This window comes from Tinamus guttatus, unplaced genomic scaffold (genome assembly GCF_059628265.1).
Source record: "Tinamus guttatus ecotype Peru unplaced genomic scaffold, ASM5962826v1 Tinamus_guttatus_pri_ptg000580l, whole genome shotgun sequence".
In the NCBI taxonomy this organism is placed as follows: domain Eukaryota; kingdom Metazoa; phylum Chordata; class Aves; order Tinamiformes; family Tinamidae; genus Tinamus; species Tinamus guttatus.
Window position 1 is genome coordinate 917490 of NW_028289114.1, and position 107303 is coordinate 1024792.

The window sequence follows — 107303 nt, forward strand, 5'->3', positions numbered from 1 at the left end:
GCGTTAACAGAGGAAGGCTGAAGGCTACCAGGATGTAGATTTCATTCTGCTTTTGGTCCGCTATAAAAGACAAACTTTCCTAAATGTAAACCATTAGCAAAGCATTCTCAAACATGTTTTAAATTTGAGTGGTAAAGCCACTTCAGTAGCTTTTTTTTTAATATAATGTTAAGCATTAAAATTGATCAAGTATACAAAGGCACCTATTATAGTACCAGTTTTACCTCATTTCTTTACAGAAAAGAATTTGAACTGGGGACAGCCCAAGTCATATTCCATAACTAAAATCCACAGTCTCCAGTCAAATAAAATCAGTAGTTAAGATACCCAATTACAAAGACAAATTCCAGTTTTCAATTAACATCTAAAGTCTTTAACATCCGCAAGGGAAATTAGTGTCTAGTTATCCACATGGTTCTCCAAATATTGAGCGACCTAGACAGTACTGCAAAGGAATGATTTGGAAGAGGATATTAAATAGATTTACATTATGTTGGTAATTAGGATAGAAGTGAAATGCTTGTAAAAAATAAAGTTACAGAATTTACTTCTGAATGCACTGAAATGTGAGCTGTGTGTATCTAGATACTGCATTCTGCAACAGGACTGCACCTGCTATAACTCTTAAGTCTGAATTGCAAACACAGGATTGACGCCGGCGCGAGCCGGGTCTACGGCACCGTGACGTGGAAGGGGCTGCCGGGGATGTGCTCGTTGCCCCACTTCACCGCCAGCACGTAGTCACCCTTTTCCTTGACGACGTATGTTACGTTGTACTGATGGTTCCCCAAATGCTTCACGGACACCTCCTCGCACGGTATTGTAGGCCCATGGACACCAACTAACAACATGTTGGAACCTATGGCACAGTAAGAGATCGTTAGCACTCGTAAGCTTAAACAAACAGATATAGAGCCAATATTATGGTACAGTGATAATACAAGGAATTTATTGTTTTACTGTACAGTGCACAAAGTGGCAGCCTGAAGTGTGCTAAGTTGGTGTAAGAGGGAATATTACTTTAAAATCTTCAGCCTCACTGAGGCAAGGGTTTATCTGTGCACCTCACCAGAGCCAACACGCTACCGCTATCTACCCAGAGCGCAGGGGAGAGCAGCACTGTCCATCAACGCTGGCACTGCCTCTCCAGGGCTGCTTTAGCAGTCACTGCTCCAGACCACTGGGTAACGTGGCCTGGGATTCACCAGCCGCTTGCAGGGGATGATCCCGCTGTGTCCCGCTCTGCTCTCACCTGGCCCACGTGAGTCCCTCGGGGAGGGCCTGGCACCTCCACAGCCGCTGCACCAGGGCTGGGCTGGTGAGCACCGGGCAGCATTTACAGTTGTTTAGAATCAGGTCAAAAACCCAAGTCTCCAAATCTTAACTCTACAAAATGCCTCATTACAAGAACTCAGGTCTGAGTGTTTCCGAGGGCTCACGTTAGTACCTGGCTGTCAGCTCAAAGCCTTGTTCTCTTTCTTTCTTAAAGCAGAGTCTGTCACTAAGTGAAAGCTGTTTCAGAGCAAAAAATGTGCAGCTAGACCCCCACAGTCTAAAGCTGGTTTTAAGAGGGAATTCCTATACTCATACCTGCTTTGCTGCAGTCCACAGAAAAGGTGCTTTTCTGCCCCACAAAAGCCTTTGAGAGCCCCGCTCCTCTGGACACCACCTTGCTGGCATCCGAGGTGGATTTTGGAATGGCGCTGTAGCAAGTTTCCGTGGACGACCTCGTCACCGACTCCACCATGATGGAAGACGTTTCGCTTGCGCTGCCTGGGCTAACCAGGCGCTGTCCTGGAGAGAGGAAAGTTTCAGACCTTCGGACTCACCCCATCAGAAAGGCAGTTAACGAGAAACCCCCCTAACATTTAACATGCCAGTGTTATGATGCATTTTAAGTGAGAGAAGCAATTTGCTACTTCTGCATTTGAGCTAACATCTTCCAGGAACTCTCCAACGATCCCACCCCAGAACCCTTAAACACCCAGAGACATTGAGAGGTTAAAGGACCACAGGAGCTTCAGGATTCATTAAGCAAAGCTAGCTGCTTGAGAAGAGTTAATTGGGCTCCAATCACCAAGTGCCCCAAATGACTTGAGTTGGCAGAAAAGCAGGTGCAATTTTGCAACACCCCTTTTTGAAAGCAGAGCACATCCAAGGCCACTGCCACGACCACCACCACGCCGAAGCACCGGGGCACCTCCTGCTAGCTACGGGCAGTGCTGGGGATACCGCCCGCCCGGGCTGCAACACAGCAGCCGACAGAGAAAGAGCTTCCACGTGTGGAACCAGCCTTCCCGTTGTCTGAAAGCCCTCCAGACACTGCTAGTCCCTTTGATTAGGTCACAACCACATCAAAGAGGCAGAATCAGGGGCATTGTTTGTACTACAAAAGCCAATGTTTAGGGCTTGGGGGCAGTGAGGAAGCAAGCCATGTTTCACCGTGGACAGTGCGAATCCTGGAGGTAGTTCAAGATTTAGGACTTCCCCGTGAAGCACCTTTGTGGCCCTTCACAGAGACGAGCCCACGAGACTAACGCTCCTGCAGGCATTTCCCTTGCTCCGAGACACGAGCCCTCATCTAGGACTTGCAGGAAGGGGGCAAGAACATTTTCTCTCAGGGTCTCTGGGCACCTAAGCTCAAATGCCAGGGTTTCTCCCAGGGGCATATCTGCCAAACGACACAAGCTGCTTTAGGCATACAGTAAATACTGGTTAGCTCTTTACCTGTAACCTTTGCCTTGAAGGGGCTGCCCACTATGTGGTTAGGTCCACCATATTTAATTCCAATTAAATAGTTTCCTGGAGCCATGGGTGTGTACATGACTTTGTAACCTTCTGGAGCCTCCTGGCAGTCCATTTTCACCTTTGATGGCCCTTCAATTGTAACAGAGAGGGTACCTGGACCAGCCTTGGTCGTGTTTATGAAAAACTCCGACTGTAATCCTAGAAAGACGTAGCATAGTAAGACACACTCTTCCTTACACCCGCTCGTTATAAAATAACCCTGAATTATTAAACAGGAACTCGTGATTCAAGGCAAGATTAGGTGACAGCCCAGGGAGTACTCTGTGCCCAAATCTGCATTCGATGTGGGGCAGCTTCACCCTGGCCTCCCTGTGCAGGAGGCTGCCCAAATCCAGAAGCTCTGGCAGCTGCTCAATCAGGAGACCAGCTTAGACAGAAAAGAACCAAACTCTGCAAATGAGAGCCTTTTTCCTGGGATTTGGAGCCTTGGTGCAGCCTCCCCCATGGCTGAGCTCTGGGAGGTTCAGAGGCTTCTCCCTGAATGGCTCATAAATCAGCCACGGACCCACAAGAAAGCAGCAGACACAGACGGGGTAGAGTCTTTGGAGGAGCTCTTGGAGGACACGGGTGTCTGAACTGCTCTGGAACAACACTCCGAGCACTTTGTGGAAACAAAAGCTCGTTTAATTGCAGCATCTGGTTAGCATAGCTGAATTATGGCTGCTAATGCCTAGCCAATGACACCATGCCAGCAACACAAGAAAAATTTAAGTAAGGCTTTCAGTCCCCAGATAATTTACTGTCAAGTCCTGGCTGCAAATACTTATCTTAGGGCTTTTGTATGAGACACTGCTGAGCAAGAATGAATGCTCAAGCTCAGTAAAAAAGGAGCCAGTTACAGGAAAGTTTACTAAAGCCGAGTCTGAAGCCCATATATATATGTATATATATGAAACGTGGTGATAAACTGCAAGAGGTTCTTGTCTTTCCACCCGCAACGCTGCCGTGTTGCGGTGCTGGAGGAAGCCAGCTCTGATACGGGATCGTCCGTTTACCACGGAACCGGGAAGGACTGGCCACGCTGGGGCTGTGACCCCCTTCGCCCCCATTCCTCCCTAGCAAAAGGTTACACAAATCCATCGGAAACAGCGGGAAGGTTAATGTCCAAACCAGCAAATTCACGGATTCGCCATAAAGGCCCTTGCTCGGAATTGGCAGCGGGGCCGGGGCGCGGGGGACGGCCCCGGCCCCCGACACGGCCTCATTGTGCGGCCGGGCTCCCAGGGCACCCGGCAAGGGGCACAGAGCCCCTTCCCTGAGGTTAGCCAGGCTATTTGGAGAAAAAACAACCCTGAGCACCTTTATAGAGGGAGAAAAACTCCCCCCTGCCATTCCCTGGTGCATCCGTGGCTGCTATTAATGGGGGCTTTTGTTTCCACCTAATAAAGCAGCCCAAACTATAATGTCTTTATTCTATACAGCACAGCCACAGTTTTCCAAATCCAGGGGGTTGGTTTCTCCAGAACAGCAGTAGCTTTGGTTGAATAGCTGCTGCATTTCTTTTTTTCCAGGGAAAAAAAGGGGTAAAATAAAACACACGGTTTAGAAGAAAGTAGGTAGGATAAAAGGAATGGGCTATCATTGTGCACATCAAAGGGGGAAAAAAAAAAAAAACACTTTTCCATTCAACAGCATGTGTGGCCCGTTTAAGCAAGAATTTTAGAAAAATAAAAGTGCATGTCCTGCAATGCTTTTGTATTTTCTCACAAATGCCAAAATCTTACAAATGAAAAAAATTACATTCTTGAGATGAGAACTGTCAAATAGGACAGCCAAAGCAGTTAAATAGGTGTCAGGCTTCCAAGAAGAGTCAGTATTTATGCAGCATCTGAGGCAAGTATAAAACACTTCAAATGAAGCACAATCCACCACATCCCCTAATTTTACACACTGAATTAAATTTAACTTGCAACTTCTCAGAGGCTCCTGCACCCCCACTGCCAAGCTAAGGGGGACCTGCTATCGAGAGAATTATCTGGGGACACAAGTTACAGCTCAGGGCTGCCAGCATGGGCCACAGCAGATACACCAGCTCACAGCCAGCTCAGGAACTGCCCTCACTGCAGAGGGAAAGTTTCTCAACACCCTGGTTTACTATTACTGCTCATTACCAAGTGTGCAGACGGAAAGAAAGAGAGAAAAATAAAGCCTATTGATCGACTTTGTCCCCCCTCGGCTTTACGAGCTCTGGGGCACACATGCACTGCGGGCACCAACTTGCTCTCCAGATGCTACGTAATTCTCCAAAGCCTCCATCCTTTGCAGCCTCCGCGTGTGCGAGCTGTGCACAAGGAAGGGAGCCAAAGCTTTTCCAGAGCTCTCGGGACCACCTAAGCTGAGCTACACTAATTGGCAGGGATTCGTGGCCGAGCTGCTACCCAGTTCATGTGAACTCTTGCTGCAGTTGCTGGTGCGCAGAGGTTTTAGTCCATTACGGGTCAGCATAGCCTGTAGACCTGCTAATCGCTGGTTACGTGAATTCAGGAGCATGCGAGAGCACAACATTAGCCTCCACCCAAGATGGCAAAGAGTCTGTGTTAGTTCAGCTGCCTCAGCGGGAAAAGCCATGTAAAAATATGCCTGGAAACAGCTCCTGGCTCTTTGGGAAAGCAGAGAGGTTGCAGGAGAGCCGCACAAGCAGCGTTACCCGTGGTGCCGCTCTCCAGGCCGGGGCCGTAGGCCGTGACGAGCGCGGGGTTGCCCGCCTGGCCGGGCTCGCCAACGCGCACCTTGAAGGGGCTGCCCACCACGTGGCTGCCGTTGAACTTCACGTCGATGGAGTGGATGCCGTTCTCGTGGGGGATGAACCGCACCGCGTACTTATCTGAAAGAGAAAGGGGGCTTTGCTGGTGTTGCGGGGTGGCACCAAAGAAATTGAACGCAACTTCTCTTTTTTCTTTTTTTCAGACAAGCCAAGAAAGGCTTCCATGATTTTTGACAGCTCAAGCAAACACAGCTAGACACATTACTAAGTCACACTTAAGGAGGAAAAACGTTATTTATGACAGGAGGTGCCATGGATTCCATTTTCACCTTGTCCTCTAAGAGCTGGTCTCAGCTGTCATCTAGTCTCCAGCTGGAGCTTTGCTTCCTCACGTACAGACTAAAACCGACGGCTCGGTCGCAGCCCAGCCTGTTAGTGCAGCACTAACTGTGCTCAGGCCTTCTCTAGGGAAGCAGCTCGTACAAAGCCAGCCAAAACTAACAGAGGGCTGCTGGCACTCCTCTGGCACCACAGAAATTGCACCTTTATTTGAGAGTCATTTAGCAATTTGCTGATATTTAACTTTTTTGTTGCACGTTAACCCAAAGGAGTGAGTGACCTTCCCCCGCTGAACAGTGGCTAGACTGGCACGGTACAAACAGTAATTCATTCAGGCTTCAAATTAAAACAAAAAGCTCATTCCTGAAACAGGTGCTGACCTTTCTGTAGTGTTTGCTTATATGCAGTTGCCTTGGCATTTCGAATGAAGGAGTGAGTGCAAGTTAAAAATAAACTCCTAGTTAAAGATGGAAGCAAAGCTTCGAGTAATGGGCTTCTTCAGTGGCTAAATTCAATGGCCACATCATGTTTCACCTCCTTCATTTGTGAATAATATCACTACACCTTCATCAGCAAGCCAAGATTTTATGCAAAACCCTTCAGACTTTCCCCTTAAGTGTCAGTATCTTACACAGGCTGGGGCTCGGTCACTTAATTAACCATCCAGGAAACACACGCACACAAAGCTGCCTGTACAGCTCTTCCTGAAGCTGTTGACAACACTATTTGCCCAGGAAGGTGTGCATTCCTTTCACATGCTTTCCACAAGCCAAAGGGCCCAAACCCGCGGGCCGTGCGGCGGGAAGGCCGTTCCGAGGCGGCCCCGTTGGTGCTGACGAGCGCTGGCGTCTCACCTGGCTCCAGCTCAGACACGTGGCACTCCTCGACAGCTCCGGAAGGGCTGTGGACTTTAGCATCAATCTTGCCCTTTGCCCCGTTCAGCCGTATGGCAAAGGACGCTGGCTGATTAACTTTTAATCCCGACTCCTGAGAACGCAACAGTCAGATTAACAAATTTAAACTTTCATTTCAGACAGTGCAAGGTTTGTGGCAGGGAAATAACCACTTCAACACAGATTTTTACATTTTGAGAAAAGAGGTACAACTGTGATTTGAATTAACTCCTAAATCAGCAACAGCTTAGACAGGTCTCTTGCTCTTACTAAGAGTGGCAGATTTAAGACCCACTGACACGCATTGGGCCAATTTTTTCCATTGTTTCCAGAAGAGTTTCCAGAAGCCGGGTGATGCTCTGCCAAGCCGAGAGAAGGCAGGTTTACAAGACTAGTTGCCCATTATCACTGAGGTTAGAGACCCCTGGATTTAGGTACTTGATTTAAAGGATGTTTAAGCTTTAGTTCCATTTTTAGCCCGTTCATTCATTCCAGATTCATTCAGGGGAAAAGCCTCTGATAATCCAGTTGTCTGAAAGAGTAATAGGCATGTTTATATTTGCCACAAGAGGCTACATTTAGAAAGCCACCACAAGATGTCTTGAAATGAGAAAGTAATTTAAAACATGAAACCAGATGTTGCTGGGCCGTCAGACCATCAGTGCGGCACGAGGACGGGTCAGCTCAGCAACGGGCATCGCAACTCGAGTGGCTCCCCCAGCCCCTCAGCACCAAGGTTTTGTGCTGAACATACTTTACCTGATATCATTTGCAACCAAGTCCTGAAGAGGAAAATAAATGCAACTGAGTAGAACTGAGGTACAATATATAAAGCACATCCCTGCTGCAAGTTTAGTGGAGACTGATGCTGCACACCAGTCTCCTTTACAGAGCACTCAGCTTTATCTGCCTCTCCAGGTCTTAGTTGAAGTAAGTATTCCTGTCAAAGAGTCTTTAAATGAAACACAAGAGAAACATCAATACCACAGTGACTAATTAACGCCCTTGTAACTCCTTGCTTAGAGGACTTGGAGAAGATACTATCAGATCAGGCTGTCATGATTCATTTACACAGCCAAAGTGGAGGAGTCCTGAGCCCTGGCAAAGTTAATCTGTGGCAGGCATGCATCAGAAAGGGACACATTGGAAAAAAAAAATGCTAATTGCTTATCACTACTTAATGAGGACTGAGGCACAGTATATTTAGACATGGATTCTCAGTCTTAGATCCAAGTTTCTGGCTTTGGAGGTTTAAGTCAGGCCTTTAATGTTACTTGTACTTTAATACAAGTAAACCACACAAAGAAAAATAAATTGGCAAGATTAACAGATGAGCCCAGACTAGCTACAAAGCTGGAATTCACTCCTAGAGATTTGCTACTGTGCATGATTTATCTGAGCTGCAAGGCTGTGGTTTTGTGACGCCAGCCAGAGCGAGCTTTTGCCCTGACTTCACTCTGGGGTCCTGTCTATCTGCCCACACAAATTCTCAAGCAAGGCTGAAGTAACATCCTCACCAAGTTGGCCTACGCCGTCTTGCCTGTGGAACTGCAGCTTTTAAGCCTGCACTTACAGCCAGCAGAGTAACTCAACTTGACAGCATGATCACTGCTTGTTCTTGTTACTGCATGGGTTCTGGGCTGGCCTCCCCTAGCCAAGCGAAACCAAGCAAGCTTCAGAGGCAACACTGCTGCTTCAGTACTGTTTCTAGAGCCACTTATTCTAAATTCCCAAATGTTATCACCTTGAATACTACCTAGATTTCCACCTCCTCTGAAAAGCAGCATCTCCATGAGCCCAAGTTACTCATTCTGACTGCTGTCAAGGGGCTCTAAGGAAAAAAAAAAACCTCTGTGTGCAATTTGAACTTCAAAAGAGAGGCATCGACCAAGGCAATGCTAGAAAGGGTAACTGTTTTGGTCTCAGAGAACAAGGACGAAATCAGTCTGTGTGGTAAGTTCTGAAGATGTTTCCTTATGTCTCACCTGAAGGCTAGTGACAGTGAGTCTGCGAGCATCGTCCGACGGGGCAATGACAGGAACCAGGTAGGGGCTTTCTGGAATGTGCTCATCATTGAACTTTATGGAGACCTCATAGTTGCCTGGGAGAAAAAAAGACAAAGCATTGAATTTCCTTTGTTTCCTTGAAAGAGACTATCTGTGTTACTTCAGTACAGTTGGGTTTTGGTACATACCTGGCTCTTGAACTATGTATGACACACCACAAGATCCATCTTTATGGTCCTCAAAGGCAATTTCTGCTTTACTTGGGCCTTCTACAGCAATAGACAGTCCTCCAGCTCCAGCTTCTCTTGTCCATATACTGAATTCGGCTGTTGAAGCATTTGAGAGTGCACACAAGTTAAAGTTTGCTGCTGTTGGTTTCAGCTACTTCTTAACAGAAGTGTGTAGCATTCCCAACTACAGTGCTTGAAAAATGGTACCTTGTACCGTGATTTGGGGATAAAACACACAGCAGTTCCTCCATGAGGTTTGTATTAGCCTTGAACTACTATATAGCACGTTATAACTCCACGCTCATCTTGTTAGAGCTTTTAGTTTCCTAACTGTGTTTCCTGACTTCTCTATGCAATGCACCAATAGTATTTCCTAAGTCTGTCTTTCTCCACCAAGCATCACACAGCCTGGTGTGACAGCAGTGTTACATGAAGTCCTCAAAAGAGAGGTTTTTCCAACGGCCATCAGGAAACAAGGCATCTGCATAGCAGATCTGGAGGGCATTTGAGTCAACCGAGAGCACAGGACTCACCTGGGATGCCGGTCTCGCCACGCTCGAGCCCCGGGCCGCCAGCTCTGACTTTATGGGCTCCCCCCTCGCCAAGGGGCCCCACGGTGAACTGGAAGGGGCTGCCTGGCACCGGCTGCCCTCTGTACTTGACATCCACAGTGTGGACCCCCATTTCTTGGGGCACAAAGCGGACGCAGTAGGTGTTTTTGTCGGCTTCTACTATTTCTGCATCAGAGGTTCTTCCAGAAGGACTAGTTACCTGGGCTGTCATATCCCTGCAATCAATTTCTAACAAGAGAAAAAACAAAGATTAGCAATCCCTAAAGCAACGAAGTCACGTACACACAACATGGATCTCCAGGCTAAAGGAAGCTTTAGCTTCCATCCCTGTTGGGCAGGTCTGAATCACAGATCTCAAGGCTTTATTTTACCTGTCACAAGGCCAATATAAGCTGGCAGTGCTGCCCAGCGGCTCCTTGCCCTTCCTCTCTACCAGATGCCATCCCTAACCTCTTGCTGGCAACATTTGCACAACCTTTAAAGCTATTTCCTCTAGAAACACTGGACTGCAGTAAGAGTCTGTGTATACTGGGAAGCAGCAGAGGAAGGATGAAAACATCTTTGGGTGCCAGTGCCAACTTAAACTAATCATGTAGCTACAGCATTTGCCATTTATATTTGATTATTCAGAGCAGCAGATTGCAGACAGCATCTATTAGAGATCGCCAATAATAAAATGAAAGAACTGCTTGAAACTGCTTGTGCAAGTAATATATTTGTTCATAGCAACCCTGAGTCCCCAGCATAATACAGTAGATATTAAGGTTGATACAAAAGCTTTCTATTGGGAGCATGTTGCTTCAGGACAGCTGGGTAATCTCCACCTCCTGAGAATTCAGATTTCCCTTATTTGTGGGAAGTTGGTATCTGAATGTTTATTTAGGCAGCCTGGAATTGCTAATACACCGTTTTATGTAATTTTGAAGTTTTGCTCATATGAAGTTTTGCTCATAACTAAAAATGAACCTGTGCTGTTCAATGCAGAGGACATGCTTCATCCCCACAGCATGAGTGCTCTGCGTAGCTCTGGACCCTAAAAGACAGGCTCAGCTCCCAGCAACAAATGTCCAACCACAGCAGAACATGCTGGATCTTTTGACCGAGCCTGTCGCTTGTCCTTCAATACCAACATGCTGCAAAACTGATATAGAGGTGGCACAGTTTCTCCAGACAGAACGCCTCCATGCTTCAAATAACTAAGAAGATAATAACAATAATTTTAAAAGGGAAGAGATGCAGCAAAGAGGGTCAATGCAGCAGAGATGACAGAACAGGCACGTAGGTGCTAGTTTGAATTCTAACCCAGATGCCTCCTGCCTGACCAGTTACAGCTTAGCAAGTGCTGAAGAGACAGATGAAAGGGTTGGGTATGTGCAGCCAGCTAAGACTGGCCTACATGATTCACATTTGCCAGGCAGCAATACAAACACTTAAAAGCCAAGCTGATGATCTTAAAACCCTGGAGACAGGATGAGCTGTACAGCCCATTCTCCAGCTTGGTGTACACAGAACAGATTAAAGCCTTCCTGATGTTTATTTCTCCTTATGTTAAGCATTGTTACGCTTATTTTTAGCATTTCAAAGAGATCACACTATCAGTATTTCTTTCCTAAACTGTCTTGATATGAGGATGGCTTAACACGGCTTCCAGTGCTTCAGGTACACCCACACCATGCAAGCACAACAGCAAGTGAATGGTTACAGGGAAAGGATGTTGCTCACCTGGAATTTTTAAGTTCAGGTCACATATGCTTCCAACTGTTGCAACGGAGGGAGCCCGTCTTGTTCGTGTGATACTCTCCTTAACTCTTCCTTCCCCACTTATCTTCACAGTAAATGGGCTGCCTGTAAGTAGCACAGTGAGTCATTCTTCTCCTATGGCCTCTACATACACCACATCAAGGAGAGGACTGAAAGTTTCCTCCAACTTCCAGTATACCACAGTGGAAGTTCTAGAGCCAATTTAACGTCAAGTCCAAGTGAAATGTGCCTATGCAACCTAAACAGTTTTGGATGCTTGCCTCTTTCGGAGCATCCTGGTTGAACCTTCCTGAGTCTTTGGGACACATGACCAGAGACATATTGCAAAGGCCACCTGCAGTCCCACTGTGCTGACGAGCATCAGGGTGACTTCTGTTGTATGAGGCAGCAAGCTGTCAACACGCCTCTGCTTACCTGGAATATGCTCATCTGCAAACTTCGTGGATACAATGTACACGCCAGGAACAGTTGGGAAATAAGACACTTTGCAAGTTCCATCTTCTAGGTCTTCCGTTTGGATATCTACCTTGCTGGGTCCTTCAACTGCCAGCGAGATCCCACCGTAACCTACAAGACAGATAAGTTAACATCAAATTTCCATAGTGATATTACAAGTTTGACACAAAATAGTCTAAATCCAGAGCAGCAGCTAGTCATCGATTTTGCTTCAGACTGGGGACACAGGAGTTGCTTTATGTCTTAAAGAAGTTTCTGCAGTCATATCGGCCAGATCACATTTAAAGCACAGGATACATTCAGCTCCTAAAATGCTCTAACCATATCCCTTTTACGCCATTAAGGCTGAAATATTAGTTTCAAAGACTACAGCCAAGGTTCCCCATCAAAGCAACAGGTTCCTCATTTCTGTCCTGCTGTACACATTGATGCTGGAGTCAGCACTGCCAAGTAAAAAGACAAGTTTCTTTAGGCACTTCAGGGCTGGTCCCTGTTGGCTGTAAAGGAAGACACTGACCAAGAAAATATGAATCATTTCGGGAGTTAATGGCACTGTTAAATTAATAACTGAGAATAATGACAGTCCATGCTTAGTGCACATTTTGCATTACATCAATCGCTTTACAGCTTGTGACCTGGTGGATGGCACACTGAGGAAGGGAAGTGGCTGAGTTACACCCACTGCCAAAAAAAGGGCAGCAGCAGCACAGAGCAGCACTGGCCTCCCTGAGAGAGCGACTGCACCTCAAAGCATCACAGGCCCTTGGCAAGGAGCTCACCTGCGTCTCTCGTGTCGACAATGAAGTCGCACATCTCAAAGGTGCGTCCTTCTACCAAGCCACGTCCAAAAACTCTTGCTCGTCTAGCATCTCCTATCTCGGATTGGACTACCATGATTGTTACAGGACTGTTTGGTACGTGGCTCCCATTTTTCTTGATGCTTACCAGATGTTCTCCCACTTCTCGTGGGATGAACGAGATACCTGCAAAACAGAAACATGGCAAACTTTTGCATCTTTCATGCATGCTATATGCGATTAAAAAGCCTTTTTCTGCACCAAGAAATGAAATACTGAAAAACACTCTTTACACATGTTGAAGTGTCGTTATCAAATGAGCCAGAAAACCATTTCCATATGCTGACAAGAAAGCACTTCCATTGTAACTCAACCTGTCAAACAACCTACCACAATGGTTCAGTTTTCATGCTCTGTCTTTGGCTAACAATATCGACTATCAACAACCACTTGATTCAACAACACTCTTCCAGGAAGGTGCAAGGAAGCAGCAACTCATTTAACACAGCAAAGTGGAGTAGAGGCTCTTACACCGATCTCGTACTGACACTGTCAGAACTTACCGATGTGGTTATTGGGCAGCCTCTTCAGAAGACACGGTTCGTCACGGCCTGATGGGGCTTTAATGCTAGCTGTTAGGAGACTGAGATCAGTCTCGTTAATGTCCAATAAAAAGTCAGCAGCAGAACCAAGCTTAACTTGGGACCGCCTTCTGCTATCATCTGTAGAAACAAAGAGAAAATATTGCCAGTTTAAGTGTAGAACGAGCCGGAGGACTTCACGTTCCTGACACAAACCAGGTCCCCGCTCTAGCGGAGGTGAACACCCATTCTGAGGTGATCCCAGAGGTTCACACTTCACACCTGTGATCTTGGCTGTGAACGGACTGCCTGGGATGTGCTTGTCGTTGTACTTGACTAGTATGCTGTAGTCCCCAGGCAGCGTAGGCAGGTAGGTGACTGTGCACGTTCCATCTTTGTTATCAATGCAGCTAATCTCTGCTTTGGAAGGTCCTTCAATAGCCAAATCCAGTCCACCTAGGACACACAGAGAAGAGCACTTCTAGAAAACTTCAAGCACTGCAAGACTGAGGGGTTTTAAAGAGGAAAGAGGAAATATCTCTACCTGTACTGAAAACACAGCTCAGATGTACACTTTCAGAGGATAGCAACAAAGAGTTCAGGGCAATCTGCAAGGCTATAACTCTATTTAATCTGTTAGATTTACTTAACAGTGATTCCAGATGCAGTTATCTTCCACTGAATCTAAGCTACCGTCATTTTAAGGCTAATTGAAATGCATCTCTTATACACTGTGCCCCATCTGATTCTGCTTCTCTCAGGAAGAAGTAGTAAAACCGTTTTTATTGCACAGAAGTTACAGCTTGATGAAATCGATTTGCCTGATATTTACGCACGTCATTATTTGTATCCGCAGATTCACAGTTGGACAAATGAATGCAAGTCATGCTCCCAGTTGAGGCATGCTGTGCTTCTAAGAAGCTTTTAGTTTAGGGTAGAACAGGTTTAAAGGAGAAACTTACCCTCTCCTGCATCTTCCGTGACGATGGTAAAGGTTGCTGGTTTATTGGCAACCCCATAAATGAGGCCAGGCCCGTAGGCAGACACACTCCCACTGTTTGGATAATTCACATAAAATTGCAGAGGGCTCTCTAAAGGGGGAAAAAAAAGAGTCCCTTTAAGGATGAGTGGCCTGGACTACAAGAACAAAACATACTCTTGGTTCCTCCAACTGAACCAAATCTTACACTCATTGAGATATATACATCTATATATATATATATATATATGTGTGTGTGTGTGTGTATAATCAGCCTACTTTAAGCAGCGCTGAGGGCATTTTGCCTCCTGCCCACACTCCTCCTTTGCAGCTGCACCTTTCTGCACTTTGTCCCAGCGCGCTTTGATAACCATGGGGCAGCCTGAGGCTTGAGGAAAGGGGGAGCTTCAGCTAGAGAGTTAAGGGAGCTGGTGATTTAAGGACAGAGAAGAGAAAAGGAATGAAAGGCAGTAGTTTGTTAAAAAGCAGCCAGTAAGAAAGTAAGATTACAGCATGGCATGCGTGTGTTTTGTTTTATTGCAATGAGATGGAAAAAGACGATAGTATTTCAGCCATTTAGCCCTTCCCACAGATTGTAGCTTCCAGGCCAATGCAGTTTTAAGGATAAACATATACTATAACTAATAGTTTTGCTGAGCACTAGGGCAGTAAATTCCAACCCGAGAAAAAAATGGTAGTTTGAAAATTGTATGTTTCTTCTTCATAACAAAATGCCACAAAAGCTAGTTTCCAAAACCAAAACCCATTTTAAGCCTGGCTGGTACTATTAAACCACACTGGAAGCTCACATGTGCCTGCACTTACGCCTTTGCTTTCCTTCTCTCTGGACTGCTTGCAGATGAACTCTTGCTGGATGGTAAGCTCTCCTACACATCTTTTACTGCAATTCATACAACTAAGCTATAGAAATCTTAGCAGGGAAAAGATGCATTGGCAGGACACTCAGATTTTTACACCACTTGTTTTGTCAGACTCACCTGGGATGTGCTTTCCCATGTATTTGATGTGCATTTCATGCAGTCCAACTTCCGTGGGAGCATACCTCACCGTTACTGTGCCATCCTTGTTATCCACAATGTCTGGGGTATCAGTCTTTCCAGAAGGCATGTGTACCTCCCCTGCAAAAAGCAACGAGCATTACATAAGTGAGAAACTGCCTGCTTCTCCTCTCCCACCCACAAAGGCTTGTCTAGCCATTTTAAACACACACATTTCCAATTGTTAAATTACTTACCCACAGGCATAAATAGGAGACTAATGGGAACACTAAACAGACATGTTTTCAACTGGAGCTACATGAATGCAGCGCAGTGGTAGACATCTGGCAAACAGTCCTGTGACCCCGCAAACCCCTCAGCCCTGACACTTCAATGGCATGCCCCAAGAAACTTCTGCACCTCCTGGTCAGACGCTGCCTCCCGCAGCTCTTTGGAAAAGGAGAGACTGGAGTCGCTCCAGCAGGGCCGGAGAGGAGACGCAGGGTGGGTTTGCTGAGCTAGAGAGCAAGAGGCCAGAGCAGCCCCAGCCGGGCAGGGGTTCAGCACGACTGAGCGGGATGAGGCTGATCAGTGCTACCAGGGTGACACACTCAGCCGCCAGACCTGTAGAAAAGGGGCCAACTGTTCTGAACAAGACACCTGATAAGGATGCAGGATTAAGCTGCTTTGCAGCATCTGCACAGAATGAATACAAAGCTATCAAGGAGGTACACAGCGGCTCTGGAGGGAATAAGGCAGCAACGGGTCCTACAGGGAAGCAGTTAATAACCAGGCATGTAGGACCATGGCAACACCAAGAACATCCTCATTTAACTCAAACCATCAAGGGGTGTATCTTGCTTACCCTCAGCGGGTGCCGCTTGATGTGTAACTAAACAACAAGTTACTGACGTGATACAATTCCCCTCCACACTGTATGGTCTGGACCACACAGACTGCTAGTTGCAAAGGCACAAACTCGCTTACGGAAAGCAAAGCCTCTCGAGAGGCTATGCATACTGCAGATACCTGTTATTTCTCCTTTCCTGACAGCAAAAGGAATAACCATATCAAAGGGCCTGAATCCCATGCCATTCATGTCTCCAACCGGGACGTAAGCCTCTTCCGTGACCTAAAGGAAGCAAAAAGACCTGTCACTTTGTACCCAAGGGCAAATACAAACTAGCTGAGCTCTGAGCAGGACTGACTCCGCTTTGAGTAAAAGCAGGACAGAGTGTGCGTGATTATTGCAGTCAATCAGCTGTAGGACTGTGCCCAACTAGACCACCGTCCAGTCAAGCTTCCCCACAGAATGCCACAGTGCAGAGCAGGGAAAATCAAGTGTGACATGAATGGGAGACATGCTGGAAAAAAGCTGAGGGATAAAAATGTAACACAAGAAAATAGAAGGCAATGTAGCACACACAGGACCCAAAATGGCTCCATCTGAAAGGATTTAGTTGCTTAAGGCCTGGAAGAGAAAGTGATTTTGAATGTGGCAGAGTGATTGCAACACAAAATCGACAAAAAGAAATGAGTTTCACAATGCAACTCTGGACTCAAGACACTGTGCTATTTTACTGGGGAAACAAAGCAATGCAGTCAGGTTGTTTTTGCCAACACTAGACATTGCAGAAGTGGAAGCTGTAAATGTAATGATCCTTTTCATGTTTAAGGTGTTACGAGAGTTTATTTGGAGACTCCCTTCAAGCAGCAGAGAACAAACAGGTCTGAATCCCAAGAATGTTTGATCAAACACAAAGCGATGAATACAATGACCAGAAAGATCCAAGCAGTCCCCCAAAAGCAGGCTGTCATCTGAAATGGGACACAGATGGGGGAAGACGACTGAAAAATGTAAAAATTGTGTACCCAAGGGCGGAATCCGGGCGGCTCCGCGCCCACCGGCTCCTGCGACAGCGCTGCAGCAGCATCTGCATCTACAGCCTGGGCGGTGGTAAAGGCAGGTTAGCTGAGATGGCAGCACTGCAGGAGTTCCCACTTTGCAGAACACACAGTGCACAGCGCGTTCCCGAGCGGCGCTCCTCCCGCCACGCGTCCTTCCCCGCCGTCTCCGGGGAGGGGACACAGCCAGGTGACACGGCCAGCACACACCGAGCTCAGGGAAGCAGAGCCCAGGCAGAGTCGAGCTGCTCCTTACGGACTAGCTTAGTGTGGAAAGCGAGGACTCCAACCAAAGGTGCAAGTCCACAAGCACTAAATGTTGTGGGGCACGGGCTGGCGGGCAGGGAGCCCGACGGCTCCCGCAGGCTCCCGCTCCTCAGCGAGGAGGCCGGCCTGGCGATAGCCGCCGAGCTCTTCTGATTCACGCCTGGGACCGCGTTGCCAAGACGCCCGGTCTGTTTTCCCCCAGCGCAGCCTCCCTTCCCACCACACATGCCAGGACGATGACTTGCAAATTCTCCTCTCCCCCACTTAAAGCAACAATAGACGTCGGGGCTGGAGCCCGCAGGAGCGCGACCCGCGCGGGCCGGCACGGCAGGGCCCTTCCGCAGCCTGCGCCAACGCAAACCTCCGCAGCCAACAACTCGCTGGGAACGCGGGCAGAAACCTTCCCGTAAAGGAAAGGGGGACGGGAAACAGCAACGTTGCCGCTCCAGAGACCCAGCGCGGTGCAGACGCCGGTCAAACGCCGCGTTAGCCAGCGCGGAGCAGCGCGCGCGGCTGCCCGGGAGCAGGACGCCAGCCTCAGCAGGCCGCTTCCGTGGCGCTTCAAGCAGGCGCCCAGGGAGGAGGGTTTCTCCTGTTAGTGCTTGGAGAAGATGAAAGGCAGCTGGGAGGAGCAGCCGTGCCCAGTTGCTGTCCCGGTACCCGAGGCCATGAGGACTCATGGTCCTGGCACAGTCTGTGCCGGTGGTTTGCACCCACTGGGACCGAACCCTCCCTGCACACAGCACAAATGCAGCCGGGTGGTTCATGGCATGGGACACGCTCAAGGCTCAGTCGTGCTTACAAGACCAAGACTTGTTTCTCTACCAGGGAGCACCGTTCTTCACGGGCACTGTCCTGCTCTGGCTTACAGCAGTGCAGCTGCTATGTTTGGCTAGGCTGGCTCACGGCTCCAGGGCCTAACCCTGCTCTCAGCATCGCAGGCTGACGGGACATCACGCTGTGCCGCCCTTCACTGCATATCCAAGGCTCCTCAGAGGGTTTCTGCGAGCCCTCAGAGCATCTAGTTTGTTCCTGAAGGAGGTCTGGGTTTTCATTTTCTTTTTAAAAATGAAGCGTTGCTCTAAGGAAGTAATATAATTAGAAAAAGGAGGATTTAGCTATGACAGTTTAAATACTAGCAGCTGCGAAGGGTTTTTAAGGGTGAGCTAGCAACAGCCTGCTTCCCTGGGATCTGTCAGCAGACCCTTTCTTCCTTTAGGGTTAACATTATAAAGAGGGAAAAGTGAACAAATTGGAGAATCGTACCTGACAACAGATAATCAGTCTTCAAAGCTGATTACAATAACCCTTACGTCATTTAGAAAAAGAAATGCATGTTTAGGAAACAAAATATTTTGACCACAGATGCCACATTTTCATCTTTTGATGGCTTCTATCCCTCTAACTATCCTGCCTGCTCAAAATAAGCTCTAATAGTAAAAAGGATTCTTTAGCTCCTGTCATCTAATAAATATCCCAGGAAATACTTACACACAGAGACATTAAGCTATCACTAAATAAATGCGGAAGCAGGAATCCGAGTGGGCGGTATTTTGGGAGCAGAGCTGGCTTACCATGACAGTGAAAGGACTGTTGGGAATGTCCACCCCACCAAAGCGGACATAAATCACATAGGTTCCTGGTTTGGCAGCAGTGTAGAAGATATCGTAAGTCCCGTCTTCATTTTCAACCACATCTGCTTCCGCTTCTGTCCCATCTGGCGTCAGGACGGTGCACGTCACCTTCCCCTTCCCTGCTGATTTGGCATCTACTACAAAACCAACCTCCTCGCCAGTCTTCACGGTGGGTGCAATTCCAGGACCTAGAAGGCAATTTTCATTACAGAAACTGTTCAGAGTAGTTTCCTCAACCAAGCAGCTCGCGAGGCATCTGGAAAGCACCCCACCAGAAAGCCACTTCTGGAGACACAGAAACGTTTCTGGAGAAGCCGTTTGACAACGAGTGCCCCTCGCGCCCGTCAGCCCCAGCAAAGCCAGCGCCGCTGCGAGCGCCCGCAGACACAGCCGCCAGCTTGGCGTCTCCTCTTCCTCAGCACAACCAGGAAAGACGGGCAAGAGAGCAACAGAAAACACGAGAAGTTCAAAGAACGCCTTGCCATAACCCACACTGTTATTGGAACACCCCTTTATGCAGAGCCAAAGGGGCTCTGTCTTCTACTGCCATAGTGAGTGAACTACAGCTACTTCAAGACCCCCTGTGCAAATACCTACGCCTACATAACCCAGGAAAGGCACACCAGCAGTCACAACCACGTTTCCTCTTGCACTAGCCATGAATAATTTTCCACTGATTCACTAAGCATCCAAAGAAAATGAACCAATGCCCAAATCACAGCAACCAGCTCCAAGAGCAATGAGTTTAAATGAGAACTATCAAAATATTATTTGCAACATGTATTTAATAGCCCCGCTATTGACCCCCACTTGTAACCAGGTGAGTGATTTGTTTTCAGAAGACAAGGATCCTGCAGTTTTAACACCTCAGCAGTATTCTAGCTTTTATTCCTACAGCAATTGCACTTCAGCTTTGTAGCTGAGAGTTAAATACACTTCTTGGAAGTGGAGATTTAAACCGATATCTAAGAATAATCTCTGTTATGGCTGTCTTGCATAGTTAGTGTCCCAAGTTACTTGGAACAATATCAGATTCAGACACTGAAACATCTTTTAAATAATTTTTGAAGCAAAGGAGATACCTGCTACACTACTTTTTCCATTGTGCCAGGAATTTATTTCTGGTTCAAATGGACTTGGAAGCAGCCGCCTGCCAGAGTGGCCAGTGGGTATGTTCTAACTGCACAAATCAATCCCACACCCAGTCTTGGTCATCTACAAGCACACATTCAATTTTCCTGCTCAGCTTGGTCTCGGTACTTAACATGCAGTGATGTTTGTGTAACTGGTTCCTACCCCTCCTGCTGCCTCCACAGCCTTGGGCTGGCTGGGAGGTGGTAGCACGCTGTGGCGACCACCTACCCTGACAACAACTGAAATTCCAGTTATAAATGTGCTCTTGTAGCAACAAATTCAGAATCAGTCTCCTCTATCAAGGCACTGATTTTTGAGGCAGTGATCCCGTTGTAGTAACTCCGTCTACCCTCTCTCCAGGAGTCTGTCCCTACCCAGACTGATCCTGATCGGACAGAAAAGCCCTAGAAACGTCTTTCAAATTCTCAGTTCACAGATTTTGCTAATCTAGAAGCACGTGACTACATACATAATCCTCAGAATGAATTCCACCCTTGCTCCAGACTGAGTATCTGCTTGCAGTCCCCGCAGCCTAAGGAGCATGATGCAGTGAACATGTGCACACAGGTTGTTTTCAAATCAACCTCACTAGTTCTCAACCAGATTTATGTAGGCCAAAACAAGCACCAATGTTCAGCTGCATCTGATGGTTCACAAGAACAGACCAGACAGTTCTGCTACAGACTGCAGGGGATTCCTGCTCTCTCTCAAGACAGAGAGTTCTATATCTTTAGGAAAGTCCCTCTTGTAAGAGCAAGGCTACTAATACACCATTTTGACAGCCACATTACACATCTCCAGTGTGTTCTACACAGGCAGATCCCTAGTGCTTATTTTCTCACATTAGCACTTTAAAAAAGGATGTTCCACAGACAGCGCACAGCGAGCACATGCTGCCCATTGCACAGCTGCAGCACCCTCGTCATGGAGCGGTACTCCAAGTGGAATCCTCAGCACTCACCTGTAGCCAAGCACTTGCTGGCGTCCCCAGCCGGCGACGCGCGGATGCGGTAGGGAGAGGAGGGGATGTCGTCCCCGCCGTACTTGACGCCGATCGTGTAGCGGCCCGTTTTGTCGGGGACGTAGGTCACGGTGTACGTGCCGTCTTTGTTGTCGTGGACATCCACTCTCTTGGGTTTGCCTTCTTGGTCCTGAGGAAAGCAAAGTGGAAGGTTTAGGTGTTATCAATTTTTTCCTTGTATTTTTCTGTAGGACAACACTAAATCTGTTCACAACCATATTTAGATATTCTCAAGTACAGAAGAGAAGCTCTTCTATCACTAAATATACTTCAGTACAGAACTAGTACTAGCAATAGACTATTAGAAGTGAAAAGACGTCAGATCTCTACAAAACAAGGAAACCTATTATTAACTGCCTTTGCTTGTCTGCCTTGATACCAGAAAGCCACAAAAGTTTTAATATCAGGTGTAAGCATCATGCGAGTCTGCTGTCAACCCTCCTTGCAAAGGAATCCTGAAATGCTGCAGGATCTGTGGTTAAGAGCAAAACTGCAGAGTCCTTTCAACCTCCACTCCTGCAGTGAAATAATAATTAAAGAGTTGCATAAACAATATAGATCTGAGCCTCAGTATCAAGTTTCCATATCTACAACTAAGACGGGTATTATGCAAACAATGTTCCCAACAGCACTGCTCTCAGCTACAGCTTTCAGTGCAACTTATCAGCTGCAAAGCATGAAGCAATTCAGGAAGTCTCCATGGCCTGCACACACAGAGCTGTGTGCTGACTCCATCGCTAATTTAGAACTGCCTGTGGTACAAGTATCAGCTGCAAAGGACTTGACATTTTTAGGTACAGGATAAGAGAGCTTACTCCTTTCAGAGAGGCTTATGAAACATTTGGCATTCAACAGACCAAAACCACAAGTTGCAGCAAACAGATGCTGTGCACAGGATTTCCTATGCACTTCTAGCAAGCAACATCGTCAAACCTGATCTTCAAAGCTACAATCAGGCTAGAAAGTCTGATAAGCATTTTTAGATCCTTTAACAGCACATTTGCGTTCCAGCACAAAGCTGCTCGTTCTGCAGCACCTGATCAGAGGGGACAGCAGGGAGCATGGGAGCAAGAATGCAGAAAGGCAAGTACAACCAGCCATGCTATGACCTGGGCATTCCTGAGCCAAGAAATGTGCTTTATGGCCCACTAAATAGAAATCTTTTTTTTTTTTTTTTTGTTGAGGCCACAGAGTCGCCAGAAATTTAAGGAAAAGCAATAACAAAGTCAAACAGAAACATTCCTGCAGTATCTCCTTAAGTGGCCTCTGACTTGGAGCAACCTTGAGGGAAACTTGTTTGTTAATTTATCATCATGCAGCGTTCACTGGGGGGGCTGTGTCGTGGCCTTGCTGAACCACACTGATAGAAGGCTGTCTCCATTTCAAATTCCAGTATTTCCATAATATTTCAAGAAACTATGTTTATGTCATTTTTGGCATTTGCAGAATGTAAGGTCATCTATGAGCCATGCATTGTAGAGGTGATGAATTTAAGACAGAAGTCTCATAAAACCAGACTCAGAAGAGCACAAGAGTTTTTCGGACAAGAGCTTAAAAGCCCAGTCAGCAGAGAGCTCTGGACAGGTCACGTACAGTCACATATTCTTTATACACTCACTTCTGCCTAGAAACAGCTCGTTTCAGCATCTTCCCATTCAATTACTTACAGTTATCTGCACAGCTAGAAGTCCCTGCCCAGCATCCTTAGCATCCACAGCAAACTCCACGGGCAGGCTGGCTGGAATGCCGTAGGAACTGAGCCCGGGCCCGCTCGCCGTCACCTTGCTGGCGTCGTACGTAGGAAGCACCTTCACCTTGAAGGGACTTAAACAGAACCACGTTACTGCTCCTCCTCCTGAAGGCAGAGGCCGGCAGCTCTCGCTGCCCCGTCCGCACGGGGCACAGCTCTGCCAGCGCCGCGCGAGCCCTCGGCCTCTGCGGAGCTTCCCCTTCTCCCGCAGGCTGCTACAGGGTGGTACCAACTGAAGAGGAGGTGGGACACTCAGTCAGGTCACTGTGAGCGTCCAGGGGAGACCCACGGCTCTGGATACTGCCCTGAGGAGCAGGTCCAGCTCCCCAGCACTTGTCACAGTGTGAAGGAAAGCTGGGAACGGAGCTTTGCAGCTGGGAGGAATATCCCAAAGAATCCCACGGGTTTGCGTGGACAAGCAAAGACACCAGAACAGGAGCAGGTGTGGAGGTTTGGCTGCACAACCCCCTCAGCACTGCTGCTGGAGAAGCAGCAATCTCAAGCCACAGCTAAACCCAGAAGGTGCAAGAGTAACTGCACTTGATAGGTACCAAGGAGCAGAGCTAACCATGCTGTTCATGTGCTGGGACAGCACTTTGAGATCATAAATTCTCCAGTTTACCGAGTTTATCTTCATCCCATTACCTGCGAGGAATCTCTTCATCAGCGTATTTGACAGAGACCATATAGGGTCCCTCCTGCGTGGGGGTGTACACCACCGTGTGGGTGCCATCTCCATTGTCCACCACATTAACAGGCTCCACAATTCCTAAAAAAGCAAAAGATAATTCTCACAACTTCACTATTAAAACTCAGTTCCTCATCAGCTGTTTGCTGCACAAATCTTCAAGATGCTCTGCTGATTTACAGTTTGCAACAAGCTAAATTTATTTTATTTTTTTGAATGAAGGCAATGGGCATGTATGAATAATCAGCTTACATTATTTTATATTCAAGAGACATTGACTTAATCTAGGCCTGTTATCCACTGCTCACAGGCCTCATCCTCTCGCTGCTAAGAAAAGCTAGCACGACACTAGCCGGAAAAATAAATAAATAAATAAAAAATAAATAGAATTGGCCTTTCAAGCCAGTCCAAGTCAAGAGCAATTGCTCAGAGCACACAAAAGATCCTTCCAAAAAGAAAATGAGTAAAGGTTATAATTGCCTGAACTGTCGTTTACAAGATTATACACTGCTGCTAGGACTCCCTGCCAGGACCGAGCCCTCGAGGCAGGCAGTGCGCAGCACTCCCTGGTCGGAGCCTCCTTTCACAGGCAGGTTTTTGGAAAGGCAGGTTCACTGCCTACAGGGGAGAACTCTGCAAGCTGCCAGAGCCCCAAGAAAGCAGAATCAATGATTTCAATATGCATTAAGCTAAATCTACAGCAGATTACATAACGTATCAGGTCAGATCAATGCACAAAGCAGGCTGCAATTACGAGTTGGCTCTAGAGCCAGGGCATGATTAGCAGCAAAGCAAGTTCAACACAAACGTGGAGCAGCCATGCAAAGGCTAAAAGCAATGCAGCTTGTTCCCATTTCCTCCTCCAGATGATTCTTGCTGCTGCCACTTGGATTTTTAAAAGCCCAGATTATCAGTAGTTAGTGAGGGTTCAAACCTGTCTCAGTGTCACCCTTTGGGTCACCTTTAAAGAAATCCGAAATCGCTTTCAGTGGAGAGCGCCATGCCTGGGAATCCGTCTCAACCGCTAAAATTAAAGAACTGTTACCTGAAGGGCACTTGGGGCAATATGAAATGATACGAGTGCTGAATCACCTCTTCCCTCCTACCCAGTTGCAGCTTACAGCCAAAATATACTCAATGCCAAGACACTACGTCACTGAAACACAGAATCACACAGAATCCCAGAATGGCTGGAGTTGGAAGGGGCCTCTCGAGATCACCTAGTCCAACCTGCTGCTCAAGCGGGGACACCTAGAGCACAACTTCCTATACTAAAGGAAACACCATTACTCCCACCATTTGAGAGCCTTGCAGCTCTCTGGAGCGTCACTGAGGGATTCTACAGTGTTTAAGACACTCAAGCAACCCAGTGACACAGGTTTCCCAAGCCACTACTTGGTTAAGTTGTTACAAGCCCTTCCACTTCCCTGCAGAGACAAGGCTGGAGGAAACCTCCCCAGCTGCTGCAGACTGGGGAACAGGCTTCGTGTCCCCTGTGAAGGGCTCAGACAGCTACTGCCAGCCCCACAAAACCTGCTCACACATACCAGGAGAGACAACTAACCCTCACAACGAGCCATTTAAGCCCACACAGCATCCTTAGAAAACCTCCCTGTGGACAGACAGCTAAACAGGGCATGTGCCAACTCAAAAAGCAAGCACTACTTTTAAGTCGTGCTAGAGATTACTGTCCCTCCCTGCTTCCAGGAGGCTGGATAGCTTCTGTTTGCATGATCGGTAGGGAAGGGGAGCGCTGGACACCCGAGCCACCGGCTCCTCCAGCACCACGGCAGGGTGCTCGTGGTGGGACACCGTGCTGGGACACGGTGGGACAGCTCACGCGTGTGCTGGGCTGGGACGTCCCTATTCCCAGGGTTCATCCAAGTTTTGTGCAATACAGAGACTCAAGCTTTGAAGAACCAAAGCAGCACTTCTCACTGCTGAAAGGCAGCAATGAGGCTTTCAATTTGCTCTTCTAGGCCTATATCTAAGCCACAGCTGCTCAGCAGTGGTGCTTACTCCTAAGATCACTTCTCTCTAGATTAAGACAAAGCCACCCAGAGACACTGTCCAAAGCAGTGGCACCCAGAACACAGTTCCCCTGTACTCAGGGCAGGGCATGAGGGTCAGCTCTTGAGGTGCACACACCAAATGAACAGGAACCAAGGCAATGCTCATTCAAGTGGTATTTCCACCTCTACAGGCAGGTCATAACCAGGTAACCCACTCAAACACAGGGCCACAGGAGTACTCAGTTCTTACCTCTGGGTCCTGCTACCACCACCTCAAGAGGGGCTATTCCTGCCTTGCTGGTGTCTACAGTAAAGGACTGCGGGATTTTGGCTCGAACAGCTGTTCCCAGACCAGGTCCTGAAACCTTCACCTTGCCAGGATCCACAACATCCTTCACGGGAACCTTGAAAGGACTACCTGGAAGACAACACAGCAAGTGGGAAGCAGCTCGGGAGGTGGCAGTTACAACCAAGTGCCCACACCTGGGCAAACGGCCGGCTTCTAGATTGCTTAAACTGCCAAATCCACTGCCCCCCCCCCAATACTTTTCATGCACCTACAATCCAGAACTAGAATAACACAGAGATTAATATAATTAGTTTTAAAACCTGGTGACAGAACTGGCATGTCAGCTGAGAGCACTTTTTAAATATAAACAAATTTGTAGGGACAGTTCTGGAGATGCAGATATTCTGGATGAATCTGCTGCTGCCATGCTTCAGTCACACTGCTGGAAGGTGGATCCAAACAGGCACAGCTACAGTCAAGAGCTGGAGCTTATCCATTCCAAAGAGGAAGAGCCCTCTAACAGCACCACACAGAGCAGTGGTTAACACACTAACTACCGAGGGCAAAGCACCACGTTTGTGCTTTTACAATAGCGTTTTGTAAGATTGGGATTGCACTTGGGAGATTATAATCAATGCTCTTCATTCCACACTTTCCCAGTCCATTTTATTACTATCCCTGAACTTCAAGTAGGAATGAAGACTCCACACTCTCCATACTATTTCTCCACTTCTGCAAAAACCAGAAGTGTGATAACGGTGCTTCTAGATTTGCATTATCTACTAAACAGATGGTCTTCTTCCTGAAATTAAGCTATCTTGCTTAAAGGGTTGCAGAAGTTGCACCAGGAACATCTCCCAGGCTTATTCCGAAGACCTGCTGCTTGTCTACCAAATGCCAGCTTCCAGGAGGCACCAAGTCCTTAGCTCAACCCCCTTCCCCTTTGCAAAAGCCACCAAACAAGAGCTCTTACCAGGTATATGCTCCCCCCCATATGTGATATTGACATCGTAGTCTCCTGGAACGTAAGGAACATACTCAGCACTGCAGCTGCCATCTTTGTTATCTTTACAGCTGATTTTAGACTCTGAAGGTCCTTCAACAGTTATTCCAAGTCCACCAATTCCAGCCCCTCTGCAAAAGAGAAATGCACATCATTAGAATTATTGATTCATTAACAATCACTTCAGAGGGCTCACGGTCCGGTTGCATTTTAACCTTTCATGGAAAGGCAGGAACCTGCTCTGGGCTGCAAAGTAGTTCTGTATAACCTCAATCTTATTTTTCTGGAGTTTTATCCTCAACCACAATCAGCTTGTAATCTCTGAAGAGCAAAGAGTGCTCAGTACCCAATAAAGTAGCACACACTAATCAAAAGGACACAGCTTGACCATTTTATAAATATTTGTACTGGATTTGGTGGCTTGTGTTGCATAGACTGCTATGCTATTCCTCCCTCAGATATTCCTCAAAGGTCAAGTAGGCCTAGTTACCTGGTGACAACTGAAAATGCGTTTGGCTGATTGGTGAAAGCTTCCTCGAGCCCAGGTCCTTGTGCCCTTACACGCGATGGATGGCAGCCCTCGGTCACGCTCACTCTGAAAGGACTGTTTGGCACAGGTACATCATCGTATGTTACACTGACTGTGTGGGGGCCTGCCAGAGGAGGAAAAAAATGCATTTAATTCCCTGAATATTCCAGTCACTTGCAGCACTTCTGCAAGACCCTATAGACTTAGATGATACTAGATAGGTAAGACCCCCTCCTGTCTTTTGCAAGGCTGTATCAGTCTCAGAACTGAGACAGCCTTTACGTACTACCCTTCTGAAGTGACGTAACCAGAAAAGCCATTTCTTGAAGTTAAAATAGAGCGACTTCCTGCTGAAGTATCTCCTCCACTGACACAAATCATGTTGAGATGCCAACAAGTTACTGGCAGACTTGAGCAGTTTGCCAAATGAAAGTGTCAGAAGAACTACTTGTTCTTGGGTTTCCCCTCTCAAGTGAAAAACTCAGGTTACCCTTTTCAAACGGCGTGTACTCCACTGCATACGTGCCATCGGCATTGTCCGTGATGAGACAGTCTGCCGGAGAGCCGGACGGGCTCGTGATCTGCGTTCTGATGTGGTCGCCTCCAGTTTTCGTCAAGGGTCGAGCATCTACAGTGAAGTCAGTTGTAGCTTCTCGGAAAACATCTGCAGAATACATTTTGAAGAGTCACTTCACGAGCCGCATGTAATTTCAGACAACAAAACATTTTGTTAACTGATTTGACAAACAACTCATCTGAAAACACAAAAAACATCTCAGGTCACCATGGTAACACGCAAAGCTGTTCCCGTTTTATTACTCAGAATATTCTACAAGAGAAAAAGCCTTAAGTTCTGTAAATTTAGATAACCTGACCTGGGTTGTTCTCACCTTTCCCTTCAACTCCTGGCCCAAATACTTTAACTCTGCTTGTGTCCACAGCTGGCTCCACTTTGACCCGGGCAGGGAATTTAGGCACTTGCTCTCCTCCGTATCTCATCTTGATCGTGTACATTCCAGCCGAGAGCGGCACGTACGTAACAGCGTAGGTCCCATCTTTGTTATCCTCAACCTGGACTTCTGCTTTCGAACCAGAATCTGACACCATGTCCACGCGCAGGTCGCCGGGTCCAGCCTCCGTGCAGTCAACGTTCAGCAGCCCTGGCTCTCCCACTTTACCACGCTCAAGACCTGGGCCCGTGGCAGTTACTTTAGAGACATCAAACGGCATTTCAATGTCTGCTTTAAAAGGTGAACCAGGAATGTGAACCTCTTCAAAGAGGATGTTTACGAAATACTCTCCTGGCTTCGTAGGCAGATAGGAGACTGAGCAGGTTCCATCGCCGTTGTCCGAACATTCAATTTTAGCTTCACATGGGCCTTCTACTGTCAACCCCAAGCCTCCAGTCCCGGCTCCTTTGGTATCTATCGTGAATTCTGCCGGTGTTCCGACAAGGCCCCCTCGAAGACCTGGCCCATGAGCTTTTACCTAAAAGAGGACACGCAGTAGAGCTAAACATAAAGGCCTCTCTTTTTTTCCCATGCTATTGCCAGCATAGTCTGTCTGGTTAGATTGGTTTATACACTAGACTTAATGAGCAAGCTCTTAAAAAACACACAGAAAATAGTGTCTTCCCCTACTCCCTCCAATTGTACCCTAAAAAAAAAAAAAAAAAATGGTTCTCTTTCTGTCAAACAAGTTTCTAGACAAAGATATTCAACTTCCACCACAGCTGTTTTTATGAAGCCATGGATCCCGCCCAAGAAACAACTTAGAGTTCTGAATAAGGATGTGCCTTGGTCTGGCTTGGTCAAAAACAAGGCAAACTGCATGTTAGAGCACACAATGCAGTTTTCAGCTATTATTGCTGTTATAGCCACAAACTAATCACTCACCTTGGAAGGATCTGGAGGTAGAGTGGCCTCCACAGTATAGGGGCTTCCTGGGACCGGATTGCCATCGTAACTAACATCCACCACGTACAGTCCTTCTTCCCTCGGGATGTATTTTGCAGTACTGCACTCCTTACCTAGGACTGGTTCCACCAAACATGGCACAGCTTTCCTCAGAGGGCTGGAAATGTTAACATCTAGTTTACCTTGTCCACCAGCTCCTTTGGTGTCAATGACAAATTCCTGATCCTTCCCTACCTCCACTCCTGAAAAAAACAGAAGTTCAAGAGGCATAATAATGTTACAAAATTGTACAGAATAATGAGAAAAAAACATTAATGGCTAAAAAAGCTTGGTATTCTAGCAGAACGTGTCAGATACAACACAGACTTAGAAGAGAGAGGCTACACGCCATGTAGACCATATATACTTACTGTTTTCAAGTCCATTGACTTTAACTTTGCTTAGGTCTAGTGGAGCAGCAACTCCCACAGTGAAAGGGCTTTTAGGGATAGGATCACCACCATAAGTCACCAAAACCTTCATTGGGCCCTAGTTAAGAGAATTTATGTGTTAGCTTAGCTCTTCACTCCACACAGATGCAGTAATATTCAAGCACCACATAATCAATTCACCTAATCCATTTTAGCTGACCACAGTCAAACTTACCTGTCTATGGACTTCTTGAGCTCTCATCCGACTGCATCGTGTCAAAGCATTAAATGGTTTTTATTCAAGGCAGGAAGCGAGAGAGTTCTTTCCAACATTTAATTAGACTATATTCCAACTTCCTGGCAAAAATTCAGGCTCAAGTTGGTTCCCACCGTCCCAGAGCTTGGGCCTGACAGCTGAATGAGCGACCCAGGGCTGAGGACCAGGTATCCCCTTCCATGGCATGGAGAGACCACGCCAGACCCGGGCCTGTAAAGAGGCCGCACTATTACAGCATACCAAGGCTTTAAGCTGTACAAGTCACAAAGATTAATGCTCTTGTGTATCTTGGCTGGAATAGCACACAGCCATGGCAGGCTCCAGCCCAAGACGTGTGCTCCTTTTATTCCCTGCTACCACAGTCCATATTTTAGCTATATTCACTGTTTGCTTACTTTGCTTTCTTGGCTGGTTCAGCTCCCAAGTGAACACCCATGAGCGCTTCACGCGAGCTAGTGACTAGCTTCCATGATTACTCGTGGTTGTTTTCAGAAAACACACACACGGGTAGCTGTAGCAACACCACTAGTGAAACAGATAAGGCTGAGCAAACAGCGTAAACCAAGGTTCTTCGACTGCTGACGCTGTCCCTCAGGAATTTAACCACCTATTAATTCCTCCCACCCCTTTTGAAGGGTGCAGAGTCTCAGCCGTGCAGCACTCCGGTAAGCCACTGCTCACAAACCCTAGAAAGACAGGGATCAGGAGTGACCTGGGTGCTCCACGGCCTGGAGGGAAAGCGAGGCCGTGCTCGTTACCGCGCAGCCCAGTTCTACCTGCCCCGTTCACACACAGGTCTCCAACAGTGCTGCCTGCAAGGCTCCCCTGCAGCCTCTTCACAGCCCGAGGCATCTCTGCAACGCAGGGCGGAACCGCACACGGAACCGCACACGGAACCGCACACGGAACCGCACACGGAACCGCACACGGAGGACCTGGGAACCTGCGGTATTTTCTTGTTCAAGAGCTGCCAACTGAGCAGCTCCCTGCAGTCCTGCAGAACGGACACAAGCTCTGGATCTACGGCATCCAAACGTTGCAGGGCAGCCCTAGCAGCCACAGCTCTGCTCTTATACACCTAGGAAAGCTTTGAAAAAGAGCCAGGCCTGACTATGGCTTAATCAAATCCAAACCCACTCACTAATGAAACTGTTTCCCCCAGAGAGGCGATGAGTGATGACAGCCAGAAGAAAGTCCCTGGCTCTGGCGACAGGATGCAGTAACCCTGAGGGCAGCCTGCACAGAGACCACCTAATGACCCAGGTGAGAAAAGATGGGCGCATGCTGCTTTGCACAAAGTCCCTGTGGAAAAAACAGGCCGTTTTCTACAGAACTACCCCCCTGGCCTGGATGGTTACACTGCTGCTCTCCACACCAACCCTGACTGAACAAGGAAAGGCTCCTCCACAGAGGCACACCAGCCACATCCTCCAACCATGAAACCGCTTTGCCGAGACAAGCACTATGGTATATCCAGGAGTGCTGTTCCAGTGTTATCAGATAAATAATGCTGAAGTCCTCCATATTAGCCTTTTTTTTTTTTTTTTTTTTTTTTTTTTTTTTTTTTACAGCTGCGCTCAAGGAAGTTAGTGCAGGTGACAGAGGTTCATGCGTTTGTTTAACAGGACAATAACAGTGGAACACAAACACTTTGATCTCAACACTCCTGCCTCCCTGTCTTGAGGAATGCATTGGATTCTGGAGTTTAACACCCCTTTACAAACACACAGCCACAAACAGAAAAATACTCCTAGTTACTAGCAGCTTCCACTTATAGCTCTTCACTGGTGTTGCTAGGAAGCATCTGCCTGTGAACCACATCGAGTTAGACTGATTTTTTTTCCTACCCAAGAGCAAACCTCAAGTACAGACACACACTTTGAAGCATTTACTCTGCAGCCTGGCTTTCCGCAGTACCGGTTAGCTTTTCCACTCTGGATTTGTTTCACCATCCCCTGCACAGTGAACTGCTTCCCGTCCGTGCTGCAGCTCCCAGGAGCTCGTCCGACCCTGCCGAAGCCGGGACACCGGCCCGGGCAGGAGCGCGGCCGCCGCAGCCCGGGCCGGCACGCGGCCGCTCCGCGGGGCGCCCTGGGAGGCTCTGTCACCTTTCCCTTCAACCCATACGGCAGCAAACAGCCCTCACCAGCATGGAAGGACAACATGTGGGCGTTAGGGCTTTACTATCTCACTTGTGCTCAGAAAAAAAAAAAAAATACAAGCTAACAATAAGTCAGGCAGACTGCTTTCCAACCCAAATTGTTCTGGAGATTTGCGTTAGGGCTCCCGGGAACAGGGTAGCCTCGCAATTTGTAAGCGCCAATTCTTCTGCACAGGGACACCAGGGAAGGAGCTCAGAGTTACCACAACATGGGCTATTCCCTCTGCGTTTCTCCAGGAGAATCAGACCTACCTGCTGAATCGGAGTGTATCTAACAGTATGGGAATAGTCGTAGTTGTCAATGATGTCCAGATCGGTCACTGCCTCTCCAGGCACAGGGCTGCTGAACTGAACATCCAGGGGCGCTTTTCCAGCTCCCTTAGTGAACACAGTGAAGTGTGTTGGCTTGCCATTTTCCACGCCTGAAGAAAAATGTTAATTCTAATTTATGCAGAGCTCATGAGCAGAAATTCCTCCCAAGAAACACTTGGTACCTATAAAGCCCAGTCAAGCTAAATGTCATGGGAACAGAGCCGTTTTCAAGCACTGCCATCCCACCCAGCCGAACACAACAGAGCTCTGCAAAACCCCAGCCGTGTTCAACAACTCTGCAGCCAGGAGACAGCCCCCATGGCCCAACATGAGTCACGTCACCCAACCTGCCACATCACCCATCCAACTCACCCGTCTTGCTCAGCCCGGGCCCTTCAGCTTTCACTTTGCTGGCATCATGCGAGGGGTCCACCTTAACTCTGAAAGGGCTGGCAGGAATTTCCTGCAACAGAAACAGTTCTCAGAAACATGGAAACTGCAAGACTTCACCTTGCTTGAACACACTCTGCTCCATGCTTCCTCACTGAATAGTAACACACAAAGCCTAGCACAGAGTTAACACCTAAATTATTATGCAGGGGTCTTGTCCCTCTTTTTAAAAGGCATCTTTTTGTATTTCCCATATCCCTTGGAGAGTTACCTAGGTGTTCAATACTTTACAAAGTGGCTTTGCTTCACTTCTAGAGCCACTCAATATGCCACTGCTGAGGCCACGTTCTCATTATGGCAGCTCAGCATATTAAGTGCTTGAACTTCAGAGTGTCCAGTCCATCTCTCTCATTTTTTGACCTTCCAAGTGCTGTGAAAGAGTTTAGTGACAAGGTGTATTTGTGCAGATATGGAAGGAGCTGTCTTTAGGCCACCATAGCCAGCTATTCAGTGGCAGGTGCTCAGTGATCAAGGAACTGGTAACTTGAGTCTAGAAATATCAGGCTGTAAAATAAAAGTTACACACCTGTCCTGCAAAAAGCACTTTAATAGTGTAGCGTCCAGCAGCTGGAGGTGCATACTTCACCGTGAACGTGTCGTTAGCATTGTGGATGATGTCAAAATCTATGTCTTCTTCCTCATCACTGACGACACGAGCATCGCACTTGATTCCGACACTGACATCACCTAGGACAAGGAAAGGGAAGTTTCTCAGATGGGTGGTGCAGATGTCGCAGGCCAATTAGCTATCATATTTTTGATTTCCAGTAATTTCTCAAGTTACCACATTAATAACAAATCATATCACATTAAAGTTATTTTCCATGAAGGAAAATGCAGACCAGCAAATCACATAATTCCCCCCATGCAAGAAGCAGGGCAACAGTCCAGCGTGCTTCTACCTTCCCCAGCATCCGTGCAGTCAACAGTGAAGTGCGTCGGCTCGTTGGCTTTCAGGCCAGTTCTCTCCACGCCAGGTCCAACCACTTTCACTTTCTGAGGATGACTACCCTGACCAATCAGGACCTACAGGGATTCACAAGAGTCAGAACTACATATCTGAGTCATACTGTAAATCACAGCCCAGCAGGAGCATTATCTGGACAGAGGCTACACTTAAGTTTTCTACAGCACAAAGTAGCTAAGGTAAGAACGAACTGCCATGGTTTTAGTGTAGTGACACGAGAACCCCAACAAGGGAGCTTTTAGAGAAGAAAGCCACTTTTCTAGTAGCTAGGTTCTTAAAAAGACAACAAAAAGGGTGCACTTTATTGAAGTTTACGGCCATCCTGATTGCATTATCTAATGCTCAAAGTAGCAGCCGTTCTGAACATTGTAATTGGATATAAGAACTAACATCCCTGTCTCTGTACTTACCCTGAAGGGGCTGTTGGGTACATTGGCTCCTCCCCACACAACAGAAATTGTGTGTTTGATTGGTTTAACTGGCACATAGGAACAGGCAAACACTCCATCAGGCCTACTCTTTATCTGGATATCAATAGGGTTTCCTTCTCCATCCTAAAAAGTAGTAAACACAACCACAAGGTAGGGGTAACTTTACAATGTTTGCATAATTTGAACAGCCTAAGACTGTTTCAATTTTAACTGCAACTCAGCAATACTGGAGGAATGTGCAAATTAAGCTCTTTAAGTCTTTGCCATCTAAACTGCTCATTTCTAACACCAACTCACAACACAGAGGGGGTAGCTTAGCCTGAGATTCACAGGCTCAGAGAGACTTTGGATGTTTCCAAGTGACAAAGCCAGGAAATTACAGCTTGCCCTACTGAAGGGGCTCAGAGAAAGGAAGTAACACTATGTATTTCATACTCCAGAGACAAGTCACCTTGTCTTGACTTAAGTTCACTAGCTGACTGCATTACCAGATCAAAGCACAGGACTGAAGCAGAATTATACATGCCCAGAATTAAGTGATGTGTAATGGAGTTGAACTACTCAAGGCATTTTTCTCAATGGAATTAAAACCCTTTTGCTGGAGTTGCACATAGCTGCCTTTGGCTTTTTACCTGTGCATACATCTTCAGAGGAGCTTTCCCAGCATCCTTGGTTTCAACCATGAACTCAGCAGGATTGTTCACTATACAGCCAGTCCTCTCCAAACCTGGACCATAAGCCTTCACCTAAAAATAAAAGCGTCTCAGCTTGCAATTTGGAATGGAAAATAAAACTAGGTGATTTATTTCTAAAGCAAAACCCTCCCTTTCCACAAATCTCACAAAGCACAGGATACATGTAGAAGCTAGCATGACAGTTGAGAATTTCAACCAATTCAGCAGGTTTCTACTATATTAATGGAAACCGCAGCAATGTTATTAGAAAAAGCTGAGTAATATCTGGCTGGAGCATCTCAAATTTAGAGCTTTAAATAGGGACAGCTTAAGATCCAATGTGTTACCAGCAGCTGTTAGAAACATCTCTATCACACATTAACATCAGGGATGTGTTACACCACAAGGGAGCTCTTATACGCCACCTTATCTGGGTTGAAATCTCCTGTAGCTGGTCGGATGAAGGCCATGTAAGGGCTGTCCTTGATGTCTTCATCATCACACATGATGTGAACAGCATATTCTCCAGGCTCTTTGGGCCAATACTTCACATCGCAAGAGCCGTCATTTTTGTCATCACATTCAATTTTAGCCTGAGAAGGACCTTCTATGGCAAAGCCTGAAAAAGGAGGAGACATTTACCAACTACATGTTTGGTGTGGGGTGGCTGCCAGTTTAAAACCACTTCCCTCTGTTTAGATTAAATGCATCCAGTGCTCTCCATACCTCTTCAGCAATATGGGGAATAATCAATCATTCCCTTCTGGATCCCACCCCGCAAAAAGCATGTTCCTGTCCCGAGGACTTGCCTTTGATATAGGCTTCAGCCCTGCGCACTGATATGAATTTGCATTCAAGTCGGAATGAGATAGGGACATGGTTTTTACTCTGAGAAAGCTGCTGGTGCTTTGGGTTTTTTTTTTTTTTTGGATAGCACTGCAATACTTAAAAACATTTCATGCAACCTGAGTAAATAACATACCCAGAGAGCCAACCTCTGTGCCGATGGACTCGACCACGAAGTCAGCAGATTTACCCACAACGCCCTCGTGAAGTCCGGGCCCCCAAGCTCGTACTTTCTGAGGACCTGCTTCATGACCCACTTGAACCTCAAAGGGGCTACGAGAGAGGAGGAGGAAAGAAAAAAGTCTCAGGATTAGAAATGAGGGCAAATATTGCATCCATATTTTTTCTCCAGACATTCTAATGAGGCTTTACACTGGATTTCCAAATTAATAGATGCCATTTTCTGATGGCACAACGCCCAGCCAACTGCCCTACTTCCAGCAGAGAGGTCATCTAATCTGCCACGTGCTTACATCCTTTGCAGCACAGTGTTATAAACTTGGTACGTGCTGTTTGCTGTAGCCCTTTCCTGTAACGGAACCGAACCCTCCAAAAACTCACAGCAAAGTCTAAACTGTGTGAACCGCCCAGTGTTGTTTTTTCCATCTGTCATTTTGGTTTTAGAGAGACCAATGGAAACCACCCTTCAAAACCCTCCAAGGACAAAGCACTGCGGCCCCAGGGCAGGCTGCAGATGACAGTCCCACCACCACTGGCAGCCGACCAGGTCTCTGCAGAGGCTCTCCCGAGCGTCAGCTTTGCTTTAAGGGCCTGCCAACCACAGAGACTATTGCAGGACACAAACACCGCCAGCAAAACTACTTCCAACTCACCTTTTGGGGATGTTGTGGCCGCCCCACGTAATTGTGACCACGTACTTCCCTGGGGTCGATGGATAATATTCAAATGCATACACACCATCCATAAAGCCTTTTTGTTTTACAAGCTCCTCCAAGCCCTCTGTTGAAAGATCAGTTCAGCATTAAACTTAATTTCCATCTTGCCTTCAGTTACTAAGGAAAGTTCATGTTTTCTAGTATTTTTATTTTTAGCTTGGAAGTATAAGTTTCTCCCACCAGAACAAAGAAGGGGGTGTCTGATTATGAGGGCTGTTCGTTCTAGTTGCCCCCTAGGGACAAAGACAGCAAACACTTCCAGAAGAAAAACAGCAGAAAAGGTATTTTAAGTTACCAGACTTAATAGGTTCCCTTGTGTTTTATTTTCTTAGTCTGCAGTATGATGCATGTCATATGTTAAAACAAAAAAGCTTAACATTTGTCAGACTTTGCAACCACAAGCATGCAGGGAATGCCTACTTTTCATTTTCTTCAGGATGAAGAATTTCGGGGAGAAACGTCTCCCGCGGTAGTTTGCACTGATGGGCGCGGGCGGGCGGGAGCACCGGGCACCTTCCAGCACCGCCGGAGCGGCCGGCCCGGCAGCGCCGCGGGGAGGCACCGGGGCCGCGTCCCGACGCGGGAAGCAGCACAGGGGCTTCCCTGGGTCCTCCCCTTCCTTGCCCGTGTATCTGGGCACCTCGCGTATCTGTCACTCCGCGGTGGTGGCATTCCTGGTTTTACGTTACAGGAGCAGATCTCCATCCTGCCAGACAGCCCGGAGTGGGACTTGCTCCACCGGATCGGGTGAACAGGGAATGCGAGTGGATCATGGCAGGCAGCCATGCGGATTTTGTTGGTTTTGGTAATTGCTGAGCTTTAAAATGGAGCAGCCTAAAATTTACCACTAAGCATCCAACTAAGTTTTATACGACAGACAATTAAGCAAGGTGTGATCTTACTCAATCTGGCTGGTTAAGATCTACAAACTTGGCACAAAGTACCAGAAACCTCCTCTGAGATTCCTCCTTTTATGATGATACAATTATCACAATCCCATCAGGCCACTACCTTTTTATTGCTCTTCCTTCTTGCGATCTGGGGTCTTTTTTATCCCCTCCTTCTCCCCAGGACAGATTCATCCAGACACACTTACTTGGCCCCTTCACAGTGACGCCGATGTCGCCGCTCCCCGCTGCTCTCGTGTCCACCTTGAAGTCGGCCGTCTCCCTCATGCGGACGCCCTTGGGCTGCAGGCCCCTGCCCGTGGCACGACAGGCGTTTGGATTGCAGGCTGCAAGGGAATTTCAGACATCAATACGGCCTTTGATTCTCAAAATACACATAGCCTAGCCAGCTTGGAAAAACCTTCACTTAAATGTTGACTCAGAGCAACTACAGCTTAGCTTTCAGCACAAGTCTTTATGTTATAGTAGAAAGGAAAACAGATACGGAGCCTGTCTAGCCACAGTACATATCCCACAGCTTTTGGACGGGGGCATTCAGTACAGCCAGGCAGCACTGAAATCCCCTAAGAGTGATTTTTAGAATCAAAGCCAACTCTGTAGCCATGTCACCTTCATATTTGATGCCAGCTATCAGCAGGAAACTTTTCTGTGGCTATCCCGTTACAGGTATTACTGTACTAGACACAATTTTCTTGATGCCTTTCACTTTTAGCAGCAGGTTGCAGCACGGAGTGAACTTTTCCTTTGCAAGTCAGTCCTAGCAAACACAACCGTGTTGTCCCATCAGGAGCACAAGACTTGAATAACGGCTGTAGGCCAAGCCAAGTTGCAAATGCATTTCTTTAGGAAAGAAGCAAAGGTGGCTCCTCTGTTTGTGGCAATCCATGCCTACAGAAGCAAAGAGCCCTCAACAGAGCAAGGCAGGGTGGCCACACCGCATACTCAGGGCACAGAGTCGAGGTAGGGGCAGTAGGTTATAAAATGCTGAGGTTAAGCTTACACTTGCCCCTTTTAGTCTTCAAGGGCTTCTCCAGATCTGCAGTTTCTACAGAAATAAGCTAATGCACACTTACAAACAATTTCTGTTATATGGCCCCAGCTATCCGGTGGTCTTCAATTCCAGAGCCCTGGAGTGTTTGAAGAGACTCTCGAATCCCACTTGCCAGTCACTTAAACCCCAACATGCATTTTCCCACAACATTTACCGTGCTTCGAGCAGGAGCACAAGACTCTGCCAAGCAGCTCATCAAGAGCCTTCTTCCAACAGCCAAAGTTCGACCCTCACCCCGGTGGCAGCCAAATCACTAAGTGCCCCACACTGGACAGTATAAGCAAAGAGCGAATGGCACCTGCGAGCTCTGAAGCTCAAGTGAGCAAACAGCAGCAAGCCGAGCTCCGAGTGGGAGAGGTCCAAAGCTTCCTTGCACAACTGAGTCAGGCACTTGTGGTTAAGCAGTTTCACACACTGGGTCACACAGTGTTTCAGTTTGCTTGCAACTTTCTTCCCCAGTCCCAGCAAAACAAAACCCTTTTGGCTCAGACAAGCTGCAGGCTAGAAGCTTGCAAAGAGCAAACATGACATAGCATCCTGCACACCTCTTACCAACTATGAAGCCATTAGCAGTGAAGTCCAAAATTCCACAAATGGAGGGTAGCTCAGGAGAGATGAGCAGAGATCTAAAAGCGTAGGAGCACGTAAGGACGGAATAGAAAGCAAGTTAGGTGTCAGTTAAGGAGGAAAACAGTAAATATAGTCATTTGAGGGACAAAGGTGGAAAACAGCAAGACACTGCATAGCTGCATAAAACACTTTAAAAATACGAAGGGCGGCTTAACATTCAGAGTTCTGGCAAGAAAGGAAACACTAGCAAGGAAAGCCGGATCCCTGTTAGAGAGCACCATTTGAACCAGGTGAATATTCGGGTGACCCAATGAATTAGGTCTAAGATGGTAGAAGGTACAGGAAGTGTCCATGGCAAGACCCAAGTATATTCTGAAATCACATCCAAGGTGGAGAGCAGCCATCTACATTTAGATGCATTTTTAAAAAGCATACCCTCTCCAACAAGAATATTGCAAGGTGTTTTGGGAATTGCTTCCCCAGCAAAAGTCACTCTGACAGTGTGAGGACCAGCTTGAACAGGCTTGTAGATGCAACGGTAGACTTGGTTCCCTTTGTCTTCTACTGCAACTTCAGGAAGGCTTTTTCCTTGAGGATCCTCCACCTCCACGACCACATCACCCACGCCAGCTCCTGCAAAGGAATGAGAAGCCTTGGGATCCCTTGGCCTTCGGGAGCCAGGGCAGCTGCCCGTGCAAGGCCAGGAACGCTTAGTGCCATTGCTAAGCGCTGCTTGAGGCGCCCACTCTGCTGGGGGCAACCAGACGTTCAAGCAGGACGGGGACAACAGCACGTCGCCTGCGTGAAGTCATCGTGCTCGCAGGACTCCGTTACCCCATCCAGAGCGTTTCACAACAGGGTGACATTACTAGACACGCACATGGAACAGTTACCCTATTGCTACAACCCTGTAGCCCTACCACACCCTGTTCCACAGCTTCATCAGGACGTTCAATCCTCTGAGGTTTTGAAGTGACTTAGAAAAAGAAAGAAAGAAAAAAAAAAAAACAAAACCCACACACCACAAAACAGAAAAGCCCCAATCCATCTCGTACCAGGCCATTCCCAACTTTGTTCTTGATGTTCTTCTGGTCTCCTCTAGTTTGTTTCCCCTCACAGGCATTAGATTAGGAGCTCAGAAGATGAGAATGCTGGCCTGGACAAGGATCCTTCTCTACTGGACAGTAGATATTCACTTTTGTTCAGACACTTGCTCCTCACACCCCTTATTTAACTCCTCATACAACAAAAACAGTTTGCAGAGGCCAGACATGTCTTTACATGATTCAGACTACTCCCTCTCCCAATTAGAGGATGAATGTAACATTTCCACTCGCTACAAGCACATTTAATTTTATTTCTAAGTGCCCTCAGGCAGAAGGCAATTTAAAATATGCTATCCAGTATATTTCAGAATTTAAATACTCCAAGTAACTGCCCTAAGTAGTTTCGCATTGTTCTAAATGGATGAGCATTTGTGGCATCTTATTGACTCATTCCTCTAGGCTACAGCATTGGATTAGTAGCAGGCGACAAGCCACGTGATGGAGATGCTCTAATGAAGATAGTAGCATTCTAATAATTACAAGAGAAGTTGAAACTGGTTTGTCATTGAGGCATGAACTCAAAATACTACTGCAGCAGGTCCTCTCAGTGAAGTTAAATATAGAACACATCAGGCATTTACAGTTTATTTAGATCTCATCCTTTGGAACATTCCTGCTTAAAATGAGTAGCGGGAGGAAACTAGCTGGGAATCTGCCTGGCGCCATCCAGCAGTTCATGGCAAAGGTCTGGATAACGCTTAGCATCCTCCCATCTGAATTCAGCTCAGTATTTCAAATACTTCACCCATAGCTGAAGTCTGCAGAGCAGCCTGACTACTCCTTCAGTGCTCAACTTGTTGGACATGTAAGCCTTCCTCCACTCCTCAGCTTCACACAGTATTTGTCCATACTGTCTTCCAAGGTTCTCCTCAGTTTTGAGGACGCTGTAGGAGTTCAGCCCTCATTAGCTCTGCTTACCTGCTGTGTAGAGGTCAAAGTAGGTGGGTTTGTTAGCAATGTTTCCTGTTGCCTCCAGTCCTGGTCCCTTTGCTGTTACTTTGCTTGCATCTCCCTGGGCTTTGTCAACATTCACTTCAAATGGGCTCTTTGAAATGTGCTGTCCAGCAAACAGGACTGAGACCTAGAGCCACATAAAAACAGCATCAACCCCGAATCACTGGGGCAGCGGCAGTGCTCACTCACCAGTACGTGCCTGGCAGATTGTGCTGCCATGTAATGAAGCACAGGGTAAAGCACTGGAATGGTTGGGGTGGAAGCTTTATGCGTCAGAGGCAAGAGAGACTGTGCATCAGAACCTGTCCACACAGCATGACTGCCTGCCACTGTGCTCCTCATCACAGGGCCAGCCACACCAGTTAGGATGGTTAAATGCAGATGTGCCAACAAAATGCAGATCGTTACCCAGCAGCGAAGCAGCACCAAAGGTTGCATTTACCTTGGCAGCTAGCTGTGGGGACAGGCTCAGCCATTCAGGTTAACGCCAAGTGATGGGATCATCCATCATAAACCTGGTTCTACAGGCCCCTGGGGACAGGGCTGGGTGGGGAACCTGCTCTGTGAAGCCCTCAAGTAGACAATATCATCAGCAAGGAAACACGACAACCCACAGAACGGGTTTCAGAGCTGCAGCAAGCGGCCCCACGCAAGCGGAGGCAACCGCAGCACTGCCTGGGAGACCCCGTCTCGCTCGAGCGGCCACACTCCTCCTCCCAACACACACACAGCTCTCCCTCTTGAGAGGGGGGTGCCCATTAGGCCAGACTGAGAAGTGGCACCACACTGGGTTACTTGTTCTTCAGGACGACCCCCACGTGGCTATTCTGCCATTAGTAAGTGTGCAACCCCAAGGTGCTCGTTTTATCACCTAGCAAAGCAGCACCTATCACTTAGCAAGAGAATTCTGTTCTCAGAACTTACCTTGTGAGGTCCAGTAACCTTTGGCACATACTGAACTGAATAGGTTTTGTTTTTGTCACTTGACGGCATCACCTTTGCCTAGGAAAGGGAAAAAAACTTGTTAGAGTTGTGCCTATGCACTGCAGTCTAAGGCTCTTCTGGGTAGCACTGATTCTGACAACTATTTCCAGAATCATACATGTTTCTGTGGATGCACAGCTCTCCATCTTGTACAGAGAAACAACAACAAAACTGGTTCTGTATTTAAATGAGCTAAACCAAGCCACCATTCACCCAGTTATTAACTGCTATACCAAGGCCAAAGTTGAGGATTTGCTGAGTCCAATGTACAGCTGTATTTTTCTGGAATGTCGTAACATGATCAAGTGGAGCACTTGGATGAAAAGTTTCTATAAACATTAGAACCAGCATTTTAACTCAAAATGATTCATGGCATCTAAATAGCTGGCTTAGCCATTTTTGCAGAATGAGCAAGGGTAGTCAATGATTTAGTGATGCGTGTTATCTAAAAATGCACATCCAGTCCAGCCAAAGCACTACAACCACTGGATGTTTAAGCTGTGTTCTTTAGTTACAGAGTGAAGATATCTTTTATTCCAGCTTTTCCAGGAAGGCAATTATGAGAAAAAACTTAATGCTTGCATTTTTGATAGATGGTATTTTGCAACCTCTTTTGACAGCACTTATCTGCTAAGACCTTACTTGCTAATGAAAGAGCTTACTGTAAAGCTTCAACATTCAGACTAGCTTTAAGCTTTCCCCAAGAAACATTTAACATACACACCTCTTCTCTGTTTCCTTCTGGATCCTCTATGAAGACCATGAGGTCTCCCTGCCCAGCACTGATGGTGTCTACTGTGAAGTTAGCAGGCTGCTTCACCATGTTTCCATGAGGCTCAATTCCTGCAGGCAGATGCAGAGCAGCAAAATCAGCCATTGCTACAAGACCCAAAAGGTAGCTTGGAAACTACACCCAAGCTGTCCAACCCATCCTCCCACAACAGCACCTGGCAGCCAGCAGGCTGTACCTGCTCCCCACCCGCCCGGAGCATGAGGCTCACCATAACTCCCACTTTTATAACACGAGCAGTTTTTTAAATCAGTGGAACCAGCTCTTGGCGGGAGCTCTGGTAGCGGCCGAGGGAGAGCAAGCGTGCCGCCCGCTGCGGCCGGGCCCTGGGCACTGCTCCTGCCGTGGCTCGTGGCCCTGCCGCTCGGGGTGGCCCTGCCGCTCGGGGTGGCCCCGGCGAGGCCGCGCGCTCCTTCCTCCGCAGGGACGGGCGCTCAGCGCGGGCCGTGGCCGCAACGGGGCTGCACCGCGGGGCAAGCGGGGCGCCAATTCCAGCAGCCTCTGCCTCAAGGTGCTAACCACAGCCAAGGGACACACACCTGCTTTTAAGCAAATGGTTCTTAGCCACCCCGTCCTATTTTACTCCACTTTCAGGGCTTAAACAGTTGCTTAGATTGCCCATTTGAAAGCTGCTCAGCTCTTTTGCCAGACTGAACACTGTATAAAGGGCACGCAGAACCATCTAAAGCCATGAAAATCCCGCAGCTCGCTGCCAGGGGTTTAACTTCTAGTCAGACTGCTTCCTTATTGCCTAGCACGAGGCCTGCCACAGCATGCACTTACCAGCAGTGTTTCATCACCCCTTTATACTTAGCCCTAGGTCATTCCACCTGTCACGGTGGTGTCAGACTGAGTGGGTGGAAGCACTTCCCAAAGTTGCTAGTTCCAGACTAGTCCAAACATATATACCCTTCCTTCCAAGGAAATTACACATCAGCTTATTCATAAAACCATGGGCACTCCATAGCACAATTAGTGGAAAATGCAAAGTCTGATAGATTGTAAGGGAAGTGGTTGTGAACAACAGAATTCCTGAGCTTGTTTATCTTCAGAAAACAATACTTGAGAGCAATGCAAGGAAGATTATGTTTTTACTAGGAAATCTGAGCATTCTGATAAGGTGTTAACAATTGACATATTCATTCTTTCAAACTGACCCTTAGATTATCATCTAGTTTAAACAGCTACAAATTTGTTCTGTGTATCTTCAGTGCACTGCACAAGCACTAGAATAGGGTTTTTTAAGTCCCTCTCCTGAAGGCACAAACACAGGGATCACTAATCCTGAGAAGCAGCTTTGGCCAGGATGGCATTAGCAACAGTACTTTCTGAATATGGGATCTTCTTGGTATTACCCTCTTCTCAGACATCTACTTTGGCTGCTTACATGACAATGCGTGGCAAACAGAGCACTGACAATATGTACAGTTCTCTATCACACCTTCAAAGACTCATTTTACAGCAAATTTCCTCAGACAGCTAACAAACTACAGCAACAGCAGACTTCACACCTGATGATCACCTCTTTCTGGAAGCACAGAACTGTTCCTCTTTTGACCAAAAGTCCCTGTCCAGGTTGCTAGTGAGCTCTGGCTGTTAGTGTCAGCTTGCGGCTCCATCCCTGTACATCTGGAGACACCTTAGCCAAACAGGCTTGTCATTTACATTCAGTGACTCCGTTTTGGCAGTTAAGTTTGGGAAAATAACAATCTTTCAAGAAGAGCTGCTCACCTGTTATAATCTCCATTACAGTCGCATGAAAGCACAGTATGCACAAAAGTAGAAAAAAGATCCAAGGGACATGAATAAAGACAGACTTGGAAGAGTGATGCAGGTTGATCAAAGTCAGTTAGAAGAAACTGCAGTATAGACACTTTGTATAATCGAATTCTGAAAAGTATGTAATACTTTTCAGTATAGTACTACTTCAGTATAGTACTACTTTTCAGTAGTAATAATCTACTCTGAAAATACAATGTTCTCTATTTATAAAGTCTGTTTTTGTTTTGCTGCAGAAGCCATCAGTAAAAGGACATGAGCCCCAAGCAGGATGATGTGCTAAACCCACTTTTGCCTACAGTAACTGCTCTTTAGTGCAGAGAAAGTGCATCTCCCTGTGCATTCGACCACTTGAGTTACAGCTGAGAACCAAGTTGAAAAAACAATAGTACCTAAAAAAAGCTGAGGGAGGTCTCTGGCCCTGCCACTGCACCCCTGCACACCCAATTCTGAAATCCACTAATTCTAAATGTCTTGAAGGACTCACAGGAAGCCTCAAATCTAAAACACGATGGAAGGGAGAAGAACCTCAAAGACAACGTGTAAGAGATGCCTTGCTAAATATCAAATCCATTAAAGGTAAAAATGTGTTACTCATGTAATTGCCCTTGTATTCTAATCTTGTAATTCTAATCTAATCTATTGAAGTTGAAGAAATTACCCATTTAAAAGGCAAGCAAAAAATATGGATAACTACACAGTTCTACAAGTGCATAAATATTTATGGATACATCCTCCCAATTAGCAAACACAGCATTATTTAATGTTTGACAGGTTACCAACCCATCTTTGTATGTGCAAAGTATTTACACCTGCCAATCACGGTAAATAATCGATTTGGAATCGGTGCTCCCCGATACGTGTCGGCACCGCCCAGGCGCGGGGCCCTGCGTCCGCAGAGCGCCTGCCCAGCGGGGCACAGAGCACGGGGGCTCCTCTTTAAGGGGTGCTTCCCCATCCAGAGCATTCGCTCCCACATCAGTGACCGCCAGCCGCAACACTGCTGCTTAGACTGCAAATCTAGATCCTTTTATTCCCATCTCATGCTGCTTCTTCCAGCTGCGGACTGCAAGGCTGGCAGCTTGCAGAACAGGTTCAGAGAGTTTGGAGAATGTACATGTTAGAACTAGGAGTGTCTTTTGGACTATATCCATGTATTTCTGAAACCAGGCACCACACCAAGAGCATACAAGTGAAACTTTGAAGTCTGTTACAGTAGGTCTGGAGTTCAACAGAAGCAAAAAACACCACCCAGTTTTCTGAAGAGTTAAATTCTCTGTGCAGCTTTAGCTTGAGTCCTCACCTCTTCCATAAGCTCTTGCTTTCTTTGGATTCAGTTTGGGCTTTAAAGGAGCTCCTGGTTTCAGCTTGGCTTTCGGAAACTGCGACAGGTAAGTCATTACAGAGTGTTCATCCACATCAGGGTGGATTATTTCTTCAGGGGTAATAACCTGAAAAATAATGCAATAGAGTTCACAGTATCAGTGTGGGGTTACTGCATGGCAACACAGAAACAGCTCCAGCACAGATTCTTACATTTCCAAATTCCCATATGCTGATGTCATTTCTTACATTCACTCTCCCTTAGACATAAACAACATCATTTATTGTCTCATGGCAAGAAAAATCAAGCAGCTCATTACAGCCCCAATGTGGTTTGAGAGATGTGATGCTTTTTGCACCTTGTTTACTAGTGCTGTAATGACAAGGTAAGTAATAGTAAGTCAAGACAACTGTAGTTACACTGACCTCCCCTCCAAGAGCTACCTGAGGATAACTGAAACTGAAAGAATTAAGACCTTGTGAACTTGTCCTGAATTGCTACAGTCCTGAATTGTACCCTGTGCCATGTGCTGTACACGTCCCTGCTTGAGCAGGAAGGTTGGACTATCTCTAAAGGCCCCTTCCAACCTCAACTATTCCGTGTTCATGCTAATTGCACAGACATCCAGAATAAAACTTTCATCTAGTGTCTTTTCCCGGTTCCGAGACACAAGCCACTCCACAGTTCTGGATATTTCAGCACTTCTGTCCAACATTATCAGTATAAAAATAATCTACTCTGAAAATACAATGTTCTGTATTTATAAAGTCATCATTGCAAGAGATTCCCTGAACCAGCAGGGTTTTTTTTTCTTCCAGAAATGACATGCTGTTAAAGAAGAAACTAACCCAAAGGACTACTAAATAGGGCAGCACTAAACATACACTTTTTCCCCCCACACCATCTATACGTTGCAACTCTGGCCACTTTCAGTGCAGAGGCCTAAACAAAAATCTAACAGGCAGTGCTCTGATATATAACAGTATATTATGCTGAAATCCCCCCTCTCAGGCGATTTCACTGGAGTGAAGGAGCGTCTTGCAGAAGCGCCCGGTTCCAGCTGCTCTCCCCACGTCGGCCGTCCCCGCGCTGGCAGCCCTACCTGCGGCACCCCCAGCCAGTCGTCCGCCTGCTGCATGGCCTCGCGCGCGTTGTCCACGGGCTTGTTGGGGTCCCACGTCTCCCAGTCCGGGCACAGGCCTGCAAGCAGGGTCACTCGTTACACGGCATCTGCAAAGAGGCTTCCCTGGCTAAGGGCACCAAGCACGAACGCCACAGCTGCTGCTGGTGTGCACTTATACAGCAGACCAGTCGGGTCTTTGCAAAATTAAAGGAAAAATTTAAGCCAGCTCATAGCAAAACTAGTAATGCAGCTCCTAAGGCAGACTCATCCACTTAGCATCCTTTAATTGAAAAATAAATGAAATTGTGGTGTGTGTCAAATCAAAACAAAATGGGCACAATACTGCTGGCTGAAAACACTTTGAGACAATAATCAGCATTTCCAAGGGCCTTTCTCCTAGCACGGAGAGCCAAAAGCCAATTCTGAAAGCCCCCCACCCACTTGGCCAGCCAAGGACAGACTTTGGGTCAGCCACCCAAGTGCACTGCTTTAGAGTCTCCCAGTTAAGTCTCAGTATATGTAGTACATCTAGTGAGCCCTTGCGTTCTGCTGGTTCTTCTGCAGCAAATTCAAGAAAAAACATTTCAACTGTTCATCACAGTGCCCCAAACTGAGTTACAGGAGCACCAGTGATTGCATTAGCAAGGCCATTTCACAGGAAGGCACAGCCCCACCTCGCTGAACACTGACGTTCCAGGCAGTGCACAGCTGCTGGCTACGCTGTGCTCCCTGTGCAATCCTATTGCAGGAGAACACACGAAACCTCCTACTGCTCCCTGAACTTGAAAGGTTGTTGGCACTTGCTGTGGGAACAAGTCTTTCTTGCATTTAATAGTCAGTATTTGCACCTTTGTCCCTTGCACCCTACACAAAGCTTAGATATGGCAACTCCAATAACGCAATCACTCCTTCCACTTTCAGCTAGTATTTCTCTTGGCTAAGTCATCTACAATGTGCTTCTTCCCACAGCCGGCCTCTTCAGACAGCAGGTTTTTGTTGAGAGCCTCATTCCCACCTCCAGCTAAGCAGTAAAAATCCCATCCTAAGGGAACAGCAAAGCCACCAAGAGGGAGTAACGAAGGCGCTGATCATCCAAGCAAAGGACTTACCTGGAGCACAGCTGTCAACAAGAGCCCCCAGGGCTTTGCCATCCTGCCAGTTTTGATTGAAGTTTGTGATTGGCAAGTAAGGAATTTTGTTCTGAATCCACCCCAGAAGTCGCTGCTTAGGGGTCTGCTTTTTTGCATCATCATCACCTTCATCCTCCCACACTGGCATGGAAATCGAGTAGTGGAGAATAAGGGTCCATATTAGGCCGAGGATCAACTTCAAGTTTCCATCAACTATGGCTTTACTATCTGGAAGACAAGAGACATAAAACCAATTATCCCTCATCTTGCGGGGTAGAGACACTTGTATAAAGTACCTAGCCCAAACTTGTGCCCAGGTGGTCATGGACAAGAGAAGGTAGCCTGAAATAGACAGGAGGAAAGAAGAGGCTGAGGACTCGGTGTTCTCCAGCTGCAGCACAAAAGCCACCCAGTATCACCACAAATGTTCTCACATAAGTAGATAATCCATCAATTCCAACAAGCCTTGGGCCTCAGACCTATTTCTGGCCAGTAAACTGCACAACACAACCACTACTGCAGACTGTTCTTTCTTTGTGCCACTTTCAAGCACAGGGATTTCCAGCTCTACTTCATCTCCATTTTGGGTCAGTATCAGGCAAACTGCCAAGTTGATGCTCCAAAATTGCAGACCCCCCAAGTGCTGCTGGGGTTATATATATATATATATGTGTTTTTATTTTTGCACACATGCACACAGGTTACAGCCCCTGGTAGCATTTTTCTTGTTTTTTTTTCCCCTCCATTACAGTGAAAACAGAAATCTCTTTTCAGTCAACAGAAGTTACAAGTCATCCAGAAGCTTCTGTCTGCTCTCCATCTACCTTTGGTTGAAGTCAACTAAAGTCAACTAAATTCACCCTCCTACCACCAGGGTCTTTGTAGAGGAATCTTAATGAGTCCTAGCTATCCAAAGAAAAGTGTTCAGCAGTTTAGTGGCCCCTCGAGTTCAAATTCAGAGTGCTTATAAGACCCCTGGGCTTCACCTCACCATGGCCAGTTGTTGTTGGGCATGCATTAGCTCATTGCACTTACAGAGACCGCAGCAGTAACCTAATACCAGGCCATCAAAATAAAAAGATGGCTTGACTTCCAAAACAAAGAAAAAGCGATTATAGAGAATAGTGAGCAAGAACAGCCCGCTCCAGAATGTTCACTTCAACCCAATGCTCAGGCGAAGTAGTTAATATTTACATGGTTTCACAACAGAACAGTATGTTCTGAGTAGATAATACTGCAACATCAGACCTTGAGTGGCATTTTGCCTTTCTGGAGAGCTAACATCTGGTCTCTAATGAGATTTTCTTTTTACATTTCTAAACATCAGTTTTGACTAATTGCACAGAATTTTGATAAGTGTCTAACACGTGACTGCTCAAGGCTGATTTCACATCCAGCTCGAGATAGATGATAGCTATGAAGCGATTAAAGCCCTGCCAGATTTTAATTACAAGTTCTAAGGTAAAAGTCTACATCACCTAAGCAGTGTCATCTCCTAGCAACAATTAGACACACAGGCCTTTGTATTATTCCATTTCCTCACTGCTTTCCGTTTAATCACAAAATATTCAGAGGAGAGGAGATGCCCTGGTACAACTTATCAAGAAAGCCTTCATAAAAGAAATTGCAGGAGAGCAAATTTCACAGCTCTTCAAACTCTCCCTGCTTTGAGACACCACAGTGTTCGAGCTTTCCGAGCTGGAATTCAGGGTCGGAATGTGAAAAAACCAGGACGTTGGTGCCGCAGTGGAGCCCTTCCCCGCGGCCCGCTCGCGTACCCGGCAGCTGCCCTCGCCCGGCCTGCAGCACTTCCAGCCGACGTGACCGCAGCACAACGGTTCATTCAAAAGGAAGTTTCAGAGTAAACTGCTAGCAATCACACCACCAAGCCAGAAATTCCTGCGAGCTTTAGTTTCAGATTTATACTGACATCGGCATTTTTACTAGAGTGGACGCCGTGATGATTTAGTACAGCAGCACTAAGCTCCTTTCAGGAAGCCATCCCGCGCTCCCAGGGATGCACGCCAGCGGGCCGGAGCCGCCCCGAGTGCGCCACTGCACGCACGTTACTTAAGACAAAAAATGGCCCGATTTGGGCTCACGGTGCATACAGAACGCCTGTATGGGCGCCACGGGCAGCACAGCAACGGGCTCCGTGCTCGCTCGGGCGGCCAAAGGCGCTTCCTGCGGCGCGCCACGGCCGCTTCCGAGGGCACGGCCCGGCAGCGGCCTCTGACCGCAGGAAGAGCGGCGCACGAAAGGCGGCTTCACACCAGCAACAGGAATCTCCCCTCTTATCGGGGCTCATCTGGAGAGGCTGAGGAGCGAGGCCGTTTCCCTAATTACAGGAAGAGGCTCCAGCGGGCTGCAGGAGGGACGGGACAGTCCTTCCTCCTTAGGGGCTGCTCGCATCCCTGCGACTGTTTTTTCAGCCCAGCTAGCAAGCTCTTAAGGTTTCCGAATTTCCTGATGTGCATAGGGATCTCATGACATAATTTCTTCCAAGTCAGCTCGCAGGAGGACTCGCCTGCCTTCATCTGGGGTGTGGAGGGGGAGGGAGAAGGACTCGCGGCCAGGACAGGAGAACTTACCAGCAACAAGCAGAGCCGCCCGCACGCTCTTCCCACAAGCTGCACCTCTTCCCGCTCCGCAGGATCTCAGGCTCCGACTTGCAACTCACCCACGAGTCTGCCTGGACTCAAGATCTGTGTTGCAATAGGAAAGGGCCTTCCAAGCTCAAGAGAAGATCCTGTGTCACTGAGAACCACACCACGAAACTCCAGCAACCTGCCCAAAACACTGTTCAATCTACACCAAAGGGGAAGCGTTTTTAAAACTTTACAGGGAACGCTAAGTTGACCATGAGGCAGCAGGTGCCCTCGTGGCCAAGAAGGCCAATGGGATCCTGGGGTGCATTAAGAAAAGCGTCTTCAGGAGGTCGAGGGAGGGGATCCTGCCCCTCTACTCAGCCCTGGTGAGGCCACATCTGGAGTATTGTGTCCAGTTCTGGGCTCCACAGGACAAGAGGGATGTGGAGCTGCTGGAGAGAGTCCAGCGCAGGGCTACAAGGATGATCAGGGGCCTGGAACATCTGCCCTATGAGGAGAGGCTGAGGGAGCTGGGCCTGTTCAGCTGGAGAAGAGAAGGCTGAGAGGGGACCTGAGCAGTGTCTAGAAGTACCTCAAGGGAGGCAGTGAGGAGGATGGGGCCGGACTCTTTTCACTGGTGGCCAAACCAGTGAAACAGCCACAAACTGAAGCATCAAAAGTTCCACAGGAACTTAAGGAAAGATTTCCTGACAGTGAGGGTGCCAGAGCACTGGAACAGGCTGCCCAGAGAGGTTGTGGAGTCTCCTCTTCTGGAGATCTTCAAACCCGCTTGGACGCAGTCCTGTGCCACGTGCTCTAGGTGACCCTGCGTGTGCAGGGGTTGGACTAGATGACCTGGAGAGGTCCCTGCCAACCTTCAGCATTCTGTGATTCAGGACGCCGCTCCAGCTTGCGGTACTCGGGTGTTGGCAGAGACACAGCCAAGTCTGCCCAAGGCCCCTTCTCTGCAGGCTGCGCTCCCTGGCCCAGCATGACGCTCACACATGGCGCCAGGCCTTCAGCAGCCTCCCGTCTCTCCCAAGAGCCTCCACTTTGGTGGTGCCACCTATCTCGTTCACCAAAGACTGTCAGAAGTTCATTATCTTTGGGGGTGTCTCAAGGTATTAGAATGTAAACCCTGCCCTGTTACCAGCACCTCCATCAGGAATACAGAACTGGTTGGCTCTAAAAGCAGTTTGGGGCGACCAAAATTGCCAGTGTCCTGTGCCAGCTCACACTGCCGGGCTGACAGAACTGCAGCTTTAGAACAGCAAAAATTCCTCCCACTCCAATAGCACTCAGGCATCAACAGTTACTGCTTCACATGCTCTTTTGTACCCTAATTCAGTTGTTTTTCCAACAGATTCCAAGCATTCCCTGCTTTGCTTCAAGACACTTTTGCTAGCTGTACCAGACTGGAAAATGGATTATAAGAACAGGAGATCTTGCAACAGTGACTTCCTCCTAGAAGCACTACTTTTAGCCAGGCATATCCACGTAAACTCTGCTTTGAAACTTCAAGTTTCATTCCTCAGATACTCCTCTGGAGCAATTAACAGCGTAAGAACATGCTCACTAGCTGTGGTCACCACTTCAGAATTACAGTGCAAGGGCACAGCCACAGTAGCAGCACAACCTCTAGCATTCGGTGCTGACAAATCAGGCGTAGAGCAGCAAAGTGCCTGCTTTCAGCTGTACAGTGACCTGGAGAGACGCTTCAGCAGATTCACACGACTCTCGTAGGATAAAAGTTTAGGGTGTTAGGTTATGCTCACCTCCTCTTCAAATACACCACGAAGCAGCTCCCCTTTGGCAGCTTTCAAAGAACTAGACTCCATCTCTCATTAGTCACATACTGCTGCAGCAATAGTCTCTACAGTATCAGGCTTCACCTCTGCACTTGAACCAGGCTGAGGGCACCAGCTTCTCCTTACGCCCTTATCCCACCCAGGAGAACAGTGAGGTCTCTGCCCTGACCAGCTAGGGTACAGTCGGCATTACATGAATTTCTCATTTTCCAAGTGTGTATTTACTTTGTGGCAAGATCCAAGTCTCCCTGGATTGGAGGAGTCCTCACCCTGCCAACTGATGGCAACAGCAGCGGTTGCTGCCTTCCACCAGCGCTACAGCAGCGGTGTTGCCTCTTGCGCACCAGCATAAGACAGTAGGCCTGAAAAAAAATTGCAGCACCCTTACAGGCATCTTTTTCTTCCTCTCTCTCCCAAGAAAATGCAGTGATCCAGACAGTTTACTCATGTTACAAAGCATGAATTAATGTCTGTAAGTCCCCAGTACACATATGCTGGAGCACAGTCACTCAGGGATTGACTTTATGGAGGATGAGAGGCGGACTTTGGCGGATGCCTCACCAACTGAGTCACCCCGAGCACGAGCCTGTGCAGCAGCAGGGCAGGGACAGCCAAGCTGCACAGGACCGTTTGCCTTGTACTTTCCAATGACGTTTTTATGGACCTAGTAACTCATAGCTCAAGTTCCACAACCTTTCAACGGCCTCAAAACAGTATTTATCTTGCACTCTGATGTAGACATTGAAGACTGTCTTTAGAAGCGTCATCTAGAACAGCAAGTCTGCAGGATGCAGTTTGCAAAGGACACTATTTTTGACCCAGTATCTGCAAGTCCTGTCGACAGTCAGCTGTGACTCCGAATGTGTGAATGCGGCTAAGTGACCACTTTCAGACAGTCTGCATATTATCATGGGTAGACAGATGGTTCAGAGGCAGGAATCAAGGAAAAAAGTAGAAACATTCATGTTTAGAGTTAACAGAAGCCTTTATTCCCACCTCCATTGTTTAATGCATGTTTTTACCTCAGTTACTCTAATTGTAATTTGCATTCTTCCTAAAAAATTACCAGATGGCAACAAAATAGCCATAACCATCAAGCAACACAAAGTCTTTGTCTGGATGCAGTAAATCAGAAGTAATTTGCAGGAACACATTTCAGTGGGGCTGTTTCAGAGCTATAGTTAGAAGCTCTGGCATCCTGCAGCCGCCTAACATTACCTACACGATGACTGTTCGGGAGAACCTGCCAGCCAGACTTAAGTTGTTCTGCAGAATCAACGTCAGCATTGAACAAGCAAGCACTCACTCCAGTCAAAAAAGCTATATATAGCCTGCAACATTAGGTTTTATGTAGGAGTATCCTGCTTCTTAGTGAGCTATTAGCATTTAAGTGGCTGCCTGCTAGGGTGAAGAGCGGAACAGACTGAACCAGAGCTAGTTTGTTTCCCCCATCACACCTCTGTCTAGGTTGTAATTCTTACCCTTTTATTATCCTATTAACTAAGTGGCAAGCAGCCCAAAAAATGGATTATGGAGATTCCATCAGGCCTGCTGTACATACCAATTTAAATCTTGAAAAGGCACCAAGTTTGAACTACTCAAGCTGATTTATAATTGTTGCTCTACACTGAATGCTAACATGATATGCTACACTTGGACTGCAAAGATCACACTCTTTAAAGCACACAAAGTTAAGACATTTTAGTGACTAGCTTTGAGCCAGTGTTTTAGCTAGTTTGAGCCAAAAGTGCGGCCATCCTAAGACAAGCGTGTGCCATTTTTATGGCTTGGGCTGCAACGCACCTCACATCCAAACTTACCACATGGAAAACTGCCAGATGTGGGGCTTGGTACGCGGCGCTTTCCCTTGTGCCAAACCCAACAGCAGGCACCAGAGCTTTGAAATCCCCAGTGTGAAGCTTGCACCTTGATCTACCCCGGTAGGTAGCTCTAAACTCACCTTAGCTTCATGCACTAGCAAGCAGGAGAGTAACAGTCCCCACTCGATGTTAGTTCTTGAAATATAGCCATCTTGCGCCCTTAAGTCACAATATCCATGACAAATTCAGTGTCTTTTGCACTTAGCCTGAGTAGGGCCAGGGAAGCTGTTTAGGAAGGTTCCTAACATCACATGAGCCTCTCGAAGCACAAGCTCTTGAAATCAAGTGATGGTAGATTACAAGTTTAATAAATACTCTTAACAGCTCTGAAGAAGCCTTAGAGTTAAACTGCAGCACATCCGAGTTGTGTAGACTTTCTCCAAACCTGAAGTACAACTTTTGTTACAGATCAACTCTGTATCAAAACGTCATTTCCAGAGCAAAATCAGGCTTTTAAGAAAATCTTGTCCCCAAAAAAAAGTCACATCATTACTCTGCTCAAAGGGTTTTAAGTTAAAACATGAAAATTCTGCATAGATTTGGGAAGGGGAAATACCTCGCTCTATGTGGGAAGCTGTTGCAGGGTGGAACAGAAGCTCGGAGGCCCTACAGAATCCTCATCCTCAGGAACATTAGAACTTGACACTGTCTTGAGCAATTTGATCTAGTTGAACTTGTTCTGAGTACAGGGCTTAGACCTTCAGAGATTTCTTTAAAACTAATTTATTCTGGTTTAAAATAAAAACAAACAAAATAAAACAACAAAAAGTTGTCGACAGTATCATTTGCTTATGTTCAAATCAGCCTTATATTCAGATTAAACGCACAAGTATTAGACAAATTGTGGCAATACTCCTTGAACTCTGCCCTACAGTAGAGCTGCAAGGCATTTTCTGCCAGACAATTAGTGGAAACAACATAAGCTCCAGCAGCAGCCTGTTTCCTTACTGAATTGAGCTAGCAACACGGCCTCTGTTAGGTCTTGTGAAACAGATGAAAGACTGAAAGACCTACCTTAAATAATTCATTTTAATTTTCTAAGAGATGCAGTTGATAGAGTCAACATCACCCAACTGCTCTCTGAGCAAAGCTCTCTGCTTTTCAAAGTTTTACTGTCGGTGGAAGTTTTACCTCAGAGGGCACCGATCTTAACACCCAGCTCCCTTAAAAGAAGGGGTCGGCATCCAAACTTGCATCTCCCCCTTTTTCTGGGCTTTGTATCTTGCTGTGCAGAATGAACCATGCAGAAGATATGGCCCTTAATACAAAACAAAGTGATCCCAGCAAAACCCCTTATTCCTTATTTCCAGATAGGAGCAGACTTTCAGATAGCACAAAGTTTCTCTCAGTTACACATCCTTCCTGTCTAGCTCTTAAGAGCTTTCCAATGCCAATATTTGGTAGCGTGATCACTTTCGCACCGCGGATCATTCTCACCCTGCTCTGCTTTCCCCTGGCTTGGTTTGCACAACACCCAGACAGACACCAGGCCCTCCCAGTGTTCAGCTTCACCGGCGAGCGTCGAGGCCTTCCCTGTACCTTGAGGAAGTGTCAGTGACACCCGCGTGCATCATCACACCCACCACGGCTATTACAACATGCGTGTTCAGGGGAGCATGATGGCAAGTGGAGGCTCGCAATAATACTGAGTGCTGACCTGGACACAGAGAGAAGATGTAAAATCAGATTTTACAAGGGAGAATAAGGTGCAGGGAATGGGGGGCATTTTCCTCTTTGTCGAGATTCCTGTGCAATAGAGTCATCTTTGGATTTGAGAAGTTAAAACCTGCAGATCAGAGGTTTCATCCGGTCTTACGTTAAGGCATCTTTAAGTTATTTCAAGGCATCTAGTTTTGTCAGAGATCTTCAGGCTTCAATCACATCCACAGCCCTGTACTTTCTACTGGTGCATACTGGACCTTAAGAAACTCTCATGAGGTCAAAGTCAGCTATAAAAACAAGCTCAAATTCAGCTCTTCCAGTATGGAGAACACATAGGTAGAGTGGGTATTTTCCCACTGCAGATGCAAGGAAGATGTAGGTCTTTTCCACTTAAAGGGGAAAAGAATAAGAAGAGACCAAACCAGAGAGGCTCACAGGAGTGAAATACAGATTAAGATAACCGCGGGGGCACCTAGATTACACTTCTCACATGCAGAAGAGCGTAACGTGAGACAAGGTTTAGCCAGTGGGACATCCCCGCGAGAGGACAGCAAGCGGCGGGCACGCACCCGGGCCAGCACGGACACGGGATGAACCCGGCTGCTTGGAAAAGCCCTTCCAGGGGCCCCCGCGCTGCGGGCACGCTGCCAGACCAGACTGACGGGCTCCAGGAGGCAACACCAAAGCGAGGAGAAGAGCTACCATTATGGAAGAGCCATCCGCTCGCTGCCAAGCGGGTCCTCCTGCCGCCGCGGTGAATGGGGACAAGCAGCCACCAGCCGAGTCACACGCAGGAACGGCGCCACGCGTTATCCACGGTCCTTGAGAGAAAGGAAGGCCACCCGAACGCTCGCTCTGCGTCCGCCTGTGGGGTTCCAGGGGCGGCGCTTTGTTCGGCCGGGGCCACGGGCCCACTCGTTAGCCGGGCGCTCGCGCTAACGAACCCCCCGCGTCCCGGCGGCAGCTCCTGCTCCCCCACATCCCCGGGGCACCGACCCGCATCCCACCACATCCCACCTCATCCCGCTGCCGAGCTCATCCCTCCGCCAGAGCCCCTGGAGCCGCCAGCTCCCACCCCGATGGCGAGAGGGGGTGACCCGACGTCCGGCCTCTGCTCGACCATACGGGTGCGTTTGCTGCGCCCGCGTCAGCGATGCCGCTCTCCCATTCAAAGGCAGCCAGCGCTATTCTGAGAGGCATTAAAATTTTAGCCAAATATGAAGTTGTTTGAGCTTAGCAAGAAATACTTGTCTAGGAGTCTGATGAACTGGAGATGGTTATTGCATGCCTGCACGCAAGCGGGGAAAAAAAAACAAAAAAGCATCTCCTAACGACTCACTCTGTGCTTGCACAACTGCAAAACCGAGCCTTGATCAGCAAGGCTGAGCTGATAAAAACAGCCCTAAGAGTCACATTTCTGCAAGTTTAACACGACAAAACTAAATATGTTCTCTGAAGCATGAGAGCACTGTAACAATCTCAGCAGAGATTATTTAGAGACTTGCTGCTGTATTTCAGATTTCATCAAGGTTAAAAATAAAACAAAATCCTGCAGGAGCACTGTGTGGTGCTGATGGCCTCTCCCCCAGAACTGGGACTGCTGCAGGAGGTCACTGCCCATAGCCGAGAGGAGCAGGAAACTCCAGCCTCGGACATCAGTGCACACTGGAGACAGAAGATGCAACACAAGTGGCTGGGACATTAAAAAAATAAAGAAATCCCTTCTGCCCACCCAAACGAGTAGTACTGTACCCAAGAGGGGCTAAAATGGCCTAACTTGGGAGAGTACTTTCATTTAGACACCTCAGTTGAGCAGGTAGCTTCCAAGCAGGGAGGCGAGACGAGACCCTGGCATCTTCCCTGCTGCTGGAGAGCAGCTACTTCACACTGTTCACCCCAGTCCTGGGCCGCAGCACGGGGAAGGTGACGGGGAAAGGGCTAGGGAAGGGCAGCAGGGAACAGAGCCTTAGGACAGTCCAATTGCATGAAGAAAGCCGCCTCCTCGTCGCTTCCATGCTACGTCACAGACGTTGCGGTAGCAAGGGAAGCGCAAGGCCGAACAGCAACAAGCAACCCCGAGGTTTCCAGACGCCAGGGTGACCCCGCGTTACTGAAGAGCGTGTTTACTCACACTAGGGGTAGGTCAAGATAGCTCTAAGAAACAGCATGTAAAATTCTGCCGAGATAAATGAGCCTATTCAGATACGGTGTCTGATGTCTTCCCTGCAGCAGGCGCCAAGCGCTAACGCTGCAGTGGATGGAATTTCTGAAGCCAAAACCAACACATTGGAAATTATCAGAAGTGATTACTGTTTGGGGAAATCCTTGGCCACAACATACTTGGAGATTCATTTTTTCCATCTGAAACCAGAATCACTGCCCTGACAGAGCCCTGTTAGAAGGAAATCCCCATTCATGCAGCCCTGGACAGCTCAACCAGGCCCCACTTCACGCAGCAAGACTGAAGCACTCGAGATTGGAGTGTGCTTTGTGGTCCTGGGTTGGTAGCACACCAGAAAATACCTTGCTAGCTATTTTAGCTTCTCTAGAGATTTGTGGTTTGTTTAGTAGCCGCAATGCTCTCCAGTTACTATCTGCACGGCTTCTGAACACCAGACACCACAGCACACTTCCACAGGGCTTTTCCAAGGCATTGAGCACAGATAGCCTGCTCCAGATACTCCACAGTTGTCTGCAGTTCAGCGATAAGATTATTCTGGGATTTGGAAGGTCAGCTATCTCTATCCCACCATTTCCTGAGAAGCGATAGCAAAAGCAGCTCTACAACAAGCAATCACACCCCGCTCCAGAGAGGACCCCTTGTTTTAAAGCCTCTCCTCAATATCTTCACCATTTTGAGGGTTAAGTTCCATGTTTGGCCTCATCTCCTTGCAGGAGCACCTTCTCCGCTGCCGTTTGTGCTCCTCCACAGCCCACTGCAGGATGGTGCGGGCCGGCTGGCGGGGGCTGCGCTCTCGCCCCGAGCCCCGGCGCCGCGCACGCGCCGCGGGGAGGACCGCGAGGAGCGCCGGCTGAGCCAACGGTCACTGCAGACACCATCCCAGGGCTGCTCCGCCACGGCCCCAGCAAGCACCCAAGTCCACCCTCATTAACTAATATCCTTACTTGTTAGTTCTATTTACGGAGGAAAAGAGCTAGAGGATAAGTCTTCCGAGTGTTTCTTTTTCATTTTGCTGCCCAGCATTTCTGCTTTTCCGTGACCACTATGAAGATACCTTCATGCTTTTGCATCCAAACTAGCCAAATATTCATTCTTCATTAGCTTTCACATACCAATACCTGTCCTCTCCTCCACTGGAAGCCATGATCATCCCTTTTCTGCAAATAAAGGAGGCCATTTACTGCCTAGAAGGCCAAGCCTTAAAACAAAAGCAAAACAGAAAGTCAGACTTGTACAGCTGCTTCTTGAAGGCACAGGCTTTCCATTCTTTCTGGAAAAAAACAGTGAAGTCATTTAAACATAATTTTGTATACTTGTACAGCCCAGAAGTAAACACATTTCCATCTGCTCATGATGTTGAGCACAAGGCTCTCCCCTGCACAGCAGAGATTTAAGACCTGTATGTTTAACATTCCACATAGGACAGCATTGTGTTTATACGGTTTCAGCTAAAAGCTGCTAACATAAGGAATAGACGTTTGGCTCGAGGCCCAGATAACTCAGCGGATCGCGGCAGCCGCTATCAGACAGGCCTCGTCTGAGAGGAGGCTTCAAAAGCCAGGAGAGCCGCGGTGGATCCGCGGAGCAGCACGCCGCATGGGTGGTCCGAGCACCTTAAGCAGGACCGTCTGGATGAACGGGACAGCTTTGGCACATATTAGCCACAGCTGCGCAGCGCGGATCTGCGTGCCCATCCGTCCCTTCCCAGCACCGCAGCCTCCCGCGGAGCGGAGCCGGGGCCGCCTGCGCGGCAGCCACCAGCCTCGTGTGGCCCCAGCGCTGCGGCTCGCGGCCAGGCCTGCGCCGGCACCGCGGAGCGGGAACCGCAGGCCGGGAACCACGGAACCGCTCCTGTGAGCCGGGCGCCCCGGCCAGGGCGCTGGTGTGTAGGGAGCAGCGGAAGGACCTCCACGTGCTGGACCTGCACAAGGCCACCCGAAGCCGCCGTGGGCAGGAGCTGCTCCCGCGCCACGGGCTCTGGCTGCCAACAGCGGGCCGGAGCCGAGGGGCCACGCGGCCCTGCCGGCACCGAGGGGCCACGCGGCTCCACGCGCCCCACGAGGCCCCCGCACTCGCGAGCTCCCAGCTCTCTCCCAGGTTAGCAGGGACAGCAGCGCTATGTCACATCACAGAGACCCGTTTTCAGTCTGCAGTCTCACATTTGTGAGCCTATTGCACTCTGCATTTTTAAGGCTACGTAACAAAAATAAAGCAGTGGCTCCAGGGGAGGTTTAGCCGGAGCTGGAAGGCCGCGGCCGTGCTGCGCGGTACACTGCGCCGTGATCCACCTCTCAGGGTCACCCGGTTCCACACCAAACAGCAGTGCAGAAGCCAGAGGACCAGCCTGTCCATCCCTGAATGCCCTGAAGACAGCCTCATCTCTTAGGACTTCAGGGAAAAGCTCCATGAGGAATGCAAGAGACTCATGCACCGAGACAGTCAACACTCCCCTGTGTTCCACAGGAAAGAGCAATACATCTCTGCCCTCGTTAGCTTAGGTATCATTAACACTTCTACACACATGCACAGGCACACCGTGGCCTGCTATTTACACAGCAGCCAGTTCCCAGAGACTAAATCCACGTTATCCCAGAATAAACGCACACAGATCCAGAGCCAGGCGAGTCTCATCCAGCCTGCGCAAGGCCGGTCTGCCCTGCCGGGATTCAGAACTCGCCTCCTGTGCTGACACCAATTACATGCTCCTGAAGAGAGCTTTTAAGGCTGCCAGGTTAGGTATAAAGTTAAGCTGCTTTGTTTACCATCATTTCCTCAATTTTACTATGGAAAAAATGCTTAGTAACATGCCTAGCTGTGGCCTCCAGGCAGCCAGAACCAGAATGACAGAGACTTGCCTGCTCATTTTAACTTCAGTACTCCAGCTTGAACACTTCTGCTGTACAGATACCATTTCAGAAACTTGAATTATTTTTCTTAAAGGCACAACATGAAACACAAGCTGCAGAATAGTTAAGCAATAAAGTTAGTTAATTAAAATATTTAAGCTTCCTCTGCCTTGGGCAGCATTTACAACCAATAGCTGCAGCAGTTCACATTAACAGGTTAGTTTCAATCCTTGCAATTAAAAAGCTGTTAGATGCACATAGTTTAGCTTCAGTTATTTATCTGTAACAGAAGAGATACTTCCTTGTTTTTAAGCACTGAGCTCAGAGCTACCACAGCAAAACCTGGGGTAGATGTGGGGTAGAATTTTGGCTGCTGATGCCAGGGATGCATCCCTGCTTGGATTATGGCTGTTTAGCAGAGCTTTAAACGTGTGCAGCTCCAGACGTCTTGGTTGTTCCAGGGACTGAACTAGCAGCTCCTCACCCGAGCCCGTCTCTGCTGGCAGCCTTGCGGGTCAGCCCAGCATCCTGCCTGTCCTGCAGCACATGCAGGCCCCAGGCTCATAGCTCAGCACCGCTTTGCATAAATGTCTTGCAGGGAAAGAGGCCGTTAGCCCATTCTGCAAGAATTTAAAACACGTGGAAGCCAATAACTTGCAGGGCACATGCTTCTAACAGAAGCTCACGGTGAGATGAGGAGCTCCCAGGAGGCATGCACAGAAACACAGGCCAAACTTAGCCCTGTCTCCAGAAAAAAAGAGATAACAGCATCAAGTTTACCCCAGGTTCAGGTGTGGAGCTTCAGCCAGTGAGCCAGAGCTCATACTAGAACTTGATTCATTGCAAAGAGAATCAGCCCGGACGGCCACCTAAGTTCCCAGCAGATATTAGTGCAGAGTTGCAGCCCCGTTGCCATCGCTGCTGCACACGCAGAGCCCGAGCGGGAGCCCAGGACGGGAGCTCAGCGCACGCAGGGCCAGCCCGGGGGGCCACTGCGTCCCAGGGGCGCAGGACTCACCCCAGAGGAGCAGGGCATCTCCGTCTCATTCGTGACACTGCAGAGCCAGGCAGCTGGGCCAAGTTTATTCTAGTGAGGGAGTGACAGCGGGTGTTTCAGCTTTCAAATTCCACTCCATTAAGAGGCATGAATGTCTCAAACCAGGGTCCTGTACATCTGACTTCCAAGGCTGCTGCATCTCACTCATATTGAGAAAAGTCCAAGAACATACCCAATGATCTTTGGGATATGTGTTTCATGAGCCGTCATACTGTTTACTGGCCTTACTCCCAGTAAGTAAAGATGCTAGTGGCGAGAGGGTTAACTCTCTCTGGGAGAAGGACTCTGCATTAGCCTTGCTCAGGAGTCCCATATGCTCCTGTCTCTATAGCTGCAGATGTCTGCAAGTCATTAGCTTGTTCAGTAATGCTCACTTAGCAGCCACTAATCATCTAGCTATGACAGCACCAAGGTCAGGGCTTTGCCTTCCAAGCTTTAAAGTGGTATGAGCTGAATGAAAGACTTAAATTGGCATTCTTCCCCCCATCCATTGGGGGAGAACCTGGACCACAGGGAAGACAAGTTCAGAGTTATCCAACTTCTTTTTTGGGTGCGAAAACTTTAATTGGCTACCTGTAAGCCATGCCTGCTTCTGTACAGCTCTGCAGGGTACTTAACGTGTCCTGCCCTTGTATCTGCAGGCCCTCCTGGCTAGTTTGAGTAGCCTGTAAAGTCTTACATGGCCCTTGGCAACCAATTCAACTGACGATCCTTGCTTACTATTCAGGCTAGGTCAGGACAGTACTATCAGTAGAAAATTTGCTTTATTAGCATAGAGCTACCCTATATCAACAGGAGTCTTTCACTAATATTAGCTGTACTGATTTGTGGTAAAAATTCTCCTCTCTGACCACTTGCACTTGATGCAACTCCTCAGCTCTCCAGCACATACCTATATGCTCTACTGCGAAGACCATCAAAGACTCAAAGACACTTCAAACACTGGACACTGCCCTTGTATGAGTGAGCGGTGCCACAAATCCCCAGGGAACAGCTAAGGAGCTCCTTGGCTGGTTGAAGGCAACAAACCTACTGCCAGTAAACTTAGCAGCGTCAGCATGGCACTGCAAAGGGTCCCGAGCCAAGAGCATTAGGTCTAAACTGCTACCAAAGGCATCTACAGGTCAGTCCAAGGGCGCCATTTGTCCTCAAACCAGACAGTCTCAGTGTCCAACGCTGCCTGGCTTGGGCTGTACTACTGAAAGTTAGCACTTTTTCACATTCTTTTCTGAGCAGCCACCAGCTTTATTTTTCTATATAGTTTTTTTTTTTTTTAAACCAAAAGCCTAAGAATGTTACCAGGAAGAATTAATCCTCCAGAGACAGTTAAAGCTGTTTCTATTTGACTTTTAATTAGAGCACTGATTTTGTTCAAGCAGTTACATAAGGTATCAGATATTTTCACACAGCTACAGTGTTAATCAACAGCCAGAAGAAAGCTGAAACAATGCGATCGGCATCCCACGTCTTCCCATAGTTGGTAAGTTAAATCCGTGCAGAGACCAACTCTGCCCCACAGGGAATTTGATTACGAGCCACGTGACAAGCGAGCGACAACCGATCAGAGCAGCACTGCTAGCAACGAGGCCAGCAGCTCTGCAGGGGCATCCAGGTGTTCTGAGCCCAGAAATCACAATTCACAAAAGCTACTGTTCTTAAAATCCAGCAGAGAACTTGTTTTTCTTCCTTGCACTAAAGCATCTTTCCCGTATTTGTGGAATAACTCAAATGCAAACTAGATCAGTTGATTTAGTGCTTTAGAGCTGGCTCAAAGACACTCATGCTTTAGAGCACACGGAAAGCAGCGAGCAGAATTATTCAGGGCCTTGCAAGGAGAACAAAGTCTTGCTGAAATTCACTGCCTAGCTACAAATATGAAGTAACACTTGATAACTTGCGCTGTCAAGACAACAGTTTGACACAGCTTATTTAGCAAGCCAGTATTCTCCGTTCTGTCGTAGGGATCAAAAGAAATCAGTCAAATCCAAGATGTGTCTCACACCATGGCAAGTACAAGTGTTATTTGTCATACTGCCAGTTCCCAAGCAGCAAGACAAAGTGAAACCATAGAGCCCTACACAGGGCCCGTTACCTTGGGCTTTGCAATAGGGTAGCCCCAGCACAGAGAGGGACCCACTATCCGCAGAGAGGGCCTGACCTGAACCCCTAAGTGCAGAACATGCCCAAAGCTAAAGGCCAAGCCCAAGGCGTCCTCCTGCCTGTTTTAGCCTTAAATTATCTCCCAGAACTTACTGGCATGCCTTTTAGAAGTCCAATAAAACTGTACTGCAACTATGCTGCAAGACTGATACAAGAGGAACGGGGTACAAAACACACGAGCCTACTAATCACAAGGAGGACAAGTTACTGGGGGTAGTAACTGGTCAAGGGGAACGGCACATTTTCTCCTCTGTTTGAATAACCCCCAGGTTCACATATCGCAGACATCTGCTCAGAGCACACAAATCTGCTATCACAGCTCCGTGCATTGTGCTTTCTGCCGCACGGCCCCAAAGCCCTCACTTCAAAAGCATGTTTACATGACACAGTTCACGAGTTGCCACCTACGGCTCACTTTAGGCCCACCAACCATGACAGCGCCTTTAGCATGGGCTTAGAAACACATACAAATACACTCCGTCTCCTTACAAGGGTAGCCACAGACTAATCAAAACCAGCAGGCAGCCCCAGAAGAGCTCCGCGAGTCTAGAACAGCGGCGGGCGCTGCGGTACAACGCCACGAGCTACAGAGCCGAGCGAGACCGCCTCGTACAAGAGAGCGCAACGCCAACTCCGCCAGCCTGGGAGTGCCAAGGCCTATTCCGAGCGGCCACGCAGGGCCCCGGCGTTCGCTTTGCGGAAGGCGGCGTCGAGCGGCTCCGAGGGGCGGCGGGAGCAGCCGCCCTGAGCGCCCTCCGCCTCAGCCCGCGCCGGCAGGAAGGGCGGCTGCACCGCGCGGTCGCGGCCGCGCCGGGGCCTGCGGTCGGCGCGACAACGCTCCCACCCCAGCCTGGGAGGAGAGCGGAGCTCCCCGGGCGGCTCCCGGCCCACAGCCGTCCCCACCGCTCCCCGGGCGGGTCCTCGAGGGCGGCCGCAGCGAATCTCGCACTGACTCAGCGCGCTCAGGCCCAGGGCGGGAGAGGAAGCGGCTGCGGCAGCACCTCACCCGCAGCACAGTCCTCCCAGCGGCCCCGCCGCGGGTCAACGGGCTGCGGTAGCTGCAGCAGTTCCTCCGCGCTGCCGCAGCTGCAGTGCTCTCCGCCACACCTACCCTGTTCATTGGCTGCTGATTGAGATTGCTACTTCCACAGGCACGAGACCAACACCTGCAGGAGCCTGCACAGCTGCGACAAGTTACCCTCCTCCTCCCTGGGGCATGTTCCTCTTCCTGGCCAGTTTTGGGGTGCAAACCAGTCTGTATCCACCTTCCCTCCGAGAGGAGCCGGCTTTCAGGAGAGCTTTGGCTCATACTAGCTCATACTGGAATAGCCCAATGCTCCAAAATACAAAAATCACAGCTTAAGAGTGCCCTGACTCTGCCGTGCAGGGTGCCAGGGCCCTGGAGCCCAGAGCCTCAAGCGGATGTCACCAAGTGCCACTGGCAGGGCTGTTCATGCCACCAGCCACTGCTGTTAGAAGAGCTCATCTGTCCCTTCATAACAAAGATCCCTGCCCAGAGGCTCAAAGCAATACCACTACCACCACCAATTTATCAGGTGGATCACAAAAACCTGCTTCATTTCACTGACCCAGAGAAAGTTACTCTTAAGTATCAGCTGAGTGTATGCTTTAGAGTGATTAGGGATTTATCTCCCCTGTTTATTAATTCCTCAGGTCAGATTAGCTGTCTGCTCTTGTCAGTGGTTAGGAGCACTGGAGGACCATTACCTAACAACCTCAGAGGAGACCTCATTAACAGCCGGAACACGAAGCCATACGAACAACACCATTTCTCTCCAGCGGTTTATTAGAACGCTGTGCCTGCTTTGTTGCAAGGGCAGCCTCAGCAGGACGTCCAAATAACCCCAATCCATCACACAAGCGGGGCTGGGGCTCCGGTGCTCCCTCTGAGGCGGTTTTAAGGCAGGGGACTGCTTGGTGCGTTCCTCAGCACGAGGGGACGCCACGCAAGGCCAGCCAGGCTTCCTCAGGAGCTCGGGGAACACCGGGTTTGCCTGCTGTTTGGAGTGGCTTAGCCTGTTTGCACACAAACACGTTCCTTCTGCTCCTCCAAGGGCTGTATTGGTGTTGGAGTGCACGAGCTGGGTAGAAACAGCACATTCCATATGTTTTACTGCTGCGCTAGTCTCCCAAGTGCTCAGAGCAGAGTATCCTTTCCACCAGGAATCACAACCTATCACCCACAGGGCCCACAGCAGATCCACGCTTTGTAACCAGATGTTAGGCAGAGCTCAAGGCTTGTTGCAGGAAGGGACAGAAAGCTCCAGCCTTGTCCATGGGACAGTCCGACACCCCAGTGCTGGGGTTATAACACAGTGCACAGGCACTGCAAGGCCTTCGCCTACAGGATCTTGGACTGGCCTTATCAGCGAGCTGTGTCTTCCCTATTAGACAGCACTGGTCTTTCCTCACTGGAAATGCAAGCAGGCAAAAAGAGCACAGGCTACATTTTTTGCCTTGCTAAGAAAAAAGTGCCAAGTCCCTAGAGGCAGGGCCTAGGAAAAAGGGAGGGGGAGAGGAAAAAAAAAACAGAGCTACTTGAGCTTCACTGCATTAATCCGAGTCAGACCGAACTTGCTCAGCCCATCCACGATAACTCAGCCCATTCCATGCCACCTCAGTTTCAGGGGACTCAGCGGTGAACCCTGGTCACACGGAATAGGCGGGTGGTCACCCCAGGGTGTCTCACTGCTACGGGAAGGATGGGGAGACCCGCTGCCCTCAGCTGAGCACTGCTCAACAACAGCGATCAGTAACGCGGCGGCAGACAGCACCGCCGTCCCACACACCATATCTTGGGCGTGGAACTGAGAACGAAAGACTTGATGCTCTGGGATAACCACTGCAAGGGGCTCTTCAAGCACACCGGGACCGAGCTCCAACAGCCCAGCCTGGGTCATTAAGCACTGCAGCTTCACTCCATCCTAGTAAAGTGTCACAGACCCTAAGCACACAGCGGGCAGTACAGGAAGAGGGGCACGTGCACAGACACCTGGGGCTGAGACCTGGGCACATGCTGCAGCGGTGGAGGGCTGCACACAAGCATCACCTGCAACACATCATTTCTTTGACACGCTTGCTTAGTGTGTATGAGCGGCCTGAACTTAGCAGGCCCTTGTTCACATCCCAAACTGGCAGCACTAAATCTGTTTCTGAATAGCAAAGAGAAAAGAGAATTCCTCTAAAGCTTAAGGGATTCGAGATCATTGTTTTACTTTCCATCGCTTGCAGCAGACACCAAACAATACTGAGAATGCATAAGCATGGCCACACACAAAGCTAACCACATTCTTAGATTACAATTGTAGGCGAGGAAAATAGTTATCCTGACCCATTTAAACATCTCATGTAAGTCAATACACAACACAGCATTAGAATATGGAGCAGTTAAGACTTCAGTCCTTCTTGAATGGCTGGTATAGCTTTCAGTGCCTTAAAAAGCTGTTTAGCACATTAGTCTAACTCGCCCCAAGTAATTTTACTGAGGGTTTGATCAGTTTACAAGTTTCCACTCAGAGGTAAAGGAATGCAGGAACAGTTCACCTAAGCTACCAAAGGTTTCCTTTAGCTGGGAGCAGTGCGAAGCCACGTTCCCTTGGAGCGCGGAGTCCGGCTATCCAAACTCCAGCTCCTGGGAGGACCAGTTGCTTTTAGAAGCTGCAGCCGCATCCAGGCTCCAGGAGTGAGGCCCATTGTCAGTCTATCAAAAATAATTCGAGAGGGGAAGTATTAAGTGTCACGTTTCCAAGAACCAGAAGCCTGTTTCCAAAATGCACTGGATATTTTCCAAAAAAACAGCCTCCAGGGAAGTCCCAGGTAAGTACTAGGCAGAACACAATTGTATTGCAACTACCTCCTCAGGATGTGTTAATAGCACCTGGAGTGGGACTGGGAGACCGATCCAAGGTGTGCACAGGCTGAAAACACATTTTCTCTTTTTTCAAGCAATTAACTCTAGGTATTACAGGATAATACATTTACCAAGTTTTAGAGGAGGTGAACTGGCTTTGCCACCCTGCAATTCCATCAACCCAGGGACCAGAGTGGTTTCGCAGCCATTTTCCTGAGAGGAGACTTCAGAGCAGGGCTTGCACGAAGGACTCTGAGGTGCAGCTGCTTCCACCTGCACACGCAGCCGGGTCTGCAGGAGGTGTGTGTGCTGCCCTGGGTCATTGCCCAAGCCCTGCTGGATGCACAGGTTCAGGAGGGCAGGCTAGGCCAGGGGACCTCCCTTCCAGAAGGGCTCCCTCCTGCAGCTGGGAAGCACTGACCCCACCGAGGTCCTCACAAGGCCAGCTCGAGCGCTCTGCACCACCACACCGTGATTATCAGCCCATACACTGCTCCTTCCAAGCACTGCAAAGGGGCTCGTCACAAATCACAGACAAAACCTAGAGCCCGATGCAAAACTGCCCCCGAGGCTGACACGGGATCAGGTACCCCGGGAACGATGGCACCCAACCCTTGGCTGCTGCTTCCCCTCTACCCCATGCCCCAGCGCTCGACACCCTACAGCTGCACAGCGAGGGGGATCAGCTCGCTCATCTCCAAGGGCGGCCCAGCACACACAAACCGCACGGTTTCCGTTTGATCAGGCCAACCGCTGCGGTCCAGCCTTGCGGCTCCACCAAACAGAGCAGCCAACGGCTCCGTGCTCATCCCGGGAGCAACGCGGGGCTGCAGGGACAGGGCAGAGGGGCTCCCAGGCGCACCTCGGAGGCGTGCACGAGACCTGTCGTTTACAAGGGCCAGAGAGGCTTGTCCTGCCAGTCGACAACTCTACGCTTCAGACACGAAGTCTTGTTCCTCAGCCCAATCAGTTCATTTCTACTGCTTGATAACAGGGTTCCTGAGCACCAGACGAGCACCACGTCTCAGTCCTCTCTCAGCAATTTGCTGTAGCTCTTCCTAAAGCACGATGCAGCCCCAGTACAACGCAATCTCCAGAGCCAATGCGATCCTGAGGCCAGGAAAACTCCGTGTACTCCACATTCCTAGCACCGTACTCCTCGGTGTCTGTCACGCTCCATGCCGCACTCCGCACCCAGGAATCTGCAGCTACCCTCAGTCTAGCAGGCAGGGGTGGGGGACGGGGACACTAGACTTAGCAGCTGTTAACACTCCGCACCCCGGCACCGTTAACACTCCGCACCCCGGCACGAGAAGCCGCCCTCCCGCACGGCGTTCCCAGAGCTCCCAGTTCAGTTGCCCCAAACGCTCCAGCCTGACACCTGTTCTACAGCAGCTCGCTCCAGCCACGCCACGAAGCGCACACAAGTGAAGACACATCATGTCTGTAAGAAAAGCACCTTAAAACTACTAACAGACTGAGCAGTTATTAAATAAGGGGTGAAACAACTATTAACTGTGTATCAAAAAAAGGAATCTTGGTTAAACATAAAATTTAATTGGTATCTCTGTAAAGGCAGCTTTATTTTAAATGGGTGAAAAATTTAATGCCAAAAGGCTTACTATTAAAAATGCTAAAGAGTATAGTTACTGCTGCTGTACTGCAACCTAAGCCAGAGCGAATGTATTCTATAAAAATCCTGGAAATTAAATAGTAACTGGAACATGTACTGTATCTGTTTAACAGAGATTTGATGGTGTTATTAATGTAGAAATTAAGCAGTCGCAGCTGTCAGGTTTTCCTCACTAATTCAACTCAGAAGCATGCAAGCTGGCCCTAAAGAACAGCATTACCCTGAAAGCTTTCCATCTACAGCCTTAACTTAAACATAGTTCTGGACCACGTAACGGCCAAGCTTTTGTACAGCAACACGAAGGAAGAGACCAGAAAAAGTATAAAGTTCTTCAGAATATGCAATTGTGGGAAAAATACCTATGTTCCTATAGGGAGGTACCTTTTTACTGACTAGCCCCCGCGGCAGAAGAGGGAGCGCTGGTTTGGGCCCCCTCGGCTGAGCCTCCTCCACACGCTTTGCCCGGGACGTGCTTTGGGAAGGGAGCTCAGGCCGCTCTGCAGCAGTGGCCGGGCTCGCTCGGGTAGCCGGCGCCAACGCTCCCGCCTGGCTCCCGTTCTGGCGGCATCGCACGGGCTGGGCTATAAACACCCCTTAACACAGAGGCTGGAATAGGGCAAAGGTACCAGCAGCTGCAGCAGTTCCAATTTCTTTAAGTTGTGCTTGTAACAGCCAGTTCAGTGCAATAATAATCTGCAGAACAGACAAATCTGCACCTACTCTGCAGTTAAACCTAACCTCTTGGTACACTTGTGCTGCTGCAACAGCATTTCTAGAAAGGAAGTCACAGGAAACCAGAGCTGACCGGGCTCATGTTGATCTCCCAAACCAGTATCCCTCGGGAAGCCTCAAAGAGGAGGAGGAAGGCAGCTGGAGCAGCAAGGTTTTCCTAAGGCAAAAACCATACAATAGGAGGGAAACACCACCCCCTTTTAATGCTGCAAGTGGTAACGAGTTTTTCCAACAGCTGTGGCATAAAGGTAAGTTCAAACATTAGCAGCCCTAGCAGCTGGCAAGAAAAAGCTCAACTCAAGAGGTAGGCAGCTACAGTTTTAAAAACCCATCATGTAAAGAAAAAACACCTCTGAGTAAAGAGGCAGCACCAGTTCAGGTCCTAGAGGGGAGCATGAGAGCTGTTTGCTCCTTGGAGTAGCCAGGGCCCAGGGGCGCTGGGTTTTAAGGCATCTTTTAGGCCGTGGCACAGCCGAAGCTGCGGTGCCCGCGCTGAGCCAGGGCAGCCGTGCGCAGCCTCGCCTGCCCTGCACACTCTCTATTTCCTCACCGCCGCGGCCAACGCCTCTGAAGGGAAACAGCTTTCACCTTGGCACCGAGCAGAGCTGCTGATAGCCTCCCACATTCAGCTGTGCAATTCACCGAGGCCAGCGGCGCCGGGCTACAGTAACCCAAATCACCTGGTGCAGATGCAAGGTCCTGCCGAGGCATCCAGCGCCGTCGCAGGCACCAGAGCAGCGCTCTGCGCCCCGTGCACCCCGTGCCGCGGCCGCACCGGAGCCGCTCGCCGCACGCATTCCTGCGGTGGGCACCGCGCCACTGCCCCGCAGCCCGTGCGCGGCCGCACGCAGCAGCAGCGGGGCCCCGCGGCAGCTCGAGCAGCCCATCTCCAGGGACCAGCACAGCCCTCGCGCCTCCTCCACACAGCAGCGGGGCAACGCAGCGAGCGCTGCGCAGGTCAGACGCGGCACGTTGTCATTGCGGCTAAACGCCCTCCCGGACGCCGGCATCGCCCGCCGGGCTCTGCGGAGCAGAGGGCTCTGTGCCCGCGGGGCTCCGACACCGGCCTGGGCGCCGCCTCGGAGCAGCCCTGGCACGTGCGGATGGGGCTAACGGGGCCGCTGCTCCTCGCGCAGCTCTGCACGCTTGGGGGGCACCTTTCAGGAAACCATGTCCACACCAGGGCAGAAAACACACTCTGGTGTTACCTGCAAGCAAACCCTTACCTAAAAACCAGTAATAAGCACACGCACACGGAGAGAGCGAGAACAAGGGGATTAGTGCTCTCTGCTGGCTTTGCAACGACAGCCCCGCTGCACACGCCGAGCACACAGCTCGTAAGCAACACTTTGCTAAGCCTCAAAGAGCTGTTCTTTTTGAGAGCAGCAGAGGAAGAAAAAGAGGAAAAGAAATAAAAGAAGGAGGCAGAAATCTCTCCAATTTCCACACCCGCTTCCAGGACACAGGGAGGGGGCAAAGGTCCGCGCAGGGAGAGTCAAACACGTTGTGCGCCCGTCCCCACCCCAGGGGCACTCACCGATGGAGACCAGCTTGATGCTCTCGCGCTCCAGGAACTCGAGGGCCACCGAGACGTTCTCGAGCTGCATCTGGCGGAAGGTGGGCCGCTGGTGGTACTTGCGGTACATGCGCTTCTGGCTGAGCACCTCGAGCAGCGCGATGAGGCGCAGCCCGTCGCTCAGGTCGTGCTGCAGGTTGCCGATGCGCTTGTTGACGCAGCGCAGGTGCTCGTTGCACCAGCGCGTGAACGTGTTCTGCTGGATGCGCTTCCAGGGCGCGTCCTCCGCCAGGTCCTTCTCGGTCGCGGGCATCTCGCCGTCGGGCTCCGAACCGGGACCGGGGCTGCTGCTGCTGCTCCCGCCGCCGCGCCGCGCTCTGCGCCCGCCCTGGCCCCGCGCCTGCGCGCTCATGGCCCGGCCCGGCCCGGCCCGCTCCGCTTCGCTCCGCCCCGCGGCGGCTGCTGCTGCTGCTGTGGGGAGAGCGCGGCCGTCAGCGGCCGCCGCCGGCACCGCCACCCGCGACCCCCGCCCGCTGCTGCTGCTGCTGCCGCTGCTGCTGCTGCCGCTGCTGCTGCCGCTGCCGCCGCCGCGTGTGCGCGGGCCCCGCGCCGCCGCCCGCCTTTATCCGCCCCGCCCGCCCTCGCGCTCCCGCTAATCCCGCGCGGGCCGGGGGGGCCGCCCGCAGCCCCGGGTGGCGGCGCCCACGCAGCAGCGCGGAGCAGGGGGCAGCCCCCGTGCAACGATGAGTGCAGCCCCAGTGCATCATGTCAGGAGCAGGGGGCAGCCCCCGTGCAACCATGAGTGCAGCCCCAGTGCATCATGTCAGGAGCAGGGGGCAGCCCCCGTGCAACCATGAGTGCAGCCCCAGTGCATCATGTTAGGAGCAGGGGGCAGCCCCCGTGCAACGATGAGTGCAGCCCCAGTGCATCATGTCAGGAGCAGGGTGCAGCCTGCGTGCAGCAGTGTGCAAACAGGAGGGAGCTGCCATGCACTGGTGCACAAGCAGAGGTGGAACCCCCTCCATGGCGAGCATGCAATCATATAGACAGGCCTGTGGCGAAAGTGCATGAGCAGGTGTGCAGCTCATGCAACAGTGCGAAACGCGAGTGCAGCCTCCCCATGCACCAGGGCATGCATTGCACCTGCATACAATGCAGCCCAAATTGCACTAACGCCCAGCCACAAGCGCACCCCGGCTCGCACCAGTGCATGACGGTGAGTGCAAATGCCTCTGCCCCGTGCATGACACAGGCAGCGCAGCCCCTTCCCCGGCAAAGCACCGTCCCTGCCCGCTGCCGCCTGGACGGGAGCGTCACAGAGCGACCGCGCAAGGCCCGAACGCTTGGGCTTCCTCTCCCTTTCCTTTCTTGGCCTTCTCTCTCCCTTTCCTTTCTTGGCCCCCTCTTTCCCAGCTGCCTCCCAGGCCGCCCCTCGCTGCCCACACACAGCCCTGCACGGCTGCACGGCCCCGCACGACACGGGGGCTGCAAGGACCAGCCCGGCCACCCCACAGCCCCAGCCAGGCCCTCACGTACTTACCGTGCAGTGGCCTCGGCTCGGCCGCCCCGGGCTGCTCTGACGAGCTCTAGTCCAAGTCAATGTATGTATGAATGTGTTTTATATATATATATGTGGAAACTGTCTCTCAGAGTCTGTCAGAGGAAACAAATCCATAAAAACACAATCAATAAAGTTTAATTATATGAGCCTACCCCCTCGCCACTAAGTTAGAGTACTGGTTCCCAATGGTTTTCTCCCAAGGGTTTTGGCCCCGCCGTGGCCCTTTGCTCCTCACTACTCCCACAGGCCTCTCCAGCTCTTTTTGCCGCTTGGCTGATGGGGTAACTTTTGGTGACTGGAGAATACAAAAAAGGGAAAGCCTACGCCTAAGTCTAGGCTTTCATGGTGTTCAACCATGAGGCAACATTGCTTCCTCCTTTAAAAATATCTCAGAAACCAGAAATAAGGTTTTCTACACTGCAGATTTTCTAGGCTGTGTCTTACGGCCCAGCAGCCACTGCCTTTTCCCCAACTTACTGAGCCAGGAAAGACCAGAGCGAATCCTCAGCTAGGAGGGTCGCGCAGCAGCCCCGGGACTTTGCTTACAGAGCCAAGGTGGCACCAACGGGCATGGGACGGCCTGTAGGCAACTGCATCGCAGCGCCCCAGCGCAGGGTGCAGCACAGGCAAAAGCAGAGCTGAAACGCGGGGCAGAGCTTTCCTCTGGGCTTTTCTCCCATCGTATTTCGATAGATGCTAATTGCTTATTGACTTTGGCGCAGGCCGCGCTTTGTAGCAAGCGTGGCACATCCGTGCTAGCCGCTTCCTTGCAGCGTTTTCCTTTCAGCCGCACTGCAGTGGTGCAGCCGGGCAGGCTGGGTGTCAGGCGGCCACCCGTTCTGCAGTATTTCGCCCCACTTTGTGCCCCCCTGCAAGCATCACCGCGTGGGTGCCCAGGCGGGTGGCCCCAGCGCGCCCTGGCCGTGACATCCCCACACCTGGCTCGGGGTGCATGGGCAGACGGGCACGGGGACCCCCACAGCCTGCAGGACGGACGGCGTCTCGCACCGTTTGCTTGCAGGGCCCCGTGGGAAGGAGAGCGGCACGGCGGGGTCTCGCACCGGGGACCGCGGCGCCGGCGGGGGTGTCGAGCGGCCGATACTGCAGCCCGGGGGCTCTGCACAAGTCGCTTGTGAGCAGAATTTGGCCTTTTGTGTGCGGCTGCCTCCAAGGTTATAGGGGAAACAAAGAGCGCTTTATAGGAGCGGGATGAAGCAAGGCAACAGGGTTTCTGCTCCAAGGAGCAGCTCCCATTTCCTTCCTTCCTTCCTGCCTCCCTTCCCAGTCTCCGCTGCTCTCCCTGCACCAGGGCCCTGGCACCAGCGCCCTGTATCCACAGCAGTGAGGGCTCCCAGGCACCCCTGCCGCGGGGAGCGGGTGGCTCTCGGGCCCTGCCTTCAATGTGTTGGAATGAAGCTGGGAGATGGTTCGGCGCAAAGGAGCACGTTTCGAGTTTCACCAGGAGATGGAGAAGTAAAAACAAGCTGCACCGTGGATCTGGCTTGCTGGAATCCCTTCTCTGTCCTGTATATTATTGCAAGGGAGCTAATGCGTGCCTGGCAGAAATACCTCCTGTGTGTATTTATACTGGTAGGTATTTATGATCACGCATATATACATCAGTGGAGAGAAAAGCAGAGATTTCAGTGCTACACTCTGGGGCAGATCTTTCCTCTAACTTGTCCTATATGACAAAGATCTTCCCCTCCCAGCTCTTCCCTGCTCCAGCTAGACACAGATGTAAGGAAAGAAGAACAGTCATTGCTTTTTGGGGTCCTTTCAAGCAGTTGGAAAAAAAAAAGAAAAGAAAAATAAAAGAAAACTCAGCATTGAATTCTTTCCACTGTGTTAAAAATATGCTGCTTCCTCACTCTTTGTGATAATTGAGTGCAAGGCTGGACTGAAAAAGTCTGAGTTTAGCTTACTGTGTTATCTTAGGACTGCTCAGGATATTTTGGATTAAAAAGTGCCATATTAGCACATGGAAAGAATTGTAATGGCTGTTGCCTTGTTTTCTACAGGCGGTGAGGACAGCCCTGCTTATTCCTTGCGGACGGACGCCCCGCGCTACTCGAGAGGCCCGGAGCGGAGCACGGGGACCGGCCGCGGTGTTGCGGGGCCGCATGTCTCGCGCTGGGCACCACCGCTTTGGATTGTTCGAATGGTTCCGACCGCCGGGTACTGCATTGAGGAAGGGCGTTTTCAACCCGCTTGTGCCAGCGGATGGGCACGGGGAAGGGCCCCGCCGGCCGTGGGCAGCACATGACGGGGTGACCGAGCGCTGTGTCACGGCCGGCAGCCGCGTGGCGGGCGCGTGTGACCGTGATTCGTGCCTGCCTTCCTCCGGCTCGCGGGCTGCTCTCGCGGGACAGCCCTGCCGTTCGGGACACTGCGTGTCTGCTCGGGTTCAGGTTCAGCATCAGGAGGTTTGATTTTGAGGGGACAAGAACCAGAATGAATCTCTCACATGAAGGCCGCGGTTTCCGCGGCGGCTGAGCGTTCTGGATGGGAGCTGTGCAGGCAGAGGGCTTCCTCCAGCCCGGCTAGGCCTCATCTGTGCCGTTAGAGACGGCTTGCCCTCACACCTCGGGGTGTGGACACACATGGAGCGCTGCTTCTTCCCCACACCACAGCGTGATGCGCGTGGCCCTGGGGATGCCTTACACCTCCGCAGAAACGTGCAGTGAAAGCCAGCACGGTGTCTGCACGGCAAGGTGTCTTCACGCTTCCCACCGTCCCTGGGAGCCCCGCTGTGCCGCGTTTGCATCTGGGAGCTGCCAGGGCAGCGGCTTGGGAACGGAACAGCCCGGCCACGGGCAGAGGACAAGGCCCTGGGCAGGCCCGCGGAGCCCCCCGGTGCAGCATGGCCAGCGCGGCGGCACACGGTGCTGGCCCGTGCTGGCCCGGCGCTCTCCTGTGCCCGCCCCGCGTGCCGGGCTCCGCGCAGCCGCCCCCGTGCCCCCAGCACAATGGCGGCCTGTCTGCTCCCGCGGCGCCGCAGGCCCCAGGCCGCTCCTCCCACCGCCACGGCCTCCACCGAGCGAAGAAAACCCAGAGCTGTTCATGTCAAAGCATGAACTCAACAGATTGCATCACCGGGGCTTTTCGTTCTTTCCTTTTTTCCCTACCCAGCAGCTATACGGACGGCAAAGAAGCGCTGTGTTATAGAAACACCAGCAAGGACATTTGATGCAGCTTGGTCTGAGTTTTTGCAGCTTCTTTTTCCTGAAGCGATAGGAGAACACGCAGGAGAAGCTGGATCCAAATCAGACAGAGAAGTGTCTTTAAACTGCGAAATCTCCAGAAATACCCTGGATATTGCAAGTCTTTGCCTGGAACTCGTACTGAAATTCATCATTTGAAAGTCTGTTTAGGCAGCAGTTGCTTCTAGTAGCAATTTTGACTTGACTGGGACATTTCTTTCATGTCTCTGTGTCTGGAAGAATACTCTTTTTCTTTCAAACATCGAGCTCTCAATGCATTGCAGAGGTATCCAGGAGCTGAAAATGGTGCCAGATGCAGCCATCCAGCTGGCAGACCTCGTGTTTTGCCAGAACATACAATTGTGCTGTTGCTCTGGATCCCAGGGAGCCTCTCTGCTAGAATTTAACCTTCTGGTTTGGCACAGGCTGCCTGTGCCTTTTGCCATCTTGCGGCAGCCGAAATCAGTGGAGGCAACGGAACCAAAAGCCCGATAGCCTGTGGGGGAGAGCAACAACAACGGGGCAGTCACAGCAAGTGTGTCTCATTCCAGAACTCACCTTGGTGTTTGGTCTAAAAAAGTCTCATTGGTTGCCCAGAATAAAAAATTCTCTATTTTTCTAGGCTTTTAAGGAGCAGAGAAAGGAATTCAGAGGGAACTGGCACCTGGGGACAAGGATTTTTCTCCTTCATGGTTTATGTGTGTTATTCGTGTGCCTGCACAGGACTCTCTCTACGTGCCAGCTCCAAGGACCGTCTCCCTTTGGTGCCTGCGGACGCCAGCCCCCGGGAGGCCGCACGGAGGGAAACATCGTGTACCGAAACAACCGCCGCTTGACACACCAAATGGTAAGTTGAAAAATAATTTGAAATAACAGCTCGCTTTTAAAATAACTCAGGATCTGATTTCATGACCCAAGAAGTCAGATCTGTACAAGGAAAAACAATGCTCCAGTGTGCATCTAATCACGGCTTCCTGCCCCTGCTGATAGCTGCGGGCGCTGTGCTCGCCGCTCGCTCTCTGCACTTACTTCCAGCTCTACCTACTGCCCACATTCGCACCCAGAGCTTCAGAAAGATGGGGCACCCATTTTACTTCAAGCCTGAACTCCTTTTCTGTGTTTTTATCCCATGTTTTTACCCAGCCCATGCAGCTTGCACAAAATTCCTTGTTTGTTCTTGAGGAACTACTTTAACCTGGAGCAATGATGAATGGTGAAATTTGAATTTGGAGCCACAGGCTGCAGCACTTCCTAGGGGAAGAGCCTGTGGGCTTCAAACAAATCAATTTTTTTTTTTAAACATTTCTCACAAGAAGTATTCCCGGGCACAACTTCCCCACGCCATAACCTCGCAGGGTGCCGAAGCCAGGCGGCCCCGCGGCGCCGGTGCTGGGCACAGGGCCAGCTCCGTGCGCCCTCCCGGCACAGCGAGCGCCGGGCAAACGGGCCGCACGAGGCGGTTGCAGCCTGAGGGAGGGCGGCGGGAAGGCGGCCCCGGCGCTGCTGCCCCGGCCGGGCCGCGCCGGCTGCAGCTCCCGTGTCCCCGGGGGCGTCTCGGCCACGCCGGGGGCTGCTCGTGCGCGGGGAGGCGAGCGCTGCCCTCCGTGCCCGGGGACGTGCCCGTGTGAGGCCGTTTGTCCCCGTGCGGCTTCGCGGCAGGCCCGGCCGCAGGCCCTGCGAGCTCCGCGCGCCCGCGGCAACGGGCCCAAAGCGCTCACGTTTCGCAGTGCTGCCATCTGCTGCCAGCCCGGCCGGCCTGGCGGCACTGCTGGCCCGCGCCTGGCCTCGCCGCTGCCAGCCGTTTGCACCAACGCAGGTTTTTTTGCACTGAAGCAGGGGGGTTGCACCAATGACATCCAGCCCGTCACCCACCGTCGCGGGGCCGGGCGGGACCCGGGGCTTCCTGCCCCACACGGATAACACGAGCCGTGGGACGTCTTGCGCCTTCCCTCCGGGCAGCGGTTTGCAGAGGCTCCGAGCGCCCCATTTCCACACATTGCCCTCAGCTCCAGGGACTAGTGACACGGCCCTGCAAAACCCTCCGGAGCCCAGCTCAATCAAATCCCGACAAGCCGGCAGCGGCTTCGGGAGCGCCGGGAAAAACCTCCGGAACGTGGGAGAGGGGAAGGGCTGGTCCGTGCCGGCGGGGTCGGCCGCGGCGGCGGCAGCCTGGGAGGATCCGCTCATGCGGCTGGAATGCGCCTAGGTCACGGCCCGGCCCCGCACGGCTCCGTGCCCCGCGCCGTGGGAATCGCCTGGCCGAGGGGCCGGCGGGAGCAGCCCCCCTGCTCACCCCGAGCTGCTCCGGTACCGGCTCCGTCCCCAGGGCTGCGAGCTGCAGGGAAAAGCCTCTTCCAAGCTCTTCCTTCTGACCCTGCGTGAGGGCAGCAGCTCAGAGAGCAGGAAGAGCGGAGCCGCCGCCGTGGGGGGCTTGCGTTTCGTGCTCCAGCAGAGGAGCGTTGTTATTGCAGGAAGAACACGGGGGTTTTATGGGTCTCTTTTACAAATTAGTTTCTGGGATTGTTTTCCTGCCTGGCCTCACAAGAAACGCTGCAGCCGTTACAGCTCATGGAGGCTCCTCGTGCAGCCGAAGTGAAGCCAAACCCGGCCTGGGCCGCTGCTCCGCGGCTCTGCCACCACCGCACGGCCACGTGCGCAGGGCGACCACAGCAGCGAGCTGGACCAGCACTGGCCCCGCTGCAGCCGTCGGGCAGCCCCGAATAGCTCATTACTTCCATGCACTTCGTTCAGTTTGGACTCCAACAGCAACGCTGTTCATCCATAGCCCGGACTCTGTCACGTCTGAGGAGCTGAGCAGTCCAACCCCACGAATGAGTCATCACCCAGCGGATGAAATCCCATCTCTCCGTGGCTGCTCGTAAATAAGACAGGCTAAACTTTATAGTAAGTCATAAGTAAACAATGAACTATATGAAAATCAGAATCAGCTGTGTTATAACTGCATGGGCACGGTGCCCACGCAGAAATGAGAAGCAAATGCGATACCAGCGCCGCTTGGCTGGGGGCTGGAGCCCCCGAGGATTTGGATGGGCTCCGTGGGAAGGCCGAGCACCAGGCCCCGCGCGGCGGCTGCGGGCACCCGGCTGCAGGAACGGCCGTGCGGCCTCGACCCACGCGGCTCCGAGCGGCCCCGAGCCCGGCCCCGTGCTGGATCCCGCCGGCCGGCGCCCACGGGCAGGCGGCTCCGACGTGCTCCCGCAGCCGGGCCGGGCCAGGCCGCCTTCACCCGCCTGCCGCAGCCCAGGGACGCGTCCCGCCGGGCCTGCCAGAGGGAGGGACCTCGAAAACCCTCCTGCTGCTGCTGGAAAGGGACGGGCTTGTCCTTCACAGACCTGGCGGGGCCCGTGGAGATGCCCACTGCTCCCCATCCCTGCCCCGCTGCTCCCCATCCCTGTCCCGCTGCTCCCCATCGCTGTCCCACTGCTCCACATCCCTGCCCCTTGCTCTTCCTCGCGGCCGCCCAGCGGCTCAGGCTGCCACTACAGCAGTGGAAAGGCCGAACGGGAGCCGCTTGTCCACAGGAAGTGGGGAGAGACCGAAACAGCTTCTCCCCGGGGAGCAAAGCTCCAGCAGCTGCCAAAGCCGAGGAGGACGGAGGCTGCCTGGCCACGGCCCCTGCAGAGCTGGGCCGGGCACACCGGCGTAGTGCAGCCACGGTCACACACGGGTGGCAGAAGGATAAAAACCCAGGGAAAAAATAAAGAGGGAGAAGAAGAGAAACCAGGCCCGAGGCTGGGCACGTGGGCTGGGTCCCGCAGCGGGAGATGCTCCGTCCCGCGCCGAGGGACCAGGCTCCTGCTTCGCCGCGCTCCCTGCAGTGCTTCCCTCACCCCTCAGCCCTGATGCTCTTTTCGTAACAAGCTGGGAACTGCAGGGCTCCACGGAGAGCTTCCAGGCCCTCCGGAGCCCCAAAGAGCAGTCCCGGCTCCTGCTTTCCAAGCAGCTCCGGCCAAGGCCTCAGGCAGCGCCGCCATGGGGCAGCGCCGCCATGGGCAGCACCGCGATGGGGCCGCGCCGCGATGGGCAGCGCCGCGATGGGGCAGCACCGCGATGGGGCAGCACCGCGATGGGCAGCGCCGCGATGGGGCAGCGCCGCCATGGGGCAGCGCCGCGATGGGCAGCACCGCGATGGGGCCGCGCTGCGATGGGCAGCACCGCGATGGGCAGCGCCGCGATGGGGCAGCACCGCGATGGGGCAGCACCGCGATGGGCAGCGCCGCGATGGGGCAGCGCCGCCATGGGGCAGCGCCGCGATGGGCAGCGCCACGATGGGGCAGCGCCGCGATGGGCAGCACCGCGATGGGGCAGCGCCACGATGGGGCAGCGCCGCGATGGGCAGCACCGCGATGGGGCCGCGCTGCGATGGGGCAGCACCGCGATGGGCAGCGCCGCGATGGGGCAGCGCCGCCATGGGCAGCGCCGCCATGGGGCAGCGCCGCGATGGGGCAGCGCCGCGATGCCCTTCCCCACGGCACGCGGCTCGCGTCCCCGCAGCTCACCCAGGCAGCCGCTGCTCTCTGCCCATAGCCCCTTTTTAACACTGCGACATCACTTTACCTCACGAATAAACTGGAAATTGCTTAACAGTTTCCACAAAATTGAAGAATTCACAGCTTTACCCAAGTGCACTATTACTTCTCCTCAAATACTCTGCATGTTTTCTGCAGACCAAATGGAGCTTCAGGTTTTCTGTATGTAACCATCTTTGTCACCCAAAGCACTTTGTATTCAATAAAAATACCAGCTTTTCGTTAGAGAAGAAAAGCCTTCTGGAGCGCAGGTTTCCTGGAATTACACATCTCCACTTCCCTCGCTCAACATGGTTAGAATTAAATCACAAAACCTTAAGTCACCCTCTAATGATCTGTTTGTTTCCAGCTCGCAGTTCCCACAATATGGTTGCTGACAGCAGTTGGGCCCCTTGACAAAAGACAAGGATTTTTTTTTCCCAACAATGTATATTTGATTTGTTTGGATGCATTACGAGGCAAGGGTGCACTCTGCATAAGCTGTCACCAGCAACGTGATTGCGAGGGTAATTTATTTAGTACAAACTACAAGTTTATACTGAATGTTCCTTTTCTGAGAACTGTCACTTTCACATTCAGCTTTTTATTATAAGAAGTGTGAGAAAGGTGATGTCCTGTTTTCAAAGGATTTCAAAATTTAGCATCATGGATTGGAGCTGAAATACCAAAGCATTATATTCTCGGGAGGGGGATCATATAAAATGCCTATGCTGAGTTTCAGACAGTACAAAACCTCGGGTTTTGTTTTTTTTTTTATTCTTTTCGGCTGTTTGCATGACATATGGGACCATAATAAAAACAAATCATTTCTTGAAAGGAGATGTTGTTTCATTGCAAAGTCTAAATGTTTCTCTTAGAATAGTGTTGAACACTATTTTGACGCTGTTGCAGTTTTGTTCTTTTGCTCCCCTTACAAAGAACGTCCTGCAGACTCCTCTCCGTGCCACAGGGCACCTGGATGTCACCAGGAAGCTGTGGTGAAATGCGGCTCCACCAGAACGTCCTCAGCCTTTGTCACTCGTCCCCGAGGACAGGCCCGGGCACCACCCCGTGTCGCTGCCTGCAGGAGCGCGCAGGGACGGGGCGACAACCCTGGTTATTTATTAAACCGCGCGCGCCCAAGCGCGAGGCAGACCCGAGCGTGCGGTGCCTGCGGAGCCGCCCGCGGCTCTTCTGCAGGAAAACCCCTTTGCTTTTGGAGCGGTGCAAGCGCCTCCAGCAGCACGCGGGGTTAGCAGTGCCCAAAGGCAGCGCCGCCCCGCGAGCCCACGCGGCTCCCCGCAGGGTCTGGGGTTGCACCGACGGGAGCCCCCTTGGCTGGCAGGCTGGGAACGTCCCCGGGATCGTGGTGTGGAGGGAAAGGAAGAAGCTGGGGGAGCAGGGGGGAACCCGTCCCGTCCGGGGGGCAGGGAAGGGCAGAGCCCCGGCAGGACGTGCCCGGAGCCGGGCTGAGGCCTTGGGGCAGCCAGGCCGCGAGCAGCGCGGCGCCCGCGCGCCCCGCACCGCGTCAGCTGCCGCGCTGATAGCAATTACTGCCGCAGTTGTCCCACCCGTTATATTGCACCTGATCACTGATCCCCTGCTTCCCAGGGGATCATTTGCCCTGCAAAAGGTGAGCGACTTTTATTCCTAGAAAGAATCAATATCTCACAATATCATTTTTTTTTTCTTTGCAGGACTTAGGTTCATTCTTGTTCACTTGTTTCAAAAGATTTTAACATAACAGATAAAATACCTACAGGGTTATCTGAAGGAAGGAAATATTTTCCGCGCTATCACATCTGCTCCATGCTGAGCTGATGACTCAGAAGGCTGCGAAATCCCGGAGCAGCCCGCGAGGGTGTTTCGCTGGGTGTGAAGCTGACCCTCCTTTTCTTGCAGATAACAGCTCTACGGCGCAGCATTGTTCTTGCCCTGTTTCCACAGTGTATTTAGTGAATAAGCTTTCAACTATAAAAAGGCGGATTGAGATGAGGAATGACCTTTGGGCTTGTGATTGCATGTTCACACAGTTACACTTATTTTCCCAATTAACCTATAGCTATTCCTTTTTTGGTAATGTGCTTTATTTAATTGTTATATGCTTCTCTGCTGCCTTTCAAAATACAGAGGAAAGCAGAAAAAAAAATCCCATTGTTCTCCCACATGTTTGTTTTCACTACTACTACTAAGAGGAAAAGCCCTTCACGAAAACAGGATACAGCAGAATCCTCTGCACCGCGGCAGCGCACACACTCACACACGCACGGAGAGGCACGAGGAGCCCACAGAGAGTCATCCATAAAGGGGAATGGCAGCGGGAGCGCCGTCCTCCTGGAGGGGAGCAGCACCACGTCCCGGGGAGCAACTAGCCAGCCCGGGCAGGTTCTGCTCCGCCGGGCGGATCACGAGCTGCCTACGGAAACCTCCCGCCGTGAGCTCAGCCGCGGAGCAATTCTGGGCTTTCCCTGCTCTCCCCTTCCACGCAAAGCCCAGGGCTGGCGGGGCTGCCTCGAGCCGGGACGCGTCCCATGGCCCCAGGTCCCGCCAAGCTCCGCGCGGCTCCCGACGGAGCGGGCAGCCCGGCAGGAGCATCGCGGGGCTCCAGGCAGGAGGACTCGCAGGCCCCTTCGCTACCAACCGTGCGTTTGTGCGCTGCTGGGAAGAGGATGATAATCAAACAAATCTGTTTTCTTTCTCCCAACACATGAGCGTTTGGAGGCTCATGCTTCCAAAGAATGACACTGACTTGCTTTCGAAGATGCCGAGGAATAAATCAAACGCAGTTAGGAGGAGATCTGCATTTCTCTAATCAAGAGCCTCATCCTTGGCCAGAAAGCACCTCGTGAGAATTTGGTTCTAGCAGCTCGGAGGCCAATAAAGTGCAATTTGAGCTTTTCCGACTCCGAAATAATGGTGATTGCAATTCCAGTCACACTGATCAGAAACTACCACTAGACAGCGATCCATCTAGGAGCCAACACAAGATTATTTTCATAAAAAAGTAGATGTTTAAGTCCCAGATTTTAGGGAAATATTTTCTTCTGGTTTCTTTCTAAGGAAAGCCTTGATCTCTGGACAAGAAGACATTTCACTACTGTTTAGTTAAATGATAAATGATTTATACAAAAAACTTAGTGAAGACTGTTCCTGTTTATACCGCAGATAGCTAAGTCCAGACCCTTTAAACTAGAGGGCATTCGCTTTCACTCGATAAACCAAATAGCTGGGGAGACAGCACAGACGCAGCGCATGAGATCATGTGTGATACCACTTACAAGCAGAGGCTGATGTTTTCACTTCAAAACAAAGATTATTTCTGTTTATACCCAGATCTTCCATTGTTTAGGAACTGTAAACAAACATCCCCTGCCTTGTGCATTTATTGTTTAAAGAGCTGCCCATCACACGAGGAAAAGATTTCAGGATTCGTCCCTCACTCCTGCAGAGGAGACAAAACCCCAGTGCCTTCCCTGGCTGCTGCAAGCAGCTCTCTTTCCAAACCGCTTTCTGCCCAAACCCTGCAGCAAGACACAACAGGGTCCCCAGAGGCAAGATCTCCTCGTGTCCCGGGCTGTAGGAAGCAGCGGGGAAGCTCCTTGCAGCCCTGGCGCTCACACACTCGGCGCCGCGAGCGCTTTTCTGAGGACGGATCGTGGATAACCACCGCGCGCCCCGCGCTCCCCCGCGCGCCGTATCCAGGGGTTCCTGTGCGCGGTCCCCGCGCGCCCCGCACACCTACCCGCACAGGACGCCGCCCGCTCGGCTCCGCGCTGCCGCCCGCCCGCTCCGCAGCAGCTGCAGGTCACCCGGCTGCGCTGGATCCTCAATCCATTTTCCAGCCGAGCACTTTAACTCCTTCCCGCCCCGGGAGGCGGGAACCCCGGCAGGCTGCGCCCCGCGCTGACGCACCCCGCGAGGAAGGCGGCTCCGTGGCCGCGATCGTGTCCATTGCTGGGGACAGGAGCCCGCAAGGAGACTTTCCCATTGACTGTTGGGCTTTGCTGCGAGCTGCCCCTCGAGCCCTGCCGCTGTTCCCACGCATTCCTTCCGCCACCAAGGCCCCCGGGACGGGGCCATCACCCTGACGAAGGGAAGGGGGAAACCTTTGGCACTGCTTTTTCCGCCCCTCCTTTTCTCACCAAAGCAGCAACGCGGGGGCCGGACGCTGCTGCTGTTGGAGGAGCAGAGTGAGGGCACCCATGTCCTGCTGATGGTGTCACCCCGCCGGCTCCTGGGGCAGGAGGGTCCCGCACGGCCCCCGGCCGCGGCGCAGCCTGGCGCACGTAGGAAGGGGTCGGCCCAGACCAGGGGTCCTGCAAACCCCGAGCGCCTCTGCGCCCAGGTTATTCCCACAGAGCAGCCACGCAGGCTGCAAATCATCCTCCGCTGCTGACAAAGGGGATTTTGTCCCTGCTAGCAGGGGCCTTGATGAAAGAAGGGACGGAGGAGAGGAGCAGGTGTCCCCTTTCCCACCCTTTACCTTGGCGCGCCGGCAGTGCCGGGCCGTGAGCGCGGCTGACCCGTGATGCCGCCGCGGGCGCTAAGGGGGCCGGATGGAGCGGGAGCCTCCGGCCACGCTGAAATCCCTGTGCGGGGGCACTCGCCTTAGCAACGCGCTGCAGCGGCCTCTCGTCCGCGCCCGACGTGCCCCGCTCGTCTGCCACTATTTGAAATTAGTTTTCCAACTTTGTTCTGGAGGGTGCTGGGGAGCTCACGGGAGGTTTTATTCCAACATGAAACATGCAAAGATGGATAACTGCTTCTTGCCAGGGCAGCAGTGCGACAATTCCTCAACTTCCCCTACCGAAAACCTCGCTGTGTTTCACAGCCACGTCCCAAAATAAAAGAGAGTTTCTGCTTTCACTACAAAACACGTTTGTATTTGGCCCTGGAAGGCCCCCTCATCTGGGAGCTCTCTAGTGGCCGCCAGTCTCCCTGCATCTGCTCTTACTCAGCCAGCAATCGTCATCTTTGCTGCCTTGCCTGGAGCCTGAAGCACTCCCCAAAAGGCAAAACTAGGGTTAAAAATGTTTGGAGAACAGAGCTCTGTTTGAACGTTTTATTAGAGTCCAGGGAAATTACTTTTAAAATACGTACACACAATATTAGCAGCAATAATGCACTTTGAAAAGTCGCTGTAAAAGTAATGATGTCTAAAAACGGAGCCAGCTTTTCTAACAACTCAGCTGTATGGAGCTCGCATCAGACGCAGCCCATGCTTCCATTTTATGCAGCGTGGAAGGAGACTCACGGGTGGTTGGTAAACCGGCCGAGTTGGCCGTTTGTTGGACAAGCTCCACAGAGCTCGGGGCTGGCGACGTGCGGGAGGAGCCGCCGCTGCAGCTCGTCCCAGGACAGCCCTGTCTCCCGACCCCGCCGGCCGCGCAGCTCGCGGCGCTCAGGACGGGCGAGACGTGACCGGTTGCAGAGGTCGGACCCGCGTGGGACGCGTGCGCGGGTGCAGGGCCCGGCGGCTGTCGCGGTGGCCGGTGGCTGCGGCAGCGCCTTGCGGTACCCGGCCCGGTGGGCGCTGCGGTGGGTTATTTGTGCCCACCGCGGCGGTGCGGGACACGCCGGGTCCGAGCGCACCACGTCTCGCCTCTGCTCATTGGTCGTCCATCGCCAGCAATGCCCGGGAGTCCCAGATCTGAAACGGGGGGACAGGCGAGAGCGCGAAGGGCAGCCCCACGGGAGCTGCGCGAATGCCCCCGAACGACGTTTCTTCTGGAGTTCTCAAACCACATCCTTCACGGAAAATGAAACCTAAACACATCCAGAAGTTCCCAGGGGGATATCCCAGCTCCCCGTTAGCCATCAATGCCCCGAGGGCTCCTCAGCCTCCCTTCTCAGATGTGTGGTTGCCCACAAAAGGCACCAGCTAAAGCACTCATCTGTTTGCTAAAGTTGTACCTTTTTTTTGTTTGTTTCTACAACATATCTGATTTTTTTTTCTGTATGGGAAAAAAAACAAGCCTTTTTCTAACCTTGTTTCATCCAGCACCCCCAAGAAGCTCTTCTCAGAAGGGGTGGAGAGATGAAATATTTCTAAGATGCAGTTTCCTTTGATTTCCAAAGAACTTGATTCAAGTGCTAAAAACGAAGTGGAAAACAAATCCAGGGAAAGAGGAGGCACACAGAGCCACATCCTTCTGAGAGCCTCCAAGACGCTTTCATCCCAGTCTGAAAACCTCGTTGTTAATCACAATAATTGCGTGAGAACCGATCAGCAAATTCTGAAACATTCAGAATGAAAACTTGTCATTGCAAATTCACCACTGCGGCTAAAAAACAGATTATCTCTGTGAAAAGCTGTGGGAAAATTTGCTCTGCAGCAGTAGGGGCAGAAATAAATGTTTGCCCAATGTGTCGTGTTTATCCTAGAAACACACACGCATGCGCCGAGCCCCGGTTAAGCCCCGTTTTCCTTCCTCCCACGTGCGTCTCATTTAAGCTACCCAAGCAAGGTGCTTTGCAAGCTCCCTCCTGGGAACGGGGCTGGCGGCTCCTCGCCAGCGAGCGAGTCCACGACGGAGCCGCTTTGGATTTTAAGTCTCATTTCTTCAGTCTCACCTCCAATTCCACCAAAACGTAACCGACTCCTTGCTGCAGTTCAAGTAGATTTAAAGCAGATGCACAAGGTCCCAGGGCAGCCTCTGGGAAAGACCCTTCCCCAGACCAAACCCACTGGTTTTAAACAGTTGTTCACAGCCACGCGGTGGTCACGAGCTCATAGCGCTGCTTGGAACATGACCCTCCAGCGGCCCAAGGACAAAGTCCTCAGCGATGACCGCTGCTTTGGCAGTCCTGTGTCCTGCAAGGGGAGATGCTCAAAACTCTTAGCATGGAATTACTCCAATTTCTCCAATTCTTTTGTAATGTCTACTCACAGAGTCGGTGACATCCTCTGTTTAGAAAAGGACATCTGTGCATATAAACATGCCACTTAAAAACTCTCTGGATTAAAAAAGAGGAAAGAAAAAGAGTTGTGTCCAGCAGCCCAGCCCCAGTGGTTCATCCCCCTGCACCAAAGCAACGTGCAAACAGGTGAAGAGGAGAGAAAAAACAACGGCTGGAGAAGCAACAAGCGGCCACCGCGTTCAAAAGCACCTGCTGGAACCAACAATAGGAGAAAATAGTTCAGAATGTTTTGGGAAACATGTTGAGGGTGTCCATAAACCTGCTGCCACAGGGTGCCCTGGGGCTGGCGAGGGCCGCGCGCTCCTCGTGGGGATGAGGGATGCGCCAGCGCGCGCCGAGCTCCGCCATGAGACCCTAGAGCGCCGTGATCTGCCCCAAGTGCCGCCGGCCTCCTGCAACCCGCTCCTGCCTGGGACAACTAGAGCTAAGGAAAAGCACAGCCGCCCCGGGCCGGGGTTAGTGCGACTCTGCGTCCCCGCGAGCCATGGGGGTGTCAGCACAGACTCCATCTGGGAGCCCTTCCCCTGACGTGACCTCCGGAGCTGACACCTGCCATGCTCCGGAGCCTGCAGGAACTGCGGGCCAGCGAGCTCAGCACGGCTGCAGGCAGCAGAGCGGGATGCTCCGGAGACAGCGGATTCCCATGTTTAGGCACAATGGCTGAGGCTTCTCCACAACCCAGGCCAGCAGGCCCCTCTGCACCTCACAGTTCAGAGGATGAGGACAAAAGCCCATGTTCCTGGGCTCAGCAAAGCTGAGTTTTTTCGCAGGGGCACAATGGTCTCCCCAGGTGCGGAGCAGCGGCTCTGCCTGCTCCCGAGGGCTCCCGCCGCGGCGCTGAGCTGGGAGCGCCGGCGCGGCGTCTCCCTCCGCTGCTGACAGGCTCCTGCGCTCCCGCTGCCGCCCTCCCCGGCACCAGCCGCGGGACGTGGCTCCCGCCGCGGGGCCGGAGCCGCCGAGCAGCAGCAGGTCCCACACGAGCGGGATTGGGAGGCAGGTCCATGTGGCACAGGGCAAGCAGCCCATTCCCCCGCGGCCGAGGCACCCCTCAAGCTCTCTCTGCGGGACGCAGCCCCGCTGCCACCCGTGCGTTAATGGAAGCGACGTGGCCTGCGCGCGAGGGCAGCTCCTCGCGGGCGTCACCGCTGCCACCGGCCCCAGGAGCCTTCGCGGCGGCTCTGCCGCTCCCAGCGTGGCGCTGCCATGTTGTGCCGGCGGCCGGAGGCTCGAGCAGAGCCAACCGCCACCTCAGCACAGCTCCCCGCCTCCACGCGCAGAGGCCCTGCGCAGCGACAGGGCCCGGGGAGCCTCCCAGGTGCTTGGAAAGGCAGGATGGGCCCACGGGGAGCCAAGGAGCTCTGGGCAGCGGCACAGAAAGCAGGAGGAGCTGCGCGGGGAGGGGAAGGGCCCGGGGAAGGGCCCTGCAGCTTGCCGACACGTGCGGCGCAGCGAAGCGGGGCAGGTTTTCCCTCTGCAGGATGAGGCGGCGGCGGGCGAGCGCGTTCCCAGGGCCGCAGGGCTGGGCCGCATTACAGCAGGGCTGGGAGGCCGCCAGGCAGCGCGTCAGCGGCAGGAAGCGGCGCGGCTGACTCACTCGCTGCGTGCTTGCCTGCTCGGAGACTAACGAACTCCGACCCAGCCCGGCGGCCCTTTCCACGGCCCCCTCCATCCATCTTCTGTCAGGACGCGCAGCAGCGCTCAAGGGGGCAATTCCCACCCAACGGGAGCGTAGGGGCCCCCGGCTTCGTCCTCAGCACAACGCCGAAGCAGGGTCTCTCCTCACCATCTTTCATTGCAAAAGATGTTAGTCCTGGCACTACCACATTCACCTCCTGGGATAGCCAAGCACCTCTTGGAAGTGCTCCTAGCCCTCCTTTCCCCTCTTCCCCCTCCACAAGAATCCCAGAGGCTCTGAGTTTCCCTTTCCCTGGATTACAAGTGCTCCATGCAGCCCCATCACCGGGGGTCCCACGGCTGCCGCGCCGGCAGCGAGCGGGCGCTTCCCCAGCCCCGCGGAGCCGCAGCACAGTCGAGTCGCCTCTGTCCAAAGCGCCGAGACACCCGCGCTGAACAAGCAGCACCAAAAAATGACATCTCGGGAAGGTGGGCTCAGCACATGAACAAAGCACAGCACAATTCCACACCTGTGGGAGATTTACATCTGGGATGCGCAACATAGGATCTTCACGTGGATAACCCTGCAGTCCCACCGGAGTGGCACACAGAGCTCAACCAAAGGGCTGGCTCGCTTGGGAACTGGACCAGCACCGCGCACCAGGGAGTGAAGGGTCAGTTACCACACAGCTGCTTTACTCCATCCTTTGACTTTATTTTATATTCATTTCTCTTCAATATAATAGAATACAACTTATTTTACATAATGTATACAAACTATATCACAATGCTGTACAGAGCAAAGCATGAATTACATGGTAAAAAACTGGAGACAAATTATGAGGTTCTCCACACCGCCAAGCCCACTGCTCTCCGGGCGGCTGTCAGCCCATGCCGTGCTCTCTCGGGAAGGCCTCGATCTCCTGAGAGCTCCCCTCGGAGCGAGGGCTCTGTCCCCTGGGAGCTCCCGGGGCCCTGGGCCGGGCTCAGCCCCGCTGCGGGGCAGCCAGCCCGGAGACTTGCAGCATTTAACTCCCATTGTTCTTATCTCCATTTTTCACAAACCATAAAAAGCAGCTTTCTGTCTTTAGACCATCATAATTATTCCCAAAGTAATTACTGCAGGCTCAAAAAATCCCTTCTCCTTTTCTCCAAAGATGAGCTATTTTTGCAGAACACATGGGTGGCCTCAGATAAATCACTGGGTTTGGCAATGACGTTTACTGCGTTTATGAAAGAAGTAAATCAATGGCAGCTTCGCACTGCGAGCAATAGATGCGGTCCTGTCTCCTGCGGTATTTTCTCTTTTTGTAGCTCCTTTATGCAGACAGCTTGGAAAAGTACTCAGAACTATCATTCAAGATATTATGGGATATTGTAAGTTAAATTTGGATTAGGAACTGTCACATCTCTATGAACTAGCAATATAAGTACTGACAAGGGGGAAAGGGAAAGCTTTGGAGCCTGCAGGAGCGAGGCAGGAGCTGCCGGGAGTTGGTATCTCACAAACAACGGGGGGAAGCAAGAAGAGACCTGGGGAGACGGCCCTCATTGCCATGGGAAACGTTTACAGATGGATCCCCAAAGTGATCGCTGCAGGAGTCCTGAACGAACACACGCACATGTGCAAACAACACATACGATAGCAACAAAGGGAAGACACTGGCTACAGCTTCCCAGACCGCCTGTGTCACTGCCGAGCGTCCCATGGTGAACACAGCACTATTTTAAAATTATTTTTAATGAGTAATAAGGCTAATAAAACACCCATTTTCCATTCTCTAACCTAATGGAATAAATATATAACTTCACAGCATCTGTACAACAATGTCCAGAAGTCTTCTCCAAATAAGGAGGAATGAGGTTCCATTGGTGAAAGAGCAAAATTAAACCCACCCATGAGAGAAGCGATGACACCAGACAGGAAAAAAAAGGAAGTACAGGAAGACGGAAGCCTGTGTCATTTATTTCAGAAACATAGATTAAATAAGGGTATGAATGGGAATGAAAAAAGTGGTTAGTTTACAAGAAGTCATAGACTTCTAACCTCTGCTTCCTCTCCTAATTCCTAACATTCCAGTTCCCAAGCCACACACATCAGCAAATCAAACTTTGACCTTAAACCTCAAAGCAGGAGAATTAGCCAAATACTTAGATTAAATAATGCTCATTAAAAGAAAAGTCTGTTTCATTTTGTTAACCACAAATTTTCCAGTTGGGAAAAAGAGTTTTAGACTCCGGCACTTTCTGAGCGTTTAGAAATGTTTTTCTCTTCCATTCTCTCTCACAACCTGAAAAACACCATCTTACTCATCACGTCTTTTTCCAGCAGAAACCCAGCAGGACGTTTGTTTCAACAAGAGGAATTCTCTATCTCTAAATGCTCCTCGTTACCTTTTCGTTTTGACCGCACTTCCTGCAATCCTTGAACCCAGCTCAAGCGGGACAGGGCTGTGCTGAGCCCCGCGGCCTCTACTTGGCCTCCCAGAGATTCCTTCTGACCAGGCCCCAGGGCATCTGCTGCCCTCCTGGGCGCCCGAGCCCAAGGACTGAGCTGCCTCCGCCGCGCTCAAAGGCCAAGGGCTACCCAAGGCCTTCCAACCCCTCGGGCCCTGCCTCTGCGGCTGCACTCACAGAGAGGGGTGAGGAGAACCCCATCCAATCAGCCAAAACACCCCTCATTTCACATCATATTCATAGTCCTCGGTTATAGCCGGCAGCAGAGCTGTGGCCCAGCAAGTGCACAGCACCAATGTGTGAACAAAATAAACGCGCCGTTGATGATGATACATGGCTTCCACCTTGACAAAGGTCCACAAACTACAGCTCACAACTTTTTCAAGATTAGGGGATAGAAATAGTTTCTACCAGGACTAATTTTGCTATTGAGCAATACTTACATGAGCCATGTATCTTGAAGGCTGGACCTGGTGCAAAATGAAAAACAGTAATCATACTTTCAAAAACTAAAAAAAAAGGCAAAATGTGCATTGAATAAAGTAGTAGGCAGTTGTTGCGAAGCTTCTCTTCCAGAAGAGGCTATGGCTATGGTTAAAAAAATCATTTAAGCCTTTAAACAGAACAGGATTTTGGCGACTGTGTTATGGTCCCATTTTCTTAATCCACGACCGAACCATCATTCTTAGCTCAATAACTCCAAAGCAGCACCCTACAAGCAAGCAGAAGACCAACTGGTGCATTCAACTAATGAGGGAAGCTTTGCCTGTGGAAAATATCATCACTTAAGTTTCCATATTGGTGGCATAACTGGAATATCTAAGTAATCGCGTGAGTGTTTTCTTGGAATAGTTTTAAGCTTACTGCATAAAAGGAAACACTTTGAAGGCAAAATCAAGAAGCCTGGAACTGGTGGCTTTACATCCTGCTGGGCCTTTCAGGGGCCATAAGCGTATATTTAGAACAGCAATTAGGTCAAGGCTTTCTGTCTCTCTCAAGAAGTGTTTCTCCATCTGACTTCTTCCTGAACAAGAAGAAAGAGAAAGGAGGCAGTTTCTCTGTTTCACTCTTGGCTTGTGGCAGATTGCTTTACACCAGGCCCTTGTAGCACACAAGGCTCTTGAAGCTCAAGGACCTTGTAGGGACCAGCTCAGCAAAGAGGTGGGTGCAAACGAGTCAGGAGTGGCTAAGTGGGCCCATCGCTGCGCTTTGGGGACAAGCAAAGACATCTCAGCAGCCTCCTCTGCCCCGTAGGCACGCTGCAGCCATGGCAGGTTTGCCACACAGGCTCGCTAACTCACCCAACTGGGTGCAGATGGGGCTTTCCTTTCATACAGAACCATACGTGCTGCCTCCATAAAGCAGGAAGATGGATATAGCAAACTGTGCTTAAGTTATTTTTGTTTTTAAGGAATAAATTAAGACTATGACGACACTAGTTTGTTCTGAATATTCATTTTGTTTTAACTACTCGCACTTCAAACGGATCAGTTTTTTAGCATAATCTTCATTTTATGTATTTAGCGGAAACCATAGTAGTTCTGCTGAAGTGCAATAGGCTGCATCATAAAGTACTATTTCCTAGAATTTCACACTCATGGTACCCTAAATCATGGTAATTCCTGCTCTAGATGTTCAAATAAAAATATTCTCAAGCTTGCAAGGAAGCAGAAGATCTTACTAAATATCCAGTAAATTTAGCCTTTCTTCAGAAAGTAGCAGTCAGAAGTATGCTAGAGAGAGATAAGGACCACTGGAAAAGTTCAGAAAACATGGGCCATACCCATAAGGTAGTGATGCTTCAAACATGTGTTGAAGCCCCTGAGGTAAATTAAAGGCTGTGTTGACAGACAGGATGAAGGGAAAATCTGTTTCTAGGATTAGTAGCTACAAAAGGTCTTCCAGATTCTGGAGTAATCACAAGATGAGATTTCCAGATGGCTCACCAGGATCTTGGTAAGACCTGGGAAGAAACACGGGTCCCTAAAGTCACTGAGCACAGCAAATTTTCCAAGTAAATGATATCTCAAGGCTACTCTTGAAGACCTTCACATGAAGATGGGACTAAAACTATTCATTGAAAGAGGACAGGGTCTTCAGAACAGGTCAAAACATCCTTGTCTTCCTGGTTACAGGGGCGAAAGCCACTTTTCCCCTTGCCTCCACAGCCTGGGGGAGACCAGCACGCAGGAGGACCAGGCCCTCTGCTTCGGGGAAGGCATTAGGAGCACAGCTGTAAGACGGCCAACTGATAAGCTCGAAATAAAGCTTCAAGTCCTATAAGCAAGTTACCTCTCCCACAGGGAGCTGAACAGAGGACCTCTTCAAATGTGGTTTTCCTCAGATTTTAGTCTGAGACTTTGGCAATAGAGAAAGCGAAACATTTTGGGAACCACAGACAGCAAGCGGGTGGCCTCCTCCAAATCCTCCCTGCGGCACCGGAGCCCTCCAAAGGGCAAGGTGCCAGGCCCGTGGGCCGGTATCCACGATACTGTGGATACTCTAGATCCACGAGATAGAGTGCCCCATCACCTTAGGGCCATTTCTCCTGCTCCGGCCAACCACTGGGCCGTGCTAGAGGCAGTGGCGGGAATCAGATGAGAGAGAGCAAGAACCTGACTCCAACGTTCCTTAGCCAGCTGTGCCTTAAGCCTGAGAGAAGGAGCAACAGCCACTACTCAAGAAGGGTTTGGAAAGTGCCTGGAATAACACCACGCTCATCTACATTTACCAAGGAACTAATTCAGAGAAGACCACAGGCAACACGGGCCTAGGCCGCATGTGCAGGAAGGGAGGACTACGGCACTCCCAATATTTATGTACCAGCAGTTACACCAGATACCTTCCCTAGCCAAGAGGACGTCGGGAAGCCCTCGAGTTTCCCTGATCTCCTGTTCCTCACGCAGTTTCATGCTGAGGGAGACACGGCCCCAGGCTGGGGCAGACAAGGGCAGTGGACCAACTTTCCCCTAAATTTCACAGAAGGAGATAGGAAAGGCCTCGCTCCCAAGGATGAGCTCAGCCTCTCTGTGGACTTCCCTTGTTCTGGTGTCCCCAAGAATGCTTAACTCCGGCTTTCATATAGCAGTTTTGTACGGAAATACTTACTAAAAACACTAACAAATAATTTCATACCTTTTTATATATGCACATATGCCTATACAGTTTATACAGTCCTCCGTCCTTGCCCAAAGGGTGCCCATGCAGCCGCTCACCGTTCACGGGGAGGGAGGGACGCTGCGACCGTCGCCTGGGCCTGCCCCAGGCCCCAACGCGGGCGCTGGGAGGGAGTGCTGCGCCTGCATTTCTCATGGTGACTCATTAGAAGACCCATTTCCTTAGGTAAATGGAGCACAGAAAATCCAGATGAGAAATCAGGGTTTTCCCCCTCTCTCCAGCACGCAGTAGAAGGATCACTGCATTGCTGCCAAGGCGCAGCTTACACGGGACGGAGTCTTCCAGTCTGGTTGCTCCTTCTCCCCTTGGAGCGAGTTATCTGCCATTGAGGTACGAAGGGGAAGCAGCAGCCCAGCGAGGCCAGAGGCGCTGGCTGCTTGCAGGATGTCTCGGAAAGCTCAGTGACAAGCTGTAGAGCAGATGTGCACCCCTGGCAACAGCCAGGGCCATGCCTTGGCGCGGCATTTTGCTTTTTCAGCTCTGGCAGAACAGGCTGCACATTTCTTACATGCTCCGTTATGTAGCAAAGACCAAACCTGAACGTGGTGATATTTTCTAACAGCCACTAGCAAACTTTTCTCCAGGAGGAAACCAAGCACTTCACTGACAGTTCATCAGACCTGAGCACATCAGCGCTCGGGATGACTAATGCATTGAATCACAGCAATGAGACAGCGCTTACTGTTACTTTATGGTTCAGGCATCATTTACAAAAGGCTTTCAGAGGACTGCAAAACCAGATTTCTGGAGGAACCCTGGAAAGGACAAAAGGCCCATGTTTGTGCTCGGGACGGGCATAACCTCGCACTCCCCAGCAGGCTGCAAGTTTGCATTTTCCCACAGTAAAAAAAAAAAAAAAAAAAGGAACTTTGCTAATAAATATTTGAAATGGAGTAGTTCATTTTCATAGAGCTGATTTGACTCAGACAGTGTTTCTTAACCATGCACACTTGAAGATGAATCACATATGCGTGTCATATGCATTGTTCCTAAAATGTGCTCTCCCCAAACCATTTAAGGTTCCCGTTCTGCAATAAGAGATGATGCAATTATATTAATAGAAGGTAGTAGTGCTTAGACCAAACCCAGGAAACTACAACTCTCAAGTTTACTAACCATGTTAACTTTCTTACCAACCTGGAGAGTGTCAGAACTGGCCAGATACAAATAGAAACACAGAAAGATGAAAACAGTCCAGAGGTGACCCAGAACACATTTCACACTTTTTGCTCTTAGAAAAACTGGCTAAGTTAAGTGATGTAGCTTTCATTGCTCTCACCCTGTCCGTTATTAGGGAGATTTAATTTCCACATAGGAGAGCTGCAACTGAAAAATATTGCCATTATACTATGCACAAATAACTTTTTTCTTTAACACCAAGCATGCACATGGTCTCCCCTCTCCCCGCAGCTTACATTTTATGAGGATTTTGGACAGTCAGAAAAAAACTCTCCTTCCATATGTTCAGGATGTTAAGATTTCAACCTCCTTGTAGCTGGCAAATAATGTCATCTTCTTGGTAAAGCACAGCACTGCGCACGCGCCCAGCGCCTGCACAGTGATGTGGGATTGATCTCTGTCACTGCTGAGAACTGTGGTGATCCCGTAGCAGATCTCGTTCCTGTCATGTTTGCAGATGCTCTGTTAAGGACTCCCGGGACATAGAGCAATTACTAGGGTTTGTTTCTGCTTTCCAGGAGCAGTTCTGTTTAGGAGAGAATAGAGAGGGATTATTTTTACCCCATAGTTTGGATTTACAGAGCGTGAACTGCATTTTTCCTCCCACAGAGACACATTGCCGTAACAGCTAAGTCAGGATCATGGTGCTTCCTACGGGACGTACAACGGGAGCGCCGGTGGGGCAGCGCGCACAGTCCTGCAGCCAAGGGGCGAACGGCAGCGCCGGGCAGCAGCGCAGCCAGGGCCGCACGCCGAGCGCTGCCCACGGCCTCTGCGGGGTGTTAGTTTTGCTGCTGCTGTTCAAGCCTGCTGTACTCGACACCCGTTTCTTGCAAAAAAGCAAACTGTCTCATTTTCTTCACTTTTATTTAACATTAAACATAAATTAAAACTGTACTATAAATTGCACTGTCCAAATCTGCAGGAGAGCAGAAGGCATTCCACAAAGCATTTTCCACTTGCATGCGTATAGAGGGTAAAATAGTAAATTGTAGATAATTTTTCCATGTGCATTATAGACATTATAATATATGAGAGAGAATGAGACAAAACACAATCAGAACAAAGATTTTTTTGAAGTTTCAAAGGAATCTTTGTCTGTCATAACCATAGGAATGGTTTAAGCAAAGCCCTATGGATGAGGCAATGAATGAGGTGATAGATGCATCAAAAGCATCTCATTCAGAGTATGTGATTTAGCCAAAGCAACACAGTTCTGAACTACGACCAGAGATGTGCCGACACCAGCGTTTTTTCCTACAGCAGGAAGAGCCCACACATCTTACCTTCTCCTTGGAGTCATGCACAGATCCACATTTCACTATGCCCTACAATAAAATCTGACTCTTCCACCTCTTCTCACTAACAGCTACGGTTTTATCTGTAATCACGCTAAGCCACCATGAATGCACACGTGTTTGCACCTATAAGCAGATCTCCACTAAACCTCATCCTTCAAAGTTACCTCTATGAGGGATTACTACGACAAGAAAGTCCCCTTTGCTCCTGCTGGCCACGCTGATAGGAGGTTGTCTCCTAAACAAACATGCTTTGCGTAGCTGACAACGACCGTCTTCACGTTCACCTGCTTCATGCTGCGAGCAACGCTCCACGTCCTCTTGCTGCTGCTGCAAAAAGCAAGCGGGTCTCCTGCACTCGGGGAGAGGAGCGTCCTGAGGCCCAGCTCCCGCGCCCACACAGCAACAGGAGCTGGTGGCCTTGCAAGGGACACAGGAGACTCTGGGCGATACCACCCAGGTCAATGTCAGGAAGGAGAAAAGCACGGAATAGGCTTCCTGGGAGGTTTGGGAACACAGCATGAGGCGGGTCCTGCCTGCAAGGCCCATCTCTTATGTTATTACATGTTATTATAAAGAGCATCTTCCACATGACAGCTTCCATCCAGGTCACATCTCTTTCCTGAGCAGGACGATTTCCCCCTCACAGGGTCAGCTGGTGCAAGGGCACGTTCACCACGTACCTGAGGGCAGGAAGCAGCAGCGGGACGGGAATGCTCTTTGGGGCCTCCAGAATACTTTCTCCTCTTCCCAGATCCCCTCTCTTCACCCATTTCTTCCTGACAACCCTCTCTGCCGTATTCCTCTCTCCCCTGCATTGTCTAGGGACTTTCTCCAAAACACACTATTTCTCCCCATTTCCTTCCTGGCAAGACATCTGCAAATTCCTCCTTCAGAAAACTCCACCACCCGTCGGAGGTGGCGTGGGGAAAGCCACATTCTCAGTCAAGATGCACATTATCCATCAATCAATATACACATCTACACTACCAAGGTGGTGAGGGTGACTTTGAGATACCCTTGGTTTTACCTGAGCCTACACCATGAAAACTGTATCAAGAAGCACAAAGCTTCGATCTGCCAACACAGATGGTGGAGGTCAGTTATGTTACACTCTGCTAAATCAAGCTGTTTCTGCTATAATATTCACATGATTTAAAGCAACTGGCTACTCACAACTTTGAGAGGCGACCAGGTGTATACTTGTAAAATAAAAGCATTACCTGCAAGTGGCTTGCATACACTGAAGACAAAGCTGGAGTGATGGTCACTTGCACATGCTGAGTTGGCACAATCACGTTTCATGAATCGACCCTAGATCCCAGTTCTCCAAACCCTCCAGACCCCACGTTTTCACAGCAAACTGTTACAGCACGTGAGATTGCCCAGGGAACTACAGAGACGTGGGGTGGATGCAATGAAGGTCACGCTGCACCCAGGTCTGCAGAGCCGCCCCTCAGAAAGGGGCAACAACGGCTAGAACCAAGGAAAAAGCAGTCCACTTAGCTGCAAGGGGTCCATAAAACCAGCCCTTAACCTGAGCTGCCTTTGATATAGGATCTGGATATCCACAGATATTTGAAGGATCGGTTTTCCCTTTTTAACATCCCAGAGGTCCTTTTCTCACCTCTCTTTTCAGCTTCATTAGGCAGGATAAGGAAGGGTGAAATGGTGGTATCTCTGAACAGCATGAACAGGATATGACTCTGCTGTGAGTCATCAGACAATCCTCTTTCTCCTCAATTGCCTTTCACAGCTGCTTGCACTTGCATCACTAGACACCTGAGCTAACACTTAAGCTAATACTCATCAAGACAAATTACTTTCCCAGCTTGCTCTTCAGAGGCTGCCAGTAGTGATCTTCACATTGAAAATTTATAATTTCATGTTTTCAATGTATCTTCAAAATCAAAAGGATTAAAAACAGACATCCAATATGTGCTCAAAGTCTAAACAATAACATAATAGCTTTCTGAAGGAATACCTGACTCAGCAGGATCTTGGTGAAGCTAAGCTCTATTTATGGCACAAGAAATTAAGACAATGACATAACATGGCTGGATATAACCGAACACCCAACTATTTTTCTATACTTCAGAATAAAGGCAAACTTACCATGTTTTAATGTTCTCCAGTGCACTGTATTTCATATGAACTGGAAACCACATATATTAAATGAACCAAATAAACACCCTGTTATATGACCCTGTTCGCATATGAGTGGAACTGAGGTGCCTTTGAGAAAGATCTCTGCCCGTTCAGCCGTCTCCTCTTCCATCCTGACGGACGTTACCAAACAGAACCTTGTCAATGAGCTGCGTTGCCCATCTGACAGCAGATCCCCAGTAAACCACATCTCAAATAAATGCAAGATCCTACACGTCTGAAAAGCACCTCAGTTCTTGCCAAGAAGTGTCCCAGAAGTCTCATCCTCTGGCATTAGTCCAGTGTCCATTTCTTAGTCACTGGAGAGAACTCAGTTTGGGACAAACATTTTTTATTGCTCTTTCATTATTTGAAGCAAGAAACACCATTTACTTCACTAGAGGTTCTTGTTATCCGAGTCCCACATCATCTCCTGAGCGGGGTTAAGGATGTGCTTAGGCTGCACATGAAGTCTTTTGCTTAAAACGTCGTGTGAATAAGGGAGATCCATCATTTGTAATTGGTTGGGTTATAATTAATAAATGCACCAGTACAAAGCTGCAGGTGAACCGTGGTGATAACTTTAAATTTACTGTTTAAGACAGACTGACGAGAATCACATAAATTTGAAAGTTTTGGAAACCAGAGAACACCTATAAGCTTGGAGAACCCCACAGAGAAAGGACACACTGTTACTGCAGTGGGATAATGGCATAAAACAGCACAGACACCGATACCGGCCAAACCAAACCTGTAGGTGCAATGAAAAACAGTGAGGCTGCTGCAGGGCCTGCTTTCACCCACATCTCCTTATAATTATTAAGAAGGGGAAAAAAAAAAAAAAAGCAATCAATGCCTATAACAGTGCCCAGCTGCAGTTACAGTCACGTTCTGCAACAGATATGCTGCTGATCAACTGTGACTGCCACACACACAATAAAAAAGGAAAAAGGAACCCTGTGTGTTAATACTGCGCCTTAGTAGCTTAACTTTGACACTGAGTATTAGTAAAGAGCAAAGCTTATCACTGCTTTTCACCTGGAACTTTACTCCAGAGAAATAGCGAGACAAGTCATTCCATGCCGGTCTCCTTGGTCTAGGGAATAGTGCTCTGCTCTACTGTTTGGGAGGCAGAGAGTCAAGACGAAGTTAGTGATGGGTGTCAGAAATGATCCCTGCTACCAATAACACCCCATGATAGATGGGGCTACCAATAACACCAGATAGATGTTTTTCACATTGTAATAAAAAACGCACACACAAAACCCCCAAAACAACAAAACCACAACTATTAGGATGCTTTCACATTAACCGCGATTTTAGCTTTTTAAAACCACAGGTATCTGGGACGTTACAGCAGGTCTCGTCATAGCCCCGACGGGAACCACGGGGTATCTTAAACTTCACCCTGGGGTAGAACCACAAGAGCAGAGCAAGCGGGGAGCCAGACCGCCCTCCTCCACGCGCTGCTGAACGTTCCCGCAAGCCGGGGGCGATCAGTGAACTCCTCCTCCGGAACCAGCACTGAAGCAGAGCTCCAGAAGAGACGGGATTTTCGGTCCTGATCAGAGACTGGTTTGTGTTTCCTAAGGGCCGCTGTGCGGCTGCCACCCCGGGGCCGTCCGGGCGCCGTCCCCGCACGCCGCCTGCGCCCACGGGGCCCGGAGCAGCCCGCGGCGCCGGGACGGGAGGCCATGGGGTGGGAACCCCCCGGTACAAAATGGGTAAATAGGCTCCGATTCCAAAGCTGGTCTTCGCTGATTGTAAAAAATTAGCATCTTCCAGTGCAAGTTAATGAAGCAGAGTGACACAAGATATAGAGAAACTGCAAAGGGCTGAAACTTGGGATTAGGCTGAAGGAAAGACTATATACAATACAAATCAACAGCTTTCTGTTGTGTTGTAAATTTATTCTTGTCATTTTCAGCATTTAGTCATCCCAAAGACATATTGCATATTTAAAACATTTTAAAGTAAGAGCCATTATAGTCAAGACAAGTATTTGCCACATTGAAACCAATGATGTACCCAATAAAAATCTTCCCCAGAACAAAAATTCCAAGCAGAAATATAAACTTCATAAATGATCTAGCATGAAAAGTTTAAAACAACTCTATTCCATGCTGGAGGCCTTTACCACTCCTTGTACATGTGTGGTATTTCCAAAAAACCAAGTTCGTAACAGAGAATACTTAAACAAATACATCCTAGGTAAGTTTTATTCCAATAAAACAATGAATTCATTACTGATTCATCACAATTCTCGCTCATGTTACTGATTAATCTGTTTAGGTTAGAAAACATTACTTTTAGTTTAACCTGTGTCTAGCTTTGGGTTTGTTCATTTTTCTCGGCTATGACGAGATCACCTGCTTGGAAGCACCCTGCGTTTTCCAGCACACCCCATGGCCCATGAGGGACCTGCGCTAGCCCTTCCCCTCGCGGCCTCCCGCCCTGCTCCACCGCATGCAGGCACGGCCTGGGGCAGCGGCGCCCGCGGGCATCCCCGGGGCGCTCGGGGTGTTAACGCTGCCGGTGCTGCACGCAACGCCCAGGCAAACCGAGCACAGGGACAGACTCGACAGAGCAACACGAACGTTTGGCAAGAGGAACGCTCTGCAGGGACAGCAAGAGGCAAAAACACTCCGGGGTGGAAGGAGAGAAGAGCGTTTGACCTTGGAACAGACCCATCTGCTTCCCCTCCAAATCTACGCAAACCCCAGCAGGTATCGCTCAGGTCAGTTATGTATGGGCTGTGACCAACGGAAAATGGAATGCGAGAGAATCACATATGTCTGTTAAAGCACACAAATACTTTTAAATGAAGTCCCATTTTTATAATTCTCAAAGAATTCTCAAAGAAGAAGACAAAGAAGAAGAAGTCAAAGAAGACTTTTTTGGTACATGTTATGTCATTATATAAAAGTGATTACTACCCCAGCCATAACTTTTTACTAATGATCCAAAGTAAAAACCATTTAATCAATGACTTACAAAAACTGAAGTAGTTGTCCCATGGGAAAAAAAAAAAAAGGGAAAGAAATATTGAAGCAGAAAACAGTGATGAGGAGAGGTTGCTGTCTTGGACTGCTTGCCTAGAGTGGAAAAGATTTGAAAAGATGAAAATTTAAATGCTAAAAGGATTCAAAAGGGTCCTAGGGTTTTGTTAGATAGGGCAAGTAAGTAGAAATATCAGAGTGGGATACAGAACCGTTACCTGCTTGCATAATGTTAGCAAGATTATTGCTGAAAGCACATGTCCAGTTCTGACACCTACTTTTCAAAAAGAGCATTAATAAAATTAGAAAAGCTTTTAAAAGCTGACAACAGCAACCAGAGGGATGATGAGAAAAGAATGAAGAAAGTCAATCCACTCATAAAACAAGATTAGAAGGTCATTTGGTCATGATCCGGTGAATCCGTGTATAAGGATATTTGTGCTAGTAAAGCCTTCTCAAAGAAAAAATAAAAGAAAAAAAAGGGGAAAAAAGGAGAAAAAAAAAAAGCACTGAAATCCAATAGTCGGGAGCTGAGCCTAGCTGCGTTCAGATGCCGCTTCTACTCTCTCTGTCTTCTTCCCCTTTTCCGTGGTCAGGCAGGGGCTGTTCAGGTAACTTACCCAGAGAGGTGAATAACTCTCCGTTCTGTGAGGTCCTCACCCCACGTTTCAGCTCTAGCAGAGGCTGCAGCTGGTTTCACCCTGCGCTTTGGGCGCTGCAGCCGCCTCCCGCGTCACAGCGGCCGCCTCGGCCTTCACCGTGGGGCCAAGCGCGAGCCCTGCCGGCCCCGGCGCTCCCGCTGCTCCCCGGCCCTGCCGCGTCCCCCCCTTCGACCCGCTCCTGCTCAGAGGAGCAGCAAGCACGATCTGCTCCACAAGCAGAAGAGCCCGTCCGAGGGCATATCCTTCCTCCCGATTTGAGTTAGCTGGCATAAAATAACCCCCCAGGAAGCCAGAAAACCGGGAGACACCCGCAGTCTGCTTCCCCAAGCACCCGGAGAGAGAAAGGAACCTGTTGAGAAGCAGCCACGGAGGGACAGGGCTGAGCGAGTCAGCTGGATGTGAGGAGTTCAGCGCACCTGGCTGAAGAGCAGCAGCCCTTCAGACAAGATCCAGAGGTACCTGCTCGAGAAGGAAACTGAGGAGAAGACAGGGCCTCTGGTTCCTACACACGACCTGCCGCCGGCCGGATGAAACTTGGGGCAGCTGCTAATGAAACGCAGCAGGGGGAAAGGCCCGTGGGCAGAAGTGGCCTCGGTGGCCACAGGCCAAGGCGGCTGCAGGAGGGCGCAGCCCCGCGAGGCGCCGGGGCGGCCTGGCCCTTCGGAGCACCCGGACGCTGCTGCTGGGATGAATCCTGCAGCGCATTTATCACGGGGAAGATCTGAGCTGAGAAATGATCCTTGCAAGTGGTAAAGCCCTGCAGATTAAGGCAGAAGACATTCAAAACATTATGTGAAAACTTTGACATAATGTATTTTAGAAGACTTGATCAAAAGAATCCAGAAGAATAACTGAGGATATGCCCAAAATATATACATGGACAATTACCTTTGCTTCAACCACCACTCATTTGATGCTAAGTCTTACTGAGACTGTTTTCTGAAAAAAACCTGCAATATTTTGTGCGGGAATTGTAATTCTCCATTTAGCACCAAAAAATACTCAGTCTACAAGGAGTTTTTTGGCCAACACTCTGGAAGAACGTCCTTAATTCAGCTCCTTGGAACATGAAAAGTAGATTTTATTTTCTTATGTTATAAATAGAAGGCCATTGTTGTTGTAGCCACCATGTAGGTAGAAATACTATAATCCAGAAAAAAAAGTGCCCCAGTATTCTAGGACAAAACCGACCAAGTGTTTGGATGTTAATAAGTCTTCAAAATTGAACTAGGCATTGACAAAACAGTTCTCCAACTAATCTCCCTGGCACAGGAGCCTTTCTAAACCCAACTTCAATAGAAGCTCAGAGCGCTTAATTTACAACAGGCTTTCCGAGTCTTATGGATTTGTGGAAAAACTGTCTTGTTGCAGAGACTCCAAGGCTAAGGTAGTCAACATCAAGCCTCACCAGTAAAAAGAATGAGTTTATGAACGTCAAAGAGTGTATTTACTATAAGCATATGCAATGAGAAGCAGCTGAGGAGAGACGTATACATAGATAACGCTTACAGAACAAATCCACTTGCTGCTTTGGTGTCAAAGCAGTGAATAACAGCAGCTTGCCAGTTATCCAACCCTTCTCCAGGGATCCTTACAACCAAAGTGAACTGTGCGTTTTAGCTCATTCCCGGAAAATTTGGACGTGCAAGTGTCAAGAATCCCTGGGAAAAGCACTCTACTAGGGAAACGCAGGTATATTTGTAAGCACAACACCCATGCAAGGTGCACCGCGTGTCTGTGTACACGATACCAATCTGCACACATGCACAGGATTCATTTCGCAATCTCTCCTTCCATAGGGCCATGTCGGATCCTACACCTCGGCTCTTTGATGCTCGGAACCCCCCTGGAAACCCTTGTCCAGCGCGGAGCGCAGTGCACGGCACGACGCCGGGCACCGTCCGCGCGGCTCCCCGCGCCCGCTGCACGTCCGCGCGCCGCCTCCACGTGCCGCGGGAGGGCAGAGGGGCAGGAGCGCTCGGGAGGAGCGGCGCCCGGAGCGGGGCGAGCAGAGCGGGCAGGGGCTGCGGGACGGACGGCAGCACCGGCCCCTCCGCTGCCAACGCCGCCTGCGCTCCCTGCTCCAGCCAACAGCACCTGCAAAGCAGCCGCCTCCTCCCGAGGCCTCCCTGCCCTCTGCCCCCGCGTCCTTCCGACATCCAGACAGCAGAGAGATCATCCGGACACGCACACGAGTGCACACGTGAGCTACAAGGAGAACACGCACTGCTCAACATGCTGCAGACATTGTGCCTAGTGACTGCGGCAACAGCCAGCGCAGCAGGAACTGACTACGGAGCTATTGCTTTCAAATGAGATTCAACTCAAACATGCATAGGGAGAGTAAAGTTATTTTATTAAATCATGCACATCACGTGTGTTAGTGCAAATAGTTTAATCTGTACTCCAGAAATTCTATTGTATTTTTATATCTTTACAAAATAGATTTAAAACAATTATTTACTTTAAAAAATGTAATTCTGAAGTTAAGCATTTCAGAACAATATTTGCAATAACCTATATACAAGAGGTACTGGGTACCACTGGCATACGAGTGTTCTGTGGTAGGGTGGCTTCCTGCAACTGAAAGTGATGAAATGAATGAACTAAATGACAATATATATTTTCTACAAGTCACCCGTGGACTATTTTTTCCATAACTAATAATCCTCCCATTAGCAAACCCCACATAGCTTAAGGTAGAACCTTTAAAGGACAAACAATGATCCTCAAAACCTCAAGGTAAATTTTATGCTAAATTTCTATTTAAATACTTAAACTATCTGTCGATTGCCATAAGACCATTTAAAGCCGATTGAATCTTGAAAATTATTTCCCTGTTTTGAAGCTTCCTTTAGTAGAGCCATTTTGCCTCACCTTTCTCTAGCATATTATTGAAGTCTTTAATAAAGTTTTTTGACAGAACTGTTGAGCTGAACAAGATAACTACAGCCTACGCTTAATTCAGCATTAACTGCAGTGATTCCCACCAAAAGTCAGCAAGTAGCAATAATTATAGTACTTTGCTAAGGAAAATAAACTTTATAATGGGGATCACTGCATTGTACTTACAGCCATGTAACGTTGATGCAGAAAATGTACCTACCAAATGAGAGCGTTGTTCACCTGACATACATGACTAGGTATACAATCCCAATTCTGCAGCAGATTATGTAGTTCTGAATTTTTTGGCTAATTATAGATGCAT

The 107303-nt window shown here is 50.0% G+C and overlaps 1 protein-coding gene across 3 annotated transcripts; it reads right to left on the minus strand.

Annotated features, from left to right (window-relative positions):
- Positions 1–253: 253 nt before the first annotated feature.
- Positions 254–72762, minus strand: FLNB (filamin B). Of its 3 annotated transcripts, XM_088534609.1 has the most exons (47): positions 72372–72762; positions 48395–48643; positions 47265–47362; positions 46142–46289; positions 42994–43112; positions 42210–42287; positions 41250–41412; positions 39661–39858; positions 37793–37930; positions 36634–36760; positions 35937–36073; positions 35380–35573; positions 34913–35026; positions 34260–34403; positions 33785–33908; positions 33409–33569; positions 32805–32895; positions 32373–32542; positions 29683–29800; positions 29252–29514; positions 28247–28844; positions 27847–28020; positions 27318–27480; positions 26798–26958; positions 25786–25953; positions 24458–24547; positions 23481–23604; positions 22753–22909; positions 21026–21215; positions 18871–19118; positions 16997–17071; positions 16154–16256; positions 15125–15265; positions 14110–14238; positions 13430–13603; positions 13130–13288; positions 12549–12752; positions 11728–11880; positions 11275–11397; positions 9514–9780; positions 8939–9076; positions 8730–8845; positions 6706–6838; positions 5456–5632; positions 2728–2946; positions 1591–1794; positions 254–859 (listed from the first exon to the last, which is right to left on the minus strand). In XM_088534609.1, exons 1-47 carry the CDS (start codon positions 72760–72762, stop codon positions 672–674), a joined length of 8001 nt encoding a protein of 2666 aa, XP_088390735.1. In that variant the 3' UTR covers positions 254–671. The 3 variants fall into 3 exon arrangements, with proteins under 3 accessions (XP_088390735.1, XP_088390736.1, XP_088390737.1); XM_088534610.1 differs by lacking the exon at positions 24458–24547 and having other exon boundaries at positions 72372–72730; XM_088534611.1 differs by lacking the exons at positions 16997–17071; positions 24458–24547 and having other exon boundaries at positions 72372–72730.
- Positions 72763–107303: the final 34541 nt, after the last annotated feature.

Bases quoted from the DNA above. Each gene is read 5' to 3' on its own strand.
- FLNB (XM_088534609.1), bottom strand. From the start codon at position 72,762: ATGAGCGCGCAGGCGCGGGGCCAGGGCGGGCGCAGAGCGCGGCGCGGC. The intron at 46,290-47,264 runs GTAGGGCTGCCA...ATTATTTTTCAG, and splicing joins ACTGGCTGGGGGTGCCGCAG to GTTATTACCCCTGAAGAAAT. The intron at 41,413-42,209 runs GTAAGTTCTGAG...ATGTGGCTCTAG, and splicing joins AGGTTACTGGACCTCACAAG to GTCTCAGTCCTGTTTGCTGG.